General features: G+C 41.1%; 1 long non-coding RNA gene across 2 annotated transcripts; it reads right to left on the reverse strand.

Moving 5' to 3' along the window:
• Nucleotides 1–49,160: 49,160 nt before the first annotated feature.
• On the reverse strand, nt 49,161–119,331 carry LOC112933540 (uncharacterized). Of its 2 annotated transcripts, XR_003237685.2 has the most exons (7): nt 119,160–119,331; nt 104,498–104,565; nt 101,699–101,789; nt 95,345–95,526; nt 93,472–93,587; nt 50,111–50,320; nt 49,161–49,403 (listed from the first exon to the last, which is right to left on the reverse strand). It is a non-coding gene; the product is annotated as an uncharacterized lncRNA (long non-coding RNA). The 2 variants fall into 2 exon arrangements; XR_012001284.1 differs by lacking the exons at nt 49,161–49,403; nt 50,111–50,320; nt 93,472–93,587; nt 95,345–95,526; nt 119,160–119,331 and adding exons at nt 64,627–66,990; nt 113,580–113,708; nt 114,444–118,250.
• Between the last annotated feature and the right edge of the window lie 3,492 nt (nt 119,332–122,823).

Genomic DNA, 122,823 nt, shown 5'->3' on the forward strand with positions numbered 1-122,823 from the left:
GTAACAGTCATAGATAAAATGGTCATGTTACAAATGTTATCACCCACCTGTCAAATTCTTTGGTGGACCAAAAGAATTTTGGGATGGCGCCAAGAATCCATGTACCACTGTTAGGGGGCTTTCCCCTAAATAAGGTGGGTTATGGCACAAAGACAGTATCCACTTTACAGGTAAGACCAGGTAAAACTAAGTTAAGGAAGCCCACAGATTCCCCAGGAACAAAGAGAGTTGGAAATGACTAACATTTGTCTATTTGAATTTAAATTTGCTTCCTTTAGTTATGGAGAAGAAACATGAGGATACCAGTTAATTTTAATGGACATTTGCTATACGGTATGTCAGACACAGTGCTGGGCGCTGGGGATTCCACAATGACTGAGCTACAGCCCTGGCCTCTGGAGACCCCCAGCCAGATAATCACAGCACAATGCACAGGATAAAGACAGCTTCTGCTGCATGTAAGGTGATCACATGTATTCTCTGCAGATCTGAACTGAATATAAATTTGGAAAAAGTTTTCAAAACCCCAGAAATTAAAAAAAAAAATTAATGTTTTATTGGTATCTCTAAGGCCCAAATGAGGGATGAACTTCAATCATTTTGCTAAACAAAAATGGTCTGTTCTTGCCAGTAAGACAGCAGCTTGCACTATGATACTCCAGCCAACTTCCTTTCTCAGCTCAAATCTGTCCCATTTTGCCCGAGCCTTGGAGGAGTTTGCTCTTCCAAATAGCTGAGACTCACCTGGATTCCTGAAAGGAGCAGGACTAACCCAACCAGACTAATTAGGTGTCTGGATTTCACTGGCTCAAGGGAAAACATTTTAATGGAAGGCAACATAGATGTGGGAGTCTGAGATAGGTTGGTTTGGATTCAGCCTTTACATTTTATCAGCTTGTTACTTAGCATCTCTCAACCTCAACCTCCTCATCTTTATAATAGGAATAATTAATCTTCATTGTTGACTTGTCTATTATACTAAGCAAGGTAATATAAGAGTGCCTGGCACGTACTTCAATTAAAGTTGACATCCATTCTATGCCACTATTCCCATCAAATGCTGGGCAAAGATACTTTCCTAAAATTCTATTCAGCATGTCTCTAAAAAGTAGCAGACAGTGGAAATGGTCTCAGCTGGTCATAGCATTCCAAGGGACACTTAAGTTTCTATCTTGTGAGTAAAAACATGGAGGGTCTACAGCAGAGAAGACACCTCTCCCAGCAAATACTTTCAGAGTCATCCTTCTCAAAACAGTCTTAGTTTTGTCAAAGATGAGTCACGTCCCAGCCACAGTGAAAGAACTGGATATGGGAGAATTTTGCCAGAGGCTGCCAATGAAGAGTGAAAGGGGAAAAAAGACACTGTGCTTATCCTTATTATAGGTAGGGAATTTTATAGAAGAGAGAGGTTGAATAACAGGCCAGAGACACACAGCATTTCAGAAGTAAAGCTGATGAGTGGTATGCCTCAATTTCCAGCACTGTGCTCTATTTTGGCAGGAACTAAGTCTGCCTTTTTCACTGTCATGACCGTAATGCTTAGCTCCTAGCAACACTCAGAGCCTGCAACTCCTGGCAATAACTAGCAACACTTCACCATAATAGGCATTCAATAAGTGCTTATAAATCAATAATCTTAAGAAAGGTAAAATTAAAAGCGTGCATCAGCTCAGAACTTGCACTTAAAGCAAAACCTAATAAAATATATACATTGAAAAGGAGATATCCTGTTTCAGTGCAGGACAAAATGAGACATTTTTTTTTCAAACTAGCAAAGACAGTGAAGTTAAGTTCCTCCATTCCTACCCAATCATTATCTTGCAATATCCCCCCACCCAGCTTTTTCAGGAAAATTTGCTATCCATTCCCAAAAACAACTCTCCACATAAAATAGATTTCATCATGGTTCAAACTTACAACATTTTTTAATAAAGAAACACCAGATAAACACTGGGAGAGCTAATACTTTGGTGCCAAACAACCAAACAGATGTGATTCCTACCACTTCCTACCTTTCCAAAAGACGTGATTAATGGGGAATTATAGGAATATTCTAATTCTTGATGAAAAGCTTGATTGATTTATTGGTGCCTGCAGCCAAACAATAACCAGGTCCATGTTTCAAATCACTACAGATGACCCAGAATCTGGGGCTCATCACGATTCTATACTTTGCTACAAGACCGTTGCCAAGAAAATCTCCTCCTGGCTCAGTAATCCTTCTTCCTTTCTGGATAAATTCTACATAGCTTTCCCTTTAGCTCCTGCCTTGGGTTAAGATTTCTTGCAGCAGCTTTGTAAATGACTTCTGTCTTTGGAAGATTCATTAAAGTCACACTGTGTCTCTGATTCCCACTTTTGGAACAATTTCCACTTTCCATTCAAACGGGACCTTGCACAGAAGTCTCAGCCCATCATCAATCACCCCTGAGAATCATCATGAGTCCTTCTGTCCCTGGACTAGGTTGGGTTCTTCTGTTCAGTGTCCATGGTTAGTATTTGTATCTCCCCCACAGCAATATTTTCATATATTAACTTCTATTTAATTGCCTATTTTTCCAACTAGACTGAAGGACCATGAAGAAAATATCATATCCTCAGTACCTGCTGGTTAAGTAAATGAATGCCTCCCAAAGTTTTATCAGCCCTTAGAAGTCCAAATGTCATTCCTTTTCATAAAAGAAAACGTAGCACTGTTACTGAAGCTAACAGTCTCCTGATATCCATTCTAATCTCTGGTTCTTTGGGGTAACTGAACCCCAGGAGTTTTGGCAAGGAATGAGGCCACATAGCAAGAGATGCTTCCAGCCTCCCTTGCAGTTAGGCTCTGGATGGGGATACAAACAACTTCCAGGTTGTGTCATTAAAAAGAAGCTGCCTCTCCTCTACTTGCTCCTTCCCATTCCTAAAGGCTAGAAAGCAAACAGAGTGCTGCTAAGACAGCTGCCACTAGGGAGATGAGGACAGCAACTTAACAATGGCAGAATAACAAGACAGAAGAAACTGAGTTCTAGGTGACCTCAGGTAGTAGAACTATCTGTCCATCCTGGACTGCTCACCTGTCCTAGACTTACATCAGAGAGAAGCAAACTTGTCTCTTTATGCCTCTGAATTTTGAGATCTCTCTCTCTTTTAACACCTTGAGTTGAACCTTTGGTAACTCATATCATTTGTAAATTCCTATAACTTAATTTTGCCTGTAAAGGGACATTTTTGAAGTTTCCTAACCAAATATCCAAATACTGATTATCACTACCATCACATATATAGGAAACTCATAATCATCTACTATTCATGTAGCTACTATCCAAAAGCAATAGACAATTCAGTAGAGCATAACTCTGCTTACTATCTGCACTAGAGTCAATGCTTTGTTATATAACTGATGGCTGCTGTCTTAATTCGGGGTTGTAAAAAAATGTTGTGCTAAGTGATACCAACTGGCAAAGTAACAAATCACCCTTTTCAATGTAATTTTGGAGCATAGGGAGTCCTTTTGCATAAACAGTGTATTTAACCAGGTTTAAAGCATTGTTCAATACCTGTTGCCCATCCATAAGAACTTATTATACCAGAAGATATACAACTGATTCTCAGAGGGTATTTGTAGAACCATCCTGGGCCTTCAAGCCATAGCTTGTATATTTGGATATTTTAGAAAATCAATATTTTGCTGTTAAAAAATAAACCCCAAGAAACATTACAAAAGATTTAGTCCTTCTCTTTCTTTTTCTAGTATTTAAACCCTGAAGTCAGGGAGAATGCACATGACTGCTAAGAACAGATTCAGCTTTTAAAGATTCATTCATCTGGGATCCCTGGGTGGCACAGCGGTTTAGAGCCTGCCTTTGGCCCAGGGCGCGATCCTGGAGACCCGGGATCGAATCCCACGTCGGGTTCCCGGTGCATGGAGCCTGCTTCTCCCTCTGCCTGTGTCTCTGCCTCTCTCTCTCTCTCTGTGTGTGACTATCATAAATAAATAAAAAAAAAAAATTAAAAAAAAAAAAAAAAAAAAAGATTCATTCATCTTGTCATGGGTAATGAGCTGGACTCAACTGTTGCCACAAGTAGTCTCCTATAAACAGATACAACAGTTTATATAGTTCTCCAGGAATCTAAGAGGGACCTGATGGAAATAAACCAAATTCCCCTTAAACACAAATCTTCTAGCTATAATCTCTTTATGGAGAGTCTCCTCTATGGGTAAGTCTTTTTGGCTTTTAATCCATTTATGCCTCCAGTTAAGACTTATAATGGATACCAGGTTCTCATTAGGATCTGTCTACATGAATAACTGCATCACTTCCTTCGGGTTTTTATGCAAATGTTATCATACTAGTAAGGTCTTCTCTACCCACTCTATCTAAAATTTTAGGCTTCATGATACTCTATGTCCCTGTAGTATTATATAATGTACTCTACATTTCACAGATTACTCTTATTATGATGTGTTTCCCCTATTAGGATATAAACTCCATGAGGGCAGAAAAGCATGTCTTTTCTAATTAGTACTATATTCCCAATGCCTAGAACACTATCTGACTCATAGAGGAAAAGGGGATTTTAGGAAATACATGTTGAATCAGTGAATGAATGGAGGCCCTTTCTGAAAATTTACATTGCGCACAGCACCTCAGCAGTGCATATTCTAATCCTCTTGCTTACTCACACGTTGTGATTGGACCATAGAGGCAAATCCTCCACTTGCTTTGTTTTGTCTTATCCATGGCCACAGATAAAAAAAATTAAGTAAATTGTCATAACAGGAAACAGAAAATCTCAACCCAAATGCCTTAAACCAAAACAGGCTTGTTTCCAATCAAATTAAAAAGCTTTGGCTTCTGTTATGGGTTGAATTGTGTCTCCTGCAAAAAACATATGTTGAAGTCCTAACCTCTAGCATCTCAGAACGTCATCTTATTTGGAAATAGGGTCTTTATAGAGGTAAACAAGTTAAAATTAGGTCATTAAGATGGGTCCTAATCCAGTACAACTAATGTCCTTGAAAGGGACTGGGTGAGAATATGGACATGGACAGAAGGAAGATGTGGACACATGTAGGGAGACGACAGCCACGTGACTGGAGTGCTGCATGTACAAGCCAAGGGACAGCAAGGATTGTCAGCAAATACCAGGAACTAGAAGAAGCAAGGAAAGATTCTCCCCTAGAGCAGTCAAGAGAGAGCCTGACCTTGCCAACACTGTGATTTCAGACTTCTGACCTCCAGAACTGTCAGAAAACAAATTTCTGTTGTTTCAAGCCACCTAGTTTTCAGTGCTTTTGTTACAGCAGTCCCAGGCAATTGATTCAACTTTGTATAAACCCTTAATTCAGGGCCCAATTTCTTTGATCAGGACCATGTTTCTCTCTCTCCAGTCTTGGCTACAAGTCCTCGGGCTCAGATGGTTCTTCTCTTTGCTCCCAAGAAGGCTGCCAGCAATTTCCAGGCTTCTTGATTCTTCATATTTAATGGAGGGAGTCAGCCCTTGCAATAGCCAACTAAAGTCTGGGATTTGAGTCACATGCCTAACATAGACTGTTTGACTCAGGTGCCCCAATACCAGTGACAGTGTCTAAGGGGATGGACTATGCTGACTACTTTGAGATAATCAAAGCCTTCCCCTTGACACGGAGGAGGAGTCAAGTCCTACAGTAGTCACTGTTAGTATTCATACATCTCCCCTCAGCCCTCAATCTACTCAGCCAAGACTGTTCACTGCAAACACCTGCTACTTTCAGCTTGCAGGCTTTTTTCCTTTTTTTTCTTAGAAACAAGAACATTGTCCAGTCCATGCACTGAGCAAGCTAGAAGCTCCAAAGTTAATGTCCCCAAGAAGCAGCCCTCAACTACAGATTTAGGAAATTGGCACATAAATATTCCAGCATCCTCACACCTCAGTTGGAAGAGCTCACGAGTGTTCTAAAGAGTAACCCAAAGTTTCCTAGGGGTATTGAGCTCTATTGTCCATGGTGGTTGGTTAACACACCCTTTATTGACTTTCTCTCTCCCACCAGTTTATCTCCTAAATAAGCTACTTTTACTTAAATCCTTGAGTCATGTTTGTTCCCAGAGGTATCCAGATTAGTATAAGGCCCAATAAATGCAAGGTAGGAAATTTAGAGTTGTGTTTTTTTTTTTTTTTTTTTGAAATTTAGAGCTCTTTTAGAAAATAGAAAAAGACTAGAAAGTACTAGAAAGTCAACCAGCCCACTAGTCATTACTCTCCCCTCAAAGTCATTACTTTCCCCTCTCTCAATTAATTAGTCATGGGGTTTTTCCCCCTATAGTTCTATTAAACATATAAGAGCAAAGCACTCCCTGGCAGACCAGGAAGCATTACACACTGGGTTCCATCATTCCTATTCCTTCTCCTACCTGCTATATTTCTATTTGCACACTATTTCCTTTCATCATGTCTCTTCTACTTCACGAAGACCAAGCATGGTGATCCTTGTCCCTACAGACTATGACTCCAAGAAAGCAGATCATGCCACAAGGGAAATCTATTGTAAACCTCCTTCCAGGTGGGTCTATTGCTACAAGGGTCAGAAGGGAATATTCAACATAATTCCCCATCACTTGGTTCCAGAGGATGACATTAGAGATTAGGGAGTATTATAACAAAGATCCAAGTTAGAAAGACTTATCTCTGGAGTATTCTCTACCACCTGGGAACCAGCTACTGCTTATTTTAATAAACTAATATAAAAATACAACTTATTTATTATTTGTATTTTTCAGCTTTATTGAGATATAGTTGATATATAATATTGCACAAGTTAAGGTGTACAACATGTGGATTTGAAACATTTATACACTACAAAATGATTACTACCATAACATTAGCTGATATCTCCACACTACTGATGATTAGAGAAATACAAATCAAAACCACAATAAGGTATCACCTTATATGGTCAGAATAGCTATCTTTATTTTTTATTTTAATTCAATTAATATAGAGTGTATGATTAGTTTTAGAGGCACAATTCAGTGATTCATCAGTTGCATATAATCAGTTGCATAAAATCAGAGAAGTGCAATGATATGATCTCACTCAGTGCTCATTAAATCACGTGCCCTCCTTAATGCCCATCACCCAGTTATCCCATTCCCCCACCAACCTCCCCTCCAGAAGCCTTCAGTTTGTTTCCTATAGTTAGTTAAGAGTCCTTTGTGGGTTGACTCCCTCTCTGACTTTGTCTTATTTTTCCCTCCCTTCCCCTATGCTCCTGTTTTGTTTCTTAAATTCCACATATGAGTGAGATCATATCATTGTCCTTCTCTGACTGACTTACTTTGCTTAGCATAATTCCCTCTAGTTCCATCCACGTCATTGCAAATGGTAGTCTTTCTTTCTTTTTCTTTCTTTCTTTCTTTCTTTCTTTCTTTTTTTTTTTTTTTTTTTTTTTGTCTAATGCTCCATTGTATTTATATGCCACATCTTCTTTATCCATTCATCTGTCAATGGATGTCTGGTTTCTTTCCATAGTTTGGCTATTGTGGACATTGCTGCTATACACTGGAGTGTAGTTGCCCCTTCAGATCAATACATTTGTATCCTTTGGGTAAAAACCTAGTAGCTCTATTTTTAACATCTTAAGGAACTCCCACACTATTTTCTAGAGTGGCTGTACCAGTTTGCATTCACACCAACAGTGTAAGAGGGCTCCCCTTTCTCTACATACTTGCCAACATTTGTTCTTTCCTGACTTGTTATTTTTAGCCATTCTGACTGGTGCAAGGTGGTATCTCATTGTGGTTTTGATCTGTATTTCCCTGATGACAAATGATGTTGGGTATTTTTTCATGTGTCTGTTGGCCACTCGTATGTCTTCTTTGGAGAAATGTTTGTTCACGTCTTCTGCCCATTTCTTGATTGGATTGTTTTTGGGATGTTGAGTTTGGTAAGTTCTTTATAGACCTTGAATACTAACCCTTTATCTGATAAGACATTTGCAAAATACCTTCTCTCATTATGTCTGTTATCTTTTGGTTTTGTTGACTGTTTCCTTTGCTGTGCAAAAGCTTTTTATCCTGATGAAATACTAACCATTCATTTTTGGTTTTGTTTCTCTTGCCTTTGGAGACATATCTAACAAGAAGTTGCTCCAACCAAGGTCAAAGAAGTTGCTGCCTGGGTTGTCTTCCAGGATTTTCATGGATTCCTGCCTCACATTTGTCTTTCATCCATTTTGAGTTTATTTTTGTGTATGGCATAAGAAAATGGTCAGTTTCATTCTTCTACATGTGGCTGTCCAATTTTCCCAACACCATTTGTTAAAGAGACTGTCTTTTTCCCACTGGATATTCTTTCCTGCTTTGTGGAAGATTAGTGGACCATAGAGCTGAAGGCCCATTTCTGGATTCTCTATTCTGTTCCACTGATCTATGTGTCTGTTTTTGTGCCAGTACCATGCTGTATTAATGATTAAGCTTTATAAGAGAGCTTGAAGTCCGGCATTGTGATGCCACCAGCTTTGGTTTTCTTTTTCAACATTCCTCTGGCTATTCGAGGTTTTCTGGTTCCATACAAATTTTAGGATTAGTTGTTCCAGCTCTGTAAAAAATGTTGATAGTATTTTGATGGGGATTGCACTGTGTAGATTACTCTGGTTAGAACAAACATTTTAACAATATTTGTTCTTCCAATCCATGGTCATGGAATGTTTTCCCATTTTTTGTGTCTTCCTCAATTTCTTTTGTAAGTGTTCTATAGTTTTCAGAGTACAGACCCTTTACCTCTTTGGTTAGGTTTATTCCTAGGTATCTTATGGTTCTTTGTGCAATCATAAATGAGATTGATTCCTTAATTTCTCTTTTCTCCAGTCTCGTTGTTAGCAAATAGAAATGCAACTGATTTCTGTGCATTGATTTTATATACTGCCTCTTTGCTGAATTCCTGTATGAGATCTAGCAATTTCGGGGTGGAGTTCTTTTGGTTTTCTACATAGAGTATCATGTCATCTGTGAAGAGTGAGAGTCTGACTTCCTTTTTGCCAATTTGGATGCAGAATGGCTATCTTTAAAAAGAGCTAACTAGTATTGGCAAGGGAATGAAGAAAAAGGTGTACTTATGAACTGTTAATGGAAATGCAAATTGGTACAAGTACTATAGAACATAGTATGGAAGTTCTTCAAAAAATTAAAGATAGAACTACAATATGATTCAACAATTCCAGTTCTGGGTATATATCCAAAGGAACTGAAATATGGATCTCATAGAGATATCTGCACTCCCGTGTTCATTGAAGTATTATTCACAATAGCCAAAATATGGAAACAATCTAAGTGTCCATCAACAGATAAATGGATAGACCTTCAGGGCATTATGCTAAGTGAGAAAAGTCAAAGAAAAACAAATAAACATAAAAATAAATATATGGGGATCCCTGGGTGGCGCAGCAGTTTAGCGCCTGCCTTTGGCCCAGGGTGCGATCCTGGAGACCCGGGATCGAATCCCATGTCGGGCTCCCGGTGCATGGAGCCTGCTTCTCCCTCTGCCTATGTCTCTGCCTCTCTCTCTCTCTGTGTGTGACTATCATAAATAAATAAAAATTTTAAAAAATTAAAAAAAAATAAATAAATATATGTTCTCAGTTATTGTATGTAGAATCTAAAAAAGCCAAACTCAGAGAAACATAGTAGAACAGTGATTACCAGGGACTGCAGGGAATGGAGGAGATAAGGAAATATTGGTTAAAGGGTACAAACTCTCAGTTATAAGATTAATAAATTCTGGGGATCTAATGTACAGTATGGTGATTAGAGCTAATAATACTAAGTCTTAAGTATTCTTACCACAAAAAAAGTAATTGTAATTCAAAATACTATCTTTCACTATTCCTCAGTAGCCCAAGAAATGGCTTCCTTACTGAGGTCAGTTTTGCTGAGTCCCCAGCCTGAGCAGCCCACCAATGGTAAGCTTTCTGCAAACTCTTCCAGAACATTTTGCCATTGCCTCTGGAAGGCAGAGAAGTAATCCATGGGAAAAGCCACCCTGCATCTCCAAGAAGCAAAGGCGGTGCTTTGCAAGTGTTGCAGGACACATCCTTGCATTCTCCTTTGTTCTCTGAGTATAAGCAGATGTTAGGCATTCTTCTCATTATCTCGGGATACTGCATAATATTATTATGGTGTCAGGCTATTAAGAGGCAGCAAATGCTATACAACAACAGCCTTAATTGAGGCTTAGAACTGAATTGTAAGTATGTAACCTTACTTCAGGGTGTTTGCAAATGCTTTCTGGAAACAGTTTAAAAAGATGTTTTCAATTGTTCAAACAGCCGCTTGCCCTGCCAAGATCAAGTAAAAGCTTCTTAAGATACAGGCACCATAAACATATTTCTTAAGATTTCTGTACTTTTTTTTTTCAGCCAGAAGCACAACAAATCTGTGAGCCAGAAAGCCTCATGCATGCCACTTCCTGGACTGTTCCAGGGAAAAACTAATGAAATGCTGCAAAAGTTGCACTTACATCTACCATGACCTCACAGTCATAGAATTCTACTCTTTCTTTGAAGTAACTTTACTATGATAATAATTATCTGTCCATGAGTCTGGACTTGGCACTGGCCAATCCCTAGAGATGGAGATTCATGTAACAGTCCATCTTCACCAAGAAAGCTCCTGACACAGAAGGCTGCTCTCAGAATCTTGGCTGACACACTTGTCACCATACACATGAAGCGACTGGTCTTGAGCTCCTAGGGTGAACTGTAGTTCTTAAATGTTTGATGGGAGGCACATGATGATTCTGCTGTACAGGATACAGGACTGAAAAACCTGGCTCATTTGAGATTGGTTCCAAGCAGAAACCATTTACAATAGTCTGAGTCTCCTTTAGAGAAAAGGAAAGCATCAGGAAAACAGACACTGAACACTTTTTTTTTCTAAGATTTTATTTATTTATTCATGACAGACACACAGAGAGAGGCAGAGACATACACAGAGTGAGAAGCAGGCTCCCTGGGGAGCCTGATGCAGGACTCAAGCCCAGGACCCTGGATCATGACCTGAGCCAAAGGCAGATGCTCAATCACTGAGACAGGTGTCCCAAAGCTGAACACTTCGAGAAATATACTCAACAAAGAATCTGGAGTTTAGAAGTATATTATTCAGGCTGTGGATTATGCAGGCCAGGTTTTCCAAAGTCAGCTCCCAAAGAATTGACTCCACTGGGATTGTTTTTCTTTAATGACTTATGAACACATGCACAAGAAAGGGACAAGTTTAGCATTTTGTTGCTTGTTGGTGACAATGATCAAAAGCTGTAAGGGAAAATCCAGAGGAAGGAGGGATTACAAAGTCTTAGTTATATATTTTCTGGAATCCAAAACTCAGGATCATTACTATCTTTCCAAGAAAAAGAATAACAAAAAAAAAAAAAAAGAATGGAGCTATGTTTAAGCAATTTATTTCATTATAATTCCAGATAGTTTAGCAGGAGACAGGGAAGAGGTGAGAGCTAAATATCAATAACCCTATAACTGCTCAGTGGAATCTATAAACAACAGTATCTGTCATGGAAATACTATTTACCTAAATAAAGCTGGACTTCTTTGAAAATTAAATCTATAATTCAAATATTGTAAGTTCATTTGGGTTTATTCCCCAACTCCATCCTCAAATCCAGTAATAAGTCTAAACCATACTAAATAGGTAAAATCTAGCCTTAATGGTTTTCATTTATCTTCATTTCTCATGACCAAAACTGATGTATATGAATAGGATTTTAATGTCAAGTTACCTTGACATTAATAAAAGGAGATAAGTAAAAGGGAATACCCAGCACTCAGCACACTCCACACTTTCTCTGTTACATCCTCTCCTGCCCTGTTAGTAGATTTCTGAATTTATTTTTAAAAATTCCACTTGAGGCACAAGACTGAATTTGGGACAAAAGGCCCAAAAGAAGGCTTAAATGGCTAAGATGCACTATGGTGAATATAAATATGGCCGGACCTAGATCCCAAATCTTGGCTCTGCCACTTAATGACTGTGATACTGTGCAAGTCTCTTAACATCTCTAGATCCTGGTATCCACAGCTACTAAACAGATATATTATTATCTACTTCACAAGAATGAAGGGGATAGAAAGAGACCATTTGTGCATACACTTGCCACAGATCTGACCACAAAGTATTTCACTTAACACACTTATAATGCTTCCTAGTTGCCAGGTGCTATTATAAGTTAAATAAGTTTAAAGACTGGTATTTTAACTGTAGGTAGCTGGCTCCAAAGCCAAGAGCCTAAACTACAATGCTGAGCACTTTCAATATGTACTCAAATTGAGGATTCATGAATAGTAATGATTATTGCTGCAATTAAGGTTGTATTGGTTAGCTACTGCTATATAACAAAACACCCTAAGAGTAATGGCTTAAAACAATACTAATTTAATATTTTCTACTAGTCTATAGATCAGCTGGCTAGTTCTATTATTGATCTGGCTCATACTTAGCTAATCTTGGCTAGACCCCCTTGTAAATCTGTAGATAGCTGGCAGGTTGGCTAGAGGCTAACTGGTCTTGGATGGCCTCAAATTACCTGAATCTTTTATACCTGTCCTTTATAGCTTTTTCGTGGGCTAGCCTGGTCATGTTCTCATGATTATGGCAATGAAGCAATAGCTGCAAGAGACCGTGTCCAGACTGCATACTTTGCACCACATTTGCTAATATCCCATTAGGGCAAAGCAAGTCATATGGCTGACCACAGAGTCCAGAGTTGGGTCAAAATATCCCTTCTACAGTAGGGAGAGTGAAAATTTGGGGGCTATGAATACAATAAATCTGCAGAAATACTCAGAATTCTAGGAGTAGCATAATTAAGCCTGAAAAATGAACTCTTTCAACAAATAGGTATCAAAAATGTACATGAACCCATGAGGAATTAACATGCCTAAAGTCACTTTAAAAATGAATGGTTAATAAGATATAATACAAGTTAAATTATTAACATTTGATTAGGGATTTAACATTTCTAAGTGATACCATATGTATTCTTACATTTAAACCTTACAATACACCACAGAGATGATAGGGCAGCAAGACCTTCAGGAGCCAACTTACCTTTAGTTATTTTTACAACATGGATCATGCTAGTGAAAACTGGCAAATTCTGTAATACTATACCTTATAAAGTGAGAACAAACTAGTTATAATGAGAATCAATCTTGCTGACCATAATGATAGTGGTGATTCAATTTATAAAATTCAATTCAATTTATAAAATATCCCATCAAAATTAACAATTTAGATCTCGCATTCCAGGATTAAAAACCAAGATATGGTTACTATATCTTTAGGGTACTAAGTAAATGTTTTTGCTGTTAACATCAGTATAGCTCTAAAACATAGAACATTTTTTATGTAGATGACGTTTGCAGACAAGAGTATCTTTCATAGTACTTCTCTACTATAACAAAAGAAGATATAATATGTATTACTCTGAGCAAGAGGAAGATTCTTCAACAAGAAATATTTGAATATGTGGTATAGACACCACTTATAAGCTGTGTAACCTTGGATAAACTACTTATCCTCTCTGTACCTCAGTTTTCTCATCTGTAAAATGGAAATAATAAAAGTTCTTGTGCTATTATGAGAACCGAATGGTTTAATGTGTATTGTAAAGTACCTACAATAGCACCCGGGACATAGTAAATACTCAATAATAGTTATGAGTTTTTATAATCAGCATTATTAAAGCAAGATAGTTTATGACAAGGTTTGACTCTGCTGACTGCTCTTAACACATTCCCTTCAATTAAGTAAATTATATGTAGTTTAAACTAACCAAATTGTATTTGCATTTTGCAGAATCTAAAGCCTCCAATTTAGGAAATGTTCAGATGAGAGTCTTTCATTTGCAGACAGTGACATCTTTTGTGGAGGCACAATATCACAGCCCAGCTTTAAGGGACACTATATAACCAAACAAAAGGAAAAAGGAAGCAGAGTTTCAGGGAAGTGAGTATGAAATCAGGGAATTTCTGGATATTGTGTAAATGCCTAGGGCTACCTACATACAATAGGCTAAGATGGAACAGGAGTTAAGGGTAACAGAGTTGAGAAAGGTGGTGTAAGGTTGTTGAGAAAGGTTTAAGGGGAGATTGCAAAGTCCAGGAAGCACATAGTTCCTGCAGTGTCGCCCTGAACCATTCAGTTAGGCACCCTTTCAACACACTTCTTGCCAGAATTTTTCAACCCAATCTACTGGAGGATTTTCTCCAGCTAAATAAATCCTTAGATCCTTATGGAAAATAATATTTGCTTTATAATAAACTTTGCTAGAATGCATTTGTAGAGTATAAGGAAAGAGGCCTACATACTTTTCTAAGGATGTGAAGAATGATAGCACTACAGAAACTCTTCAGCATAGATTACACCAAAGAACAAAAATAGTCTGAGAATTAGTATGGCACCACCTATTTGCTTAAAACATAGGAGTAAACTTGTCAGCAATTAAGAAAAAGCACTAATGAAATGAAACTTGGCTTTAAGCATTTACTACTTGAAAAATACTCTCAAGATCACCTAGAACTCGGCAGTTACGTGTTGGAACATTTCCATTCACACCTAAAAGGACTGCAAAAGACACCCAGCCTTCAGCTAATGGTTACTTAGTACAGGGAGCCTCTCACCAATATGTCTTGTTTTTAAGAGGACTAGTCCAATTTGGTGATAGTCTGAAATACAAAACATTTTTTATTTAATTGTTTTAGAGGAACATATGCTAAGACAGAGCAAAATGTGCTTTTCCCAGCAGTGGATGTGATACCTACTTTAATTAAGCATAATTTGTAATTAGTCTATTGTTTATATGCAAAGGCATTAAATGGATGTCACTGGAAGTATCCTTTAAAACTCTGTTCTTTCAAGTAATCTCAATGTTCCTCTCTGGGATCTATTTTTACATACTCATTTGCATAGAGTTCTGAGTGCTGGTGTTGTTTGGTGGGTTGATCCTTTTTTGGTATGCTTTGGTAGGAAAGCAAAAGCAAACATAAGCTTAGCCCATGTCTGGTTTATTCCTTCCCAGCGGTATGTGAATTGATGAGATTTTACCTTCCTAACAGGCCTCTGACAGGGACACACTGGTATGGTTCTGAACACAGGCAGGACACAGAAAGTAGAGAGAAGAAAGAGAATTACCAGAGGATGGAAGGGCAAGAGCAACCAACACGGAGTGTTCCTAGGGGCTCCAGCTTGGAGTTGAGTCCCTCATCTCTGGAAGAAAATCTCCAGGCTCCAAACACATAGGAACCATTTCAGTCATTTATTTATAATTCAAGAAGCATTTGTAGAAAACCTAATATTCACCAGGTATTGCACTAAGCCCAAGAACCTACACCAAGAGCAGTATTCTTGTCACCCCTGTCTTCTGGGGGCCACAACATAGTGAGAAATATAAACACAAACCAATAATGACACTTTGAATAGGTGAAGTGATGCTAGATGCCATAGCAAACCAACCCCCCCATCTGTTCTTAATACAACAGCTGTTCATTTCTTGCTCACGTAACAATATGATACAGGCACTTCCAGTTAGTTGGCTGTTCTCTGCCAAAGGGTAACTCAGAGACCTACGTACATCCATTCCATCTTATGGCTTCAGCATCTTCAACATTTGGTTATCAAAGTTACACTGAGAACACACATATTGCCAGTAACAGGAATGAAAAAATGATTATCACCACAGATCCTACAAGCATCAAACAGATAATAAATGAATATTATGAAAAACTTTATGCCAACTAATTCTACAACTTAGATGAAATGAACAAATTCTGGAAAAATACACCTTACCAATTCTGGGGCAAAATGAAGTAAAAAAAAAAAAAAAACCCACAATATCCCGATAGCTATTAACTATATTGAACTGATTTAAAACCTTCCCACAAACAAAATTCCAGGCCCTGATGGTTTTGCTGGTGAATTCTATCAAATGTTTAAAGAAGAAATAATGCTAGTCTTCCACAAACTTTTAGAAAACAGAGAAGGGAATACTTCCTAATTCATTTTATGAGTATTCATTTTAATATTAAAATTAAATAAAGACATTATAACAAAAGAAAATCATAAAAATTTCCCTGGGCATCATCTCCATTCCAGCCAGCTATGAGGGGAAAGGAGCATAGATGATTTCATATGAAGTTGTTTTATGGGCCAGGCCTGTATACGGAATACACTATGTCCACTCACATTCCATTAGATAGGACTCAGTAATGTAGCTATACCTAATGGCAAAAGAAGTAGGGAAATTAAGTCTAAGCCATGTGTCCTCAAGAAGAAATGAAACTAAATCTGGTGATGCTAACAATACAGTGTGACAAATGTTGTAAAGGAAACACATACAGAGTGCTGGTGAAGCATAAAGAAAAGGCTGTGACTGGGAACACGAATGAATGAATGAGCCAGCAGTTAGCTAATGATATAAATAGGCTCCCTAAAAATTGCCCCTGCTTAGTTCCAGATGAAGTAGTAACTGTACCAATGGGAATAATGATTTACAAATCACTAATGGGCCCTGTTTCAGTGTTGACTTGTGGCTAAAACACTGGGTGTGCGTTTGCTTTCTGTGGGACTTGGCAGCGAGCCTGGCCTAGAATTAAATGTAGCAGTTCTACGTTAAGTTGGTGGTATTCTTCTGTAGGCATTTAGCCTGCCGCCCCCCAAATTCGCTTCCCTTTTTGTTTCTTTGAGAGCCTGGGGTGCGTAGGGGTAAGTCCAGAAATCCATCCTGGTTGAATTTTATGACAAACACTGTGTGGTCTCCCTGCATACATAAAAAAGATGGTAAACTTGTTTTAAAAGATAGGAAACTTGTCTCATTTAAATATAGGCCACATGCCTGCCCTGCTTGTTAAACTCTGCCGTTTTCTGTAGATCTGTTTTTCCTTATTTGCACTCCCCATCCTACTAGTTTTCTTGCTTCATCTCCTGACCCACCACAAAATGCCCTGTTTCCCTCTGAAGAGCTGAAGGAAAGGTAGGCTGTTGAGGTTTCTGAGCATGGTTCAAATCCAATTGTCATCCTGAAAATCAAGATAAGGGTTTCCTCCAAACACCAGCAGCACCATTTGCAGAGGAGGGATGTTACCATTGTAAAGCAACCTGAAGAACCTGGCTGTTGAACTGAAATGGAGTGCAATGACATTTCCCTTGTCCTCACCCCTCCTTTATAATTTCTTCAGTCACCTGACTGCATCTGCAAGCATAATGAGTGAGGATTTCCTCCTGGTCTTCCCATCCACCACCATCACTACCCTGAATCTCTAGGTCACACGGCTTCCCTGAGACCTGGCAGCCACTCCAACTACAGAGAAGAATCACAGAGGGTCTTTATAAAGCACTCCGAGGAACCCTGTATGGTGGCAGAAAAATGTCCTTCCAGCCACCAGTTACGTCTCATCCTGGTGCTGAGTCTGCCTCCATAAAATACCCTATGTTCAAAACCAACACCTTAGCACTGAACTTGTATTTTCATTATTCCTAATGTATACTAGGTTCCTTTCTACACCTAAATTTTAAGTTCCTCGGGGCAAGTCATGTCTAATGCTGCTTTGGCACTCCCACAGCTCCGCACAAAGATTTGCACATAATAGAGTCTCAATAAATATACAGTGATTTGATTTAGGTTAACCAAGGGTAAACATACATAACTATATTTATATACATTTACATGTAAATATATATAATATATAAAAATATATGTTATATATACATATAAATATATATATATAAACTACACACAAGGTAAATATCTCTGTGAAAAATAATACTTATGTAACCCTACTGTATCATTAAACCTGCCTTTGAATGGTGTTTCTTATTTCATTATATGGATTGGGACTGATAATGAGAAGATGTAGAGGAAAACAGTATTGAAAAGGGGTGAGCCACTGAGATATTGGCACCCACACGAAAGAAAGGCAATAGCAAAGAAATGACACCTGGGACTTCAGAAGCTAGAAGAAGTTTTACAGCTTCTGCCCAAGTCTTGGGGGATATTTTCTCTTGGAACCCAACCATCATGCTGTGATAAAAGCTCCAGCAAAAAGGTCCTATGGAGAAGAACCAAGACTCCGGTTGACAGCCCTGGCTAAGCACCAACTTGCTCATGGGAGTGAGCCATTTCAGAAGCATATCTTCTGATCTCAATCAGGCCAACCTAGATGGCACTATGCAGGTCAGAGACAAGCTAGCCTCAGTGAGCCCAGCCCAAATGACTGACTTGTGGGTAAAAATAAGTGATTGTTGTTTTAAGCCACTAGGAATTGGGGAAAGCTATTATTATACAGCAAATACATAACCATAATATACGTGTAGAAATCAACATTGCCTCTCCTCACACAATTTACACACATACCACTGACACTACACAGGAATTTCTGCTAATGTAATTATTCTGGATGTGTGTGTGTGTGTGTGTGTGTGTATCAGCATTGTGCCATGGATTCCCACTGTATATCAGATATGATAAGCAAGCCTTCTGAAGACTGCCATAAGGAACCCATATGGAGTGGGTTTCAGTCCCAAGATTCTGTGCATGCTAATATATTAATTGGATGATATAATCAATGCCTCAATGTGGTACCTAAATGACTCATTCCTGTTAAAAGGCTGGGCTTCTTAAAAAGTCAAGCTAATGAGAATGTCAGGCACAGTAGAATCTGTAGAGAAGATGTAGTTCATCGAGAAATTTCCAATTTCAGGGCATGAGCAGCTTTCTTTTGGATCTATACTTAAAGCTGACTCTAGACCCTAGATTATAAGCCAAATAATCTATCCTGCAGCTAAATATTAACCTCCCTTACCTTATACTCAGGGGAAGACTGAGATTTCCTAATGATAAGGAGATAGGGCAGAAGGATGGGGCAATGAGGGTAACAGATATTCATATTTATTTCTCCTTTAGACCAATGTTTCTGGAACTTTAATGTACATACAAATCACCTGAGAGTATTGTTAAAATGCAAACTCTGACTCATTTGGTCTGAGATGGAGCCTAAGCTTTTATATTTGTAATGAAATCCTGGTTTGTGGTCAATGCTGCTATTCTATGGACCACACCTTAAACAATAAAAATCTGGCCACCAGTGTTAGCAGTAAGACTTCAGTACCTCCTGTAATTCTTGTGAAGCCTAAGCCTGGCAAAATAGTATCATCAGCTCATCACCACCCTCCCCATCACCACCACCATTTCCACTGGCACCACCATCACCTCTATGAGCACTACCATCTCCCTCACCACCACCACCACTTCTGATAACACCACTGCATCCATCACCTCCACTACCACAATCTCCATCAGAACTATTGCTAACACCACTACCATCTCTTGCACCTCAACACTGCCCATTATAGACTATCAGAATTACACAAATGCCAGATCATATACTATCCAAATAGAGTCTTCCTGGGCATCCAAGAGATGATTCAACCAACAGATAAGGGCACTGAAAACAAAGACTGTAATCTCCAACCAAACAATAACCATGATACGAACTGAAGATTGGTAGTTCATCAGGCACAGTCATAACAGCAGGAAATACCAGCACCTTCTGAAATGTGGAGGTCCATCTGATCAAAGCAGCTCAAAGATCCAAGAACAAGACAAATCCTAATGAAAATAACATGGTTGTCATGACACATTTACCAAAATAGCCACCTCCATGTAGCACATTTTGGACTTGCAGAAGAGTTTGTATATTTGGAAGGGCAAAAAAAAATGTAAGTAGGTGGACTTAGCTTACAGCTGAAATAGGTACCTCCTGTGTTACATAAAATTAAAAACAGAAAACTGGGGTCTCTATCCTAATCATTCTTTCTTCCCTAAGAGGTCCCTAGGATGAGCTGCCAAGTGTGCTTAATGTCTGTGTCCACCAAACTCTAATCCCTGGTGAATATAATTTTCATTCTAGAAATGAGAAATCTGCCCAAGCAGTAGCAGCATAAAGTTCAAAAACATCTGTACGGCTAGGTAAAGATGATCTGTATACATGATGTGGGCAGCGGTGATTTCCTCTACACTAAGCTTCCGAAACGAGAGAAGCTGGGAAGGCAGCAACCCAGCTCAGCCGATGTGAACCTTCTGGGGTTTCAGAAGTGATTACAACCAAGTTCTCTAATTGCTTGTGTGTTTTATTAAGTAGATCCCATTTGAGTCTAAAATCACATGCGATGTTTAAATGTTATTTCTGTAAACTATACAAAACTATAATTTTCCAGTAAAGAAAAAAAAAGATGCTGTCAAATAAGAAGAGATATGAAATGAGATTGTTTTCCTTATTTGCGAGACAGATGTTATTTTTGGCTCTTCTATATAATGCATTCCATATTATAGTTTCTTTCTGACCAAACACTAGGAATAGCACATGCTTGCACACAGTGAACCAAAACTATTATCAGGAAAACTTTTTATTAACACTGACAACTTTTCAGGTCCCCAGTGCAGAAACCTCAAGCTTTCGGCTGCAAACAGAGCCCATTATGCCAAGGTAGGATTTTTTTCATCCATCTGACATATTCCTCCAACAGAAATAAAGCTGTACATTTCCTTCAGAATCTGCCCCTGAGGGTTGGCTGGCAAATGATTTTTTTTCTCTTATCTTTCCTGTGAAGCTCTTGTTATCTATGCTGACAGATTTCATAAGATTTTTATCATTTTCTTTAGAAAAATGTGAAAGGGGAAGACAGTAAGGATGGCATAAACTTACACAGAAAAAAGAATCCATCATACCAAATGGGTATTTTACTTGTATTCATCCCCAAAAAGTTTGGTGCTGTACAAATATCAGCTGAAACTAATTAGCCCCAGGATAAAAATCTCAATACTGAACTGGGATGACAAGAATGCAACCAGAAATGAATAAAATGTACTGGTTGGAAGTAGACGGAGGTTTTGCCAACTAATGTGTGCAGAGGGAGAAACAAATGGTTATTATTAGGCTGATTTAATTTTCAGTTGGAGGTTCTTCTTCATGATGGAGAAGCTGATGTTCATTTAAATAATTTGACCTCACCCCAATTGCTAACACTTTCTGGGCTTGCCAAGGTATTTATTTTGCAGTTTTTAAAGATGGTGTCTGCCCTTCAGCAGCCTGGGGGCACCACCAGCTAAGATAAAGAACAAACAAATATTACTTAAAGACACAAGAGCCTGTATACATGGAATATACAGACACCCTCTATAAAGTCGGTTCTTCACTGTTGCTGACATTGGTGTAAGGAAGAGTTTACACTTGTGGCACATGGGAGTTAGAGGAGACACATGCTTCCCTGTTTCAAAGAAAAATGTGTGTCAAGGTGACTGGATTAAGCATCTGCATTGGCTCAAGTCAGGATCTTGGGGTCCTGGGATCAAGTCCCTCATTAAGCTCCCTGCTCACTGGGGAGTCTGCTTCTCCCTCTGCCCCTCCCCCTACCTGTGGTCTCTCTTTCTCAAATAAATAAATTAAATCTTTAAAAGAAAAAAAGAAAAATGTGTGAAAGTTTGGGGAGATTTCTGGGACCACATCTGGGTCCCTTTTTCCCAGAGGTAAAGTGGGGGTGGTAAGAACTCAATAGGAAGACATTCTCTCCCAAATTTACTGGGAGCATGGTTAATAGTCATGGGAATTAGTCAAGAGTCAAGATTATTTCCCTTCAGTCTCCCTACACCTTGGAGTCCAACACCCAGCCCCTTCCAGCACAAGAGTGGTCACCCTAGAGCAGGGTAGAGTAGGGGTACTGACCTCCTCCCAAAAAACCCTGGTAGGAGTGGAATCTCTGTGTTCTGCCAGGATGTTAGGGAGGCTCTTTCATTTTGAGGAGGCCAGTCTGCCCCACTGTAGGTCAGGCCCATCCACTGCCCTCAGCCTACTCAAGAGGTCATTTACAGCTTCAGTAGACAGTTCTCAAACATACCAAAGGCTTCCTCCCTCAAATACATGTATCTTTCTTTACATGTATAATGTATATAATTTTCTCTGGACTCAAGAGCATGCTTAGCCCCTGCAACCAACAAGGCACAGAAGTTGGTGAAGAAACACCTCAGCTTTCCGGTTCATTGGTGAGACAATTATTAGTTAAATGCCACTCACCCTCTCAGAAGGTCTGCGACAGGATTAGCTGCCCACAGAAGTGATGTACCCATTAGTATCTCTTTGAGTTGCTTTCCTCCATTTTTTTGGTCTCTGTTCCCACATCATTACCCTCTTGGGTAAACTAACCTTGCAGTAAACTAATATCCGTACCTTGTAGTAAACTAACATCCAAATCCCCATTTCAGAATCTGTTTTTGGAGGGGAATATGAACCAAGACACCTGTCTAAGCAACTCCATGTTATTTAAAGCTACTCAGGGTGAAAGTGTGGTATCCAACTCACACTCAACCACACAGTAAAATATCTCACAAATAACAGCATCATCATGGCCTCTGAAGATCTGAGAGGACACCTCTAGGCATAATGCTGACTTCCAAGGATTGGAAGCATGTATTCCTAAAACAAGTATTTACTGAGGGCATTGTAAATTGGCCTACACCACTTTGTATGCACAACTATTAGATTATTTTTGGTAGCTTTCAATAGGAAAAGGAGAATTAGTTGTTCTCCCAATCTTTCTAACAGGTCTTGTGAACTAAAAGCTCAGACCAAATTCAACCACACACATAGACATAGACATTTATTTGCAACCAGGCAGAAAACAGCCAAACAACCTGTTCTGTAAACTCAAAGATTTCTGTCCTTTTCAGAGCACTGCCCACACCTGGCAAGAAACATTCACCTCAGATTAACAGGATGACATAGTTAACTTCTATTGGAGTGAGGCAGCCAAGAACCCAGGAACCAGAGGCTGGACACAGAAGTCTACAGGAGAACATAATTAAGGTGTACTGAGACTGGCTCACTGAGGCTCCCACCTACTGATTAGCGCCAATTGTACACATCTCTTCCCAATCTCCTGTTCAACGGCATCATGCTGGTACTGGGACCATGGTGGGAGTATTTACACCATAATATCAGCAAACACTATACATTTCCCCAAATAGCCTGTTTAACATTTACCACTACACCAATGACACCATCCATGAGACCTTACTAATTTCTCAGAGCCTATTTAGACAAGAATAGGAAATACCTGGAAAAAAGTTTACATCCAGCCACTTATCTTGAATACCACTATCTTTATTAACATTCATTATGCAATTAGTAATGTTTCTAATATTGAAAGAAAATGGCTTATTGAAGATATCTTTGAAGCATGACTTTTCTGATTAAATACAAGCTGACTACTCCTGAGGTATATATTCCTGATCAGATCAACAGATCATCTCTAGATTGTAGCTTAAAGCAACACTGAAATAATACCATACTACTGATGCTGAAATAGTTGAAAGTAAGTTTTAGACATCATACTAGGGGGCTTATTATGTGCCAGGTCCTTAGCAAAGCAAAGCCCCCAAACCTCAACCTAGAAACTTCCTGAGAAGTCATTCATCCAACAAATATGTTTTGAGGAATTACTATTAGTATCTATAGAAAGTGCTGTGGGAAATCCAAAGATGAGAAAACATAGGGTCCTGTCCTGTTAATATTTATTTCCTGTGAGGGACTTATAAAGTCCCTCAAGAATAATGACACACCCAACCCAACCCCCACAAAAACTCCTCTAATCCATATGCTAGAGGCTGTGGTATAAGAACAGAGAGTGCAGAAGGAGTTGGGCTCCAAAGGCAGCTCTACCCCCGTGGAGTTCAAAGAGCAAATCAGATCACGGTGAACAGTGGGAAGGAAATGATGGGTGGGAAGAGAGAGTGGTAGCTGAAGAGGAGCTATCACTAGGTTAATGAAGATTATGAAGTGGCTTATGAATTATACGATCTGAAGACTTAAACCCTCAGGTCAAACATAAGTTCCAACATTGCTTTCCCCAAGTTCTTCAAATTGCTACCTTCAAATCAAGAAAAGCATCAGATGCGATGAGTAGGGTTGGGGGACAGGGCTTCCAGATGGTCTAAGTGGGCAGGCATATTGGCCTACAGTTCCATGTAAAGGGAAAGCATATGTAAAATGCAGAGACATCAAATTTGGGGGATTTTGAGAACACTAGGTAAGAGAATGTCTTGCATTTTGAGTTCTGGTCTGTTTTGTTACTGAATAGCTTTACAACCTTGGGCAAGTCATTAAAATTATATGGATCTCAGGTTCTTTATATATGAAATGGGTATATTGGACTTTGTCAGTTCTCACTCAGATACCTATTCTTCCCATTTTCCATGTCAGAGGAACTCCTCTTTACTTCTGGAAAGCAATGTACCCAGGTGAAGTACTGGTGACTTCCCTGAGCAGCAGCCCCAGTCTAACTCTCTTGCTTCTGGACTTTTTAACTGGAATTCAGCAAAGCCTTATTTGGTGAAGCCACTGCATTTATGCTTCTGTTACAGATAACCAAATGCAAACCCAATTCTTGCAGCATGTATCAGTAATTCTAAGAGAATATACCTCTATAGGAGCAACACATCAGATTGGGGATGGGGTCTGCCACCATTCTTACTGTTTTAATCACAGATATTATGAAAAGTAAAGTGAAACAAAAACCATTTAATTGATAGGAATAGGGCAGCCCCAGTGGCCTAGTGGTTTAGTGCTGCCTTTGGCCAGGGGTGTGATCCTGGGGACCCAGGATCGAGTCCTGCATAGGGCTCCCTGCATGGAGCCTGCTTCTCCCTCTGCCTGTGTCTCTGCCTCTCTCTCTCTCTCTCCCTCTCTCTCTCTCTCTGTGCCTGTCATGAGTAAACAAATAAAAAATATTTTAAAAAATAATAATTGATAGGAATATTCATGAGATGAAAATCAAAAAGCTCTCTGTGGGGAGCATGGGTTTAAAGTGGTTAAGGACAGGGCAGCCCAGGTGGCTCAGCAGTTTAGCACCACCTTCGGCCCACGGTGTGATCCTGGAGACCAAGTCCAATGTCAGGCTCCCTGAATGAAACTTGCTTCTCAGTGGACACTTGACGGGATGAGCACTCGGTGTTTTTCTGTATGTTGGTAAATTGAACACCAATAAAAATTAATTTAAAAATCCAAAAAAAACGCAAAAAAAAACCAAAAAACAAAACAAAAACAAAAAAATAAAAGTTCTGGGTGTAGTTAGAAAAAAAAAAAAGAAAGAAACTTGCTTCTCCCTCTGCCTGTGTCTCTGCCTCTCTGCGTCTTATGAATGGGATGGGATGGGATGGGATGGGATGGGATGGGATGGGATGGGATGGGATGGAAAGGAAAGGAAAGGAAAGGAAAGGAAAGGAAAGGAAAGGAAAGGAAAGGAAAGGAAAGGAAAGCAGTTAAGGACAGTGAATATGAAGATATCTCAGATTCCTTTTAGATCCAGGAATTCTACATTCAAATCATTTTGTCTAATTAGTTATTGGCCTCTTGGATATAGTAGAAATATAAAATCACGATACATAGGATTAATAAGCTGGATGGAGAAGGAAGTGATTAGAATTTAGGGTATCATCCTAGCTCAGTGGGTTCCAAAGTAGAAAGCACAACATATTTCAGTGGAGCTACAAAGGGCTGGGAATGTGGCAACATGCAACAGTGACTTTTGCAAATTTTCCAAGGACCAGCTATTTTTTAGCATAAAGTGCAAGTGAGAAATAAGGTATATAGGATCAAAAGAAAAGCAGCAGTGCCAACCTCACCTAAACAGTTTAGCCACATGAGCAGGGCTTCAGAGATTCTAAAGTAATTGCAATTCCTCTCTCAGACTTCACTCACAAAAAAAGGATTTCTTCCCCAAGAAAGAAACCATGGGTTTATAAGTACCAGATTTTCGACAGTATATTCAGCAATCATTCAGATAGCTAGGATTTCACACAATCCCTCGTGTGTACAATTCTAGAGTCTACATTCAAATTTCCTAACATGTCATCCGTACCTAGTTTCATTTTTTTAACTTTGGCATATTTATGCAGGCATTTATATTTTTTTTAATTTTTAGTACCTAGCTTCTTAATTTCAAGGATTAGTTCATTTTTTCTCATTTTTCCTAGTAAGTACAATCATGATAACAAATATTTCTCTGAGTACTTCTTGGCCATAACAATGCCCTTAATGCACTGTACTTTTATTATACTGCATTCCTAAATAGTTTTTTATTTCTTCTTTAATGCAGATGTTACAAAGATGCTGGCTTTTTTTTCTTCAAGGAGTACAATTTTCAATTTTAAGAAGTATAGTTAGTTTTTCATTTGAGGGAGGTGGTTTTGTTTTGTTTTTTCCTTCTCAGTTTCTAATTTAAATGTATCATGGTTAATGTGGCCTATGTGATTTCAATTTAATTTGTAAACATTTTCTAATACATGATCAATTTTTTTGACTGCTTAATGTGCTTTTGAAAAAAATGAATGCTGTTCACTGGCTACATGCATATATATAAAATTCTTTGTTCTAATCAAATCTTTTACATCCTTATGTTTAGCATATTTGATTTATGGATTTCCAAAAATCATTAAAGTCCATTGTGATTGTCGATCTACTTATCTGGTATTTCCTATTTCCTTTTGCTTTATATATTTAAGAACTATGTTGTCAGGATTACAAAGGTTTGCTTGATAACTTTTATTATCCTGAAGTGCTCTTCAGTCATTTTAATAATACCTACCTTGAATTTTCTTCTGATATTAGTATTGCCAGTATTCCCTCATTTTCCTTTTACATTTTTTCTCAATCATTTCATTTCAACCTTCGTGTATCTTCAGCCTGCTTGTGGGAGACAGTAAGACATGTTGTTCTGTGCAGTGTGACCTCTAGCCTGTCTTCTGTGATCTGGATGAGGAACAGAGTATGCTATCCCTTTCAGGGCAGGCCTTAGTCATCTCCTGATGTAGGGGCTCATTATTTCACCTGGGTGTCAGCCACCAAAGGCTCCACCCAACTTCTCTTCACTGATCTTTCCTGCCTAAGGGAACAGACATATTGGTTGCTCTTTGCCTGGGAATGGTAGAGGCAGAAGACGGGGAGAGTGCAGATGGTCAACAGACCTGACTGCTTCTGCTACAGAATGCCAATTAATCACTCTAACGGTTGCCACAGGGAACTTCTTACCACACCTCTGAAAGTTACCAATCTTTTGGTTAGACACATCCTTGGGGCCATACCCACCTTTGCAAGAGTTTGCTCCTGCGTGGGTTTTGGACTGTGATTTTGTTCTTCAAACTAATTACAACTATCTTCCAGCTTTCTGAAAATCATCAAATGATTTTGGCCAACTGTTTGGGGGAATAATTTTAAGCAGAAGATTTTTGCCATTTCTGGGGATTTTTTTGTGGGAGGGAAGGCTACAAGGATTTCCATAATACTTGTTCTGTATTTCCCATTATTTCTTTAGGCCAAATTATCAAAAATAGGACTCTGAGGCAAAGCATATGAAAATTTTTAGGAATCCTGATAATATTGCCAAATTGCTTTCTATAAGAACTATAACAATTTATACCACCAATAGCAGTTCCTTCATTCAAAATTTTGCTCATTATTCAGAAGAAAAAGATGTTTCAATCAAGTAGCATAACAGTTAAAGTTTTTTCAAATACTTTTATAAAAGTATAATCGACATACAATAAGCCACACATATTTAAAGTATATAATTTAATAAGTTTGACATATATATACACATATGTAGAGATCCGTGAAACCACCACCACAATTAAGAGAGTAAACATATCCAACAATGCCCTAAGTTTCCTGATATTCCTTAGCAATCTCTCTTTCCTACTCCTGCCTGCCACACTCTCCCATCCCCAGGTAAACACTGATCTGACTTCTATCAATCACCATTGATTAACTTGCATTTTCTAGAATCATACACACACACGGGCGCACGTGCGTGTCTTTCTCTGGTCTTTCACTCAGAATAATTATTTTGAGATTCATCCGTATTACTTTATGTGTTTACCCCTCTATATATCCTCTTGAAGTTGCTCTACAGCTCACTGATATTCTGCTTATTTTTTAAAAATTTTCCTGTTTTATTTTTGACAATTTCTATTGTTAGGTCTTTAAATGTACTAATCTTTTCCTCTGCAATGTATAATATGTTATTAATCCCATCCAATGTATTTGTCGTCTCATACATTGTAGCTTTCACATGTAGAAGCCTGATTTGATTTTCTTTAAGATCTCTTCCATATCTCCATTTTACTTTTGTATATATGGAATATAGTTATAATAATTGTTTTGAACGTCCTTATCTGAAAATTCCAACACCTGTGTTGATTCCAAGTCAGCTTGATCACTTTTTGCCTCTTTATGGTTTGTATTTTCCTACTTTTTTGCATGCTTGGTAATTTTTTATTGGATTCCAGTTGTGAATTTTACTTTGTTTAGTGTTGGATATTTTTATATTCTTACAAGTATTTTTGAGCTTTATTCAAGGATACAACTAAAGCTCAAGGAAACAATTTGGTCTTTTTGTTCCTGCTTGCAACACTTGTTAGGCTGAACCAGAGCAGTGTTTAACCTAGGGTTAATTATTTCCTACCAATGAAACAAGATTTATTCTGAGTATTCTACCCACTGCTACATGAACTCCAGTCTCCCATGTGAGCACCAGAGATTATTTCTTCTAATGCTCTTGTCTAGTTCTTTCTGGTCTCAGTTTCTTCATATGTATGAGCTAGTATCTACTGTTCTTTCATATATTATATCTTTGTTCATTTTAGGTGGAAAGGTAAATACGATCCCTTTTAATCCATCTTGTCAGAAGCAAAACTAAACTTTTTTTTTAGGGTGAGAAGGCTTTTTTCAAATAATGTCACTATTTAACACAGATACAAAGCAAAGCTCTTGTGACCTAAAGTGAGGTAAAGGATTGATAGCCGGAGGAAACCTGCCTACACAACTTCTTCCTTGATGTTCTCAGAAGATAAAACTCTCTCCTGATCCTTAGAGCTTCACAAGGCCCAATTTAAAAACCACTAGCTCTGGCCAAACCCTTCCTTTTTATACTTGGTAAAACTGACACCCAGAATAGTTAAGTCACTTGCCTAAGGTCACATTGCTAAAACCTAGGTCACAGGATGAAAAGACAGCACATAAGTAAAGACTTCAAAAATGGTAGCAATTATTACTATGTTTGCCCTTGTATTTTCAAATTTCTAAATGGTAGCAATTATTACTATGTTTGCCCTTGTATTTTCAAATTTCTAAAAAAATGTATAATAGTGACCAGAGAAGAAAGACTATGGTGAGTTTAAGAAAGGATACAATTCAAAAGGGTCCTCTTGTAAATCAAGGTCGTTTCCTAAAGCCCCATCTCCTAGGGAAGATTCTCAATGCAATTCAGCTCAGCTCACCAATCTCTGGCAAAGGCAAGACTCCTGAAGACTAGAACCCAGAACCTTGAATCACAAGAAAGTGTTCTGACCAATGTACCCCATTACCTCCTTTCCATTGGTAATATCCCAAAATCCACTGAAACCCTTCTTCTTTGTTATGCATCAAGTATTTTAAAAGAAATTATTGACCCAAAACAGTGTGTTTGTGGTTTTTGGCAAAATTCACTGTGAGTACAGAAATCTCAATCCCACAGTAAAAAAAAAAAAAAAAAAAAAAAAGTACAGATTTCCATTTTGCCTTGAACATCATGCAATGGAGTATGGTGAGATGGTGTTTAGAAAGCAAGCTAGAAGGCAGAGAGTTCATCAAATAGGAATGAAAGCTTTAAGCCTCCATTGAAAACAACAAAACAGGAAAGGTATAGGTGCCAGGATCATCTAACTTAGAAAATGACATACTGGATGAGTCTCGATTTGCCACTCAATGAATTTCAAATTCCTTCTCTTTAAATAATATTCATAGAACCTGTCACAGCTTGCTTCCCAAAGAATCTAGAAGCTATAAGTGGATTTAAAAACAATTTGTAAATCACTTAGAGCTCCTTGGAGATAGGATGATATATAAATATGTGGTATACTATAATGTTAACCATACTTAAATATAGTTAGCCATACTTAAGTATGCTAACCATACTTAAATATTTACAGTATTACCATTGAGAGGGATTATCTGCAAAATTCTTAGAGTCTTCTCCAATTAATTTTCCAAATGACAGAGAAGTTAATGGAGTCTTGCTATATTGTAATCTTACTATAGCTCAGAAATTAAGACACATTTAGAATGTTTTTCGTATCAGTGAGAACTAAAAGAATTTCAACACAATATGACTAGTCCCACACCATATTACAGACCTCAGAGACAGCACCAGTAAGGGGAGTCAAGTATCTTTCTTGAGGATACAATCTTGTAACTCTGCCCAATATTAACAATTAGTTTGATTCATTTTGTGATATAATTGTTATTTTTGTTTTTTTTTTAATTGTTATTTTTGATACACATTTGTTTGCAAATTCAGTGTTCAGAAGATGGTTTATTTCACCTGAAATTCTGCCTTCAGTTTAGAATGACAAGATATCATTATATCTTGGTGACTTTATGGTGGTGACTTTATGATTTGAACTGCATGGCTGCTTTATGGCTGTACAGGTATGAATGAGCCCTGGAGAACTCTGCTGTGCAAAACCTGCTTCATCATGCATGGCTTTCCTATTCTTCTTTAATACTAGAAGAAAACTGTGAGTCAGGAGTAGGAATAAGGAAATATTAGGAAGCCAGGCAACAGAATTCCTATAAAGAATATGAAAATACAGATCATAATAGATCTGTTGTGGATTTTACATTCATGTATCTATATACAAAATGTTACATTTACCTACATAAACACATTACATTTACCCATAAAAAGTATTTAATACATAAACATTATCTGTGTATGTTTATTGAGCCCCAATTATTAGGTATAATAATAGGAACTTCATAAATTATTCAAATAAACTAATAAAGATATACTTACTATAATAGCTATACACTGTGGCAATTAAACTATAACAAACTCCTAATTTTTATTAGGACGAAGAAAGACGATTGTTAATTTTCATCCATTCAGAAATGGTCTGCCAATTTCAGAAGACTCCAAAAGAACCCATAACCTAGAGTCACAAGCATAATAACCATTAAGTGTGACCTAATCAGCATATATTAACTGGATTCCCTGTTACATATACCAGAAACAATATAATTCTAAAAATCCTGTTCTTGAAGGAAGTACAACTTTCACTATTTGCAGATGATGTGATTCTATATTTAGAAAACCCTAAAGACTTCACCAAAAAAATTAGTATAACTGATACATGAATTCAATAAAGTCACAAGATACAAAATCAATACACAATATATACAATGAAATATTATACAGCCATAAAAGGATGACATTGTACCATCTGAGACAATATGGATGAACCCAGAGGGTATTAGGCTAAGTAAACTAAATCAGACTGAGAAAGATACCACTTGATTCCACTCATAAATGGAAAAAAATGAATAAACAAACTGAAAGCTGAATCATAACTATAAATACGGAAACAAATTGATGATTGCCAGAGGGGAGGAGTGTAGTGGGTTAGGCAAAATGAGAGTAGAGAAATGGAAGATACAGACTTCCAGTTAGGGAATAAGGAAACCACCAGAATAAAAAGCAGAACTTAAGGAATACAGTCAAAGATATTTAATAGTGACATAATGGGACAGATGGTAAACAGAGCATAACATATAAACCTGTCAAATTACTAAATTGTACGCCTGAAACTAATGTAACATTGTGTCAGCTACACTAAAGTTAAAAAAACTAAAGTTAAAGAAAGCATATAAATCAATATACTGAAATCTGTTACATTTTCATACACTAATAATGAAGTACTAGAAAGAGAAATTAAGTAAACATTCCCTTTTACAATAACACCAAAAATAACAAAAAATACCTAGGAATAAACTTAACCAAGGAGTGAAAGACCTGTCCGCTGAAATCTACAAAATACTGATGAAAGTAACTAAAGACAACACAAACAAATGGTAAGATGTTCCATGCTGCCGACCTGGAAAGACAAATATTGTTAAAATCTCGTCTATACATCCAAATCAACCTACAGATTTAATGCATTCCCTATCCAAACACCAACAGCATTCTTCACAGAACCAGAACAAATCACCTTAAAATTTCTATGGATCCTCAAAACACCCCACAGAGCCAAAGCAATCTTGAAAAAGAACAAAACTGGCAGTATCACAATCCCAGACACAAAGAGAAGCTACCAAGCTGTAGTAATCAAAACAGTATGGTACTGGCACAGAAACAGACACATAGATCAATGGAACAGAGTAGACAGCCCAGAAAGGAACCCACAAAAATACGGTTAATTCATCTTTGAAAAGAGAGGCAAGAATATGCAATGGGAAAAAGTCTCTTCAACAAATGGTGATGGGAAAACTGGACAGCTCTGTGCAAAAATGAAACTGCACCACTTTCTTACCCCATATACAAAAATGAACTCAACATGGATTAAGGACCCAAATGTGAGACCTGAAACCATAAAAATTGTAGAAGACAGCATGAACAGTAATTTCTCTGGCATTGGTCATAGCAACAAAGACTTTTAGATAAGTCTCCTGAAGCAAAGCAAACAAAAGCAAAAATAAACTATTGAGACTTCATCAAAATAAACAGCTTCTACACAGCAAAGGAAACCATCAGCAAAACTAAACAACCACCTACTGAATGGCAGAAGATATTTGCAAATGACTTATCTGATAAAAGGTTAGTATCTAAAATATATAAAGAACTTACACAACTCAACATCCAGAAAACAACTAACCCAATTAAAAATGAGCAGAAGACATGAGCAGACAGTTCTCCAAAGAAGACATCCAGGTGGCCAACAGACACAGGACAAGATCCTCAACATCCCTCATCATCAGTGAAATGCAAATCAAAGCCACAATGAGGTATTACCTCACAGCTGTCAGAATGGCTAAAATCAATGACACAAGAAACAAGTGTTGGCGTGGATGTAGAGATAAAGGAACCCATGTGCACTGTTGGTGGGAATGCAGTCTGGTGGTGCAGCCACTGTGGAAAATAGCATTGAGGCTCCTCACAAAATTAAAAATAGAATTGCCATATGATCCAGTAATTCCACTACTGGGTATTTACCCAAAGAATCCACAAACACTACATCAAAAAGAGAGCAGCGTTACATACAATAGCCAAATTATGGAAGCAACCCAAGTGTCCATCAGTAGATGATGAATAAAGAACATGTGATACACATACACATACACACACACACAATGGAATACTCAACTATGAGAAAAAAGGAAATCTTACCATTTGCAACAGCATGGATGGATCTAGAGAATATAATGTTGAGGGAGTTAAGTCAGAGAAAAACGAATATCGTATTATTTCACTCATGTGAGGAATTTGCGAAACAAAGAGAACAAACAAAAAAAGAGACAAAAAAAAAAAAACCCAGACTCTTAAATACAGAGAACTAGTGGTTGCCAGAGGGGAGGTGGGTGGGAGGGTTCTCAAAGAGGTGAAGGGGATTAAGAGTACACTAACTGTGATGAGCACTGAGTAATGTATGGAATCACTATATTGTACAACTAATATAACTAATATAACACTCTACATTAATTATACTGGATTTTAAATTTTTTTTATAATCCTGTTCCTGAAACTCAAGCAAAGGCTCCTGTGTTTGCCTTGCCCAGGCTGTTACAGGTAAACTCCACTTTCTAAGAAGAGCTACCATGAAATTTGGGGGGGGAGGGAGGATTTTTGTCTAAGAATCATAAGACCTGCTCTCCAGGCCCAGGTCTGTAACTAACAAGCCCAGGGCACTAGTTCTAGTTCCTTCTCTCCGTCTCTTAACTGCTTAATCTGTAAAACTGCATAGTCGGGTTTAACAATCCATAAAGTCCCTTCAGGCTATGCATGAATTGACCTCGTTTTTGAATTTACTCACACTCCGTCAAATCAGTAAGGTCAATAAAATAGAAAATTAGGACCAAATGGCAAAAGGAAAAATATTCTAACAATAAGGGTTAACATAACCGCCAATTAAGTTTTATATCTGACTCTGAGCAATCACAGAAAAAAAATCACAAATGTAGGCTCCACGACTTTTCATTTTTAGAAAGGGAGAAACTTTCGCTTTTTTGAGGTACAACCTTCTGTGGTTATAAGTCCTGCCATAGTTAAGAAGATAAACGGTGACCCTAGGTTCACAAGCTCATCCGGCAAGCGAGGAACCTCTCCGTATAGCCTCCGTCTTTAGGTAAAAGATTAAGCATCTGAACGGCATTGTTCTTCATAGGGGGTGAGGTGACACCGTGAGGCGACACCGTGAGGCGACACGGTGAGGCGACACCGTGAGGGGACTGGGTACCACACAGTCGACGGAATCAGAACACGGACGCGTTAAATGATTTTTCAGAGGCCACCCACCTCGCCACGAACAGCAGACAGATGAAGCCCCCAAGGGTTCCCGACCTGAGATCCGAGGCTGGTTTTAGGGTGGCAGACGGCGACGGAGGAGCAGCAGGGCCACGTGCGCAGAGCGGACCAGCGGTGCATCCGACGCAGCCGCCACGCAGCGGTGCACTGGCGGCGCCCGGGGCACGTGACGGCCCCAGTCACTCCGCACTGAGCTCAGGCTTAACCGGATGAGCACATGTGACGTTCACTTCCGACTCTGCGCACAAGACCCCGCCAGTGACGTACCCACGTGGCGGCAGGATCCGCACGTCTGCAAGATGGCGCCCGCCTTGTCGGAGGCTCTGGTGGGAGACCCTGTAGGTCAGGGGCACGGGAGACGTCCGGCTCCTGGGGACAGGGCGGTCCCCAACCGTCCTCACACACAACCCACGCCTGTCATTTTGTTGCCCTGAGGACGTGCCTCCAGAGACGAGGTCACCCAACCAACGCCGACGGGGAACTACTAACAGTAAATGTTGACAACAATTTGTAGGAACAGTTCCGTCAACTTCCGGGTCTCAGGCTCCTCAGAGAATCAATACTCCCTGGTCTTTCCTCTTAACCGCGGCGACGGAAAAGTCTAAAAAAAGTGTGATGGAACACAGCTTCGGGGGAAAACATGGCATTCAGGCACACTACCCTGAAGAACTCTTTAAAAAAAAAAAAAAAAATCTCAAAATACCTTCCCTATCAGTGTCCTCCTTACCCCACCCAAGTTGTACCTTCCATGAGCCCCCAGGGTCACTATTTCTAGTAAGCATCCAAAATTCATCAATTACTTCTACGGTATCTGGATAGAGTTTTAGGAACAAAAGGAAACTCAAGAAAAATGTGTGGCCGCTAGAATAGCAATTATTCCACAAGTAGTCAATGTTAACTCTGGGAATATGAATTAGTTGTCCCAGCTCCTAAATTGGGGCTTTTTTCTTTTCATTAGTATTTATTAAACAAACTTTTATAAAGTGCAAAAGGCAAAAGGAAGCACACACAACCATACTCTAGCTCTGAAAATTTCTGTCTCCGAAGTGACACATATCCTTTTGGCCCACATTTCATTAGACATTTCAAGTTCACTGGCCATGACAAATTTCCATGGGATGGATTATCCTTCCAGGGAAAAATCATCAAAGGTTTGAGAACAGTAAGACAAGTCCTCCACAAAAACCCAGGATGAGCCTTGGTTTCACCCAGATTAGTTAAGGAGTTGGGACCCCAGAAGGTAACTAATCCAGTAAGAGGGAGGCAACCACAACTCCTTATTCCTCAACAAAAACTGCAGACACTCTGAAGATAGACACAACAGTGAGGAACACAGGGCAGAAGAGCTCTCTAAAAGCTCTTTGGAGAGAAAAATGCTTTTTCCATCCTAATTCAGGAACATACATACATGAGCCTCTGACACATGACCTAAAATTTTTCATACACACATATATTCAACCAGATGAGTGTAAGGCTGAGAATGAGACACATCACCATGATGGTGTCTGTGCTTGCTCTTCTCCAGTGTTCTAGATGCTAAAGCTGGAATGATCCTGTAAAAACAGAAAACTGGTGGTATTTGCCCGACTCTTCTTCAATTTTCCCATGCACAACTTTCTATTATTTAAAACACATCAATGGCTTCCCATTGATTTTACTCTCAAGACTACAGTTCAAACTCTGGTTTGAACAATTCCATACTCTGATCCAGGCACATCTTTCTGTTCTTTAGGATTATCATACTACTTCCATCCAGAGAGCCATTCTACATATTGTTCCCAGTGTCTGGAATGTTCTTCTCTACCCTTTTCACCCCGGTAAAATGACAATCTTTTGATTATGGCTTATTGCCATTGCCTTCAGAACACGTTGACTTCCTTCACTAAGTCAATCTCTCTAGATTATTTATTCAACAAATATATTTTGAATACCTTTAAGTGCTGGGCATTTGTACCATAAAGGGTACAAAACAATGGATATGGCAGGGAGGAACAATAAACAATAAATAGAAGTCCTGTCAGGTATGATAAGTATTATGAACTACAAATAAACAGGGTAAAGGGCAAAAGGAGAGGAGCACCATCTCAGATAAAGTGGTTGGAGAATACGTCTCTAGAGAGCAGATGCATAACAGAGCCGCCAATGAAGTGAAAGGACCAAACATTGCCATCTGGAAGAAAAAAGTTCCAGGTAGAAGGAACAACAGGGCAAAGGTCCTAAAGGCAGAGTGTTGGAGGAACAGCAATAGGTTTATCATTTATTTGCATACTATCTAATCACTTATAGTTGCAATTTAAAACATTCATCTGTATTATCTGATTAATGCTCATTGTTCTTCTAGATTGTTCCTTCTAATGGCATCAGGCCAGGAACTGGGTCCATATTTTGCTCACCATTGAATGTTGAGTCTCCCATGTCCTGCCTGATGCCTAGCACATAGCAGATCCTTGATAAACATCTATAGAGTGAAGAAATGATGACTAAATGAATGAATGATGAAACAGATCCCCAGATGACCACATGTAGTAGGTGTTATCTGTGTGCCACCCACATACTCTTAGGACTTACCTATAAATGCCAAGAGCTATTTACCCCAAAATCTCTGCCTGTGAAACTTTCCTTCTGACCAAAATGGCTTGTTTGGCCAATGAGTTTCAAGGAATTAATGTCCCTAGAAATAGCCCTCTAGCAATATCAATATAGTCAGATGATAAATATATCCCAGTGCCCTCATTCCTTGAATGGGATAACCCGTAGGCAATGATTCTCAACCCCGGGAGATTGTGCCTCCAGGGAACATTGGCAATGTCTGCATTCCTTTTGGGTTGTTACAATAGGCAGAGGGGAAAAAAAAAAAAAAAACAATAGGCAGAGGGATGCAACTTGTATCCAGTGAGTCGAGGCTAGAGATGCTGCTAAACATCTAACAACAAACAGGAGATCCCTCTGCAAAAAATAAAAAAATAAATAAAAAAAATAAAATTATCCAGTCCTAAATGCCAACAGTGCTGACATGAGAAAGCCTGCTCCAAGGTGTCTATTCTATATGGTTTCCCAAGGTGCGCAGAAGAACCGAGCACTAATTGCTGGCAGTGGTAGCTGGTTTGATAACATACCATTTACTGGCTTCCTTCCCTTCCCTGTCTCACTTCCCTCATTTCCCTACTATATTTCCTGAGATCACCTTCCAAGTAAACCACTTGCCTTCAAATTCTCATTTCAAGGTGTGCTTCTACCCAAACCCAAACCACAAAACATCCATCAAACCTTATATTTCTCAGCAACCAGTCTCCCCTACCCTTCAGCTATGTCATAAAGCCATGGGGCTGGCCAAGGAAACTGGGAAGTAAGCAGGTGACACTGGCTTCTGAAAATGGCAGCATCTGGGCTGAAACTTTCAAGAAAATGCTACACCACCTGACAGGGTCTGGTTTGGGAAAAGAAGTTCTTCCCACTCATACCTCCACAGAGTCACAGTTTGGATAGTTACTTGGCTTAAGATGATGAGTAGGAGAAAGGACGCAGGGACAGGCAACAAAAGACATGGTGTAAATCTTGCCTCTATTGCTAACTGGATCCCTCCCCTAATTGAGTCCCTAATTTGTCTTGTACTCAGTTTTCCCATCTTAAAAGGACTTTATTGGGTTGGATGATCACTAAGGATTCTTTGAGCCCCCATATTTTACAATTTTAAGAAACTACCACATATACCATGTCCCCTCCACCATAACCCAAGAATTCTCTCTCTGCTCTGTTTGGAAGCTTGTTCCCCTCCAGCCAAAACATGGCCCTCCCAGAACAGTGCTCCATGTTCCAGGCATCATGCACCCAGATTCTTGCAGTTCAGTTCAGCTCTTAAAAATTAACATGTCTCCAGGCTTCATTTCCTTGAGGCAAAACAAGGCACAAAAAGAGACTGCTCACTTTCTCAAGGTTGCAGAGTTGAAAACTCAGTTGGGACACTTGAACAACTGGACAACTACACCTCAGTGTCCAGTGGTTGCACACTGAGTGGGAAGTTTCAAGTGCAAATGGGGATAAAAAATTAAACCTCTTCCTCCCAATTAACAGAAATAGGGAATGAAATGTTCTGGTTGAGAATGACCAAGCACATGCTATATAAATGATCAGATTTTGAATAATTAGAAAACAAAAGCCCACATACTTTGAAGTTCATGCTGCAGATACGCACATATTTTCTTAAAAATTCCAAAGGTGTCTGAATATGGCAGAAATACCAAGAGTGTTTGCCAGTGGTTTAGCTCCATGTCATTTACAGTCCCAGTTTTCAAAAGGTTTGTATTGTGTTCAGAAAAGCTGAGTATATAATTTCCTTAAGGCTGCAAGCATCAGTCAAGGCTATAGACCATAAGAAAAGGAATTATTGCCACGTCTAATATGATGAGAAGAATTGCATATTTTGTTTCCTTTTATTTTTTTAAAAAATAAAGTTATTTAGTGAGTGGAAAACATCAGAGGTAAATGGTTTTATAAATAAGTTCCAAATACTTTATTGTATTCTAAAGCAACACACTCATTTAACTGTTTAAAATTTAAAAAGTAAATAAAACAGCATGGAAGTAAAATTAAAATTGACTCCAATTCCATACCTAGGGACCAACATTGTTTATGTTCCATGTACTTCCTACCAATTATTTAGACATTTTATCATCAAAGTGTTTATACTTTATTTTAATTTTTTTCTTTTAATTCCAGTATAGTTAACATAGAGTGTTATATTAGTTTCAGGTGTATGAGTCAACAATCCTATACATTATTCAGTGCTCATGATGATAAGTGTATTCTTAATCCCTTCACATATTTCATTCACCCCCCTACTCACCTCCCCCCTGGAAACCATCAGTTTGTTCTCCATAGTTAAGAATCTGGTTTTTGGTTTCTTAAATTCCACATATGAGTGAAATCATATGGTATTTGTCTTTCTCTGACTTATTTCACTTAGCTTTACATTCTCTACATCCACCCATGTTTTGCAAATGGCAAGATTTTCTTCCCTTTTTTTGTGGCTAAGTATTCCACTGTGTGTGTACATGTATACTTATACACACACACACACATCTTCTTTATCTAGTCATCTACCAACTGACACTTGGGTTGCTTCCATAATTTGGCTATTGTAAATAATGCTGTAATAAGCACAGGGATGGATACATCTTTTTGATGTAGTGTTTGTGGATTCTTTAGGTAAATACCCAGTAGTGGAATTACTGGATCATATGGCAATTCTATTTTTAATTTTGTGAGGAGCCTCAATGCTATTTTCCACAGTGGTGCACCACCAGACTGCATTCCCACCAACAGTGCACATGGGTTCCTTTATCTCTACATCCACGCCAACACTTGTTTCTTGTGTCATTGATTTTAGCCATCCTGACAGCTGTGAGGTAATACCTCATTGTGGCTTTGATTTGCATTTCACTGATGATGAGGGATGTTGAGGTTCTTGTCCTGTGTCTGTTGGCCACCTGGATGTCTTCTTTGGAGAACTGTCTGCTCATGTCTTCTGCCCATTTTTAATTGGGTTAGTTGTTTTCTGGATGTTGAGTTGTGTAAGTTCTTTATATATTTTAGATACTAACCTTTTATCAGATAAGTCATTTGCAAATATCTTCTGCCATTCAGTAGGTTGTCGTTTAGTTTTGCTGATGGTTTCCTTTGCTGTGTAGAAGCTGTTTATTTTGATGAAGTCTCAATAGTTTATTTTTGCTTTTGTTTGCTTTGCTTCAGGAGACTTATCTAAAAGTCTTTGTTGCTATGACCAATGCCAGAGAAATTACTGTTCATGCTGTCTTCTACAATTTTTATGGTTTCAGGTCTCAGATTTGGGTCCTTAATCCATGTTGAGTTCATTTTTGTATATGGGGTAAGAAAGTGGTGCAGTTTCATTTTTGCACAGAGCTGTCCAGTTTTCCCAACACCATTTGTTGAAGAGACTTTTTCCCATTGCATATTCTTGCCTCTCTTTTCAAAGATGAATTAACCGTATTTTTGTGGGTTCCTTTCTGGGCTGTCTACTCTGTTCCATTGATCTATGTGTCTGTTTCTGTGCCAGTACCATACTGTTTTGATTACTACAGCTTGGTAGTTTCTCTTTGTGTCTGGGATTGTGATACTGCCAGTTTTGTTCTTTTTCAAGATTGCTTTGGCTCTGTGGGGTGTTTTGAGGATCCACAGAAATTTTAAGATGATTTGTTCTGGTTCTGTGAAGAATGCTGTTGGTGTTTTGATAGGGAATGCATTAAATTTGTAGGTTGATTTGGATATATGGACGAGATTTTAACGATATTTGTCTTTCCAGTTTGGCAGCATGAACATCTTATCATTTGTTTGTGTTGTCTTTAGTTACTTTCATCAGTGTTTTTTTTTTTTAAAGATTTTATTTATTTACTCATAGAGACAGAGAGAGAGAGGCAGAGACACAGGCAGAGGGAGAAGCAGGCTCCATGCAGAGAGCCTGACGCGGGACTCCATCCTGGGTCCCCAGGATCATGCCCTGGGCTGCAGGCGGCGCTAAACCACTGCGCGACCGGGGCTACCCCTCATCAGTGTTTTATAGATTTCAGAGGACAGGTCTTTCACTTCCTTGGTTAAATTTACTCCTAGGTGTTTTTTGTTATTTTTGGTGTAATTGTAAATGGGAATGTTTACTTAAGTTCTCTTTCTGTTACTTTATTATTAGTATATGGAAATGCAAAAGATTTCTGTATATTGACTTTGTATCCTACAACTTTATTGAATTCATTTATCAATTCTAGTTTTTTGGTGGAATCACTAGGGTTTTCTATATATGGTGTCATGTCATCTGCAAATAGTGAGAGTTTTACTTCTTCCTTACTAATTAGGATACTTTTTCTTTTTCTTGTCTAATTCCTGTGGCTAAGACTTCTAGTATTATGTCAAATAAAAGTGGTGACAATTACAGACCCTTGTCTTGTAACTTAGGGGAAAATCTCTCAGTTTTCAGCATTGAGCATCATGTTAGCTAAAGGATTTTCATATATAGCCTTTATTATGTTAAGGTATGTTCCCTCTAAATCAACTTTGTTGACAGTTCCTATTTTGATGTTGTGCTTTGTTAAATGCTTTTTCTGCATCTATTGAAATGATCATATGGTTCTTAACCTTTCTTTTGATTTTTTTTATCACACAGATTTATTTGTAAATATTAAACCACCCTATGTCCCAGGTATAAATCCCACTTAATCATGGTAAATATTTTGTTATCTAGTGTTGGATTCAGTTTACTATTATAGTGTTGAGGATTTCTGCATATATGTTCATCAGAGATACTGGCTTGTAGTTCTCTCTTCCTTTGTCTCTCTCTTTGTAATGTCTTTCTCTGTTTTTGGTATCAGGTTAAGGCTGGCCTCATAGAATGAATTTGGAAGCTCTCTTTCCTCTTCTATCTTTTGGAATAATTTGAGAGGAATAGGTATTAACTCTTCTTAAATGTGTGGTGGAATTCATCTGTAAAGCTATCTGGTCCTTGACTTCTGTTTTAGGGGAGAATTTTTCAATAATTGATTCAATTTCATTGCTGGTAATTGGTTTGTTAAAAATTTTCTGGTTCTACTTGACACAGTTTTGGGAGGCTATGTACTTCTAAGAATTATTCTTTTTTTTCTAGATTGTCCATTTGTTGGCATATAATTTTTGATTGCATTATCCTTTGTGTTTCTGTGGTGTATTTCTCTTTCATTTTTGATTTTGAGTCTTTTTTTTTTTTTTGATGAGTCTAGCTAAAGGTTTATCAATTTTGTTGATCTCTTCAAAGAGATATCTGGTTTCATTGATCTGCTCTGTTGTTTATTTGTTTTGTTTATTTCTGCTCTAATCTTTGTGATTTCTGTCCTTCTACTGGTTTTGGGCTTTGTTTGGTCTTCTTTTTCTAGCTCCTTTAGGTGTAAGGTTAGGTTGTTTGAGATTTTTCTTGCTTCTGAGGTAGGCCTGTACTGCTTTAAACTACCTCTTAGAACAGCTTTTGCTACATCCCAAAGATTTTGGATGTATATTCATTTTCATTTGTCTCCATGTATTTGTTGATTTCCTTTTTGATTTCTTGGTTGGCCCATTCATTGCTTAGAAGTATGTTATTGTTATTTAATATCCATATATTTATATTCTTTTCAGATTTTTTTCTTGTTGATTTCAACTTTCATAGTATTGTAGTCAGAAAAGATGCATGCAAATTGAATCTTTTACATTTATTGATACTTTTGTGGCCTAATATGTGATCCATTCTGGAGAATGTTCTGTGTGCACTTGAGAAGAATGTGTATTCTGCTGTTTTAGGATGGCATTATCTAAATATGTATGTTAGATCCATCTGGTCCAACATATCATTCAAAATCACTGTTTCCTTGTTGATTTGGTTTCAATGATCTATCCATTGATGCAAGTGGAGTGTTAAAGTCCCCTACTGCTACTACTACTACTGTATCACTATTGATTACATCCTTTATGTTTATTATTAGCTGCTCTCATGTTGGATACATAAGTATTACCTAGGTATTACAATTGTCATATCTCCTTGTTATATCTTCTTGTCCTTTTATGATTATACAGTGTCCTTCTTTGTCTATTGTTACAGTCTTTGTTATAAAGTCTATTTGTCTGATGTAAGTATTGCTACACTGGCTTTCTTTCACTTTCATTTGCTTTTTCATAAATGTTTTTTCATCCCTACACTTTCAATCTGCATGTGTCTTTAGGTCTGAAATAAATCTTTGATATGCAGCATATAGATGTCTTATTTTTTTATCCATTCCATCACCCCACATCTTTTGATTGGGGCATTTAGTCCATTTACATTCAAAGTAATTATTGATAGGTATGTATTTATTGCCATTTTGTTACTTGTGTTATGTTTGTTTTTGTAGCTCTCTGTTTCTTTTTTACTTTCTTCTCTCATGATTTACTGGCTTTGTTTAGTGGTATACTTGGATTTCTTTCTCTTTATTTTTTACATATCTATTATCAGTTTTTAATTTGTCGTTACCATAAGATTTATATATAACATATTTATTTAATTTCTTTATTTAATAATAAATTTATTTTTTATTGGTGTTCAATTTGCCAACATACAGAATAACACCCAGTGCTCATCCCATCAAGTGCCCATCTTATGCATATAGCAGTCTATATTAAGTTGATGGTCACTTGAGTTTGAACCCATTCTTTACTCTTCTCCCTCCATCATGTTTTAGGTATATGGTCATACTTTACATCCTTTTATTTTGTGAATTTTTATTTTTTATATAAATTATTTTATATTTTATAAAATTATATTTTACTGCTTTTTGTGTTTTGTAATTTTCTTACTCCTGCTTATGGTCTTTGCTTTTCTTTCAAAGAGTCCCCTTTAACACTTCCTGGAGGGCTGCTTTAGTAGTGATGAATTCCTTTAACTTCTGTTTGGGAAATTCTCTATGTATCCTTCTATTCTTAATGATTGCCTTGCTGAATAGAGTATTCTTGACTTCAGGTTTTTATTCTTTCAGTACTTTAAATATATCATACTGCTCCCTCTGGCCTACAATGTTTCTGCTAAAAAAGCTAATAGCTTTCTGGGGTTTGCCTTGTATGTAACTTCATTTGCTGCTTTTAAAATTCTCTTTATCACTCCCATTATAATTACCATGTGTCTTGGTGTGATTTCGTGGGGCCTCTCTGTGCCTCCTAGATCTGGATTTCTGTTTCCTTCCTCAGATTCCAGAAGTTTTCACCTATTATTTCTTCAAATAAATTTTCTGCCCCTTTTCCTCTCTCTTCTCCTTCCTTCTGGGATCCCTATAATGGGAATGTTATTATGTTTGATGGTGTCACTGAGTTCCCTAAGTCTGTTTTTTTTTTTTAAGATTTTATTTATTAATCATGAAAGACAAAGAGAGAGAGAGAGGCAGAGACACAGGCAGAGGGATAAGCAGGTCCCATGCAGGGAGCTCGATGTGGGACTTGATCCCGGAACTCTGGGATCATGCCCTGAGCCAAAGGCAGATGCTCAACCACTGAGCCACCCAGGCCTCCCCCAGGTCTGTTTTCCTTTTTTATTCTTTTCTCTCTTTTCTGTTCAGCTTAATTGCTTTCCATCACTCTGTCTTCCAGGTCACTGATCCATTCTTCTGCTTTCTCTAGTCTACTACTTATTTTCTCTAATGTATTTTAAATTTCGTTTATCAATTTGTCTCTGATTTATGTTTTCTACCACTGTTAAGGGTCTCACTGAGGTCGTCCACTCTTTTCTAAAGTCCAGTGAGTATCTTTATAATCATTACTTTAAATTCTCTATCGGGCATATTATCTCCATTTTGTTTAGCTCTCTTGCTGTAATTTTGTCCTGTTTTTTCATTTAGGACATAGTTCTTGGTCCTCTCATTTTGTCTAACTCTCTGCAAATGCTTCTAGTCTTAAAGTCAGCTAAGTCTCTTGCTCTTGCAGGTAGTGGCCTTATGAAGAAGTTGTCCTATAGTGCCCTGCAGTGCACTGTTCTCTGTTCACCAGAATCTGGCACTTCAAGGGTGTCTCCTATGTGTATTGTGTGTGCCCTGCTCTTGAGGCTGAGCTGCTTTTGCTTTCAGTCTAGTTGTCTGCAATGGCTCTCTTTGCTTGTGTGGACAGAGTTTGGTCCCTGTGTTGTTAGTGGGGACATCTGGGGCTCCCTTCAGCTTTTGTTTTGTGTCACACTAGGCATTTTCCAGAGATGTAATAGCACCAAACTGCAGGGCACTTTTCATGTGTTGTTCCCTGAGAAGCTTTGGTTGGTGGGCGGGGCGGCAGTCAGACCAGATGTCCACCCCCAGCCCACTGCTGGGGCTGTAGTCTGACAGTGTATGTGACTGTCTTTCCCCTCTTACTATGGTAGAAGTCATTTTTGAGTAGTGCTATCCTCTTGGGGCTGCATACTGCCAGGCTTATGACACTGCTTTGGATGGGCTCTGGCCAACGGCATATTGGAAGGAGCAGGACTCACAGTGTTAGCAAGGTTTCCATGTAGGAGGGAACCTGGAACAAGGCCTGACTGAAGGAGGCAAATCTGTAGAATGCAGGGACAAAGTGCACTGTTAGCAAGCTAGGTGGCGTGTGTTGTACTATGCTGGCTCCCCACAGGTGTATGTGTACGTAGGCAGGGGTATGGCAGAGGGAAATGGAACCTGCCAAGTCCTTGGCTCCTGGCTGAGTCTCCCAATGATCCCTACCCCTTCAGCCTACCTCTGTGATCAGTAAACAATCCCCCTCCTGTATACTCCAGGCATTTTTCAAACTGCTGTTTCTATGTTATATCTCTGAGGGGCTCTTTGTTGTGCTGTCTCTTCAAGGGTGGGGATTCACTTTTTTCTTGCCTTCCTAGCTCTTCCAGAGTGGAGCCCACTGATTTTTAAAGTTTCAAGTGTTAAGCTCCAACCAATTGTTGGGCCCCTCTGGTTTTCAAAACCAAATGTTATAGGGATTTGTCTTCCCCATTCAGGCCTCCTCACATGAGAGGCTGTTTTTCTCCACTTTGTGTCCAGAGCATCCCTCCCTCCTGTGGACAGCCCCATGTGTCATACAGCTTTCAACCATGTCTCTGCTCTTCCTACCCTCTTGGTTGTGGCCTCTTTTCTACATTTAACTGTGGAGAGTCTGTCTACAAGTCCTCAGGTCATTTCCTGGGTTATTTACACTGATGTGGGTATTATCTAGTTGTATCCATGGGACACAGTGAGCTTAGGATCCTCCTACTCTGCCATCTTCCCAATTTTTCAGACATTTTTTACAAAAATTGAGATTATTGTCTAACACATGCATAATTCTTATATCTTGCCCTGCTCACTTCTTCCTGTATCATAAGCATTTAAGCAAACATCCTGATTTGTTTAATCATTGCATAATACTCCATTTCTCAGTCTATGAAAAATTAATTTAGCCAAGCCCTCATTGCCGGATGTTTAGGTTAAATCCAATTTCTCAACTTCTACAGAAATCTCTCTGAATCTCTGATAGATTCCAAAAAAACAAAATCATTGGGTAAACATTTTTAAGGTTCAGATAAAGTTTAAAAGTAATAAAGGCCAGGAGTTATTTAATACCTTTCTCATTCATTCTTAACTTGTTAAGCACAGATTAACCCACCCCTGGTCTGAATTCTTCATCCTCACCTCAAGTCCTCCTGTTGGAGTTATCTCACTGAACACCAGGTCTTTAGGAAGAGTTTAGAATCATTTTTAGAGAAAAGGGATTCCTGGGGCACTGCTAATATTCTATTTCTCGATCTGGGACGGGATTATATAGGTGTATTCAGTTTGTAAAAATTCACTGAGTTGTACACTTATGATTTGTCTGATTTTAGGTGTTATATTTCAATAAAAAGTATGCTTAGAAAATAGTTTTTAATGCTTCTTGAAGTCATTAATTATTAATTTCCTCAAGAGAGTCCTCAACAACCATGAAATCCTTATAGTCTTGGGAATAAAATACTGTGTATATTTGAAAATTATTAGGTGCTTTTTTAGTTGTAAAGAATTATTTTCATCACCGATTAAAGCCATTCATGCCAATATGACTGAGGCAATACTCTCAGGGCTCATTTTAAATTTATCATCAAATTAAGTATTCTGAAATTGGTGAGCTGACAAGTGGGGGAAGGGAACTTTTGGAGAGGAGGGTTCTTTCCTGTACACATCTCCCTTGGCTCCCTTGCCCAAAGAGAAAAGTATAATATGTCATCAGTCCACTCAGATTCTAGTTTTAGGATCTAAAATTCTAAGTACAAGATTACCTAGGACACACCCTTTGGCAAGTTCATTAGTTTCTGGGGTTAATTTCTCACCTATAAAGTGAGATTTGGTTCTCTCTGAGCAAGGCCAATGCATATGGTTGGGAGGGTTGTTCACTGCACAAGGACACCTGGCTCAAGTATATAACAAGGGATGATATCTAGTGTTCACCAGGATATACATGTTCACTAGGTGCTGTATCTACTCAAAAGAAGAAAGACCCTTTTCTAATTTAGACAAAAATGCCAAAGCGGCTACCAGAGGTTCTGTTTCCAAGGACCTTAATCTTAATATTCTGCAATTCACACACATGAATCTACTACTTCCCATGCTCCACCCCCCCTACTTTCAGGCCAGGCCCTGTGGATTGACTAGGCTGATTCACCATGATATATAGTCTGTATTATTTAGGCTAGAGGTCACAGCAGGGTGGATTCCCACAACCACACAACATAGATTTAACTTTAGTTCTAAGGTAAGCCCTGTCAACCTTCTGCTCTGGGCATGATCCCCATAGACCCCTGGGTTCTAGACATCTGTGATGGTTGACTATGTGTGTCAACAAAGTTATGATGCCCAATGGTTGAGTTAAACACTAGGTTAGACATTGCTATGGAGGTATTTTGTGATTAACATTTACAATCTATAGACTTTAAATAAAGCAGATTGCCCTCTAAAATGTAGGTGGACCCCATCCAATCTATTGAAGGGCTTAGACTTTAGAGCAAAGACAGGTTCCCTGAAGAAGGAATTTGGCCTCCAGACTGCAACATATAAACCCTGCCTGGGTTTTTAGCCTGCTGGCCTACAGTATGGATTTCAGACTTGCTAGTCACCACAATCTCATGAGCCAATTCCTAAATAAATTTCTCTCTTTCTCTCTCTATATATATGCACACACATATCAATAGGATACATTATATATCCTACTGATTCTGTTCTTTGGAGAACATTTACTAACACAGCATTTGAACACTGTGCCTTTCCAGTAGAACAAGGCCTGCCAGAAACTCCCAGGTTCTCAGGAGGCTTCTCAGTGGAAGAAGTGATCAGGAGCACAGGAATCCATGATAGTCCAAAAATCAGAAGCCTACATACACAGAAACCTGACTTTAACACTCACTTGAGAAGACTAGCAATGAATAAAAGCTCTGAACAGATCATTTTAAGAAAATATCCAAACAGAAAGGGTCAATCTTTATGAGTCAGGATCTGAAGGTGTTTTCATGACCATTTTTAATAATTCAGAAAGTATCTTACATGCTTGACTTTCCTTATCTGGCAGTTATCCCTCAGGAATATAGTCTTGGACTCGATTTTCATTAAATCCTGGTCCTTTGAGATAAATGAAATAAAACACTGGGAGAAGCACATTGTATTCTTCTACCAGAGACTATATGATTTCATAGGAATTTCTTTAAATCCCTGGGCATTGTGCATTTTAAATAATCCATGTCATTCAGCTGATATTAAAAGCAAAGTGAACATCTAAAAATAGTTCAAACAAGAACATCTTCCCTTGATTTTCATGAGCAGGCCCAGAGTTTGAAATGGCATGTAAAGTCTACTGAAAAAAAAAAAGTCTATTTAGGAATAGCAATCAATCATTTTCTTTTCTCTCCTCCCTGTCCCCCTTAATCTTTCTGGCAGATTAATCTGAAGAACTCTGCCCAACCATCTCATTTCCTGTGTGCACACACCCTGTAGACACATACAAGCAGATCATTATCATTCCGGGAGTGATCACAGACCAAATGTTATTTTCACCTTCTCCAGCTTTGCACAGTCTCATTCTGAAGACTCTGGCTGTCAGTCTGTCCTTCACATCTTGGTGGTATTTTTAGCACCATTTCCTTTCAGGTCTGCCTTTCTTCTGTCAGAATCCCCCTGGCAAAGAGATAGCTGCCTTCTAGCTTTTTCTACCTTCAACAGTTAATGTTCAGAGGGAAAATTCTTAAGTCTTAGTAGAGTAGCCTCAGTTATCTGCTGTGTTTGCTAATGATGATGAAGATGAGAAGGAGGAAAGAGAAGGAGGAGGAGGAAAAAGTGGCAATAAAGAAACAAAGATAACTCCAAGTTTCCTGCTGGTATGATTTGAGTCTTGCTCATCTTTGAATTCTTGCCTCTTAACATCATGCCTAGCACAGAGCATGTGCTTAGTCAGTGTTTGAATAATTAAATAGTATAAACAAAAATGAGCATAAATGGAAAAGAATGAATACTGCAGAGAGAGGGGAGAGAAGGAGAGAAAAGGAAGGAAGAAAGAAAAATTAGCTTAAACCAGGAAATATAAGGAGATAGTAAATAAAACACAGTTTCTAGAGTCAGAAAGATTGGTTTGAATCTCATTTCTGGAACTTACTAGCTGTGTCACCTTGGGCAAGTTTGTTAAGCTTTCTAAGCTCCAATTTCCTCACCAGTAAAATGAGGATTATTATAGCACCTACCTCATTGGGTTGTTCTGAGGACTAAGTGTAGTAAGTAATACATGTAAATAACATTCCAAATGTTAATTACTATCATTTCTTTAGCAGCAGCATCAAAGTCACTATTATCTACTGCTCTTGAAACTGGGTCTCTTCTGGAAATATTTTGATTTGGAAACCAATGAAAATTTAGAAGTCCATTTTGTGGATCCTCCTATGTGATACTTAGGAGGAAATTCACCATGTTGGTTTCATGTTCTGACACTGTGGAATACATTAAGAACTTCTGTTGCATCTTGATATTTTAATCAATTAATTTAACATTTCTTTTGAATGCCCAAGGCACAACTTAAGAAGGTGAAGTAGATGAATCTTGTGTCACAGTATTAGTCACATTACAGTCAATTTTATTCACGGAGTTTATAATGGAATGTCTCCTTACATCCCAGAATATTTCCAACAGCCAAACGTGAACAAGCAGAACAGGTGGGTGCTCACTCACCTGGCAAGCAATCACATTTCATTTGCAACAAGAAGGAATTCCCTTTCTGATGACAGATGCACTTTTAGAACACACCTGCTGGGTGGACACTATCTCATAATCATTCAGGGGAACTGACCCAACAACCTTTCCCACACAGCAGGTAAACCTCAGTCCCAGACTGTTCCTCCACATCTTCAAGGAAATGAAGGCAGGGGGATCAGGAAGTTTCTAAGAAAGAGCAGGGGTGGGAAAAACCAAAGGAGTCATTAGAGTCTGTTTTGTTTTTTTTTAAATAAATTTATTTTTTATTGGTGTTCAATTTGTCAACATAAAGAATAACACCCCGTGCTCATCCCGTCAAGTGCCCCTCTCAGTGCCCGCCACCCAGTCACCCCCACCCGCCACCCACCTCCCCTTCCACCACCCCTAGTTCGTTTCCCAGAGTTAGGAGTCTTTCATGTTCTGTCTCCCTTTCTGATATTTTAATCCCATGTCTATCCACCATTTTTTTTCCTTCCCACTCACCCACCCAAGAATAAAATAAATACTTGCTAGAAAAAAAGAAAAGACTAGTGTTGAATCACCATCTACTCATACACTTGTTTTACAAAATCACTACCCTAGGGTTATAATTTTTTTATAGGTGGTTGGCCCTCCTCTTCCCTCTCCTTTCCCATGGAGCAAGCCTAATGATATAACCTTTCACCTCGATCAGAATCATGGGCCCAATTATTTTTGAAGTGAAAGAAAAAAATAATGACCATCTATGTCATGGTACTCAGAGTTTGCAGAATGCAGAAAAAACACATGGCTGTTAGTATTTAACAAACCTTGTTCTAAATCTGTGATTTTTATCACTCCAAGAGCTTCTTTCTTTGAAACTCCAGGAATGAGGCTGAGAATGATAGGGGCTCATCTCAATTGCACTTAATAATTATCATGACAGCATTTGTATTTGACAAATTAAATTCATAAGCAAGGGCTTCTATCTCCATTTATGAGAATTTTAAAAATATGCTACCCAATAAAGAGTAGCATAACAAAAGAGAATTTTCCTTTAACATAGACTGACTGGAAAGGAGTTTATGAATTAAACTTTAAGACCTAAGGCTTAAATGCAGTCAGTCAAACTGGAATTCACTAACTATAAGTTTCCCAGAAAATGCCCATCCTTCTTCACAATGCTAGACAAGATCAGCTTTGGAGTCATAGTTTCAGGGACTTAGTCTGTTCAGGCAGCCATAATGGAAATGCCACAGATTGGTAGTTCACAACAAACATTTATTCTTGCAGTTCTAGAAGCTAGAAGTCCAAGATCAAGGATCCAGCAGATTTGGTATCTGATGAAGAATTCCTGGTTCATGGGTGGCTGTCTTCTTGCCGTGTCCCCACCATGGTAAGAGGGGCCAGGGAGCTCTAGAGTGTCTTACATAGGGCACTAATCCAAATCATGAGGGCTCCACCCTGGGTGTTGGGTTTCAAGATAGGAATTTTGGGAGACATGAACATTCAGGCGATGGCAGAGACTGAGTCCCAGCCCTGAAAGTGTTGGGTGAACTTGAGCCAGTTCACTAAAGTATGTTGCCTAGGATGCCTGGGCGGCTCAGCAGTTGAGCGTCTGCCTTTGGCTCAGGGCGTGGTCCCAGGATCCTGGATTGATATCCAGGTCCCATATCAGGCTCCTTGTGGGAAGCCTGCTTCTCCCTCTGCCTGTGTCTCTGCCTCTCTCTCTGTCTCTGTGTCTCTCATGAATAAATAAATAAAATCTTAAAAAAAAAAAAAAGTATGTTGCCCATTCTTTCCATCTGCGAAATGTAGATACTGCCCACCTCACAACACTGTCACAGGAACTAATGATTTCATGTGTGAGGGCATCTAGTAAACCAGCAATGATCTTTCAGCTAGAGCAATTGGGGAAGGCATCATGACAGAGAGAGGCTCCAAACTGAGCCTTAAAAAGGAGCAGGGTCTCAATAGGTAAGAGAATGGGAACAATGTGGCAGGTAATCATCATGACAGCAGCAAAGACAACACAGGTACAAGAGGTGAATCAGACTAATAGCGGTAGGGCAGAGTGCTGGAGTCATGGGAAAGAGGCCTTTTTTTTAGTCCTTCTGTCTGAATGTCCACAAGAATCTTGGGATTAATATTTTACAGAGTTGCATTTTGCATAAAAGTTTGATAAAAAAATAAACCACACAAAATGCTAATTTTCTATAAGATATACATTTTCCTGTCCAATTTTTTTGACAAGCTGTCTTCCTCATAACTATGCAGCCTCTAATCAATCCCTCAAGTCACTTAACCAAAGGTTCTCAAAGTAAAGTCCCCGGGCCCACAGCAATGATCACCTATTATGGTATGGGAAGAATAAAGGCCCCCCAATGATGTCCACATCCTAATCCCTGAGACCTAGGAATATATGTCTCACAGCAAAGAAGAATTAAGTTTCAGATGAAGTTAAAGCTGCTAAATAGTTCACTTTAAAATAAAGAATTATCCATGTGAGCCCAATGTAATCACAAAGATCATTAAATGGGTAAGAGGGAAGCAGAAGAGTGAAGAACCAGATAGAGAGCATGGTGAGACTCAACCAGTCATTGCTGGCTTTGAAGATGGAAGATAGCCATGGATGAAGGAATGCGAGCAGCCTCTAGAAACTAGAAAATGCAAGGAAACAGATTCTTCCCATAGGACCTCCATACAACCCTGCCACACCTTGATTTTAGCCTGCCCAGACCCATTTTGGACTTCTGTCCTGCAGAACTATGCAATAAAAAAAAATGTTTTGTTTTAAGCCACTGAAGTCCTAACAACTTGTTATAGCAGCATAAGAAAACTAATACATCTGGAAAGTTGCTAAAAAGGCAAATTCTCTGGCCACAACCCAGACCCACTGAATCAGAAAATCTGAGGGTGGAGCCCAGAAATCTGCCATTAAACAAGCCCCTGGGGATAATTCTAGTGCACACTAAAGTTTGAGAGCCACTCACCAGACTAAGCAAACACACTCAGACACTGATCTCCAAGAAAAGTCAACACTAACAATTAATGACTTGATTAGCCATGATAAAATCTACTAGTGCCATGTCCGGCCTTAACAAGTATAGAATAGGAAACCCAACCAAATCATTGCTGATTCAGATTCCTTCTGGGCTCAGGGTCCTCACTTGGAATAACAGCGATGAATATGCCCTAGTCCAAAACCTACCTGGAAGCTCCTTTTAAAATTCATTTCTGATTCTAACATGACTTGTAACAAGGGTGAAGTAATTTGCCTCTCTCTCACTAAACTTGAGTAAGAGGGGGGAAATGTGGGTGGGTGAATGTCCAAGTAAATTGGAGATGTATGATGACATCTTCCAAGAAAGAGAGGCAGACTCGATATACTCATAGACATGGAGGAGTGGGTGTTCTTATTGTCCATGAAGCTGGTCCCTCCATCTTGAGCCTAAGTCTTGCCCACTCCTCTTGCCACAGCACTGCTAATATCTCCAATGATAAGGACCTCACTACCTCCCGTGACAAACTGTTCCATTCAGAGAAGGCTCTAATTCTGAAATCTAAGTTCCTTTCATCTGGCAGCTGATTTTCTTTGGCCCTCATGCTTCATTTCATATTGGCCTACACTGAATTATTTGAAGTCTCAGGTGTACACTCACATGCAAGACTGAAATACAGCTAGTTGCATCCTCCATTGAGTACATCGGCTTGTTTTCTCAGCACTATTAGCCTCTACTGACCTCAAAGGGAGGCATGTGTGTAAGCTAGGCAGGAGGTAGACATGGACCCGGTTAAAGGCAAAGTGCTTTAAAAGCCTTTGATGAAAGGCATTAAGGCTTGAAAGGGTTGTTTCTGAAATACTACACCTCCCTTTTAAGAACTCTTAAGATCTGGAGGGTGATACTCTCTCACCCCAGAAGAATTCAAGCATGAATGTTCTTAGAGCCTCCAATTAAGAGTCCAATTCCATCTCCCCAGATGCTCATTTCCACCAAAAGTACCTACTTGTTTGTTTTTTTTTTTTAAGGAACATATGAAACAATGCTGAACAATATCTGAGTTAAATAACCACTAGATAGGTGTTGACAAATTAAGGTATTAAAGCCCAATAGCTGTACTTAATACATAGAACTATAAATTAAAAGAAAACCTCAAATCATTCTTGTATTATCTATTAATTAATCCAACTGTTATGTGCATCTATTATGTGCCAGCCACTAAAATAGGTACTAGAACATGATGATGAACTAGACAGACACAGTGCCTGCCCTCTTAAGGCTTAGAGACTCCATTTAAACATCAGCTCATCTGTTTTCATAAGGTCCTGGGGCATTCAAGGTCAGATGGTTCTATCATTTATAAAGTAATTTAGGAAAATGTGCCTATTGGATTGGAATGCACCTAGATCCTTGAGTCAGATGGCTAAATGATGTTACATATTATTTTTAGAGAAGGGAGTTAAAAACCCAAGATTAAACAGTCTTTGGATTTCTTAGATGCTGCACGTTAAATATGTAAGAGAATCTCATTCTTATTCATTGTTATATTGGTTTCTTTAAGGAAATGATGGGTGCCCAAGAGGGGCTTCTTTAATAGGATGCTTTTTTTTTTTCTTTCTTACTTTATGTTTTGATGTTGATTCCATCTGCACAGAGTTCAAATTTGGTGGCCAATGTCACTGGTTAATCAGAAGTATTGTGAGCCCACAGTATTGCCTGGGATCTCTACCAACCTCTGGGGACTGGCTCCCCTCATTCCACTTTTAGTAAAAAGTATGAACTATCAATAGCTGTCATAGTATTAGCTCTTACCACTACCCCAAATGCTGACATCATCTGGATTCGCCTATAAAGTCAATCCTGGAAGATTAGAAGATGCTTAAGACATAAAAACTCTTCTATAAAAAACAAAAGAACTGCTCTTCTGGATCAGGATACTAGCTGTGACAGAGATCCCGAAAAGCATCTTATGGAAGGACACAGTGTGAAGGACTTTTTGATGTGAACTCAAAAAGTCAGATCAAAACTAAAAAAACAAAAACAAACAAAAAAAAATTAAATATGTTCCCTCCACAGCCAACTCTATCAACCATAAACACATAACTCTTGTAAATTTGTATTTTCAGAGCTTGCTTCAATTCTTCAGTAAGAAACAAAAGTACATTACCCAATATGAAGTGGGACTTTTTAATAGTACGATAAGTTTGCCTTTCAAATAATACTTTAGAAATTCAGAACTTGTGAACTCTTCATGATACTATCCTTTCAGTCTTCACTTTTGTGGGCTAAATAATACTGGCCTTTTCATTCATTTTAATAAATACAGTCCCTGACTCTCCTTGTGCCCTTCCAACTCCTCATCCTTCCCTGTTTACGCTTAGGTTTTATCTCCCCATAGCCTTCTATTCTGCAGCATCTTTCCTTTCTTGTGGTGCAGTGCCTGTGTTCAAATATAGCACAAACCTTGTCAAGGGTGAACCCATCTTTCTCTCCCACAATGGTAAGACAACTCTGTTCAGTTGCCAATATGCCTAAATGATGGCCTAATGAACTTGTTGTATTTTTTAAAAATTTGTTGTGTTTTTTTTTTTTTTTTTTGCAGCCAATGTCTTCATTGGCTCCTGTGCCCTTTTTCAGATCATACCTGGTAATCCAGAACCTAGTAATCCACTTAAACAGTTTATTCTCCCACATATTCAAGACCTTTATCTATTTTGAACAAGAAAATAGAAAAATGCTGAGACTTTCATCATGTTATTCCTTGAGATGGCATCTAGGCTAGAAGAAACAACCAGCACATCAACACCTGGATAGAAGGAGCTTCTTCAAGAAGCTTTTGCACCAAAAGACAGACACAAAATTCATGTAAACATTTTGTAAAAGCAAAAAAAAAAACTAGAAATATACCAAATATCCAGCAACTGTGAAATGAATAAATACAGGGTGGTTATTCACATAGCAGAACATTATACAGCAACGAATACTAATGACCCACATCATGGATGAATCTCCACTCAACACCATGGATAAATATCTAGAGATGTGCAGTCCAACTGAACTTTCTGCAATGATATAAATATTCTAGAATATGATGCTAAGCAGAAGACAAGACATGACTCTATTTCTGTGAGGTTAAGACAGATAAAACTAAACAATATACTGATTAGAGATGTATATATGTTGGTAAAACATGATGGAAAGCAAGAAAATATGCAAAATTCAAACTGGTGTCTCAGGGAGGTGGGGGATCCAATAGGAGTAGGGCACACAGGGAGATTCAATAGTTTTGGAAATATTCTTAAGTGGAGGGGAGATCTACAAGTGTTTACATTTTTATTTTTAAGCTGTATGCAGATATTGTACACATTTTTACATGTACTAGAAATTTACAAAATAGAAGGTAAGAGTGCAAAGCAATAAAAAAGGGAGGGAATCCTCATTCCATTAACGGGCTTAAGCAGAATTTCCTTCTAGCACAGTGTTACCCTTTATCTTTCCCATGTCCCCAGAATCCAATCTGCAAGACGTCTCACCATTCCAGGCATCATCTTGCCCTCCTCTGAAGATAGATAGATAGATAAATAAATAAATAAATAAATAAATAAATAAATAAATAAAACTCACATGCAACACCACATCAGGCCTTCCGACCAACAGATCTCCAACTCAGCTTTATGGACTGTCAGTTTATTTAATGCTGCATAGGCAGTGGACAGGGTACTGGATTATAAGAGACCAAGACTGGGGTCTGCTGAAACACTCCCCAGCTTTGATGACTTTGGGCAACTCATTTCATCTCTCTCTCTGCTCAGCCCCTTCAGAAGAGCCCCTGGAGTTAACCAGCGCTGCTCCCTTTTTAAACAGTCTTATGTTGGACTCCTTGGTTTAGTTTCTTTTGAAGATTAGACCACTTTAAAAAAAAAAAAAAGTTCAAAGGCCTCTAGACCAAATGATCACTAAGCGTTTCCTTGCTGGAACATTTCCTTGCTGTGTTTTGTGAAAGCCATATTGGGCTGGGCACTGTTATACAGGTAGATACAAAGGAACTGAAACTAGATCACAAACCTGGCATCTTACAGAAAAAGCCTAACTGTGTATTGTCTAGAATGATGGATTATTCCAGAAGTTCTCTCAGACTTTCCTTGTTCCCATTTCAGAACCCGCTTCTTATCCTATGATCCTTACTTCCAAGCATCTGACAGGAAATCTGGCTAACCAGTTCAATCATTACTAAAGAGAAATAATGCAAGAGGGACTGTGATTAGGGGTATTTTCTTTAACGGGAGGAATTGCATAGGAATTTTCATAGGAATGCCTGGTGGCCCACAGCTCTCTCCTGTGACCCTGTCCATCCTCTTATGTTTCTAGTACTCAGGGGATAGTAGCTCAGGCCCCTTGGCCATTCTGTCCTCAAGTCTTCTTCCTCCACCTGTTCTTGGGTTTCTCTTCCACTCTCCTTGGCCAATCATGTGTTAAGTGTTCCAGATCAGACACTGTCATTTAAACCCCTATCTTCTGGGCATGATGAATTTCAGGTATAGGTAGAGATACAAAGTCAACTCTACCAAGGACTACTTGGCCCATTAAACTCACCGCTGCCTGACAGGACAGCATGGGAGCATGGGAGATTCATCCTTTAGCCAAGGCTTCAACATTACTGTCCTAATAAAAGATTGGCCATTGTATTGTCACCCACTTTGGGCCTCACTCTCTACTTTTAACTCATTCTAATTTCCAAATGAAATGTGCCAGTTGTTGTTCTAAAGAATAATAGAAGGAAATAGTAATTTTTAAAATATACGAACTTGTTATATAGACTTCTAACTAGCCTATAGTTCTTCAAATTGATCATATTAATGAGAAACTTAAGGTTCACAAAGATTTCTGCAAGGTGCAATTCTGATATGAAATCACGACACATGCTCTGGAGAAACAGAGGCTGCCCTTCCTTTTCCTCTCTGCCCTCTTGTACTTCATACAGGGGGAGTGGAGCTGAACTCCCATGAGAACCACACAGCCATGCTGTGTCAATTTCTGACACTCACATTGAGTTTGAAATTAGAAAATTTTAAGTGTTGCCAGTAAAGATAAGTCATTTTCTCTTTGGGAGAAAAAGTCAGCATAGGAAGAAACAAACTGTTTCTGTCTCAGTCATCCCAGCGATCAACAGTTTCTTCAAAACACAAAAATAAGTTCCCTGTCTGCTCCTATTGCAAAAAGGCATCTTCATTTGTTTATAGCATCACTACTAAACATACTGGCTTCCCCACCCATGGTCTGGAAAATAATTCTCTAGGATTTTTATAAACAAGTTGAGTGGAGGAGGCTCAAAATGATCCTCTCTCTAAAGGGAATTATACCCAGCCCCCAAACTCCAGCATGCATGAACTCAGTGCCCAAGGAATTCAAACTAATCCACCCCATTCTCAGTGGCTGGGTCTGGTGGTCCACATGCATCTCCTCCTATCCAAGGGAAATGGGCACCATCTCATTTGTGAGCAGGACTCTACAAACTGGAATCCCTTCCATTTATATTGCCATTAAAAAAAAAAAAGGTAACAAGTAACATTTGATAATTATCATTTTTAAAGAAACTTAACCCATTCTCCCTTGCCCAGTATTCCATACTATACCAGCAGTCCATGGATGGCCATCCCAACCTCATCTCCCACTGCTCCCTAAGCCTTCTGCCAGAACCAAACTTTTTTCTAAAGTAGGTTCCTGTGGAACCCAACATGGGGCTTGAATTCATGACCCTGAGATCAAGACCTGAGCTGAAATCAAGAGTCAGATGCCCAACTGACTGAGTCACCCAGGTGCCCCAGAACCAAACTATCTTAACCTCTATCTCTATGCTTCCCCTTACACAGTTCTGACCTGGATGCATTCCCTACCTTCGGAATTCTTTCCAATGTTCAAAGCCCAAATGCTCACCTCCTCTTTAAAGCCTTCTTAAACATTCCAGGCAGAAATCTTTACTTCTTATAGATGTTTATAGATCTTCTGGCTTCTACTCTTAACTTGCCATTTTTTATGTACTTATTTGTTGGATGAGATTTTTGGTTTATTTGTTTTGAACTTTAAAATAACACCTACCTATCCTAGCCTGAAGTATCTACCTCTACTAGTCTGAAAGCTTCAATGGCTAAAGGGGTGTACAGAAGATGCCTTAAACTTTTGTGGGTCACCTATATATCTACCACTTGTCTTTACACAGAGTGGGTGAATCAACAGTCTGTTGATAATGTTTGAAAAGATTCCAAAGAAGCCCAAAATATGTTGTCAAACATAGGAACAGATCCCTCTTTAACAAACAGCTGATCTACATGTTCACAAAGTATTCCTAAGATTGTTTGAGCCAAATCCCTGGAATTTTGTCTACATCAATTTCATAGACATTAGTAATTTCTCAGTTAAATTCTTACATTTAGGGATAATGGAATAGAGACCCAAAATCCAGCCCAAGTTCTCTCTGCAGAGCTCTAGGTTTGGTCTTCCACCTATATCATGCACGATATCCTGAAGACCTTAGGATTACCAGGATCATTTTGTCCAGGTCAACCCAAAGGGGGTAACAGGAAGCAGATTCATCTTTCCATCTCCCAGTCTCCTAAGAACCCAAGGCCAGACCAGTTCTGACTTGTAGATGTTCAAAGATGGTCCGGTGTCAGATATTTATCTCATTGAATGCTTCCATATCTGTTGCTTCATTGGCCAAATGAAAAAATGAATAACCCATATCTACTTAATATTTGGATAATCACTAGTCCCTATGACTATTACCTAATTTTATCTTTGCTGTTTTAATAAGAATTGGTGCTTATCTAAAGACTTTCTTTGGACCCAAGTTCTCCAACATCCAATAAAGATATAAGTATATATACATCTACCACACAAATAATACCAATGTATCTATCAATATATATTATCAGTAGAAAGTTACCATCTCTGAAGTGCCTGGGTGGCTCAGTCAGATAAGCGTCTGACTCTTGATATCAGCTCAGGTCTTGATTTCATGGTAGTAATTTCTAGCCCCATGTTGGGCTCCATGCTGAGCATGGAGCCTATGAAAGAAAGAAAAAAGGAAAGAAGGAAGGAAGGAAGGAAGGAAGGAAGGAGAAGAAAAAGAAAGAAAGAAAGAAAGAAAGAAAGAAAGAAAGAAAGAAAGAAAGAAAGAAAGAAAGAAAGAGTGAAAGAAAGAAAGAGAAAGAAAGAAAGAAAGAAAGAAGAAAGAAAAAGTTACAATCTCCTAATCTCCTTTCTTGGAACAAATTGTCCATTATTCCTCATTTTTCATATCAAAATATTTTTCTTCATAATAAATTATTAGTCTAAGAGACAGTAGCTGCTAACTTGTTTTTAGTGACATTATTTAACAATATTACAAGTCTGGCTATTCTAGTTCCTCAAAATCAATTCAAAAATTGTACCCACCTATGAAATTCAAAGCTTGGGAACCACTGGCTAGAGAAGGTAGACCTAACTTCAGCATCACATGCTGTCTTTTGCCTTTTATTCTCATTTGTACCTTTCTCAAAGCCATTATTTATTGAGGTACTCATTGGGTACCTGGCACTGTACCTGGGGTTAGGATTACAGACATAGAATATAGATATGGTTATCAGTTTGCCTAAGGTCTAGGGAAGAGGCAAGCAGTTATCCTACAAAAAAGTAGTTTCCATTTTCCAACCATGGTAGGTCTAGAAAAGGACCATATCTGGTCCTTCAGAACTCAACCTTTCATCCTTTTGAAGGGCTCTGTCTACATTAAAGCATTTGTCCATTTTTTTCTAGGAACCTAAAAAATAAAAGTGGTCTGGGCTTCTCTCAACTTCTAAGATGCTCTCCTTTGATGCTCAGTCACCAAGTCCCAGGCTCATTTTGACCTTTAAGTTGCTTTCTTCAGCTTCAGTTAATGTTCAATAAACCAAAACATATCATCCTTTATGTTCCACAATTCCTCTTTAACGGTAGTATGTTGCTCGTGAAATATTTCTCTTATCATCTTTCCTGAAGGAGATTCCAATCAAGACAAAGAAGAAAACAATTAAGGGGTTATTCAAACAAGAAGTACATGGCAGATAATAATCATAAATTAGATAATCAGAAGGAAAAAATTTAATAAGGACAAAAGGTGAAAATGATAAAAGGGCTTCTTGTCTAAAGAGAAAGTAAGCAGTTCCTCTACTCCATCTTCCAACTTCCACACCCCATACCCTGTGGCTAGGGAGATTTTTTCTTGTGACACATCATTTGGACTTCTTGTGGCAAGTGAGAAGGGATAAGTGCAGTGACATGTTAGTAAGCTGGCTTTCTGAAGGAAAAAGAATTGATTTATAGCATTGGAAATGAGTTTCCAGTGGGACAAATATTCTTGCTATGGCCAATTTCAAACTACTAAGTTTAGCAGCCAGAACAGAAAATTCCTAAGTATTTAACTGCGAGTTCTCATGAACTTGTGTAATAGTTCCTACACACACCAGATGAGTGGCATTTGAGAAGTGACTGCTCCAATCCTAGATCCTCATCAGCTGGTAAGAAACTAGACATTTTAGTGGGGCTAGATAACTCCTTGAGTTCAGTGAGAGCAAGCTAGCACATCAGCAAGGATACATTTATTCACTTGTGACAAACCTGAAGATGGGAACCAATGGCATTGGGACCAGAGTCAAGGAAAGATTGATACTTCAAAGAGGAAATGCCCAGGCACTGCTGGGCAGGGAGGAACAGATTATAGGCAAGCTGAGGACACAAAGGGCCACAGAGACGAGTTAGGGGAGAGAGAGAGGGAGACCTCAGGGGTAGAGAGAAGATGATGATGACACACAGAGGTACCCCCCAAAAGCAGCCAACTACAAAATAGGCTCTTTTCACAACTTCACCTTCAACTGATACGCGTTTGCAGAATTGAGTTCCCTGAAAAAGTTTCACTTGGTTTCCAAGGAAAAAACTAGGAAGATATGGTTTTCTGTCCTGTGGTCTGTCCCCCCCAGGAATGTGATTGCAGGAATGTGAACTCAAGCTGATAGCTCCTTTCTACACATATGGAACAGCTTTGGGATGGGAAAAGATTTTTTAAAAGACGGGAAAAAAATCCCTGAAGAGCAACTTGGCTTTTGGTTAATGGGTCTGACGAACAATTTGAGGGAAATAAGAATTGTGGCAAAATGGAGTTTTTAAAATTCTGAGTTGCTCCTTAGAACAGGGCTTTACCATTCAGTAACCAGACAGTGGGTTTCCTGGGCTTGTTAAGGCTATTAATTTGATTACTTTTTATATAAAAATTTTAAACAAAAAATTTTCATTTCAGTAAGTTGGAAAGATAGATAGATGGTAAATTGATAGAGGTGACTATCAAACACTAGGCTTCCCTCCCGCTGCTCCTATTGGTACCTTCCTCTCTCCTGCTCTAGGGAATCCACATTATCCCATCCTGAGTATTGAGAACTAGTGAGATTCTAATCTGAGGCAGATTCAGGCCCATGCTGTGGCCAGGTCCATTAGAATTTTTGTCAGTATCTCTAAGAACCTGTTTGCAAGACTTCTCACTAGAAGTAAGGATTCATGCATTGAAGATTCAGAGACAGAGACACAGTGAAAGAGGCAGAGAATGAGATATATATTTATATAAAGATATTTATATTAAAGAAGTAGCTTACACAATTGTAGAGGCTGGCAAGTCTAAAATTTCTAGAGCAGTCGAGGAGGCCAGAAACTCAGCAGGATCCCTGCAATCCTGAGGCAAAATTACTTCTTCCCCAGAAACCTCAGTCTTTGCTCTTTTTTTTTTTTTTTAGATTTTATTTATTTATTCATGAGAGAGAGAGACACACACACACACACAAAGAGAGAGAGAGAGAGAGGCAGAGACACAGGCAGAGGGAAAAGCAGGCTCCATGCAGGGAACCCAATGTGGGACTCTATCCCAGGTCTCCAGAATCAGGCCCTGGGATGAAGGTGGCGCTAAACCACTGAGCCACCTGGGCTGCCCTCAGTCTTTGCTCTTAAAGCATTTGACTGATTAGATGTGGCCCACCCACATTATCAAGAGAAATCTCCTTTAAAATAAACTGACTGTAGATATTAATCCCTTCCTCCACTATATCTTGACAGCAACACCTAGACCAGTGTTTGACCGAACAGCTGGGCACCATAGCCAAGTTGACTCATAAAATTAACCATCACAGGTGGGATCTGAGCTCAGTCTCTCTGGCCCCTGGCTGGAATTTCTTCTTCACTGCTGCTCTAGTACTGTTGGGTCCCATTGCCAGCATCTGTGGTTGTGTTAGTGTGATAGTTACCACAGTGGCCACCTCATGTCTGTTCTCTGTGACTCCTAGATGCCCCCTATAGCCTCTGGTCCTCTTCTCTCTGATATGTTCTATTGGGAAGAACGACTCTAGCCTCTTTGAAGGTTCAGTTTCTTCAATATTTTGTTCTAATATATGGGCCCACAGGGCAAATACCAACACCTGGAGTGCCTGTCAGCCCCCTGTAAGAACCTTCAAGCATATTCTGCTTCCTCTGTCAAAGGGTAATGTCCATTAGAGATCAGTGTGGGCTCTGGTCTGTATCATCCTTGGCTTAAGACCCAGATGGGGGGAACGCCTGGGTGGCTCAGTGGTTGAGCATCTGCCTTTGGCTCAGGGCGTGATCCTGGAGTTCTGGGGTCGAGTCCAGCATCAGGGTCCCTGCAGGGAGCTTGCTTCTCCCTCTGCTTGTGTCTCTGCCACTATCTGTGTGTCTCTCATGAATAAATAAATAAATCTTATTAAAAAAAAAAACAAGACTCAGATGGGTCTGCCATCCTTTGGAAATTTGCCAGTCAATGGCGCAGAGGGAACATGGAACCATGCCCTGGCTCTTGAAGCTTCTACTGGAAAATGACACTCATCCCTTCCATTCACTTTTCATTGGCCAAAGCACGACTATACGAGCCACAGAAGAGCAGGGGAAGTACCACCCCACCATGTGCCTGGAAGGAGATCACCTGGTCAATGTTCGGTAACTGGCACTGACCACTACCCCAAGTTCTCTCAGCTCACCTGCAGAGCTGATGGACACGCCTCAGTGAGTTGTCGAGTCTTTCCTGGATCAGATCACCAGCCCCTTCTCCCCACTCCCCAGGTGCTTGTGGGTCTCCACCCAGCCAATGCACTCATAACCTTCCTTCTCTCTCCAGTCTTCCTTTTCTCTGCCTTTCCTACACTGCCTACACTCAGAAATGACACTTCAAAGTCAGTGCTAGAATTTTATCATGGAAACATGCTTTGCACAATATTAATAGACAGTGTCTACCAAAGAGAAAGAGGTATTTCCCCAAGATTTTCTGATTCAACACCTTGACTCATTCATTGCAAACCACCCAAAACCAGTGGCTACTGGGTACTTAAAGTGACCATGTGTTTCTAACAACATACAGTTAATGATGAGAAGGAATTCTTAGTTAATGATGAGAAAGAATTATGAAAAAAATGTAAATAAAAGAATGTTCTGATATACAGAATAATTTCAATTTTGTGAAACAAAATATTCGTATGTGCAACTTTTAATGGATAAAAAAATACTTCAAAATAATGGAGGACTTTTTTCTGGAAAGTGAAAGAATTGATTGATATGTTCTCTGGTTTACAAAAGAAGAATGTATGTATATTCCTTTAATTAAGAAAACTTTTTTTTTAAGATTTTATTTATTTATTCATGAGAGACACAGAGAGGAGAGAGAGGGGCAGAGACACAGGTGGAGAGAGAAGCAGGCGGCTCCATGCAGGGAGCCCGATGTGGGACTTGATCCCGGGCCTCCACGATCACACCATGGGCCAAAGACGGCGCTAAACTGCTGAGCTACCAGGGCTGCCGGAAAACTTTTTCAAAATAGTTTTTAAAGGTTTTAAAGTCCACACGGATGGAAGTTTTTCACCTTCTCATTGCCTTTTAATCAGTCTTATAGGCAAGAATCTCCCCCTTACATCTCATTAAACTCTGTTTTACAGGAATGTAAATCTGTTTCATTCTGTCTGGAAAACAAAAAAGGTAGGGATGGGGTTAAGAGAGGTAGGGTGTCTCCCTAGATCACTGGAACTATGCTAGAAAACTAACTAGGGTAATTGTCTCAATTCCCCAACTCCTCCTGTGGCTGCACAGAACCCACCCAGAGGAAGGCCCCCCTCCTCCCCACTGGACTAAGGTCATCTTGGAGGGAATGTGGAGGTGGGGTGGGCTGAGGATGGGCAGATGCCCTGCCCAAAAAGAAGGCACTTCTTCTCCAAGCCTAGACACCGTCCCAGGTCCACACACGCCAAGTCGAGCCAGGGCTTCTCTATACATCATTCTGGATTTATCCCATCATCTGCCAGTCCTCACTGGGCAGAGTGTGTGGCTAGTGAAACTGTGCAGGGGGCAGACTTGTGTTGGTTTTAAAACATGGATGCACCACATACACTTGAAAGGTGGTGCATGGCCCCCATCAGAGTTCGACCAGAGTCAGAAGGCACAAAGGACAACAGCACATTCATGCAATTACTACAAGCTCTGGAGTATTTTTTCTTTTCTCAATTTATTTAGGAACATAATCCTTCCAGCCTTACCTACTTCCTTCGGCCACAAAGAGGAGGCACAAGGAAAGACAGCTGGGGGGAAAAAAGAAGAGGACACACTGGCTTACAATGAATAGTACTAACAGCAAACACTAACTGAGCATTTACTATGTGCCAAACTCTTTCTACACAGTATCTCAATTAATCCTGCCGCAACCTCACGCAGCAAGGATTATGATGGCACATGGTTTAGGGACAAGGAAACAAAAGATCTGCAAGCTCAAGTGCCATAGCGATATTGGTTCAGACCATGGACTCAGGAACCAGATTGCGAGGATATGAATCCTGGTTCTGCCATTTACTGAGGTGTCTGACTTTGGCATGTCATATAACCTCCCTATGCCTCAGCTTCCTCACTGGCAAAATGGGGACGACACATGTACCTTCCTCACCAGGTGATTGTGAGGACTAACACAAAGAATTTAGAAACAGTACCTGGCCCAAGACACCTGGGTGGCTCAGTGGATGAGGATCTGCCTTTGGCTCAGGGTGTGATCCCAGAGTCCTGGGATCAAGTCCCACATCAGGCTCCCTGTAGGGAGCCTGCTTCTTCCTCTGCCAATATCTCTGCCTCTCCCTGTGTGTCTCTCATGAATAAATAAATAAAATCTTCTTTAAAAAAGAGAAGGAAGGAAGGAAGGAAGGAAGGAAGGAAGGAAGGAAGGAAGGAAGGGTACCTGGCCCTTGACAAAGGTTATGAACAAGGGTTTGGTTTGAGTGTCCAGCTCTGGGCCCGCTTCAGTGGGTACAGCCTGGCCACCTCCCAACCCTGTCTGCTGCCCTTCAGGCTGCCCTCAAGCAGCTACAAACATGTTAGATCTGTAGTACCCCTGGGTTTTTAGGCCTCACCTTGGATTTTGATATATATCCAAATTGGAAGCTTAGTTTAAGAGAAAAAAGAAAAGTCAACTCTTCCAGCTGACACCAAAGCTGAATAAAGGAAGTGCAGGGATGATGAGCACTAGTCCAGACAAGAACTTCCTTCCCTTTGCTCAGCCTGGGCTAAATCCACAAGCCTAATTACCATCATTCACATCCCAGCTTCAGTGCTGCCTCAAGTGGCAGATGAAACAAAAGTGTCTCCTCTGTGAGATGCAATAAACCTTTAGGGAACAACAGCAGAATTTGAGAATAAATCTCCAACTCCATCATAGGCCAGCTATATGGCCTGGGGTAAGCTTTTTCAGTTTCTTCGTCTGTGAAGTAGGGATGATCACCTCCATCTGTCACATTGCTGAGAAGGGTAACTGCAGGCATGGTATAGATGAAAGGCCTCTCAGAATTTTCTGTAGTCCAGTCCCTACAGAAATAAAATCACATTAATCATGTTTTTTTTTTTTTTAACTCTCTATATTTTATAATGTTTTGATATGTTGAGGACCAGGCTAACTGGAGAGAGACTGCCCCTCCAGGGTTAGCTAGTTCCTGGAGACAGCTTGCAGTATGACTCTTTTCTACTCCTATGTTGTGCTAAAGTGATGGAGACTGGGCTGTGTTACAAATAAATCATTTTGTTGTTGTTGTTGTTAAAAAAAAAAAAAAACTTGCCTGTGAAAGTGTTCATATATAAACCAATCAACCCAGAGACTTTGCCCCCAACTACCTCCACTCTCTAACTCACACACACTAAGCCAATTTACCCCCTTCCCTCAATCACCCCAGGGCCAGGTACTAGACAACTAGAGACCATCCCTATGGCCCAGAGCCTGTCAAAATTATTCAAACCAGCCAATCGTGATATTTATCCTTCCTTGTAAATGTCCCAAGGTAGTCTGATTGGCAAAGGATACTTATGTATTCTGAATCCTTAATACTCTCAAGATCAAAGATACTGCTGGGAACCAACAGCTATTTACCCAAAGAGGTGGCACAAACCAGAAAGCCAACAGAGCTACAAATGTGTGAAGCCTCATGCTAGATACTTTCATAAAGGTATGTAAGTTCTGCTCTTTGACTTTAAAAAAACATGTAAACTGGTTGTGCAAATGACATTCAACTTCCCCAAATACATGTTTATGATATATATTATACATAGTAGTACATGAGAAATACCATGTGAATGTTATACACTATCAACATTCAGAGTAGCAAGAAAGTGCCAAAATATAAACAAATAAAAGTCAATAGAGAGTCGAGTATAACAGCTTAAAGAAAATGAGAATGTTCTAGGTCCAAGTCCAACTCTAAGGTTCATTTCCATGGCGTTCCTACACACATGGGAAAACTCCCACTTGGCAATTATCAGAAATCAGCCCCTTTGCCTCTCTAGCTGCTATTGCCTCCTTCTTGAAAGCTCTCTCTGGCCTGAGCCTGACCCCTTAGTTGTGGCTATTCCTTCAATGGGCCATGATGTCACCCATACTTCCATGAGGCTTTGAGCATATCTTTATTCCACCATCCATCTACTTCAATGCATCACCTTATAGCTGCCTGAATACTCAGCTGATTCATTCTTGAGGAAACATGTTTCTGAGCATGCCATACCAAAGCCAGAGGCTGGGCCATGTGACCTTGCCTTGCCACTGATCATCAGTACATGTTCATAGAGGCCACCAGGGAAACTGGTCCAGGGATCAGCCCTGCCAACCAGAACCAGGCTGAGCAAGCAGTACTCTGGGCTGGCTTTCACTCTGGACTGTGGATGGAATTTGAGATGAATGCACAGTATGTGACTGGCTTTTACTCAAGAACTGTAAAGTTATCTGGAGAAGTCCCCATTTCCCATTAGATGAGAAAAACATGTTTCCAATTTTGTTTATTTACTTACATGTGTTCATGTGCTTGTTTGTTTATCCTTTACAAGGCTCATGACAGGAATGTCTGCTTTGACAGGAACATCCCAACAGCCAGAGCTTTCTTCTGTCACTCTTAGGTTTGCATGCAATAGAATGAATTGGACTTCAGAATCAGATCCACTTAAGTTTGACTGATGCTTCTGCCTCTGCCCAGAGGCTGGACCAGGGAACAAGTTGCCTAAACCCCTCTGAGTCTTTTTCCCTTTCAGAAAAGCTGTAACAGTCATTCTTACCTTCAAGATTGTTGTAAAGATCAAATGAAATAACATGGGTAAAATCCTTAGCACAGTGCCAAGAACACTGTAGATGCTCAAAAAATATGAAGTCTTCTAGCCCAGCACTAGTTAACAAATGTTTTAAGTGCCCACTCTGTAAAAAGGATGCAATTATATACTCCTTGAAGAAATGGTAAACTGATGTTGTTAAAAGATAAGGTACTGATTAATGTAAAAATATATTAGGCTAGATTAGGTTATGCTGCAGCAACAAACAATCCTTACATCTCAGTGGCTTAAAACAATAAAGGTTCATTTCTTGCTCATATTCTGTGTCCATCATGAGCAAATGCTCTGCCCTCCTTCACTCTCATTCAGACACACAGGCTAACAGACTCCACTCTATGGAATATAGCTGGCAGTCTTGGCAGATGGAGGAGGAGATAAAGAAACCTACTCCAGCTCTTAAATATACCTCAACATAACTCCATTCATATATTGGCCAGAGAGAGTCACCTGGCCATACATAATTTCAGCAGAAAAGAGAAGTGTGAAATTCCTGAATGCTCAGAAGTAGAGTAGAGCCCATGATTGACAAAACTACTCATGTCTCCCATACAAGATACACAATGTATGATAGGGTTATAAAGAAAGGAAAGCCTAAGGTTGCTTTGAGTATCCAGGAGACCCTCTGTCAGGAAAGTAATTCTTATAATGAAACTTTAACAATTAAATTCAACTTACCAGATAGATAGGCAAAGGAACAGGAAGTGTCCCAGACACAGTACAAAGAGCTGGAGACCTGAGAGAGCAGGATGCTCTCTGGAACAAATTATTCAGTATTCACAGGGAAAAAAAAATAGTGCTAGATCATGTCATGATAAGAAACTCAGATTATGTGATCCCTGGGTGGCGCAGCAGTTTGGCTCCTGCCTTTGGCCCAGGGCGCGATCCTGGAGACCCAGGATTGAATCCCACGTCGGGCTCCCGGTGCATGGAGCCTGCTTCTCCCTTTGCCTGTGTCTCTGCCTCTCTCTCTCTCTCTCTCTCTCTGTGACTATCATAAATAAATAAAAATTAAAAAAAAGAAACTCAGATTATATCACACAGGTGATGAGCAGAGGGGCATGGCATTGAAAATCTTGAGCAAGAGAGTGACAAAATCAGATTTTCTTATCTATTCAATCAACAAATACTCATCGAGCACCTACTAAGAGCAAGGCACTGTTCAAAGAATTGGGGATATTCTGATGAACTAATACAAAAGTTCTTGCACTCATAGAGTTCAAACCCCAACGTCAGAAAAGGCAGTATGGTCGCATTATGGGGAATGGATTAGGAGTTGGTTGAGATGAGAAGCAGAGATATCAAAGAAGAGGTTACTACAGTATTATAGGTGAATAATAACATGGTCCTCAACCATACACATAGCAGCAAGAGTGTTGAGTTGGGGACAGATAGAGACATTGAAAGAATCAACAGAACTGTCAGACAATGTAACATAAGAGTAAAGAAGTGGGAGAAATTAAGAATGACTGTTTTCCTGTAAGGACTAGATAACATGTCAATGCCATTCACCAAGACTGCGAACTTAGAAGGTAGAACAGGTTAGGAAGAGGTGATGGGCTTTGTCATGAGAGTATTAACCTGTGGGTAGAGTTTTTCCCCAAAGGAATTTGTGTTTCTGGAACTCAAGAGATGGCTATACAGTGAGAAAAATATATTGGGGTATAAACAGAAGGGAACAGAAACAATGGAGAAGAATGTAGACAAGTGGCAAGTGTAGATGTCCTCTCATTCCCAAGATCACACTAGCATATTAGGATATGGAAGAAAGTAAAAACATACATCAGCACAGTGTACAAGAAAGCAGATAGCACAGAATAACAGCAAGTGGTTGGAAGAAGGCAAACTGATTTCACAAATGAAAAGGCTCAACCTGAAGCGCATGCAAAGAGGCTGACTCGTCTTCCAAAAAAAAACACCTTAAGAAAATGCTGTTGGAAATAAAAAGTGACAACTAAAGTAAAGGATAACTAGTAGCAAAGGAAGACAAAGATGTTGAAAAAAATCTGGAAAGTGTATTAAAAGTCAGAGAGGGAAAATAAGAAAGAAAAGTTTAAAGACTTAAATCATCAATCCTGGAAGTCCACCTATTGACTAATGGGAACTCTGGAAAGAGAATGAAATGAGAGGATAAAGGAAATTATCAGAAAATAATACCCAGGAGATATCCCAGAACTGAAGAGCACATTCCCAGATTGAAAGGGCCCTCGAAGTACATACACAGTGATCAAATACAGGCCTACATCAAAGCATGTAGCAGTAAAATTTCAGGGACGCCTGGGTGGCTCAGTGGTTAAGCATCTGCCTTCAGCTCAGGTCATGATCCCAGGGCCCTGGGATCGAGTCCCACATAGGTCTCCCCATGGGGAGCCTGCTTCTCCCTCTGCCTATGTCTCTGCCTTTCTCTCTGTGTCTCTCATGAATAAATAAATAAAATCTTTTAAAAAATCTATCAAGCTATACATTTAATATTTATTTCTTTATATTTTGAAAAGACAATATGTTTTATAGAAGAGACACAATGAAGAAAAAGAAAAAAGAATAGCATTAGGCTTATCAATTACAGCACAGGAAAGACCATGAAACAATGTCTTCAAAATTCTGAGAGAAAATAGCTTCAAATATAGAATTCCAGACCCATCCAAACTTTCAATCAAGTGGTAGGTAAATGAGAAACAATTTCAGATGAGGATGAGCAAGTACTCAAGAAAAATTTAACTCCCAGGCATTCTTTCTCTGGAAGCTTCATAAGATTTCTCTGCCAAACATGGGAGTGCCCAATGGATCCAGAGAACAAGGAATGTGACCAGAGTAGGAAGAGGGAGGGCTATGGTGAGAGGAACTCAGGAAAGGAAAACTGAAATGTAACCAGGTATAAGTGAGCATTTAGAAAAAAATGACAGGCTTGTGACAGATAGAATATGGCATTCAGGAACAAAAGAATAAATGAATAGCTATATTCAAAAAGCTGCAAGTGAGAATTAGGAGCAGTTATTGACTCTAGTAGAAACAAAAAATGATACTAGGAAGTAAATATCAATAGTCTTCTACCTTAGTCTAAAATTAATATTAATATAGTAATATTGTGAACACTGAACTACCTTAGGAGGATGAGGGAGGCAAGTGCAGGGAGATGCGAGAGAGCTAAATCCTCAACACTGGAAGAAATTTGTTAATCTCAAGCATTATCGGAAATTGACAAAGAGCTAGTAGCATAAAACATTATAAAAATAAGGGGAAAATTATGAAAAGAAACTGCCAAAAGAATGAAAAAGTATCGTCTTCCACAGAGTGAAAATGGGCATAGGATAAAGCTGTGTAGGAGACTGACTTGTGCATCTTAAGCCTTTTGAAACTATTTTTAAATAGAACTTTTAAGAAACAAGAGAAAATATAGACATGTTTAAGATTCTGCAGGGAGAGGAAGACGAATGAGAAGTGACGGATCCTAACAATTCTAAGGAATATCAACATTTAAAAGGAAAAAGAGGAAGAAACAAGACAGACGCAGAAGGATAACACCCAGGAAGTAGCAAGAGAACCTCAAAGAGGGCTCCGAGGAAACCAGAGGAAGTGGCTGAGTTCTAACCTGCTGGGGAGTCAACGTAGGGCAAAGCTTTTACTGAGCAACTACACATGCTTGTATCCACCTGTGATTTTCCTTTACACAGGTAGGCCAAGACTCAGCAGTGGTTCTGGAACTGTTAGGCACTGGGCCATAGCCCGGTGTTGCGGCACCACGAAAGCAGGTGAATACATACCTGGCCCCCAGCAAGCAGCTTGAGCCAACAGAGTCTCTCAGAAACTGCTCAACTGCCCCACACCCTCCCTGACCACCCACCTTCCCATCTACCTGCCCTCCCCTGCCCCACAGGCTGTGAACCTGGGCACCTGTTTCAAGGGTAGGGTGCTAGGACTCTCCTCCTCTGGCTCTCTGTGGCTTCCATTCAGATATCCGAACGCCTACTTACATTGAGACTCTGTCCTTTGCTTCTTGCACTGGATCTAACGTTCACCGGGTGCTTGTAAGTGTGTCCCCACCTGCTCCTGGGGTCCATAAGGCATGCTGCCCCCACCTACGGCCACATGGGACAAGAATAGTCCACGAAGCAGATGCAGCTTCATCTTTCTGAAATAACATTTGCAGGGCTTACCAAGGAGCATTCTCCAGTTAAACTGCTTTCCAGCTAGATAATATGGTCATGGCTTGCTTACAGATACATTGATTGTCTACTGAGAAATAAAAAGCACCAATTCTTTAGAGTAGGAAGGAGGGTGGTCAGAGAAGCGATGCCAATGCTTCCAGGCTGATAACTGAATGAGCCAGAAAGTTCTGGAGATATGAAAAGAAAGTAAGGACACTCAAGGAAAACACCATCACATAGCACTTATGAAATGAAGGACATCTCAAAGACACATGTGGATGATCCAACCCCAAGAGGATTTGAATGGACATGTAATTAACCTAGAGTAGCAAATGGAATGGATAGAGTAACTAATCAGGGGAATCTGGTTAAACATAGGCAAGTTATCATTATAATAATAATAATAATAACTATATATTGAGTGATCCTATGTATTGGGCTGTAAACACTGCCCACATTAGCTTACTTAGTCCCTACAATGCCCCGTGAGATCACTATCACTGTTATTCCCATTCTATAGAAATGTCTAGAAACTGAGGCAAGGAGAAGATCCATAACTTGCCCTAGGTCTCACAGCTGACAGCGCCGAGGTTTGAACCCAGGCAATAATGGTCCAGAGGTGCTCTGATGAGCTTAAACTGCAGTGTGAGGAACACAGACCACATGATCTGGATGTATTTCCAGGCTGGAAAGCAGTCCAGCCTCTGTGAGAAATAAGTTATAGTGCCCATAACAGAAGAAATGGGAGCCTATTAAGGAAATGAACCCATACGCAGGTTCCCAGCTCCTATGGAGGGTAAAATCCTGATAGGCAATTCTGTAGCCAGGCATACAAGTATAGACACAACCGCTGAGTAAGTCTAACCCTCACCACTGCTGTGAGCACAGAATGAGTCCAGCAAACCTTTCCACACTTCAGCAGACAGAGTCCTGGGGTTTTGGTACCAACATCCTGAAAGCTTCCTTCGCTTGACATAAATCGTAGCCTTTGGAAAAATCCAATGGCATAATATTCAGGGAGACAATTTGTAAAATATACACCAACATATTGAGCCTGTCATTTAAGGGACTCTGCATCCACTTTTAAGAAAAATTCTTTTTTTTTTTTTTATGATAGTCACACAAAAAGAGAGAGAGAGAGGCAGAGACACAGGCAGAGGGAGAAGCAGGCTCCATGCACCGGGAGCCTGACATGGGACTCGATCCCGGGTCTCCAGGATGGCGTCCTGGGCCAAAGGCAGGCGCCAAACCGCTGCACCACCCAGGGATCCCCCATTTTTAAGAAAAATTCTTAACACAAGTACCCAAATCTGAACATGCAAGCCTGTAGCTAAATTTTACTCCAAGGGCAAAGAGCTTTCCCAGTGAACCAAATACATCCTTAGATAATTCAGAGAAATAATTCACATAAAAAGAAATGCAAGCTTTGTTGAAAAGGACTCCTGGTGTTTGTTCAGCATCAGCATGAGAGACCTCATTTCAAATTGTTCTCAAACCCTGTTTGTTTGAAAATCAGAGACATTTGGTCTCTCCACCAGTCCCGTTTTCTTCATAGTAAGTTTTATTAAGCAATAAATTCACAAACATACATTCGGAAACTTCAGAAGATGCTAGTCAAATTCACTATACAGTGAACGCTCCAAAGAAATCAACATTCCTCTTCCACATTTTTTTAGAGGGAGGGCCAGAAAGATCTCCTGCCCAGCCCCACCCCCACCTCCCTCGACCCTACCATCCCAACCTGGGCATGACTGCCAGGAAGGGGACTTGGCACAGATAAGAAGCAAAAGCTTGCAGAGCTGAGACTTGTAACATTAAAAAGCCATGAGGCTTCAGCCATGCTGTGTTAGCTCAAGACCCGTAGTTGTGTCCAGGCTTCATCACAGACTCCCAGAAGCACCCGCTACCAGCTTTCTTGCCAAAGGCCCAAAGCAGTAAGTCCAAGAGACTTTTGGCCCTGACTCAGCCTGTGAGGAAGGACCCCATGTCGACAGCGGTGCAGGAGCAGCTCTGGAAAACATTATCCTACCCAAAGGAGATGAAAGTCTCTTTGAAAGCTTTTCTCCTAGCCTGCTTAGAGACAAAGACAAAAACCATAACATATGGGAAGGACCAATATCCCACAAACTGCTGACTGATATTATCAGGGTATTCCGCTTTTGAAAATATTTTGTTTGTAAAAGAAAAATGCGTTCCCATCATTAACTGTCCCTGGAGCAAGTCATCTGCCCTTGCATGAGTTCAAGGACCTCATCTGTAAAATGGAGAGTTGAATGAAGTGGTTGCTGAGTTCTCATCCCATCTAGTAATAACAGCTGTCCCAAGTGGTCCAATACGGACCATCTCCTGGGGTCTGCCACTGGCACAGATTACACACACACACATCCTCACTGTGCATGGATGCTCACAAACATTGACTCATTCATTTGATGAATATGTACTGTCTGCTAGATGCCAAACATTCTTCTAGGCACTGAGGATATAGCAGCAAACAACACAGCAAAAGCCCTACTTGGAGATTACTTGCTAGGGCCGGCCAGATGCAAAATAGTCAACAAATACGTGTCAGGTAGAAATAGCTTCTATGGGAAAAAAGAGAGACTATCGGTGGTGGGGAAGATGTTCTACTTGATACATGATTGGGAAAGGCCCCTGTTGAATGTGACATTTGGGCAGAGCCCTGAAAGACGTGATAAGGGAATGAGACATTGGATATTTGTGGCAAGGAGGTTCCAGATGGAAGGAACACCATGTGCGAAGGCCCTGAGGGGGAACCACATTGGAACCACATTGATCTATTTAATAATCAAGGAACCACAAGGCAATCAGTGGCTGAGAGAGACTAAGTGCAATGATGGAGTTCCCATTTCCGGAGCTGGGAGAGACTATGAAAGGGACACAATTTGGATGGTGAGAGATGAGCATGAGAAGTTTGAGATGCCTTTTAGATACGCTATGAAAGCATGATATTAATACCATCAGCTTCTAGAATCTTCTTTGGAGAATAATGTAAAATAAAATCCCCTGTGACAACACTCACATCTTCTACTTGGGAACTGTCCAGAGAATACCTGTGACCAGCGGCATGCTGGGTAAGATTTAATAATCTGCTCGGGGCGGGGGGGGGGGGGGGGGTTCCCCTACTTTGTTGCATTTGCCTGTTTCCATGGTAAATACTCCCACCATGGCCAACTTCATGCTACCAATGAGAAGTCACTGAATGTGGTGATGGGCACAATTGGCTCTCCCACATCAGAGCGAGCAGCAGCTCCAGCACAAACTGCACTGACCCCTTCTCCTAGCCACCACCCCCCCCCTTCCACCAGCCCCTCTCTTCAGAAGAGGAAGAAAGGGGGGGAAACAGGGACAATTTAGATAGCTTTAGGCAGTATCCTTTAAACACCTTTGCGGGCCTTTTGAAAAAAACAGGTTCTGAGAAATACTCAGGCATTTGTATTATAAACAGCTGCCTTATTACTGTAACAAAGTGATCCAAGATCTGACATTAATTATCTCTAATGCAAAACAAATTTACTCTCAAATTTCTATGGAGGGTAGAGCACACAGGGAAAGATGGGGTCCCCAGTCCCACGGATGGTCCTCCCAGTCATTGGTGGAGGGAAGGAAGCTCCAGCCCCAGTAATTGTTCCCGTTTCCAAATCCAGTATTCCTTTCTGAATCGGGGACTGCCTGGCTCACTTGCAAGTCTGGGATGAGAGAAAAATCTTCTCTAGGCTTTAACGTGCTCCTAGAGAGAACTATTTTCTCAGAGCAATAAAGGACAGTAGGTTTGTGTTAGCAAACTGCTGTCCAGTCAGCAAATTAGAGATCCTTAGGCAAAGCTTGCTTTTCCTTCTCCACACCAAGACAGGCGTTCTTAATCCTCTCTGCATTGTTAGAATCAGCTGGGGAAAGTTGTTGGCCACCTCATGTTGTGGATGGGCACACTTGGAGATGCAGATCCAATTGGTTCTGGAGACCTGGGTGTGGGTATTTTTTAAATGTTCCCAGCTGATTCTAAGTGTAACCAGGGCTAAGAAGCAACCGCCCTGGAAGCTTGAGCAGTGACTGTGAGCATCCACCTGATGTAACTGGTCGTCAAAAGAGCACTCACACACAGAGTAGCGGCTACCTGGGGTAGAAAAGCTACGGGGCTTCCAGCTGGTGAGTCCAGGGGTCCAGGCCTATTTCTGCCGCTGGAAAAAGCTATCACAGAGTATGAGCTCCTGAGGGTTAGGCCAGCTGGTCTCCAGGTTCACTCCTCCCCCTGACGTTCTGTGTCTGCTAACACTGGGAGCTGCACTATAGAAGCTTCACTTTGGCTCCCAGGAAGGAAGCCACCTGGATGGCGTGAGGTCATGTTTGTGGAAGAATGGTAGCCATGGCTGTTGTTGCTTGCAGCTATCACAGAGCTGACAAAGCATCTTGATAAAGAATGCCCGAGCAGAAAAAGGCTGGACCAAAGATTTGCCCCCAAATAAAGCACCTTGTCTGGGATGGAGAGCCAGGGTGAAGCACACTGCTAGCCCTTCCCAACTCCCACACGGGAATGTCGTTTCCTGGCTTTATTGCTACACGAGGAAGTGGCAAAACTAATGCACTCTCCAAACCCAGCACTCTCCAAAACCCTGAATTTCACCGCATGATTCCTGACCAAACAATAAATAAATCAATAAAAGTTCAATTAGGGAATTCATTCTAAAAATCAAGCAATATTTACTTTTCCTTTCCATGAACATTGGCAATTAATTAATCAGTTGCACCACACTCTCATGATAGCGTGTCTACTTATTCTCTTTCCTGTCCTGTTGCATCAATCTTGAACAATCCCACCCTCCCCCTGCGCCCATGCACACACTTCCCCACTCACACACAGACACCAAACTGGGACCCAAAGGGACAGAGAGAGCCAACAGCAAACAATGCAGAGTGGAAGGAGGATGGACGGCAAGGTCTGGTGGTCCCATGCAGATACAAATGCCCAGTTTCCAAAGAGGACAAGGAAAATCTTCACTGGGGAGAAGAGCCCTAGCTGGGGAGAGGCCCCCACAGGATATAGGGCCTCATGTGCCTGGAGGGACACAGCCACAGAGGGCGTCAGAACTGGCTCTGGGCACACCATCTCGGCCTCTACTTGCTGCACTCTGCACACTTCCGGCCCATCTCCCACCTCCAAGTGCTTCCCTGGGGGAGGCTGGAAAGAAGGAAACACTCAACTGCCAGTGGCTGCAGAGGCTTTTGATTAAGGGAAGTAAGTGGAATGGAAAGTAAGTGGAATGGAAGCTTTGTCTTTTAAATCCCTCAAAACAGTTTAAAAAAAAAAAAAAGCCATGCAGATAGAAGAGGAGCACAAATGTTCAGGACTCCAGCCTGAAGGCCAGATGGAAGAAGCAAACTCAATGTGTTCAGCAAGAGAACAGGGCCATGCTGCCAAACTACACAGAGGAGGGAATTCCCTGTTTTTCTCACCTCTCTTCTCACCCAAGAACAGTGATGAATTTCATACAAATGGATGGCAGAATGAGTCAGTTAAATTTACCAGGTCACCCTTTTCTAAATAGCCAGTTGAGCAAATCTGGTCTCTTCCTATGCTGGTCCTTCTGCCTGATAAGCTCCTTCTTATCCCTCAGGACCCAGCTTAAATGTCACCTCCTCTGTCATCTACTTACGTGTATGTCTCCTCAAGTAAGCTCCCAGGGGTAAGAGCTAGACCTTGTTCATTTTCTCATCCCCAGTTCCTAATGAATGCTTAGTAAGAGAACAGACTGGCAGACAGACACAAAGATACCAGTGGAATCCAGAAAGGCCACTGCTCGAAAAAGGAGTCTCCATCTCCAGGAGACAGAGGAGCTGCCAACCATGAGACAGACTTTTCTATAGGCAACGAGTCATCTTTTCTGGAAGTTTGGAAGGTCTGTCAGCAAGATCTCTGCCAGTCTCCTTTGTGTCTCTCTCTATTTATACCCTGGGGCCAGGAGACAGGAGGAGGCTGTCTGAACCCAAGGACAATGGTCTGCAAGCAATACCTCCTCTGCATTTATTCTTGGCAAGGATCCCCACAGATTAGGTTTCCTCTAGAAAGTAGCCACTAACAGAGAAATTCCAATTTTTAAATTCTCTTGCTATTCCCAAAGAAATTGGCAGAAACTTTAAATATCTTTTTGGTAGCCCTTAAGTCACCAAAATTCACTCTGAGCAAAAAGACTACAGGCATTGCAGAAGTTGCAGACTCAAATTTCAGGTTACTGGAAAGAGAAAAGCAATCAAGTAAAACTGGAGGGGTCTCTAAGAGAACAAAAAATTGGGGTGGGGGTGGGGGAGGGATATAAAATCACCAGTCTATCTAAGGATTTTAATTGCATAATGGGGAAAAAAAAAAAAGAAGTCCAGTAAAATATTTGGGCTTCTACATCCTTAGTGGCTGTAGAAACAAATGCAAACACACACACAGAGTAAAGCAACTATTAACCTAATTTGCCAAAACCTCAGTTTGCTCCCTTTTAGGAAAAGAGGCAAAAGCCACAATGATTGAGAGCGCACATTCAGATGTCAGATCTAAACTGAACCCCACCCTCCCACCTTCCAGCCGTGAGGCCTGGAGCAAGTTACTCAAACTCTCTGAGCTTCAGTGTCTACCTGGAAGACAAGGCTTCATGCAGTACTCTCAGCAGAGCACCGGGCCCAGAGAAAGGGCCAGGGGGTGGTAAGTGGTACTGGTGGTAGCAGCCTTCAGAATCCCAATTGACAGCACAATAACAAGAAAACAAAAGAACACCAGGAACTTCAGAAGAAAGGAAAAAGTCCCAGTTACAAGAAGAATCTCTTGAACTTTCTTTGATCACTTCCTCTCTTATTTATCAAATTCATCGGGTCTCGCTGTTAGAATCCTCAATAATGAAAGAAAGATCCAATTATGGTCATGGAATTTATAGGAAGGGTATTAACACATTTGATCAAGCTTTTCAACCAAATCGTTGGGACCAAAAAAGTTTCTTTTCCGAACATTCAATTACCAGGAAAACCCCACACCCTAAGAGCTTAGTTCTAAGCTTGAATTGTTTATTAGTTTCAGGAGGCCTGAGAGACTGCCTAAATACAGATTTCTTTCTAGAAGTTACATCAGAGAGTTTCCACTTATTAATGTCCCCAACAGTGTGGAGTAATTGAACACACACCCTAAGAGGAGGCCTTTTTTTGCCATTAAAAATGAAGTACCAGTATCAAGCACTAACTCCAAGTTCATGGACTTTGTAATAATACAGTCCATCATTGAAGACAGCACCCTGTCACCCAGGCTTGAAAAACTTGGCAGGACAAAGTTGTCCTCAATTTCATTAAAGCTTTTCAAGGGCTAACAACCTAACATTTAAATACAAGTGTATGGTGCATGGGCGTGTGTGTGCGCCCGTGTGTACATACACACAAGAGCAGGTGTGAGGATTAGGAGTCCTGCCCCACACCTGGCTCTGCCTATCATGTCAAATATGCTCCCAACTTGTACGAGTGAGTTCATTCATCTTGCCAGAAAGAAGGGTTCAAAGCACCAATGAAATCCAACCAACTTATTAACAGAATACTATAGACTGCATAGACTATAAACAACAGAAATTTATCTCTCCTAGTTCTGGGGGCTGGGAAGTCTGAGATCAAGGCCCTGGCCGATTGCTGGTTCATAGACAGCCATCTCTTCACTGTGACCTTGGGGCCAAGAGAGTTCTCTGAGGGCTCTTTCATAAAGGCACTAATCCCATTCATGAGGGCTCCACCCTCATGGCCCAATCACCTACCAAATGCCCCACTTCCTAGTACATTGCATTGGGGGTTAAGATTTCAACATACAAATTTTGGGTGGGGGGGGGCACAGTCTATCGCAAGTTGTATTAATCAAGAAGATGCAAGTAAATTCAAATGATGCATTTCTACAAATTTCATTTTTTGCTGACTTTAGAATAAATTAAACAAGTTGACATTTAGATTAGGAATTTTATTGTTCTTTTCTTTTGCAGTTAATCTTTAGCATTTGTGCTGGGGGGAATGGCAATTACAATATAATTATATTCCAAAGCCCAGACAAAATTGATGATGACAAAATTATACTTAATAAAAGAAGCCATTCTCGGATGAAAAATATGCAGGATAAAAGAGTGGATAATGATAGATAATTGGGAGTTGGCTTATCATGTGTATGTCTCCATATTATATATCTGAGTATGTATATACACATATGTAGCAAATCAATGCCAATATTCTATGTATGCACATATATGTGTATATATCTGAGTATACATTCATGTTCACCTACAACACGAGGCTGAGGTGTAAATATTTCTATGTGTGACGATATGTATGTGTGGACATACAGGCACTGAACAATTCATGTGTGTGAATAATATATGTGTGTGTTCTTGAGAAGCTTCATCCTCACAAAAGAATTTGTCTCAAGAGCCTGTCTATAGCTGACATACAGCCTTGTTTTAGGAAACATGTTTTCCATTTATATGGTTTATTATTCCCTGGTTGTTTCCTTCCTCCAGCAAAGAAATGCTGAACCTATAGCCACTTCCCTCCTCTCCACAGATCACCTGCCCTTACTGGGGACCGCCAAGTCCCTCTCACTTTTGCAGGGCCATGACTCACACCACCTTTCTCTGTGGACAGCCCAAGGCAGCCCTATCCTGGCCCTATTGGACTGTCTTAGTCCCAACTTTTTCCTTCCATGGGCCTTTTCCTGCCCAAGGAGAGTACAGATTTTGATGGTAAGTCTCACTCAGATTGTCTCTATCAGACATGTAACATCTGGATCCAATAACACCTTATAACGAAGGACCTCCTGTAGCTGGGATCAAGTCACATCCCCTCTGGTCATGGTGAAAGTTATCTGTCTCCCTACGTTACAGATTCTCTCAAGAGGGCATGGATTTAAGCTCTGACCTTTATATAAATATGATCCTACTGCCCTTGAGAAAACATGGGAAATTCTCTGATAAAGGGTTTGTGCTCCTATATGTTCCCACTCTCCTGATGCCAGATGTGCACAGTCATACTCTGGTTCTCCATCTCTCTTTAGCCTGGCAGACCTCTCCTGAGCACAGAACGTAGATCTTCTCCACCACCCCACTTCCTTAGTCTCTTGAGACACAGAGGGAAAAATTAATATCCTGTCCACAATACCATCACCCCATTCTTGGCCATGCTAGGAGTCGTCAGCAGGGTACCAGAGTTCACCACTGTCATGCCTTAGGCAGCTGGTCCTCAAAATGCCTCCACCATCCCGTCCCTACTCCCACAGCATCTCCTCCAGGACCCTCTCTCATATCCTCAATTGCCTAGTCTCAGACCAGAGGCACTCCTCATGCCCAAGGGAGCCAATAATCCTGAATTCCCCTTAAGCTTTCTTCATGCTCATCAAAAACATACTGGTCTTCCGAGTGCTACATCTCTAGAGGTGATGGAGGAGGAAGTTACTCAGTTCATGTAATTATCACCTGATGCATTTGCTAGCTAACAGGTTATCTCTTATCAAGGAGATCAATAGAAGGTAAAACCAGAGGTTGAGTTCTAAGAATCCAACATAGACGAAAGACGGGTCACTGTGAGAGGAGTAAGATTTGGGTCCTCTTATGCCATCCCATGTAAACAGTCACCAACTCTATAAGCCAGGAGGAGTGACCGATGGCCACCAGAGAACACTTCTCCAAAAAGAGTAGGTTAATTGCTCCCGGTCTTTAACCTCTAATCCCTGACCTCTCTCAGAACCACACATGGAGTCTCTCTCAGCTCCCACGTGGAGGGTGGGCTTCCTCACCCTGCGGTAGGGGAGTCCGGTAGACAAACAGCACTCCAGAGGCCAGGAAGCCTCCGTGTGTTTCCCCAAGGGCACCACAGAAAGGCTGGAATCAATGGAACTGGGAGGCCAAGCAATCAAAGACACGTTTGGCAGGAGTACAAGGGCCATCAAGAAGCTAATTTAGATCCTGCCTGGCTGACTTGGGTCTGGAAGGAACAGAGAAAGAACAAGAAAATTATGTAGTGAATTGTCAGAAGGCAGGAAAGACCCAAGGCCTTGGTCTTAATCATGTTCCATGTGAAGTTCTGGCATGGTGTGTGCATGAAACCTGCCAAACCTTGAGTAATGGGAACAAATGAGGGAGGACCGGGAGGGAGGGCTGAGAAGAGCTGGTGGGGAGAAGGAAATCAGGCTGTGTCTAGGTGGTGCCAAACATCTGGGTAAACTGTAAAATGTTTAAGCCAATAGCCAGCCATTTTGTCTATAGAACAACAAACATCGAATCTGAAAAAGTCTAGGTCACATCATTGTAATTTTATTTTTCATTGTGCAGATGTTTGAAAGTTCCTTGAGACTTATTTTCAGGTATCTCCACCTTCCAGGACGGAGTACATTTCTGGTACCTAGCAACTACTCTACGTGTGTTTAAGAAAGGGAAAGAGGGAAGGTGGAAGAGAGAAAGCCACTTACAGGACTACCCCCCAAATCATTAAGGACAGGATAACCATGTAATTTTATTGCCCAAACTGGGACAACTCTGAGAGTAACAGGGGGTGCTAGTACTGGCCCAAGCCAGGTAGCTGCCCTACTTAATGGCCAGTAACATATGGAAGAATGAGGCATTAGAGAGGAACTGCCTTTGTTATTTCCCAAAAGTTATAATTTAAATACGCTTGGAGTCCACAAGAAATAGCAAGAAGGACAATGTGGCTGGAGCAGAGAAAGAGTGAGAAATGAAGCAGGAGCAGTCAGAAACTTGGATATCATTCCAAGTATGATGAGGTGCCACTGGCATGGGGGAGGGGGAGGTTACCTGGCTGAGTTACAAGATCTGATGTTTTAAAAGATCTCTCTATTGGGGCACCTGGGTGGCTCAGTCAGTTAAGCATCTACCTTCAGCTCAGGTCATGATCCCAGGGTCCTGGGATCGAGCCCTGCATTGGTCTCCCTACTCAGAAGGGAGCCTGCTTCTCCCTCTCCTCCCTGCTTGTGCTCTCTGTCACTATTTCTGTATCTCTCTCAAATAAATAAATAAAATCTTTAAAAAATAAATAAACAAAAGATCTCTATCTGGCTGCAGTATGGAAAATGAATCATAGGGAGCAAGGGTGGCAACAGGCCACAGTGATCATCCAAGTGAAGGGACAGTGGCCTGAACTAGGAGTGGTGGTTGCAGATGAGGGGAAAGAGGGGGACAATTGGTCTAAGCTGAGTCACTGATGCGATGAACATGGGGGGTGAGTTAAGAGAAGCATCAAGGAGGACTCCTAGGTTTAGAGGCTGAGCCAGCAGCTGGGTAGCTGGCGATGTCCTTTATCTACCCAGGGAACACAGGGGAGGTCATAGCCTTCACTGATGTTCCTCTAAAAAAAAAAGAATTGTCCCAAAACCCTCAGCTAGTCCCAGTCTCTCACCCCTGTTTACCTCCTTCATGGCTCTTATCACCATCTATAATTGTATTTATGGATTTATTTCATTAATGACTTGTCTCCTTCACCAGATTATTAGTCCCACGAGGGCAGGGACTTTGTCTTGTTCACCAGTATGCTTAGCACAGCACCAGTTCTAGGACAGGTTCTGGAACCAGGGAGCTGGAGAACCTTAGACAAGCCATTGGGTCTCTGGTTCTTGGCTCTCATCATTACAATGACAGATTAGGAGGAGATACTCACCAAGGTCCCCCCACCAGCTTGAACATTTCAGGACCACAATTATGTCTCTTGATGCTCCCAGATGAGCTAGGATCAGCAAAACCAGAAAGTAGTATTCACAGCTCCCTGAACCGAGAAAACACTTTGAGCTAGAGCTCAGAGTGGGGAGGTTTGCCCTAGCGCTGAAGCCCTCACACTAGTAAGTGAAGAGATGGCAACATGAGAGGGGAACAGAATAGGTGAAGCAGGGCTCCCACTCCCTGGGGTCTCTAAGGAAGAAAGTAGCATACCACCCCCATTACCAGCTTCACCAGCACCCCCATGTATCAGACATCCCCATTTTCTTTCCAGGACGATAGGTTGGGGCCCTACTATTCTGTGAGTCAGTGTCCCCTTTTTTTTCTCCAAATCTATTCCCATTATTCAAAGTTTGATGTATGGTTTTCATACAATAAGTCAGATCCTTTTGCATGAAAAAGGACAAAGCCTGCTGTCCTCTGACAGTTTATTGCATGATATTTTCTCCTTCCTTCTTCTAGCCCCATGCCCAGGAGGGAGCTTCAGAATGAATCCTATGAAGGCTGTTGCTCTTCCCACAATTCTGTGATCTCAGGGTCTTCCTGATTCCACATTTGGCATTTCCTGGGCCCAACAGCTACAATGACCTTTCCTCTTTCCATGCCAACAAGAAAGAGAGAGCACCAATAAAGGCAACTGACAGATAACCTAAAAATGCCATGTTATTCATTAAAACCTCCTAATCTGCTAACAAAAACCAGAACTCATCCTAAGAATGTTTCAAAACCTCTGCTTTTAGGCTGGGTTGGTATAGAGTTGCAACGCTATCTACTGCATCTCCACACAACCATGCCTCTTGCCAATGGTTGGTTAGCCCACGCCCAAAGGAAACCTCCTGAAAATCAGGCCAGAGTAGGGACAACTATCACGGCCCAGATGTACCACTGGGGATCCACTCTGTTTCTCCAAACCTGGGATCCCAAGCCCTGTCCCGTGTTCACACATTAGGGACTCCTCTGCTGCTCCACCTTGGTGATTTTATGGACCCTTGGTCACCAGTCTCTGGCCACACCCTGCCTGTGCCGCTCGCCTCATGTGCTATAGGAACACGGACACTACTTTCTTCTGGAGTCAAAGACCTACTCCCCAGGGGAATCTGGGTGGCTCAGTGGTTGAGTGTCTGCCTTTGGCTCAGGTCATGGTCCTGGGGTCCTGTGATTGAGTCCTGCATCAGGCCCCCTGCAGGGAACCTGTTTCTCCCTCTGCCTGTGTCTCTGTCTCTCTCTCTCTGTGTCTCTCATGAATAAATAAATAAAAATCTTAAAAAAAAAAAAAGACCTACTCCTCCAAACTTCACAAGTTTTTGCATATTTCTCCTTCTATTTTGCATTTTTTTCCACCTTTCCAATTTGCAACTGGAGGCCTGTCTTGGGACCTCTCTTGACCTTTCCTAGGCTCATCTGAGTCTAGAGTCTCCTGTCATGGATGGAACTCCTGTTCCAAGGTTCCATTGGAAGCATGTTGAGCAGCCATACTGGTGACTGTGTTGTCTGCCAAACACATTCTCTTATTTGCTCTGTTGTTGCTTCTAAACCTGTTGTTAAGAGAAACTTGGCCAGGCCCTCTGAATTACTCAGGCTTTGCCCAATTTGAAGAAAAATTAACACACCTGATAGCAACTTCTAATGTAACTGCTGTGCACATAGAGGCCTTCTGGGTCTGGTCTAAACTACCACTATCTCACCTGCAACAGGGCCTGGTTACATCTGTCTGTAATAACAGGTAACTGCTCTTTTTGCTGTACAGTTCTCCTCCATAACTATGATCCCATTCAAATAGAAGACTGATCATGTCATACCTGTGCTCAAAATCCTGTGTAACTTTTCTCCCAGTCATCTCAGGGTAAAAGCCAAAGTCTTCCCAGGGGTCTAAAAGTCCTTTAAAAATTGGAGGTGTACCCAATTGTTCCTCAAACACAGCAGGCATGCTCCTGCCTCAGGGCCTTTGCACTGGCTTTTCCTCTGCTTGAAATAGTTTCCTCCAGATAACATGATCACTCCTTCTACCCCTTCAAATCTTTGTTCAAATGGCTTATGCAGACCAATCCATTTATAATTTCAACTTTCATCCAGCCATCCGATACCCCTTTCCCTGTTTTCCTAATCGAATTCTAACATACTGTGTAATCTACTTATCTGGTATGTTATTCTTTATTTCTGTCTCCTCTGCTAGAATTTAAGCTCCAAGAGGGCAGGAATTTTTATCAGTCTTGTCCAGCAATGAATCCTCAGTGCCTAGAACAGTGCCTTACACATATTATGGTATAGATTAAGTAATTAATTAATAAGAAGTTCATCAGAATGTCTGGGTGGCTCCGTCAGTTAAGCATCTGGCTCTTGATTTCAGCTCAGGCCATGATCTCAGGGTCGTGAGATCCAGCCCCATGTCAGGTTCCATGCTGGGTGTGGAGCCTGCTTGAGATTCTCTCTCTCCTTCTTCCTCTGCCCCTCTGCTCCTCTCTCTCTCTTCTCTCTCTCTCTCAAAGAAGAAGAAGAAGAAGATGGAGGAGAAGGAAGAGGAGGAGGAAGGAGTAGGAAGAAGAAGAAGGAGGAAAGAGGAGGAGGAGGAGGAGGAGAAGAAGAAAGTTCTTTTTCATCAGCAGAATGTCTAGACCCTGGTCATACTGCTGAGTTCAAATCTCAGATTCAACTTTTACAAGTTGTGTGACTTTGAACAAGTTTAGCTTTTTTATACCTCAATTTATCCATCCTGTAAAAATGGAAGAAAAAAATAATTGGAATTATTTCACAGGACTTTCATGAGAAAACCCATGTCACACAGTGCTTAGAACTCAGTAAGAAGGGGATCCCTGGGTGGCTCAGTGGTTTAGCGCCTGCCTTTGGCCCAGGGCCTGATCCTGGAGTCCTGGGATCGAGTCCCACATTGGACTCCCAGCATGGGGCCTGCTTCTTCCTCTGTCTGTGTCTCTGCCTCTCTCTCTCTCTCTATGTCTATCATGAATAAATAAATAAAATCTTAAAAAAAAAGAACACCATAAGAACTCTGTGAATGATATCTATATCTTCAGCCTTGGTAGATGAATTAGACTTTTGGAAATAACGTAACGATAAAGCTATTTGAACTAAAGCATGGTAAATAAAGTAATAGTATCTCTGTTGAAAAGATGGGAAGATAAGTAACATGCGTGATTCTCTTTTCTGGTTCATAAACCAGCTCTACAAATAATTCTGGGAGGAAAAAAGCAACACTCACATTTTAAGCAGTGGTACTCCCTACGTGGCCACTTGGAAGGGCAACACCCACCTGGCTGCATAGGTCATATGTTCTGACATATTTGCTAATGCCATAAGTCCCAATAGTAGAAATAGTAGAAATAGAAATAGCAGCCCTTAGAGGTCCTCTGCTATACCTCCCGCTTCACTGACTCACTTTATGTTGCTTCTCTGCCAGGGAGAGCCAACTGCTCTGAGTATGTGGGTCAAGAACCTCTGGGGAGAGAGTGCCGAAGAGGCTTTATAGAGAGGATGTCACAGAAAGTGATACCCTGAGCCAGGTTGAGCCGTAACCTGAGTGTTGTGAAGGTCTAGAAACTCAATCTGGGGAAGATCGAGCAGAGACGGAAAAGCTCATTTGCAGAATAGACTTTCTGGGGCCCAGAGGAGGGGGAGGAGGAACATACTCACCCCCAAATGGGCTGACCACCAGCCAGGCTGTTAGAGTTCTGGGCCTTCCTCCTGTCTCCCTTCCTCTGGCACCTCAGGAAAGAGGGGGCAAGGACAGAGGGAAACCTCAGAGTGACACCCTCATACCTGCCACCTGAGGGCTCTTCCATTCCTGTGGTTCCTGCATATTGTAGTAGAGATGATCCCTCCTCATTTTAGAGAGGAAGGAGCTGAGCCCAGAGGGAAAGGAATGTGGCTGGCAGACACAACTGGTGGTCCACCCCTAACCCCTCAGTTCACCCCATAGGTCACCTGCACACAGGTCTACCTGGCAATGACTTCCTACCCTCCCCTGCTTGCAGCGTCCTCTGGCTTCAGGAGCATGCCCAGCCCACAAGCAGAGGGGCCGGGCCTCCCAGGGGGTTACCACCCCAGAAGTGACCCTCAATCTACCAGGGAGAGTAATTTCAGATGCATGCCACAGCATCTTAGAGGGTGACTTTCCCATCAAGTTCAGACCCCAAGTTTTAAAGTAGGGGGACATAATTTCATACTGAAAAGAGAAGAACTAAGGGGAAGCTTTTAAGCACTTATTCCCCTGGACTCCTTTGGCAATTTGGTGAAGACTGTGGACTTCTTCTCAGGACAATTATTCTTAAGGCACAAAATAAAATCTATAAGGATTATAAAGAACACTAACTATGTCAAAAGACAATGATCAAAATAATTTTAAAATGTGATATCATGGGGTACCTGGTGGCTCAGTCAGTTAAGCATCTACCTTCAGCTCAGGTCATGATCCCAGGGTCCTGGGATTGAGCCCCACATCTGTTGGGCTCCCTGCTCAGCATGGAGTCTGCTTCTCCCTCCCTCTCTGCTCCTCCTCCCTGCTCCCACTCTCTTCTGCTTGCTCTCTCTCAAATAAATATTAAAAAAAATAATTTTGTGATATCATAACATAGACTTATTTTACAATAAGCTCTAAAGGAGCAGCTCATAGCTACCATAAAATTGAATGAGTGAAGAGCATTAAAAGTTTCTGTAACAACTGTTACATGAAAATATGTGTGGAGGTGCCTGGGTGGCTCAGTCGGTTTAGCATCTGACTCTTGATCTTAGCTCAGGTGTTGATATCAAGGTTGTGAGTTCAAGACCCATGTTGGGAATGGAGCCTACTTAAAAATATATAGGTGTAATTTTTGTTGGCAAGTCACAGTCACTGCTGATACTACTGTGGTATGTGACTCACATTCATACTGAAGGGAAACAGTAAAATGCAATTCTAAGTTAGAAAATAAAGATGTGATTTCCCAAAGTTGACAGACTCCTGAATATTCTAGATGCACCCTCTGGGCATCTATGAACCCCAGAGGGAACCCCTGTGCTCTATTTGAGACTTGCTAACTAGTGACTCAAAACTGGCTCAGTGGCCCCTTGAGCTCCTGTCTCTTCCTGAACAATTCAGTCCTAAAGTCATTAGTTGGGGAAAAGTAAGAGAGTAGTTCTGTGTCGGGATTGACGGAAGCCACAGTGGCTCAGAGGAGGGTATCAGAGCCTCACAGAGTGAGAAGGGTAGCCCTGCTGGGGAGGAGATGGCAGCAGATGTGGGAGATTGGTTGGATACAAAGGAATTAATCAAATGAATAAATACATATATAATGAAAGCAAGTTTCCCTCACTGTTGGGAAAGTTGTACATACAGAAATGGGGAAGGCAAGCATGAGCCCTGGTGTTGGATTACAAGAGGAGACATTTATGTGAACTCAGGGTTTTCAAAAGATGGAGATGCTAAAGTGTGTGTATACCAACACACATACACACACACACAGCTCTGGCCATTGAGAAGTTCTGGGAGCAGCAATTCCCTAAGAACAGTGAGCATATTTAGCACTCGGATCTTGGCTTCTAAGTAACATTTTCTACCAAAAAGAGACGAGGGCTCCTTGGAGAAATAGCTGATTCCAGGGCAGAAGCAAAAAAGGTACAGGAGACCCTAAAACATCTTATTGTGCCAGAAAGCCAGAAAGCACTCAAAGAATGACAGGGCTCTGTGAAAGGCATTCAGAATCCAGCTTGAATGTTACCTCAATGGCAAACCAGGGACAATCTGAGCATCAAAATAAATAAGAATTAAAATTCACTCAATGTAATGGGAAACCAGGAGTCTGTATAGAAGTAAATAGATGAATCAATTGAATGTGTGATAAGGAATGAGATGTTTATACAGTTTAAAAATACCTTCCCACAAAATATGTATCAGTTACACAGAGGAAGAGAGTAACTTTACAATGGGGAAGCCTAGAAGACACCAACTTAATTAAGTGATCAAAGGGAACAACATCAGCAATAGCATAAACAGACATCTGTGCCACTTGATAAGAGGAAATGAAAAGAATATAACCTAACTGCTGTGGTATTCCTGCCAAAAAAAAAAAATGCATAATCTGAATCTAATCATGAGGAAACATCAGACAAATCTAAATTGAAGGATGTGCTACAAAATAATTGGCCTGTAAATTTCATAATGTCAAGGTGATAAAAATCAAGGTATGTTCCAGACTAAAGGAGGCCTAAGAGATGACAACTAAATCAGGTACAGGAATCTGAACCATATCCTGTTGCTATAAGGATGTTATTAGGATAACTGGCAAACCTTGAACAGGGTGTGAGGTTAGATGATACCAAGGTATCAATGTTAAATCCTGATTTTATTGGTTGTATTGCGGTTACATAGGAAAATGTCCCTTTTCTTTGCAGGAAACACCTTCTAAAATATTCTAGGATGAAAGAATACGAGTTGAAATTTTACTCTCAAAGGTTTGGGGTATGGGAAGTTCATTATAGTGATCTTCCAGGGTTATTCGAAATTTTGGGATTGTTTCACAATTTAACAGGAGGGAGAAGACTGGTTCCGTGATCTGTATAGTCCACACTTCTCTAGCCAATATGAGGAAATAAAAATAAGTGAAGGAAGATTGGGGAGCAAGGATTTCTTAGAAGAGAGTTATGATCTTGTATTTAGAGAATAATGTTCATTTCAGTTGCGTGACACAGAGAGTCATTCTCACCTCCACTCAAGCCTTAGAGTGTGGGTGTATCTGCCTGAAAGAGAGATTAACATTTTGCCCCTCGGTGAAATGCGTGTGAGTCTGCAGAAACTCAGAGCTCTTAGCACTGCAACCAGAGCAGAGCATGGAAAGGTTTGAGCACAGCTCAAGGTGGGTGAGCAGAATATAGAAACTATCTCCCAGGAGCAGTGGACATCAAGGAAGACAGCTACACGTGAACCACCTTAAAAAGATTCAACTCCAAAGGCAAAGTGATCCCAGCAACAAGAAGCTCAAGGGAAGGGAACAGTAAATGGTCAGCATGAAGGTGAGCCTGCAAGTCAGGAAACAAGGCAGTGGGCAGTACCTGACACCCTTTTAGGGACAGGGGTCCTAAAACCTACAAAGCACCCCAAGAAAGCAAGCCAGCATCTGGGTATCTGACACCAAGAGGGCATCAACCCCAGAATAGAAGTGCACTAATATCAGACTAAAACTACAAAGCATAATCAGCAGAAAAAAAAAAAAAGAAAGAAAAGAAAAAAGAAAGAAAAAAAAAAGAAAGAGAAGCCACAGAACAAAGCTCACTCTGCCCTCCCCTGGTGCAAGCTCCCAAGATGGAATCAGGTCCAGACTTGAACAAAAATATGACATTTTTATTTGCATAATTTTTTAATATCAGAAAGCAAAACAAATACCTGAAAGTGAGCAAACATCTACAAACACTTCCAGGGACTGGGAAGGAAAGGCCCAAAGAACCCATCTGACAAGCAATGGTGAACGAGAATAATGCAACACTCCGCTTCTCCCCACTGAGCCCAGCTCATGCAATCTGCTGGTTACACATGGGTTACCCTGGGTACTCCTCACAACACTCCAGAAAGGTGGCCTTTGCTGTAAGCCTGACAGAAAGGGACCCCAGACTGGGTACTGATGAGTGCAGGCTCATCAGTACCCAGTCATGGCACCCAGCGCGCCAGCATTCCGGGAGAGTTGCTCCGCACCACAACTTCATACGTGGGTAATGAGTAAGCAGAGACCAACACGAAAGCCAGTAGGTGGGCAGCAGAAACCAATGGAGAAAATGCAAAGAGCAGTTGCAGGGAATTTGTTTTGCTTTGTAGTGGCTTCCTGGGGAAAACCACAGCTACAGGGAAGATTAGCAATCAGGGATGGGGTGGTTCTTCCAGCACAGAGGCTCTGGCACAAACACACTGCAAAAGCTACAAGCCCGACAAAGCAAACGCCCACATCAGGGATGCTCACTAACCAAGCTCATTGCAGTGATTCTTAACCTTGCTTATACATTAGAATCACCTGGGAATTTTATAAAATCCTAACACCTCTGTCCTAAACCTCAGCAATTCTAGCATTTGGATTTTTTAAGTCCCTAGGTGATTCTAACATGCAGCCCAGGTTGAGAACCACAGCAATAGACTTTGTTGAAGTCTGCGGGGGCGGGGGAAGGAAAAAATGGTTTATCTCACCACAAATATCAACTCCAGAAAGGTTTGGCTGAGCATGAACCTCAATCCTGAAAAAGCACTTGTTTGAAACATAAACACACTAATGAACATTCAGGCATAGCCTCATTTGCTAGGCTTAAGTATAGATGCAGATACAGAGAAGATATATATCCACCTTCCTGGTGCTAGTGGTGAAATAGGTATTTAAAAGGGTTTTTCCTTGGGCGACTCAGTGGCTCAGTGGGTTAAGTCAGCCACCCTTGATTTCAGTTCAGGTCTTTTTTTTTTTTTTTAATTTTATTTATTTACTCATGAGAGACACAGAGAAAGGTAGAGACAGAAATAGGCTCCCTATGGGGAGCCCAATGTGGGACTTGATCCCAGGACCCTGAGATCACAACCTAAGCCAAAGGCAGACGCTCAACCACTGAGCCACACAGGTGCCCCTCAGCTCAGGTCTTAATCTCAGTCCTGAGATCCAGCCCCATTTGGGGCTCCACCTGTGGGTGGAGCCTAATCTTTTTTAAAAAGTGTTTTTCCCGTATTTGGAGGAGATGATTGCCAGTTCATCTTATCCACACTTACTTACTTACATGGTCCTCCTTAGAAAGAAAAACACATTTACAGGTAGCTGTAGGACATTGGGCATGCAAAAAATCAGAGAAAAGAGCAAAGCCATGGGACCCACCAAGGGTCTGAACTTGCAGGAGAAGGGGGCGGTAGGGAGAAGGTCTTTGTTTCATGGAAACTGTTCCGGAGCCAGCTGAACCCCCACGCTACAGCATTTCCATCCACCTACTGACACTAGGGTTTCAATAAAAGCAGAAAATAAACAAGCGGTTAGACAAAGAGTCTTTCTTTCAAGGGACTTTTACATTATTTAACTCCAAGGTCACGTTCAACTTTCATCCCTGGTTTTCAGATTATTCTTCATATTTCTCCATGACTCACTGTAAAAGAAAAGGCCCCGCTCCACAGACCAAGAGGTACCACACACTTCCCCAGTCCCTGGCTCCGCGTTCCTGACTTGCTGTGACTACCCCGCAGAGCTGATGCAAGCAGAGGCTTACCAAGGAGCACTCAAGCCCCGGCTCTGCTGTGATTGCTTGGAGGACAGGCCCGGGTTAACCCACCGGAGGATGAGAAGCACATGACCTAATGACACTCAGCCATACAGCCAATCAATTGCCAGATTCTTTTGTCTGCGAACTTCCCTGAGACCAGAAGAGCCTCCTGGCTGAGACCATCCTAGATCAGTCAACCCTTGAGACTATGGTACTAGTGAGCCCAAGCAAAACCAGAAGCACTGCCCGGACAAGCTCAGCCTAAACTGCCATTCTGCAAATGCATAAGCTTAATCAAAACCAGTTGCTTTCAGTCACTGAGTCTCGGGGTGGTTTGTTATACTGTTGTGACAAAAGAGAGATGACATAAGTGCCCAAGCTAAAAACTATATGGCGATCATTTCAGTGAGGTGAAGACAAGTGGGCAAAGACTAGACTGCAAGACCCCTGAGGGCAAGGACTTGTGCTGTGTGGTTCATCACTGTATCTGCCTTTACATAGCACAGCCATAGCTACCAGTACTCAATAATGTGTGCTGGATGAAGGAAACATCTGGTTGAAACAGTTCCTGTGCTATAACGGTTCTCAGAATGGTCCTGAAATCATTAACTTCCAAACTTTTAAAAAAGATAACTGACCCACTACTATCATTTATTTACCTTTTTCCCTTCCAAGTCAAAATCCTTAGCCAGCACACATAAACCACACAGTCCAAAGGATTTCTGTAAAAGGCTTCCCCCACAGCACACAGATGACTCTTTGCCCCATCACATAAAGCCATTTCTCTCCAGCTGCCAGGCTGCTTCTGCAAGAGCCCAGCCAGTTACAGTAGCTGGTGTAAAAGCTAATCTTAGAAAGCACACATCACTTCTCCAACCCCGTAATTAAGACCAGAAATCTGTAACTGAGACATTCATAAAACTGGGGTTTTCAAGTGCCAGCTTTGCCTTAAAGTTCTGCAGAATGGGCCAGATTGGGGGAAGGCTGCCCAGAACAATCTGATGGACAGGAAAATGGTCTCCTGGATGGCCAAGAAACCATGGGAGCAAGCCCAACCAGTAATTTCCAATCCTTCCTCTCCTTCTAGTCAATGGTACAAAACTTCTCTGGCCACCTTTGATCATTATTAAATGCCAGGGCTAACCAACTATTAACAAATCCATAGTAGAAGAACAGATTCCTACGGACAAGGGTAGCAATTTTGTTGGTTTATAGATGAATGTCTCCAGTGGCTAGTTGTCAATGAGAAGGCTTTTAACTTCACAGTAGGATATTTCTATTCCACCAATTTTATCTTTCACAGAAGGGATCAGTTTCAACCAACTGTTTGCAGTCCTGATACTTGGATTCAAGTCAGAGAGGGTTATTAAACTTATTTACACAATTCTTATTGCTGAGTTCTGATTTATTAATGTGCTTATTTCGACACAGCCATAACAAGAACTGGGAAAGTATGGACTCTCCTTCCCAAAATGCAAACATATGCATATACCTTACCTCTGACTCCAGGCCTTGCATTTATCTGGACAAAGTGCTGATCTTGGCAGGTCACCCTTGAATACACTTTAGGAGTCTGTCTCTTTGATACAGCCAGCAGGATATAACCACCCTCTCCACATATGTCTTCAATGGCTGAGATAATCTTTTCCCACCACTTCCACTGTGGAGACTTTTTCAATCTGTTTAATAGTAGGGAGGAGCCAGGTTGCTATTTTGGGTTTAACTATGAAATATTTATTGAGTTCTAACATACCAGGAACTATTTGAAACCCCAGGGCCTTTGGATCGTATCATTTTTTATAAAAATGGGCCCGGAAATTGATCAGGTAATGAGAGGAAGGAAAAGAAAAGTCACCCTGATTTGAAGGATCAGCAGGCCAGGGGGCCTGGGTTATCAGGGCCCAGAGGACAGGAAGGGCAACGTTTGAGTGTTTCATTCACTTTTATAAGCCGAGAATGTAAAATCCAAACAGTACCTTACAGATCGGGTATTGTAAACTTTCTATTTTATATGAGGAAACTGAGGCCTGGGGCACTTAAGTGACAAACCCAGGTCACACATCTAATCAATGAAAGAGTCAGAATCTATTTATTTTACTCTTTTTAAAATCTCAGCAAATGACCATGAGTACATTAAGAGAGGGCTGTATTACAGGGTTTGGTGGTATACTTACATACAAGCCAGAGTTTAAAATCTCGAATGTTCCTGCCTCCTGGGGCCAAAAGTCAGCACACTTATATCAGTAACATTTCTTAATATACATTAGCTCTAAAAAGTGGAGAATCTGTGATTTATAGCAGGAGTTCTCAACCTCAGCACTATTGACATTTTAGTGTGGGTAATTCTTTGTTAAGAGTCTAGGGGAGAGTAGGCATTATAAACCATTATGCAGCATCCCTGGCCTCTATCCAGTAGATGCCAGTAGCCTCTAGTTGGGTTCTCCAGACATTGCCAAATGTCCTCCAGGGAGCTAAATCGCCCCAGTTTAGAGTCACTGATTTAAAGTAAAATTAATATGACACCTGTTCAAGGCTCTATAATCATCACTGAACTGCACAATATTAATGTATTAATGGTGAGGAAGGCAGAAAGACCTAGAGATTTAAAGAGAAAGACATGATATTATCATTGCATCATCCAGTACCTACAACCATACCTGATACAAGAAACTTCTGTTCCATTTTTTAGAAACTGATATAATTAATAATCAATATTGTTACTAGTAAATGTTAATTTATTAATAAAAATCTTTTGAATGCTTCAACTTTACATTAAAATAATTCTTTTCCATTTATCTTACTCATGTACAGCTAGAGTTCTTTTCCTCATGGCTGCTGCAATTCTTTTAAAAAATTGACATCAAATTCAAAAGTTTTGCATAGCAGAAGAAATCATCAACAAAGACAAAAAGGCAATCTACTGAATGGGAGAATATATTTGCAAATGACACATCTGAGAAGGGGTTAATATCCAAATATAAAGAACTCACAGGAGTCAACCCAAATGTCCATTGATACATAATACATTGATACATTGATAAAGAAAATGTGATATATATTTGCAACGGAATATTATTCAACCACAAGAAAGAATGAAATCTTGCCATTTATGATAAGATGGATGGACCTAGAGGAATTCTGCTAAGTAAAATAAGTTACACAGACAGACAAGTACTGTGTGATTTCACTTACATATGGAATCTAAAAAAAATAACAACAACAAAGACAGAAACAGACTCATAAAGAACAAACCGATGGTTACCAAAGGGGAGAACAGTGAGAGGAGGAGCAAAATGCGTGAAGAGGATTAAGAGATACAAACTTCCAGTTACAAAATAAATGTCATGGGGATGAAAAGTATAGCATAGGAAATGTGGTCAATAATATCGTAATACACTTATCGTGGTGAGCATTTTATAATCTATGTAATTGTTGAATCACTATTTTGTGCACCTGAAAATAATTTAATATTACATGTTGACTATATCTCAATTAGACATTTTTATATTTTAAAAATCATAGCCTGAAGAGTATACAAAGTACAGAAATGTGGAATAAAAACGATCCCCAAATAACAATTAAAAAACAAAAACAAAAAAACCTCGTTCACATTCGATCCTTTACCAAATTAAAATTCATTTGGATTATTGAGCAAACACCCTGAGGTGGCTTAGCTGCCATCAGCACAATCAGGTGGCTTTCCTAGCACTCAGCTCTGGCTCGTGAAGACTGAAGTGGTTATGTGGGGTGGAGAGGGAGGATAGGCCCTTGGCACTTCAGAACACCAGCTTCACTTCATTTAAACTCACAGTAGAAAGCAACTCCAAAGTCCTAGGGAATGTAGCTGTTTGTAACTTTGTTAAGGTACCAATCGGAAGCTGGTAGTAAGAGCCCAGGCAGCTGACTAGTAACCATGGCTGGACTCAACTCCAGTGCTCTCTTCTCACTGAAGACACGTACAAAGTAACTGTGGCAGTTGATTTTTAAAAGTTTATTTCTACGTGAAAAATGCCATCAGGTGAGAGATAAAACTGCAGGAAACTTTGGAAAGGTAGTTAACAATAGTTAATGAGCAATGTGAGGGCAAGCACAGGAACATTTGACTCTCTATGGAAACATGAATTAAGAGAAAAATCAGGACTCTGTACATTCTTATTCTCATTTTATTCCCAAATTTGGGGAGTCAGAAAGTACTAGAGTATCATCCTCTGGAGTGTCAATGGTCTATTGTAAACTCTTGCTTACCTACGAGCACATGGGGTGGGAGTCTAATGAGTAAGGGTCCAGAGTGAAGGGTGTTGAGTACCCTGAGACCATGGGCTTGCTGTGGGGGTGGGTAGTAGTTGGAAGCCGAAGAGAGGCTCACTTGGCAATTCTGCCTTTCTAGAGCTGCCTTCCCAAGTGGCTCTCGTTTAACTTCACTGTGTGGGGAGCAGGCCCTACCATTGTGAGTTCACTCTAGAGTGGTAGGTGAGGAAGAGCCGCCTAGGGTCAAGGTTGGACACCAGGCCTTCTGCCTCCCAGATCCCATAAAAGCACACTGGCTGTGGGGGAATACTAATGTCAGGAAACAGACCAGGCATGGAGAGGCCCAGGTGGTGCTGTGCCAGGGGGCTGACAGGAGGTAGAATGATGCCTGTTCTGTGGAGTCACTGGCCAGGGTGATGGATTTGTTTTCCATGGCTCACCAAGCTGTGCTCCTCTTCTCTGCTAGAGCCACCACTGAGGCCCCAAGGACCCAGACCATCAATGCCTTGGGTTGTGCAATTTCCCCTGTCACATCCTTTCCCTAAAATCTAGAGGAATAAATCATCTGTAGATCTTATTGCAAAGGGGCTAAGGGATGGTTTGCCTGTTTGGGTGTACTCTCAGCAGCTCTAAATCTCTGACTAACCATGGCTCCCACATGAGCCAGCAGGAAGGTACTCATACATGGTTCTACAACCATTCACCACTCTGGAGAGAACCCCAAAACTGTCCTTCTTCAGAAAGACTCACTGTCCCATCATGTGCCACATGCCTCATATACTGTCTTACTTATATTTTGTAGCAGCTCCCTTGATAACAACATGGCAAAGTGCTTTTTCTAAGTGAGGAAACCAAAGCTAGAAGTTATGTAATTTGTCTCAGGTTGCACCAACACCAAGTGATCTGACTGGGATAGAACCAGGACTAAGTCCTGTGCTCTCTCCATGACAACAAAGGATATTCAAGACTCAAGAAATGTGCAATATTTTGGAAAGATCTGAATGAGAGTTTGAGCCTCTCCTGCCTACCTGTTCCTGGGGCAGACCTGGAAAATCCCATCAGAGCTGTATCGCTGGGGCCACCTGCCACCTGCCATGTTGATATCCAGGTGATCCGTGCCACCCTGAGGACATCCTTGAAAGTGGCTATAAGCACTGATGCCTCCTGGATCCAGACTTTCCACCACACCCAGTCCTGGACTTCCAGAGATTCAATGTAGCCAGTCTCTCAAAGAAAGTCCCACATCCCAACCTAACAGCTCAGGTACAGAATCTGCAGGACCTTTCTTGAAGTTGGAGACAAATGGGTTGCCTTAGCCTGACTACAAGCCCAGAGCCTCATTTATTCGTTTCCTCATGGCTGTTATACCAAATTACCACAAATTTAGATGTGTGTGTATAGGAGAAGAGATTCAGGTTAGGCAACCTGAAGAACTAGCCCAAACTATAAGGATTGGGTTAGACCATTGGGTTAAATTTCCCAGATATGAAAAGAATGAGACACTGAAACCGAATGATTAAATTGTCTTTCCTTGGAAGTTTTTATAATAGAGACCTAGTAGCTAATGTTGTTCACAAATTAAAAAAATAAAAAAGAAAAGAAAAGAAAAGGTGATCTGCATCTTCTTCATTCATGCTGTCATATTACTCACCCTTGCAGCCCCAGGTGCCCAGAATGGGGGAGCGGGCAGGGAGGTGAGCTGCCACCAACCTCCTGGAGGGAGCCAGACCCCAGAGTCAGCTCCCAACCTGTGGTTCTCAAACTTTAGTGGGCATCAGAATCACCAGGAGGACCTATTAAAATACAGACTGCTGGCCCCAGCCCCCAAGTCTCTGACTGGCAAGTAGGGCAGTAGGTCACCATGGTGGGATCTGAGAATTCACATTTCTAACAAGTTTCCAGGTGATGCTGGCGCTGCTGGTGGGGACCACACTGGGAAGTGTAGGCGTAAACGGTTTTGGCCCTCGACTCCCATACACGGTAGGATCAAGAAGGGGTCAAGGGTTCCTCCCACCCCCGTGGAATGCCCCGGGGTCTAGAGGATGGCCCAATGCCCCTTCTCCAATTTTTCTGAGAACATTCTCTCAAGAGCTTGCTGAGACTGTGATGTTTCACAAAAGAAGCGCTAGCCGTCTCTCCCTGCCACAGCTGAGATGAGATCTTTTCTCTCTGAAAAGACACTAATCTTGAGCGCTTTGCAGAGGATGTGAGCCGCCTGTTTACCAACCTGCCACCGACTTGGCACTGATGTTTGCTTAACCTCTGCTCAGCTGCCGCCTGCTGAGGATTTTCTTGTCCCGCCCTTGGCCAGGTTCACGTTTTTCAAGTTCAGTCCTGAGAAACCTCTTATTTACAGCTTAAGGAATTTGGGTTTCTTTCCTGCACGTGCCTCTTCTGGATTCCCCACGTCTGTTGTTCCCTAGCCCACAGCAGCAGTGGGCCAGAGGATGGGGTTGGCCTGAACTGGCTGTCCTGGCAGGGATGGCTATTATTTTAACACCACAGCAAATTGTTGGCACAAGATGACAATAAAAATCAGCTCATTGTATTACTGTTTTTAAATTCTCTGCAGATAAGGGACGCCCCTCCTCTACCCCTTTGGTCTGCACCTGGGACAGATGGCTCCTGCCCACCCCCACCTGGGTACCTGGGTACACCAAGACCACATAAGGTTGCTGTTCTAGAAGCCGTTGAGTTGAGCACTATCCTTGAAAGGACCACTGTCACAAGGTTCCCTGGGAGCAGGAGACAGGGTCAAGATACCAGTCCCCTTGCTGTCCCAGGAGACTTCATGCTGCCTCCCCTTCCCACCACTACCACTACCACTACCACTACCACCGCCACCCTCCGCAGCCCATCAGTCTCAGGGTCCCGAAACCACACTTGTGCATGTCTGCTTGCTGTTCCCCTCTCTCCTCGGCCCCCCATCTATCAACACCTGCCCAACCTCCTGCCTCTGTAGCTAAATGATCTGCCAAACGCATCATCCTCCCTAAGACCTTCATGGAAAGACAGAACTTATCCCAAATCTTGCTGCAGCTAAAATAGCAGGACTCCTAGGTAGACAGGTGTCTCTTTGCAAAAGCTTGTATTAGTAATGGTGCTAATGAAGCAATCTGTGGCTTTAAGAAGGGTCAATATGGAAAAGGTAGCCTCTGGCCAGCACCCCTCAGGTCACCCTGTGTATATGAATTCTGAATGTCCTATGGCACCAGCCTTCTTTTAATATCCAAACAAAATGTCCTGGCCCCCATCCCATGGAAATACAGTGGCTTCCTCCAGATTCCCAAAAGAGGGCAGGGTTGGGGGGACTCGAGGTCTCCTAGGCACCCCACGTTTAAATTCCCCCTTCAAGGGACTTCTTGGTCTGCCCTCACCATCCTGCCTCCCACATTTGCAGACTCCTCTGAGCATGCACCTGTGCGTGTTCTCCTCCTGGGACGCTACTCCCTCCCCTAACCCTTTCCCCAAAAGAATGGAGAATCACTGCTTTGCATGATCATACTTTCACTGAAGTGTGGGAAAAGCAACAGAAGACAGCTTAAAATTGAATATTAGTCATCAGTGTTCTTAAAGTTGCTGTTCTATCCCTGCCACTCTCACCTTCTCCAGCTGGATCTTTCCTCACTCATCTTCTCCCCATTTTCCAGACACCACATCTCTGTTTCTCCCTCCAGTCTCCTCCAGTCTCAAACTGCCAAGGGAAAACGGAAATTTCTGTTACTTTATTATATAGACATGTTTCAGGCTGAACCACCCCTTTCTAGGGGCCTCTTTTACTCATCTGCCTAATACGGTTTCCTTAACAAAGACCCGCCTTTCCCTGGCATGAAATCCTCTGTTGCCAGCGCACCGGGAAGCTCCAACAGTCATTTCTGTTCTGAAAGACCAAATTTTCCTCCCCTGTAACATAGGCAATTTCCTCTGCTGCCTACAGGCCTCACTTTGATTCCTAAACCATAAGAAGCTTTTCTTTGTGCCAATTCAGTTTTTTCAATTACTTATAGATTTTTTTTCATAATTTCGTAAAACCATTTCATATGTTATTGAAAACAAAGAACATGATCCCACACTCTTTCAGGCATTTTCATTTTCCAATGCTCCACTTTAGTCTCTATCCACCCATGCATATTTTAAGATGTTTCTATGTTTTCCTTGTCTGCTTTCTGATTTTACGTACTACAACTCTGTGTCTTCATTGCTATTTTTTAATACCTGCAGAACATTCCATTGGGTTATTGCCTGACAGTTTAGCTACACATTCCCCATAACAAAAGCAGCGACCTTTGTCTGTCTTGTTCACTGATACATCCTGAACAGTGGGAAGTAGTGCCTGGCAAATAATAGGATCTCAATAAATATTTGTTGGAATGAATGAATGAATGAATGAATGAATGAATGAAAGAAACAGATTGTTTCTAATATTGTATTGCTTTAGGAAGGATGCAATAAACATCTTCAGGCATACCACATTTTTCTTTAGCTTACTATTTCCTGAATATAATTATTTCTCTGATATTAAAAACTGCAGCAGCAGCAGTTTTAATAAAAGCTGCTCTTAATAGTTAATAAAACCAGCAGGAGCAGCAGTGGTTATAATAGCTAACATTTACTGAGCAGTTACTACATGCCAGGATCTGTGCTAAGCACTTTATACCCAAAATATCATTGATTCCTCACAACATTCCTATGAGAAAAAGACAACTTACACTCATTTGACAGCTAAAAAAGCAAAGGATTGTTATTTGCCCAAGATCACATAGCTTGTACAGGGCAGAGACGGGATTTGAACTAAGGTCAATCCCACTTCACACTCTGAGGTCTTAACTATGATTTATAAGATCAAAGAGTATAAATGAATGTATGACTCTTGATACATACTGCCACGCTGCTTTCAGAAAGGACTGTGGCCATTTATAGACACCTTATTTTAAAGTATATGACCTATAAGTGCATGTACTTCAGTTTTGTTTTTTATTCAGTATGACAACCTTTACCTTTCAATTGTAGTATTTAATTCACTAACATTAATGTAATAATTGACTTATTTGTATTAAAATACCCGACCTTACTATTTGTCCAAACTGTTCTGTGTTCCTTTCCCCTTTTCCCCTTTTTTCTTGCCTTTATCCAGATTGGTTTCATCTTTTTAAATTCCATCTTCCCTTTCTATTAGCTGGGCAGGTATATGTTCTTTTATTCTTTTTAGGCGTTATCAGAAAAGGGTTTTTATTATAAAATATCCTGGCACTCAATAAATACAACTATTGGCACATTTTTTGCTAGACATTCATGAATCAACCTAAATTAAATCATCTCCTAGAGCCATTTTCTCCACACATGGCACTGTGGGTCATGGACTCAGGTCCCCCAGAGCATGGCAGCAGAACTCCCTCTGTATAGGCAGTGCCAAATTCTGTCTGTAAAATATTAAGCAGCTCCAAGGCGTTCAATCTAGTACAAACAAGCAGGCGAATCATTTGATACCCAAAATCAGGTGGCCATCGGTGTAAGACACAACCTGAGCACAGGCTGATGGCAGAGATGACCTCAAACCCAGCCCCTGCCACACACAAAGCCCAGCCTGCCTCATGCTGGCCTCACAAACACCAGAAGACTCCTTCTGGGGAAGAGAACCATCTCCCAATGATCTGATGCAAAATGTTGTTCGTCTTCAAACATGGTATTTGTAACCCTTCAATTATACATTCGAACCTTGGGCATCCACATATCCCTCATTCATGGCTTTGGACAACAGTTTTATATTTGCATTTGAGATGTTCTCAAAACTTCAAGAATAAAATTAAACCATGTTGCAAAGGGCTGGAGTAAAATGGCTCGAAAATAGCCTAAGACCGTCCTTCTCCCTCTAACCTGCAGCTCACATATCCAGAGTTTGGGGTGGGGTGCCAATTGTCTGAGACCCCAGAGTATCTATGGATCCACGTCAGTGGTAAAGTTGTCTAGGAATTCCTAAAAGTTATCTCCCTATGTCCATGGACACAAATAACGAGAATGGAAAATATCTTTCGCCCAGGAAGTAAGCCATTTCGGTTCCTTTAAAGTATGATTTTAAATCTGTTAACAAAGTTTTGCCATTTTGTCTGGAGTCAGGAAGGTCAGTTTGAGGTTAAGCCCAAGTGAATGGTCCCTCATGAAATAAACACAGCACAACCCAGGGCTATGTGCAATGTTATTCTTTTACCTTCTTCCTGGAATTTCAGAGGTTGTGCAAATGGAATACATGAATGGACAAAATAACGTAATGGTGCAAAATAATATCAGGAGTGAAATCTGCTTACTTGAGGATTCAAAGAAATAGAATACACTTTAACTATGGCTCAGCCCATCTCTGCTCCCTGCTCCCTGCTCACCATCCCTTCCCCCCAAAGAAAAACTTACGGTTTCTCTTTCTCTCTTTCCATAAGACTTCTGTTTCTAAAACTCTTTCTTTCTCCCGCTCCCCTCTCCTATATACACACAGAAAAAGAAACAAGGTGTTAGAACTGGATGGGAGAGCTGGAAAATCAGCAAAGCCAGAGCTTTTCAAACTTCTCTTAAACCAAAGAATCTGATTATTGATTAAAACTTATTTGTAGGAACACCTGGCTGGCTCAGTGGTTGCGTGTCTGCCTTCGGCTCAGGGCGTGATCCCAGGGTCTGGGGATCGAGTCCCGAGTTGGGCTCCCTGCGTGGAGCCTGCTTCTCCCTCTGCCTGTGTCTCTGCCTGCCTCTCTCTGTGTGTCTCTCATTAATAAATAAATAAAATCTTAAAATAAAAAAATAAAATGTATTTGTAAGCTATACTAGCTATGACTGTAATAATGTTGTGCAACAAACCACCCCCTAAAATAGAATGTTTTCAACATTTATTCTTATGTTTACAGACCTGCAGTTTGAGGATAAGCTAGTTAGGTGGAACTCAGGCTATGGGTCTGCTATACACATCTCTCATTCTTTTTTTTTTTTTTTTTTTTTTTACATCTCTCATTCTTTCTAGACTGGTAGCTACCTATGGGCATATTCTCCTAGTAAATGGAAGAGCACAAAAAGCAAGACAAATCCTGCAAGCACACTGAAAACCTCTATTCATGTCATATCCTCCCCCATTTCATTGGTCAAAGTAAATTACATGGCCAAGCCGAAAGCCAGTAGACAGGAGAGTGTGGTCTGCTCCAAGGAAGACAGGGGAGGGAGTGATTATTGGCTAACAAATAATCCAATCTATCACAGAAATCAAATATATAAAATAGACATAGGTGATTCTTCACTAGTTGAATGAGGAATGAAGGGAGCCTAGATCCCGTGCTCTTTTCTACTCACAAAGTCCCAGTGAGTCCTCGGCAACCTGGGGTCTTCAAAGAACATGGTGTGAATTGCAAGACAACCCACTCATTGTGCAGATAAGAAAATTGAGATGCAAATAATTATAACAACTTGTCTACCATCTGAGAAGTATCAGGCAGAAGGCCACCAGTGAGAGGACCTTTTCTTTGTTTTCAAACCTGATGACAACTGGTCCTTTTCCAGTCTCTACTCATGGTTACAGAGATTACACCAGTTATATAGTTTATAATTTGTGTAAATTGCTTGCAGGTGGGGAAAATGTTCAGAAACCAGGTAGTATAGCAAAGAGAGAGAGAGAGAGAGAGAGAAAGATATGGTTTGGACTACCAAATCTCAGACGACTCATTTCACAGTACAAAACTCAAAACCAACTCCTATTCCTGGCTACTCATCAATGACTTGATGCAGGTTAGAGCAGTGAGAGACAAAATAAGAGAGAACACAACTGAGTTAAATTCTAATGCACCTTTGATAAAGACGTTTCTCAAATTAAAGAATAAAAATTATATCATAATTATATTTGTTAGTAAATGAAGCCTTCAGAGGCCAGAGTATTAGGAAGAGGGTAGAAGCTTTCCCAAGGCTCTAAGTCCTGAGCACCAGAAGCATTATAGGGATGACCCAGGGTCTGAGGATGTTGGCCACCAAAGAGATCTGTAGGTCCAGCTAGAGGCTTTAGCAGGCATAGGGGTCAGAAACAGAGAGCAGGGTTAATGTCATGAAAAGAGCCATTTAAAGAGATGTTGGGGTGAATTCAGAGGTACACCAGAGTCCCAAAGAGGGGCTGGTGTTTCCATCTCAACTGAGAAGTCGAGGACTGGGGTAAGAGATGTGAGCCCTTGGGCAGCCCGGGTGGCTCAATGGTTTAGCGCTGCCTTCAGCCCAGGACGTGATCCGAGAGACCCAGGACATGATCCTAGAGACCTGGGATTGAGTCCCACGTCGGGTTCCCTGCGTGGAGCCTGCTTCTCCCTCTGCCTGTGTCTCTGCCCCTCTCTCTCTCCTGTGTTTCTCATGAATAAATAAGTAAAATCTTTAAAAAAGAGAGAGAGAGAGATGTGAGCCCTCTGTGCTTAGGGGCTCAAAAGAACCCAGCTTCTGGGGATGAGACAAAACGGCCAGGCTATTCCTCACCCTGAGACTATCAAGGGCTCTGTGGTCCAGTCTCCAGTGGCCCTCGGCTCAGCTCTAGTTATCCTTGCCTCTCTGAGCTGGAAGTGATAAAGCTGAGCGACATGCACAGGCCACTCTTGTTTCTGAAGCTTATACTCCATCTGGGCTACATGTGGCTTTGTCCCATGTCACAAGAACCAAACAATATCACTGAGTTCCTTCCCTATATGGCTCCGAATTCAGGCTGGAACAAGAGAAATCTGTGTGACATCTGGAAGGCAGAGTAAAGCAGTGACCAGTTATGCTCAGGAGGCCCGACTAGGGCACCAGGCAGAGCAGGGGCCCACACACGCCGCCTCAGGCCTGCTGGCTCACCTCGGCGGGGTGGGCACTGGCCAGGCGCACAGCATCTCCCCTGCCCACTGGGTCTCCTGCAGCTCCTCTGATCCTGGGCCAGGGGCACATGTGCCCCCGTGATCATGGGCGTCCACTTGTCCTACGGGTCACCTGTGCTATCAAGATCGGAGGTGGTGAGAGTCAGATGCAAGTTCCAGTTTGTTCCTTCTTGCTTTCCCCCATATCATATCCAGCTTTGCATCCCACATGCAGGCCCTGCTGGCCTGTAGAAACTTTACGCCCAACATCAGACACAGAGGCAACAGCCTTGCATAGACTTTTCCACTAGCTTTCATGTTGGGTGAGCCTAATCACTATAATAAATCCCTTATTCCATGTCACCTAAAGTAGCTCTGCTTTCCTCACCAAATGCTCACTGATACAGCCAGCTATTCCCATTGCCTCAGCAAATGCAAACAAAGATCCTTCTGTCTTGCCTTCCCGTGTGGTTCCTCTGAACAGAACACTGATCCTTCCTCCCAGCTTCTGCTTTCTCGATTGAACCTTTATCACCACCAAACCCGTATCACCGCCACCTGTACCGCCCCCATATGACCAATACTGCTACCACCATCGCCATCACCACCAGCACACAACTACCACCAGCACCACTGTCATGGTCACCGTCACCACCACCATTACCAAAACCACCACCACCAGCGCCGTCACCACCAGCACCAGCACTGCTGCCACTGCCTTGTCACCACCAGCATAACTATCACCCCTATTCATCTCCCGTAATTTTCACAGCCATACGGTCAGGCAGGTAAGGTTATTCTATTTTACAAATGAGGAACTGAGGCTCAGAGAGATTACATAAGTTGTTAGCAGCCAGGGAGAGACTTAAACCCAGGTCCAGCTCCAAAACCCTTCTTCCTTCACAACACTATATAGAACCTCAGAAACTACATGTGACAGAGCAAAAGAGGGTGGTGGTCAATGAATAAAACAGGAAGCAACAAGGTGCTGACTGAGAGGGGAGTGGCAGGGAAACAGCAGCTAGAAAGTGTTAGGCAGGCAAGGAAGGTGGGGATTCAGACAAGACAACCAGAGCAGAGCTGGGGTGGCCCAACACCCTGGGTGGCAGCTCTGACCCAAAGCCTACCTGGGTTCAGAGATGAAGTAGTTTAGCTTCTGCAGACCTCAAAGCCAGAGCCCCAGAGGAAAGCTTGCTCAGGGCATGAAGGTCAGAGCTCAAGAGGACAGAAATCCCATCTGGCCTCCAAAGGAAGGGACAGTAGGTTAAAAGGGGTGAGGGCCAGAAGTGACCATGAGAAGCACCTGCAATGCCCACTCTGCTTTAGCCAGAATGATTCTGAGCCCTCACTGCACATTAGAAGTATCTAGAGAGTTTTACACTTAGTAATCCCCAAGCTCCACACTCAAAACCTCTATTATCTTTTTAATGTTCCCCGGTGCACCCTCAAGCACAAGGAGGATTGAGAAGCAAGGCCTTTAACCAGTGCGACACTAGGCTCATGGTTTTCTTCCATTCCAGCCTCCAGACTTCCATCACACCCCGGTATGACCTAGGTGAGCTCCTGAATTAAGTGACTCTAGGGTGGTAAAGCAGAGGAGAGAAAAGGAACCTCCTCAGAATGGAGGAAACAATGAGCCTCATTTTAAACAGGAAAATTCTCCTGCTTCTTATTCGGGGGGTGAAAGACGTAGAGAAGTAATCTACAAATGGAAGCAGTAAGAAAAGGAGGAGCCCCTGCAGTAGGAGGGAGGTGCTGCCCCTCGTCCTCGGCTTTAGGGTGAAGCTGACTTATTTTCTACAACACCCAGAGGCTCAATGGAACAAGAGCAACTGTGAACATTTGCCCAACACTTACCATGTGCCCAGCACCGTGCTAAGTTCTTTACATGTAGTAACTCCTTTAATTCTCAAGGCAACCCCATGTGGGGGATGTTAACATTATCCCCATCATACAGATGAAGAAACTGAGGCATAGAGATGCTAAAGAACTTGCCCAAGCTCACACAAGTATCAGGGATGTGATGATATCCCAGGAAATATGCCTCCCAAGTCCACACTCCACAGCATCTCAATCCCCAGGGGCCCTGGGATAGGTAATATTATCCTCATTTTACAGGTGGGGAGACTGTGGTTAAGTGACTTTCTCAAGCTGCCACATTTCCCCCACGGGCACAGCCTGGATGGACTTGGAACCTTCATGAGTGGAATGTAGCAGAGCGGCTTAGGGATAGTTGGATCCAGGGGCAGAAAGATATTTCTAAATGCCCATCTCTTCCCCAGCACCACTCCATCCTTCACACTCAGAGGCTACACATGCAATAGCTTTCAAAATAACTACATTTTTAGAAAAATCTACCCAAGACCCAAGCCAGCATTGGCATGTATGCCAAGTCTGAAAATGACACGTAAATAGAAGGGAAGGGTGAATCCAGCCGCGCTCTAGGTTGGGCAAAACATCTCAGATTATTTGTTTCAAACATTCTGCAATTGGCAAGACCCAAACCACATTTTTCCAAGCATTCCCTTCTCTACCCCAGCCCCACCCCCACTGCCCCGCTTTACATTGTAAGCCCATGTGTATTTCCCCAAAAATGTAATCCATATGTCTCTGATTCGTTTACACTTAACTCATCAAATTGTAGTTTGCTAGAAGTTGTTTGCTGCCCATGAAGCCTTCCGAGACTGTCTGTGGGGCCTCCAAAAGTCTTTTTCGGCCTCTTCGAAATAGGAAGCTACATTTAGCTAATGGCAAATGGAATTGAAAATGTTGGCAATAGGAGAGAAGATGCTCTGGGACCAGAAAGTTTATTCTTATTCTCCACACTGCAGAAGAGCAAGGAGAATCCCCCCGAAGTGGTACTTCAAGGTCCTAGAAACTTGCTCCGGTTGGAACACCAAGGCCAGGGTTGGGTCCAATTTTGTTTTCAGCCACATTCACAGTCCCTCTGTTGCCATGGGCCATGAAGTGGCTCTGGAATGTAACGGAGAGCCAGCAGCATGTCCCTGACCTGGGTCACCAGTGATCCTGATGGTATCAACTACTTTGGTGGAACTAAACCCTGTATACTGGGTTTCTACCTTGGCAGCCAAAGATCTTACCAGGTCTGTTTTTCTATCTGTCTTAAAAAAAAAACACACGCACACATATAGACAACAAACCAAACACTTCTCAAAACAAACCATTATATCTGATACGGTTTAACTCATCCATGTTTTTTGGCTTTAGCAAAAGGTTCTAGTTTGGGGTTTGTTTTTTTTTTAATTGCTTAAGTTCAGCTCACTTATGTCCTTTGGGAAAACTGATCTATGTAAATGTGATTTAACTAAAGGGGTTTGAGCCATTCACATGTGTTTTACATTTTCTAATCATCCTGAGCTCTGTACATAGTGAGCAGACTGAAAAATGATGGTGGTCTCATTTCAACATCAATTTTTAGCCATTCTATCTCCCAAGAATGCCGAGCGACGCCTGGAGAGAATCTCACTTCCTATTTCCAGACGATCAGAAGTTGGTATGTACGAAACCCCTGGACGTGTGTGAAGTTGCCTGGATGAGCAGAAGACTCATAAGAAGACAGCAATTCTTTAAGACATCTCCATTCTTAAAATTGGCCAAAACTTTAGCAGAGGTTCACTTTAAATGCTCTATTTCCCTGATTAAATTAAATTCAACAAACATTTAAGAAATGCCTACTGTATTAGTTTCTTATTGTTGCATAACAAATTACCACAACTTCAGTGGCTTAAAACAACATACATTTACTATCTCATAGTTTCCGTGGGTCAGGAGTCTGGGCATGGCTAAACTGGGTCTCTGCTCAGGCTCTCATAAGGTTGCAATTAAGGTGTCAGCCGGGCTACATTCCCATTCCAGAGGCTTGAATGAGGAAAAATCTACTTCCAAGTTCATTTGCCTTGTTGGCAGAACTTACTTCCTTGTGGCTATATGGCTGAGCTCCCCATATTCTTGATAGCTGTTGGCCATGAACTGCTCTCAACTCCTAGAGGCCACTCTCATCCTTGCCATGTGGGCCCATGGTATTAAAATATGCATGCTTGCTTCTTCAAAGCCAGAAGAGGAATCTTTTCCTTTGGGAAGGTCTAGGCTAATTTAAAGACCTTTCACCTGATTATGGCAGGCCCACCAGTATACTCTCCATTTGGGTTAATTCAAAACTGACTGACTTGGAAACTTATTTATATCTGCAAAATCCCTTTCCTTAGCCATATAATGTAACCCAATCAGGTTAGTGACATCCTTCCTATTCATAGATCTCATCCACATTCAAGGAGGGGGAATTCCATAAGGTATGTCTACTGGGGAGGTGGGAAGCTTAGGGGCCTGGGGCTCTTAGAATTCTGTACACCTGTACAAGAGCATGGTGCTACCTAAGTTACAAATCCTACCTATGAGTTTCATGAAACTCATACCCTGACAAGGGCAGTGGATATGCAACAAATGACTACTTCATGAGATATGTTCTGTAATAGAAATATGTTCAGTGTTCAGAAATAGCACAAAAGTGGTCACACAGAAACTGAGATTTGTGAGATAAATAGGAGTTCACTGGGCAGCAAGAATGGGGAAGAGGTTATTAAGTGGGATTGGCTTGAAAATAATATGGTGTGGTTAACATTACCAGAAAGTTGATTTTGCTAACAGTTAAGCAAATGTGCTGAGTATTTTGATTTACCTTCTTAAAACAACAACAAAAAGAAGAAAATGAATTGCTTTAAGCCTGGCTGATGGACCGTGTGTATGCATGTGTGAGATATGCTGCATATGACTCCCTGATTTACAGCAACCATGAAAAGAACACTGAGGGGGGAAATGTATAATAAATTAACACTCTAGCTGCTATGGACTGAATGTTTGTGTACCCTCAGAATTCATATACTGAAGCATGATGGCACTTGTAGCTGAGGTCTTTGAGAGGTAATTAAGTCACAAGGGTGGGGCCCTCATGGCGGGATTAGTGCCCTTTATAAAAAGAAACATGAGAGAAGTGCTCTTTCTGTCATGTGAGGATACAGTAAGAAGGCAGCCACCTGGAAGCCAGGAAGAGGGCCCTTGCTAGAACCCAGTCATGCTGGCATTCCGACCTGACTTCCAGCTTCTGGAACTGCTGGAAATAAATGTTTGTTGTTTAAGCCACCCAATTTATCTTGTTATTGCAGCCTGAACCGACTGAGGTAGTAGCCCTCAGAGCAAATATGCTCTTGGGTCTCTTTTGGAACAGATAGACCTTTTCCAATCAGAAGCTCCCCTGGAAATGGTGTTTCATTCCAGAAAAGTGGGATTCCAGAAAAGTCCACCTCTACAAACTTAACATCAGGAGAAGCCAAGGCAACTTCTGTGTCGCAGAGCACAAAGAACGGCAACAGAGGCTGGACGCGAAGACAGGCCACTCCCAGCGCATGGGGTGGTACACGCTGACCTGCACCCCACATCCCAGCACTTTCGTAACTTGAAACAGGACTCATTTTTGAAGCTGGAAGCCTCAGATTCTCCCACCACAATGTATAAACACAGGCCAGAAAGGAAATGCCTCTAAAAAACACAGTAGTCTCTATGTCAACCTCAAAATACGTCTTGAGCCACTAGGAGGATGACAATACTGCAAAGGAAAGGCAACCAGCGTGCAGGTGGGTTTGGCTGATGGGGTTCATTTTCATTGTCAAGTCCAACTGCGGGGGATTTCCTGATTATTCAGACTTGCTGGGGCTGGTTCGCCTCTCTGTGGGCCTCTGAAAAGCCCCCACGGCAGAGGGAGCCCTTGAGACACAACATGAAGAGGCCCGTGTTCCTGTTTCCACTCAATCCATTCTTCCATTTACCCAGGATTGCTGGAGGACAAGTTTTCCACTTATTGGATAAATGGGTTTTCCAGACAACAGAAAAACTTGCCGGCTACAAGATGTTTACACTTTATTATTTAAATATCGGAACTGGGGATCCTGGGGTGGCTTAGCTGTTTAGCACCTGCCTTTGGCCCAGGGCGTGATCCTGGAGACCCGAGATCGAGTCCCACGTCAGGCTCCTAGCATGGAGCCTGCTTCTCCCTCTGCCTGTCCCTCTGCCTGCCTCTCTCTTTCTCTTTCTCTCTCTGTGTCTTTCATGAATGAATTAATAAATAAAATCTTAAAAAATAAAAATAAATAAATATCGGAACTGCTCCTAAGATACTGGCACATAGTAAAAGCAAGGGCCCTGGGGTCAAGATGTCTGGGTTTGAATCCCAGCTCCACTACATGCTCACTGTGTGACACTGGGCAAGGGAACTAACTTCTCTGTGTCTCTGGGGATGGTCTCTACTTCATAAAATAGTGGTGAGGGTTGAATTTAAGTCAAGGACATAAAACACTCATGTACCTGGCACATAATAATAGTCATCCTATAAGTATTACCGTTATCAACTATAAAACAAATGTAAAATATAAAAGATAAGGGAGGCTTTTCTCCTCAGGGTCATTTTCATAAACACTAAACAAAACACTGTGTGTGTGTGTGTGTGTGTGTGTGTAGTTTATACTACATGCTACTAGACTGACTCCCACTAAATATATATAAAAACACACATGCATATATAAATATATAAAAATATGCCTCCATGACCCACTGAAACCTATTAGGAAGATGACATTTACCCCAAATGACTTCAGAAGGTGGTTTTTAATGCCTTGTGTTTATCCTTGCCTCTTCTCTCTGGTCTGTTAGCCACAGTCACATCTGGCTGGCTGCCTTCTCCTCTGAGTTGTTCTTCTCTGCTTCTATGGCTGGGAAACCAGATTACAAAGCTTGCTATAACTGTGGGTAGAATAAAAGCACAGAGATCCGAATAGCATTTAGCTTGCTTTCTGCATCTTGAACATACTCTAAATCTGTGGTTTCCTTCACATGTCCTTCATGCTCTGTGGGCACATCTCAGGGGCCCCCATGGTGAGGCGAGGGATAAGTCAGAGGGATGTTCACCCAGAAAGGCTCCAAGCCCTCCACTCACACTTCAACCAGAAAAGCTCTGATAGATGTTTTATGTAACAGAGTTCTGCATACAGTGCCATTTGAAAAAAGAAAGTCCCACTAAGGCAATAAATAAAATGACAGCTACTGTTCTACAGAGTCATGTTTGCCAGATAAATGACATCTGGACATACACTCTTCTCTGGATGTTTGAAATATCTCAAATATTAAAAAGAGTCACAAGCCAAACGATCACTGGGAATTAAACATAATAAGAATTCCTACATGATAAATGAGACTAGACATCTATAGAAAGCATTTCCAAATAAGCCACCATACATTATGATTTGTAAAAAAAAAAATTTAATGAGATTAGGCTAATGTCATGTCTCACCGGAGACCACCAAGTTAAAAGTAAATAAATGTAAAATGAGTTATAATTTTGAGAAGTCTAAACTCTTAATGATGGATACATATTGATGGGAGGGAGTTGCATGGTTGGGAAAAGGAGAATGGTTTATAATGAATCACAGCATTTTTCCAGAACTCACCAAAAGAGAGTCCAACAGCTGATGCCATGTTTCTACTCAGAAATATCCTTAGAGGAGTGCCTGGGTGGCTCAGTCAGTTAAGCGTCTGCCTTCGGCTCAGGTCATGATCTCAAGGTCCTGGGGTCAAAGGCTCAAAATGGAGTCTGCTTCTCCCTCTTCCTCTTCCTCTGTCCCTAACTCCACTTGTACTCTTTCTCTCTCTCTCTCTCTCTCTCTCTCTCTTTCTCTCTCAAATAAATAAATAAATAGAATTTAAAAAAAAAAAAGAAAAATCCTTAGTATGAAGATGGGCACATTTGCATGATGTGCAACATCACACTCCCTCTTGTTCGAGCTCTACCCTTACTAACTGTAGTAGTCAGGGCCGTTTTGGCTGAAAAAACAAACCATAAAACACAAAAGAGACTTTTAAAAGCTCTGGAGGTCATTAGCCCAGGGCTAGCACAGCACTCCATGATTTCTCTATGATTTCAGGGATCCAGGCTTCTTTTACCTGTTGCTCTGCCTTGAGTGACTTCTGTTTTCAAGACAATTCCATGCATATAAAATTCTAGAAAATGCAAACTAATCTGGAGTGACGGAAGGCAAAACCTTGGTTGTCTGGGAACAGTGGGAGGAAGGGAAGTAGAATTGCAAAGGAAGCTTCAGGAGCAATGAATATGTTCATTATCTTGATTGTGGTGATGGTTTCATGAGTGTATACATATATCAAAACTTATCAAATGGAAAAATTAAAAATGTGCGGTTGATTCTACATTACTTATACTTCAATAAAACTATAAAATAATTTTTTTAAAAGAGCCTATTACATGGCTGGCACTATGCTTAGCACTGAGGTTACAAAATAAGCTGAGTTCTATCCCCAGGGGGCTCACAGTCTGGTAAGTTGTTCTGATGAATAAAACAGGCTTATGGGTGTAGGTGAGGTGAGTGGCTCCCCTGCCTCCCACCCTCGCCACCTGATTTAGTTCTCAACAAATGGACTAACCAGGGCATTCAGTCTACAACTGAGGACCAGATCCTAGCCCATGTGTCCAGTTAACCCCCAAAACCCAGCTTGAAGCCCATCAGTTTTAACCACTTGATAGTGAGAAGCCATGTGTATGTACACACCATCCTTTAAATCTATTTCTACATATGGCTGTGGATACATATGGGGAATAGTATTAATACTTTAAAAGTCCCAAAGTTAATTGTGTATTTTCCACTTTTAGAAATGGAAAAGGCATGCTCTCTTCACTTTTCACATCTGTGTTGCAGAGCCAGGAAGGATCATATGACAAAGACAAGAAGTTGGCAAAAATGAATCTTTAGAAGGAATAGTCTAGCAAGACAGCTCTTTGGAACTGCTGTTGCCAATGACCAAGACTGTTCATGTCTTGACATCTCTTGGTAATACTCTTGTAGCATGGGTAACACTGCAAGAGTGCAGTGTTAAGCTCTGGAAGTGTCAGATGTTGGCTCAAGGGCAAATACTATAGACCAAATTATTTATTTTCTTCTCAACTTTGCACTCCCTAGTTCCTAGGGCTTACAAAGGTTAATAGGACCTTTCCTTAGAACTGAAAGCTATTGCTCCTACCTTTTCCACTTTGAGAAAAAAATCATAAAAGAACAGTTGTTGGCAGGGAAATGGAGAGATTAATAGGCAGAACAGAATTTTTATGACAGTGAAGATACTCTGTATGAGACCATAATGATGGCTACATGTTCAAATCTGTAGATTATACACTACCAAGAACAAACTATAAACTATGGATTCTGGGTAATGATGATGTGTCAATATAGGTATATCAATTGTGACTAATATACCACTTTAACAGAAGATGTTGGTAACAGGGGAGGCTATGCACATGTTGGAATAGGGGCATATGCGAAATCTCTGTACCTGCCTATCAATTTTTTTGTGAACCTAAAACTGGTCTAAAAATATCAAGTCCTAATAAAAGAGTCAACATGCAAAATGGTAATCAACATCATTAGAGTTATATTAGTTCTAATAAAAAATGAGATATTACTTCCCAACATGTTGACTTTTTTAATTACAATAATGAAGGTACTCCTAGACAGTAGGTAGGAGTGTATATCGGCAATGTTCCTCTGGACAATACTTTGGCAAGATGTATAATGAGCCTTTGGAAAAGTTCCTGACAATATATGCATAAAACATTTTCAAAAGATTATACAGTAAATTGTTAACTGCTTTAAAAAAAATCATTAGTTGCTGAGTAGACAGCTTCTTCATAAAAAAGGAACAAGATTAGATCAATTCACAATCCATGCCAAAGAAAGAAAAATTCTTTCCATCGCCCATGAGGCCTTTCCTCATAGAGCTGTGTGGCCTTAACAGCCCAGAGCAGGGAGTGTTGTACAGAGTTGCATCAAATGCTGCCCACAACCCATAACACCTCCCCTTCTTACCCTTACCCACCACTAACACTCCTGTATTATTGACTCCTTTAGATTCAACTGTTGAGGCTGAATCATCCCCTGGGAAAAGAAAGCAAAAATCCAAAGGCCCAGAGAGTCTTAGAGGACCTGTGTAAGGTAAGCTGCCCATGAGGCTGGTTTGCATGATCACCGTGGACCTAGGGGGGTGCGACAAAGGACAACGTGAGATGTGTGAGGTGATGACAATAAACTTTGGTTATGGGAAATTTTCTCGAGAGCCAACACTTCATATTGTAAAAAAAACAATCTGGAATGAAGTGATGAATTGTTCCACACAAAATCACCAAATCTTAATTCTTTTCGAATGTTGATGTGTTTTTAAGGAGCCATGATTCAAAGCACTCCTTTCACCTTTATTCAATATCCTAATAAAAGCAGATTTGCTGTTCTCATTAAGCTCAATTTATTGGCACTTGAAGCATATTGACTTACTAGCATATGATTTCTTTAATTTCACGGGACGTTCCAAAGCCAAGGAACTCTGCTGATGAAAATCATCCCTCCATAATACTTCCTTTCTGACTGGGCACCTCTGTGTATTGAAAACACGTTTTCAATGCTAACTAGGAGAGGCTTTCTTATTTATCACATTAATCTTGTGGTCTTAACTTTTTTTGCTGGAAGTTCATTTCTTCCCTAAGTCCTTTCCTTAAATTGCTTTGAGAATGGCATGAGATACTTCATCAATGAGAAGGCCCAGTGCAGATGTGGAAGGAAGGAGAGAGAAATCAGGGACAATCTTCAATGTTTGTTCTCGAATGACAAGTAGCCTGACCCTCCTGAATAGAACATTTTAATCAACTACTCACTTCAGAAGCTGATGAGAATAATTCCAGCTGAAACAGAAGTCCCTCATTATAATGGGGTTTTCATGAGCAGATATTTCAGGGCAGGGGAGGGTTTGGGACAGGGAGATGTCAAATATGGCCATGAAAACCTAACACTGTAAAACCTACAAAACCCTCATGGCTGCAATTTGGCATCAGTCCCAATTCCCAGTATGTCACAGAGGCATTTACCCATCACCCAACAACTGACCTAGGCACATCTACAGCTTCCTTTGTGCCCTTGAACAATTCACTCCTCACCTCTGAGTCTCATTTTTCATCCATACCAAGTAAAGCCTGGAGGAGGGGACCTCTACAGTCCATTATAATCTATTATGTTCTTGAATCGGGTCCGTGGAATTATCTTGATTCTCCCCTCATGGCCACATTTTGCATTGGTTTAATTCTTCATGACATCACTATTCTTGGGACTCCTCAAGGAAATACATTCTGATTTTTAAAAATACCATGTCCAAAATGCCAAGGGAGAGCCTCTTCAGAGGCATGCTAAGGATGCTTCATGGAGAACAGCTGATAAAAGCCTACTGCCTGCTGAATGGATCTTCTGAACACCATCTGTGCAGACTGGCCCAGAGCTGGGTGGTCAGTTTTGCCCCTCAGGGTACATTTGGCAATATCTAGAGATATTTTTGTCATACCTTGGGGCAGAAAGGGGCTCCTTTTATCATCTAGTAGATTGAAGCCAGACGCTGCTAAATATCCTGCAACGCACAGGACAGATACTGACAACAAGAATTATCCAGCTCAAAGTGTCACAGCACCAAGGTTGAGAACCCCTGGCGTAGTCCACAGAATCAGTACTATGGTGCATCCAGTTCCTTAGAGTTAACTGTGTGTATCTCTTTCCAGTTCTTCACTCATAAGATAACCTTAGCAGCTTGAAATTGGCCATGGTTGGAGTATTTACACTACAGACATCAGCACACTCTACAGAGCAAGGCAATTCTGTGTCTGAGAGCCAGCTGATAAACAGCTGCCAACACATCCCTTCTCAGAACCAACATCCGATATAACTTATTCAAAACTCAAAGGTTCTTGCAGCAAGAAGGCCGCATTGTGGCAAAACTACAGATGATTTGACCTACAGGCACAAGGAGTCTGATCTCAGAGCACCACCAAGACAAGAGCAAAGAAGAAAGGAGCAGGAGGAGGAACACCGTGAGCAGGTATTAGAAGTCTCTCAGGTTTTATTTTGTTTGCTTATTCATACACACCCTGCCTGCTTCTAGAAAGCACTTGAGGGGACCATTTAGGAAATCAATAATATGCTTGTTTATCAAAATCCTCGCAGGAAATGCAGGCTGGAATAATAATAATTCAATACATTTAATTCTGAAAACTTGACATGTGAAAATAAAGATGAACACACAACAGGCTATGTACAGCCTGGGGAGTCAGCAGGTCAGTTTTTCCGTACCTGGCCTGGCAACCTGAGAGGTGCATTTCCTGGTGGATCCTGGATGTCAGCAAAGCGGGACTCCTCTAGATTCCCCAACAAGGAACCGTGTGGCCAATCATGGTGGTTCTCGAAGAACTTCATGCAGATAGTGGGTGCCCTACAGAGACTCTCATCACATTGGAGAGAAACCCTTGCCCGAGTTTGCTCCTTATTGCTGTCTTGATATTTGCCTCCGGTTGCTATGACAAAATCTGGCATTGGAATTTTTCTGGGAACAAATAGGAAATAGTTGTGGGAGGAGATTCAAGATCCTACGCACATTTAGGTTTGGTTATAAACATTCATGGTAAAATAAAGCATTGACTCATTAAAATCTCCCCCAGAAAAAAAAATCTCCCCCAGAAAGAAAGCCCCCCCAAAATATTTTTTAATCCCCATTCAACATTCCTTTGTTCCAGTGGTGACCAACTAGAAGCTATTTGTTCTCAATAAGGTCACCAGCAAAAAGAACTATGAGGATAGAAAACTGACCACTAGAGGTCAATTGATCATCCTATGCCAAAAGACTCTCTGCTTTCAGTGTGTGATTTCTGGAGCTGAAAGTGCTAACCCCACACAGGAGACATTTCCCATTTGCTAGAGTTGATTATCTTGTCCAGCCTCACTGAAGAAAAAAACAAGGCTGCAGCCATTCCAACTCTGGCACTGAGGGCCCGGGACATCTTATGGAAAACATTCAGGCCTATCACACACTTTGGACCCAGATATGCCGGTGTCTCTTTGTCTACCTTTATCGAAGGCTTCTGTATCTAAAATTTTGTTTCTGAATTTCCACTTTTGACCTAAGCCCAATTAATCTCTCAGTTCATATCCACTAACTTGTCTTCTCGAGCCTAGCCTTCTATGTGGGAAAAAGTGGCTTTGAAGAGAGTGTGGAAACCCACTGCACCCTACCTATATGGGCTGGTCAGTGTGAGTAGGCAACCACAGTGTGGACACAAAAGATGTGGGGGGATGTGCTGAAGAAATATCCTAGTGATCCTTGAAATGGCCATCTGGCTCCAACCTATCTTTCCCATCATATGCCCTACTGTTCCCCAATGAACATACTCCACTCCAGTCAGGCTCATGTCCCACCATCTCTTGCATCTACCATAGATGCCTCAGAAATAATGATTAAAATACAGTACTACATACTGTAACTTTTATCTCCTCTCAGAATTCCTCGAAAGAGAAAACAGATCTGTTTGGAGGAAATATTTAAGTAAGCCAGCTGGGGAGGACAAGAAGGATCTCTAGGGATGTTTAGATAGCAAACAGTGGTCACTGAACTATTCATAAAATAAGTTAGGAAGAAAAAGGCAAAAAAAAAAAAGGCAAAAAAAAGGCAAAAAAAAAATTAAAAAAAAAAAAAAAAGGAAGAAAAAGACAGGGACGCCTGGGTGGCTCAGCGGTTGAGCATCTGCCTTTGGCTCAGGATGTGATCCTAGAAAACGAGTCCCACATCGGGCTCCCTGCAGGGAGCCTGCTTCTCCCTCTGCCTGTGTCTCTGCCTCTGTGTGTGTGTGTGTGTGTGTGTGTGTGTGTGTGTGTGTCATGAATAAATAAATACAATCTTTAAAAAAGTGGGGGGAAGGCAATGGGTAAGAGGAGGCTGGGCCCGTGTGAGAGGCAACTAAAGAGTAATAACTCTATCTAGTGCTTACCTACACCTGGCACTATCTCAATCTCTACGTATCACTCACTTAACTCTCACAACAACCCTAAGAGGTAATTACTAATATTATTCCCATTTCACAGATGAGGAAACAATGACCCAGAATGGTTCAGTAAGTTGCCCAAGGTCACTTGACTGTTCAAAGGTGAAGCTAGCGAACAACAGTCTGATGCTAGAATCGTGCTTTGAACCACTCGATGCAACTGCCTCAGTGAGTAAGGCTCTGGCCACAGTTGAGGAAGGCAGCAAAGCAGAAAGCTACAGGGACTTCATCCAATAGAAGAAGGTGCCAGTATAAGACACACCATTATTTTAGGCATTGCTATGAGAACATGCCAATTATGCCATGATACACCATCATGGTAAGACGGATTCTGGTTCAGAGATATCAAATATTCAAATTTGAAAAAGGTGCATCTTCAGTATGAAGTCGAGCGTTGAAGGGGGATTATAAACCTGTTTGCTGCAGAGGATGCAATGAGATCTTCTCCATCTCTCCTTGAAATCCTCAGTTACATCTACATTTCTCATTAATGCTCCCCTGGGGGGAGGTGGTGGTAGGGAAAACTTGCACACATGCTGTGTGTGTGCTTGTACAAGTGTAGGTGTGCCTGCATGTGTACAAGTGCAGGTGTGTGTGCACAAGCAAGCATGTATGCGTATGTGCGCCCCAGGCGTGCAGGCATCAGTGAATAGAAACAGGACAAAGACAATTTTAGCAAGTTCAAAATTACCCTACATTTAGTGACACAAAGAAAATATAGCTTCATTATTTTCTATAATTGCTCTAATCTTTTTCCTGAGCCCTTCACTATACCATGTAGGGATGGAAAATTAAACCTCACCTGATCCAATCCTTTAAACAATATCCTAGATATTTCGATCTTATGGTTTTCCTTGCCCCACTTTTCCATTTCTCTCCAAGGTGGCCCCGAGAGAGGAAGAGTTTACTTTACCTGGTGGTGGCATGGAAGGGGAGGGAGGTCCTGGACCCACATGATTCATATGTGCAGATCTGTGTACCATCCCCTGGGTCCTCTGGGTCCTCCCTAAAGACTTGGATGCTGAAGTCGGTGACTGATGGGGTCTGCTGTGTGCTCTCTTGGCAGGGCTCTGCTGATGAGCTCCACTGAGATCCTCACGGGAGTCATCTACCCCTTGAAGTAGATGGGGGTAGAATTTGATCTCCATCCTGGGAGCTTCCAAGATGGCAACACCTGGATAAGTTTATCAGCTGGATTCCTCATGGCAGTCACAGCACTTTGCTCAATGAGCCTGGGTATGACTGCGGATCCTTCCTGTCTCTGCCCACTATGTTGAAGTTAACATTTTAAATAAGCTAGCGCCATCCTGGATCTACTGGTGATTCCCTAAGGGGCACACCTATTGGCTGTCACCTGTGCCCAGGAGACATAATCGCCTGAGGAGGGAACACAAACATTAAATAGTCATGCAATTAGTACTGACTGAATTAACAGAGATCTTTATCATCTACTGAACATGTAAGCATGGGCATTAGACCTAATTCTAGTAAATATGAAACCATATCTCTTCCCCAAGGGAGAGAAGGGAACTCATGCAGCATGCACATGTGCTGTTTAGGTCAGATATTTTCTTCCATCTGACTCCCTCTGAGACAACCTGACCCAGTAGAGGAAAGCATGACCTATCTGTGTGTGTTGGAAGTTTGTCCAGAACTTTGGGCTGTTGTGACTAGAGAAGTGATAGGCCGAAGACCTGGTACTGAAGTCTCATCCATTTCCAGAGGTCTGGATAAACCCACCAAGAGCTCAAGACAGAGCACCAGGCAGTGCGTCTCTCCCACCATAGACTAGAGCTGCCCAATGTGGAGAAGCCTATGCAGGCCAGAGAGCAGCCCTTGCCTCTTTCTCTACAATCCTGTTCTTTCTCTTCTTGGGACATCTACCATCTCTCACCAGAACTGACCCTCTCCCTCTGTTCAAT

Source organism: Vulpes vulpes, chromosome 4 (genome assembly GCF_048418805.1).
Source record: "Vulpes vulpes isolate BD-2025 chromosome 4, VulVul3, whole genome shotgun sequence".
Classification (NCBI taxonomy): domain Eukaryota; kingdom Metazoa; phylum Chordata; class Mammalia; order Carnivora; family Canidae; genus Vulpes; species Vulpes vulpes.